Source organism: Henckelia pumila, chromosome 1, assembly GCF_033568475.1.
Source record: "Henckelia pumila isolate YLH828 chromosome 1, ASM3356847v2, whole genome shotgun sequence".
Taxonomy (NCBI): Eukaryota; Viridiplantae; Streptophyta; class Magnoliopsida; order Lamiales; family Gesneriaceae; genus Henckelia; species Henckelia pumila.
This window is the reverse complement of record NC_133120.1, coordinates 124,724,643-124,833,690: the sequence shown is the minus strand read 5'-3', so window position 1 is coordinate 124,833,690 and position 109,048 is coordinate 124,724,643. Positions and strand designations below refer to the sequence as shown.

General features: G+C 35.4%; 7 protein-coding genes and 1 long non-coding RNA gene across 10 annotated transcripts; 6 read left to right on the top strand and 2 right to left on the bottom strand.

The window, feature by feature from the left end:
- The first annotated feature begins 6,328 nt into the window (after positions 1 to 6,328).
- Positions 6,329 to 8,316, top strand: LOC140875443 (large ribosomal subunit protein eL14z-like). The gene is made up of 5 exons (XM_073279125.1): positions 6,329 to 6,386; positions 6,519 to 6,620; positions 7,143 to 7,272; positions 7,659 to 7,771; positions 8,057 to 8,316. The coding sequence occupies exons 1-5, from the start codon at positions 6,384 to 6,386 to the stop codon at positions 8,111 to 8,113; spliced, it is 405 nt and encodes a 134-aa protein (XP_073135226.1). The 5' UTR covers positions 6,329 to 6,383; the 3' UTR covers positions 8,114 to 8,316.
- A 4,300-nt stretch (positions 8,317 to 12,616) lies between these two features.
- Positions 12,617 to 16,253, top strand: LOC140874894 (protein argonaute 7). Its single transcript, XM_073278369.1, has 3 exons — positions 12,617 to 13,161; positions 13,466 to 14,696; positions 14,776 to 16,253. The coding sequence occupies exons 1-3, from the start codon at positions 12,837 to 12,839 to the stop codon at positions 16,232 to 16,234; spliced, it is 3,015 nt and encodes a 1,004-aa protein (XP_073134470.1). The 5' UTR covers positions 12,617 to 12,836; the 3' UTR covers positions 16,235 to 16,253.
- A 16,697-nt stretch (positions 16,254 to 32,950) lies between these two features.
- Positions 32,951 to 34,812, top strand: LOC140874874 (uncharacterized). Of its 2 annotated transcripts, XR_012148253.1 has the most exons (2): positions 32,951 to 34,087; positions 34,180 to 34,812. XR_012148253.1 is itself a non-coding variant. In XM_073278337.1 (1 exon), exon 1 carries the CDS (start codon positions 33,041 to 33,043, stop codon positions 34,016 to 34,018), a length of 978 nt encoding a protein of 325 aa, XP_073134438.1. In that variant the 5' UTR covers positions 32,951 to 33,040; the 3' UTR covers positions 34,019 to 34,117. The 2 variants fall into 2 exon arrangements, 1 of the variants encoding a protein (XP_073134438.1); XM_073278337.1 differs by lacking the exon at positions 34,180 to 34,812 and having other exon boundaries at positions 32,951 to 34,117.
- Positions 34,813 to 36,158: 1,346 nt separating this feature from the next.
- Positions 36,159 to 37,652, top strand: LOC140876019 (probable methyltransferase TCM_000336). Its single transcript, XM_073279862.1, has 4 exons — positions 36,159 to 36,298; positions 36,378 to 36,770; positions 36,869 to 37,132; positions 37,224 to 37,652. Exons 1-4 carry the CDS (start codon positions 36,224 to 36,226, stop codon positions 37,566 to 37,568), a joined length of 1,077 nt encoding a protein of 358 aa, XP_073135963.1. The 5' UTR covers positions 36,159 to 36,223; the 3' UTR covers positions 37,569 to 37,652.
- A 5,473-nt stretch (positions 37,653 to 43,125) lies between these two features.
- LOC140873940 (uncharacterized) lies at positions 43,126 to 46,557 on the bottom strand. The gene is made up of 5 exons (XM_073277223.1): positions 45,844 to 46,557; positions 45,685 to 45,758; positions 45,050 to 45,189; positions 44,171 to 44,229; positions 43,126 to 44,058 (listed from the first exon to the last, which is right to left on the bottom strand). Exons 1-5 carry the CDS (start codon positions 46,555 to 46,557, stop codon positions 43,126 to 43,128), a joined length of 1,920 nt encoding a protein of 639 aa, XP_073133324.1.
- A 12,262-nt stretch (positions 46,558 to 58,819) lies between these two features.
- Positions 58,820 to 65,024, bottom strand: LOC140873939 (uncharacterized). The gene is made up of 6 exons (XM_073277222.1): positions 64,656 to 65,024; positions 62,224 to 62,527; positions 61,417 to 61,996; positions 60,339 to 60,916; positions 59,387 to 59,556; positions 58,820 to 59,278 (listed from the first exon to the last, which is right to left on the bottom strand). The coding sequence occupies exons 1-6, from the start codon at positions 65,022 to 65,024 to the stop codon at positions 58,820 to 58,822; spliced, it is 2,460 nt and encodes an 819-aa protein (XP_073133323.1).
- Positions 65,025 to 79,865: 14,841 nt separating this feature from the next.
- LOC140875222 (thioredoxin-like 3-3) lies at positions 79,866 to 82,209 on the top strand. 2 transcript variants are annotated; one of them, XM_073278847.1, is made up of 5 exons: positions 79,866 to 80,045; positions 80,124 to 80,149; positions 80,303 to 80,526; positions 81,184 to 81,493; positions 81,827 to 82,209. In XM_073278847.1, the coding sequence occupies exons 1-3, from the start codon at positions 79,899 to 79,901 to the stop codon at positions 80,520 to 80,522; spliced, it is 393 nt and encodes a 130-aa protein (XP_073134948.1). In that variant the 5' UTR covers positions 79,866 to 79,898; the 3' UTR covers positions 80,523 to 80,526; positions 81,184 to 81,493; positions 81,827 to 82,209. The 2 variants fall into 2 exon arrangements, with proteins under 2 accessions (XP_073134948.1, XP_073134949.1); XM_073278848.1 differs by having other exon boundaries at positions 81,812 to 82,209.
- Positions 82,210 to 101,919: 19,710 nt separating this feature from the next.
- Positions 101,920 to 103,684, top strand: LOC140890176 (uncharacterized). Its single transcript, XR_012152177.1, has 5 exons — positions 101,920 to 102,055; positions 102,309 to 102,373; positions 102,952 to 103,022; positions 103,136 to 103,228; positions 103,619 to 103,684. It is a non-coding gene; the product is annotated as an uncharacterized lncRNA (long non-coding RNA).
- The last annotated feature ends 5,364 nt before the right edge of the window (positions 103,685 to 109,048 follow it).

Genomic DNA, 109,048 nt, shown 5'->3' with positions numbered 1-109,048 from the left:
AAAACCGCAAAATGAAACCGAATATTGTTTTTAGTAGATTTAACATTGTGTTAATTGTTGAAGTGAGACTAAAATCAATTCATAGTCTTTTGATGTAGAATCAATCAACAAATCATGCAAATAATTGGTCAAATCATTCACAAGAATAAGAGAAATATTCAATAATTAATTATAAAGAACAAAAAAATATTTTAAACATAAAGTCACATAACAAACATAGATTAATCTCGGCCCAATCTCACAGCCTTAGTTAAAGAAAAATCTAAAATCCATAAATGTTGGATCAGTTAATATGTGTAGAGAGATGGTGAATACACACTTCAAATTTTTCTGCTTCAAATAATCAGTTCAGTTGGGTTGTCAACTGAACCACTTGTTCTTTCTTGACTGTCGATGTCAATCAACCAACAAAGTATGTGCGGAAAAGGCTAACTGACAGATAAGAACATTAAAATATGGCTTGACTGAAATATGAAGAACACAAAGAATTGTATCTATATGTTCGAAGATTAAACAACTCCAATGGCATCCCTTCTTTCTTTTGAAAAGGTATTCACTAGAATAGTTGATAATTACAAAAAAATTTCAAGACCCTAGTTTAGTCAAGTCTTATACAATGCCTGGACTGAAACTCCTAGCACACAACTAGAAACAAATAAAAAAGTCCTCGACTGAATGAAAAGTACAATGATTTTTTATACTTGGAAACTTAGCACAAATTGATCCTCACTTGATCAAATATACAACTTCGAAAATGTGCTATTGAATGTATCAATTGTCGTAAGAACTTGTGAACTTTAAAAGTGCGACTGAAAGCTTGTGTTCAAATATTGAAAGAATTATGATATTGTGAGAGAGTTTCTTCAAATGATCTTCAAGCCTATTTATAGGCATCGATTGCAACGATCATGGATGAGTTCAAAATTATTCGTACCTCTGTAGCTATTGTAGACAATTTCTGATAAAAATTAAAAATCAAAAGATATCATAAATCGTAAGTGTAGTTATCCAATTAATACGAAATTCCTTGTATTTACTATCCGTTTCCTTGCGCACTGCTACTGTTGCGGCGTCTACAGTGTACGGATGTTTATATTCAAAAATAGCTAAATTTCAAATTTGAAGTATTTCTGATTGTGTTGGGACTGTTTATAAAATTAAATTAAAATTCTTGAATATCTCTGAAATATGTCGATCGCCCTTTACTTCGGTTGCGGTCCAGTTGAACATCCTTGGCTAGTCGAGAATAACTTCCAGTTTACGTTTGGTCAAGGTTCTATGTTCAGTCGTAGACTTCAGTCATCAAATACTCAGCCATATCCAATTTTGGTCAATTGTGTATTTCAGTCGTCTAGTCCAGTCGTGTGTATCCAGTTTTGGTTAAGTACTATTGACTTCTCGTATATTTTCCAATTTTGTCTTATAGTTAGTTTTGTCGCAGATTCAATTAACGCCAAAAGTTAGATATTCCAACAATAAATATGAACATAATCATTAAAATTGTTTCTAACATCAAAGGAATAATTAGAGAACAAAAGGTGCGAGAAATCTCAAAGTGAAATCCCGATTGCATTGAATGTGTTCTTCCTCTTTCGTCGGTCACCAAAATGATCTTATAGAAAAAAATCCCTTGAAAAATTTTCAAAAAGTCCTTTTAAGTTGCGCCGTGGTTTTCTTTTATATCCTTTCTCCCAAAACCCTTCAAAAATCCTTTAATTTGAGTCCAAATAGGAATTTTCCGAATTTTTCGAAATTCTGGGCATGAAGGAGGATATTTTCTTCAAAAAAGCACGGACTTTGTGTCATATCTGTGCATGTTCCGGGTGTGGATCCGTGCATTAATTTTTTATAAATTTTTCGAGTTCATATTTACAAAGGTGCACGGACCATCGTACAAACCCGAGCACTAGGTTGGGACACTTATTTTCAAAAATTCTTATCTTATTTCTTATAATTCTCCCTTATTTTTCAGCCAAATTCCAATGTGACACCGTAAATTTTGAATTTTTCTTTCATTTTCAATCTTTTTCCAAATTTTAGTCAAACCTACGAAAAATAAAAAAAATACGACTATTTAAAATCAAAAATTGAGATAAAAACGCCAGATAAGCATGAATACAACAAAATAAATTTCTAAATATACTGTAGGATTTATGCTTATCGGTGATCAATGATTGAAATTTCATCCCATGTAGGTTCATACATACTCTCGCGCGTCACTAAGTGCCCGAGATTTACTGTTGAAGTTACAACTACTCTTGGCATTCAGGGGTTGTGGAAGTAACCATTCAACAACAATATTCAATGATGACTAAACACTAGTACTCCAGAAGGTCAGACCCAGATATAGAAGTTTCGTCGAATTATTGGTCAAACGAATTAGAAGGTCCATAAGTTCTATCCTCTTTTGCTGCTCTTTTCTGCCAAATTTTTCGTTGTTCTTTGAGCAAGTATACACGAAAAGATTCATCAAAATACATGGGTTGATTCGTAGCATTTTATTTTCTTCTTTCCAAGCCAATGGAACATTTCTTTCTTTCTGAACATCAATGAGTTGTTATCGATGGGCTCTCGACATTCTCCATTGTAGTCATCATCTTCTCACTACATTTGGCCATGATGGAAATATCATTTGAATAATCTTCATTAGATTTTCTTTTGGCTTTCGCTTTTTTATTCCGATTGGCCGTTGAGTAACCCCCGATGAGCTATCTTCATCTAAGTTTACAGCAAACCTAGATAATCCTAAAGAATCAGGTGTTGGGGATTCTGTGTTGGGGGAATAGTCAGACTGAGAAGATTCAAAAATCCTGATGTTTGATATGAAACCAGGTAAGACAACATTGGATGACCTAAACTTCTCCTGATCATTTTTTAAATACCAAACATGATCCAACCTCCAAGTTTACCCAGATTGCTTAAATAAAACTTTTGCTTCATACCTTTAAACATGTGTTAATTGTATGTTAGTTACACACAAAATTTTAAAAAAAAATTGAACAAAAATACTCACAATTTCTTTCTATGAAGCACCACTTGGTTGCCTAAGTTCCACTTGACGAATACATCCACTAAAACTTTGGATAGTCTTGCTTATGTTGGACCATCGACATTGGAGGGCCTTTATAATACGATGCTCTGTTAACGGGCTAGTGTGTTGCTCGCTGTAATTGGCTGAAACTCGTGACCAAAAGCTATCATGTGACTGATTTATGCCAATAATATGATTTTGAAAGATGTCTAGATAAATTATCACAAGGAGTTTGTCCTCCTAGTCCTCGACTGAGAAACCAGGACCACGTCGAGATGAATTCATTATGCTTGGAGAGAATGAATTAGGGGATGCAAGAATTTTATTATAGTAGGATAGATGATAGTGGGATGATCCGGATTAGATTATGGGAAATACTTCTATATGTAGACAAAAAATTCAGTGACTTTATCTTTTACTGAATTGTGGATATGACACTTCAATGAATTATATTTTACTGCATTGTGGATATGACAATGCAATGACTTTATCGTTTATCGAATTGTGGATATGACAATTCAATGTCTTTAGCTTATACTAGATTTGAAAAGCTAGATAATTTGACGCTCCATATTATATTTAACTAAATAGTTGATATGATAATTCAGTGCATTTATTTATGACTGTTACATGGTGATAGATATATCTGATATAGATTATCTACTTAATTCTAAAAGATACCTAATTAGATGCTCCAGATTATATGTAATCTCATCCTACATTATAGATATAAAGCTTATCTTTTATTGAATTGTGGATATGACAATTCAATGACATTATTTAAGACTAGTATGTATTCCAATTCAATATGAATTTTAATGAGGGAGGTCGTTCAAATTTTTCTTTCCTTGCATCTCTGTCCTCCTCTGGGTAAATGAGATCCTACATATACAGACACTAACTCAATCTACATTCAAGAATTGAGATTTATCAATACATGTGAGGTTTCTAGTTTTTTCAATGGACCCCATAAATATTGATAAATTTCTATCGTTAATTATATCATTGAGGTAGTGTCTGTGAAGGTAGATTGAAATTATCCCCTTCTCTGATGGAGACGAGGAGTTTGTTACCATGATAAAAAAAAAAAAAAAAAGAGCTTCAACTCATTGACCAACAACAATAGATAGTGTTTTTCAAACTTACAAGCAATGCTACCATCGTCTCTTCTTATTTCCAACAAGTTGGTAACATGCACCACGGAGGATCGATTTAATGGTCGTGCCGTGATAGATCGAGATAGAGCGGTCGCTAAACAACACTTGTATAATGATTACTTTTCAGAGTATCCAATGTATACCGAGGCAATGTTCAAGAAACATATTCAAATGTCCCGTCACCTATTCCTGCGCATTTTGACATACATTCAAGAGCATGACAATTACTTCATGCAGAAAACGGATGCGTTAGACCGGCCTGGGTTGTCCCCAAACCAAAGGTAACTTCTGCAATACGGATCTTGGCATACGGTGTGGGGAAAGATGCAATAGATGGCTATATTGAAAACGGGGAGTCCACTTAGGGGTGAAATCGAGCCGAGCCACTCAAGCTCGAGCTCGACTCGTATTTAACTACTCGATCGAGTAGTTAATTTCGTACTCGAGCTCGAGCTCGAGCTACTCAAGCTCAAGCTTGAGATCGAAAATTATATATATATATATATATATATATATATATATATATATATATAAATACACAATATATGAATAAATAAATAAATAAAATATTATATACATTATATTTATATTATATTTTATATATATGTGTGTTATCGAATTGCTCGCAAGCTACTTGAACACATATATTTGAAGCTTGAGCTCGAGCTCGATTGTATGCTAGAGCTCGGTCAAACCTAGCTCGAGTCGAGCTTTGACCAAGCTACTCACAAGCTGTTCACGAGTAGCTCGGCTCGTTTTTAACCCTAAGTCCACTGCGATTGAAAGTGTGAAGAGATTTTGTCGGGCTATGTCAGAGGTGTTTGACGACTTGTAACTTTGCTCTCCTAACGCCCAAGACATTGAAAGACTTCTCCATATTGAAAAACGTGGATTTTCAGGGATGCTGGTAAGACTTGATTTTACGCATTGGAGGTGAAAAAAATGTCCAACATCTTGGGCAGGACAATATACCGGTCGCAGTGAAAGACCAACAATTATTTTGGATGTCGTAGTTGATTACGACCTGTGTATATGACATGCATACTTTGGTTTTCTACGTTCAAACAATGACATTAATGTGTTGTCAAAATCTCACCTCTTTGCTAATCTGGCTAATGGGGTAGCTCCTCCTGCTAATTATGTCATACAAGGAAAATAATACAACATGAGATACTATCTAGCTGATGGTATATATCCAAAGTGGGACACGTTCGAACAATTCACAATCCACAAGGGTCTAAAGAATAAATATTTTCAACTCGACAAGAGAGTTGTAGAAAAGATGTGGAACAAGCATTTGGTCTATTGCAATCAAAATGAGCGATAATCACAGGTCCTGCACGAGTCTGGAACAAATATGCGTTGCATGATATCATGACAATGTGCATTATAATGCATAATATGATTATTGAAGATGAACGAGATGAGCAGATGTCAATAACAAATTATCGCGAAGCACCCATCCCAGAGTTGAAATGGTGCACGATGAACATGTCATTCCAAGAGTTTCTTGCCCGTCATAATCAAATCAAAGATAGGTCGGCTGACTATGCACTCCGGGATTCTTTTATTGATCATTTGTGGGAGGAATATTCTAATTCGGAATATTAGTCTTTAGATCGTATGTGTAATTTATAATTATCTCAATTTATGCATGTATTTTACTGTTGTCTGCGAAAATTTGATGTCAAAATAAATGCATTGTTTTTTTTAAAAAAAAAATATCGATCATGTTTAATTCAGTTTCTTTACATAATCAATATTTTTCTTATGTTAAATAATTTGGAATTAAAAATAAAAAATAGATAATAATTTTACAAAAATAGAGAATATGAGTTGTAAAAGATTTTTGAAATAGAAAATTTAATACTCTATTTTAGAAAATACAGAACTCTAAAATAGAGAATGACATTGAAGATGACCTTAGCACTCCAATTCTGAAACTAATTTCAAAATTTGATGGTATAGTGTTTGGTTTTACCAAACAAAATTTGAGAATTTATAAGTCCAAATTAGTTAAACAAACCTCTATGCTACAAGAATCCTTTACAACTATATGGATTAAATTTAATTTGGCCCAAAAGTAAACCCAGCCCAGAACACGTGCGAGCCCACAAATCAGTACCAACACTGGGCTAACCTTGATCTGCCTCCCCCGCTCCATCGTACCACGCCTCCTCGAGTGATCGCCGAAAATGGTGAGTTCCCCAAGACCCTCCTCCGCCGTAAAATCGGCCGGAGGCTTGCTGTTCGTACGGTGAATTTTTCTGTATAATTTCGTTTCGAATTCAGTTTACCTGATTTGTTCGAGCGTTTTCTGTAATGTGTAGCCGTTCAAAAGGTATGTGGAGATCGGGAGGGTGGCGTTAGTCAACTACGGGAAGGACTACGGCAAGCTTGTCGTCATCGTTGACGTCATCGACCAGAACCGAGTATGTATTATACTCTGTTTACCTATTTTCATTTTCTGTCGATCGTTTTTCCGGGATGCTTCGGGTTACTTTCAAGTTATCTTCGATCAATATTGGATTTGGGTTGAGATTTTCGGTTGGATGTATGCTGTGGATATTTTTTTTCCTTTGGTTTCTGCTGGTTGCTGTAGATTTTAAATCAGTCGAGCTGAATTAGCAGCTCTAGTTGTTACTTTTCTTGTTGCACGATAGGTCTTGATCAAGAATTAGCATTTTGTGTTTTTTCATTTGTTGAATTTTGATGTGATTATGAGGCATTGGCAGTACTTTGGTGTTCGTATAAGTTCAGTCTTTCGATTTAAAATGAAGAAAGATCTTGTTGCGTGAACGATTTATCAAAGGGCATTGGCTTTCCATTTTACTCTCGAGGTGTCAGAAGGGAATAGGGATTGAATGTAGTGTTATGATTCCTATTTCTTTGATAATACTGTGTAAGATTGAAATTTTTTAATTTTTGATCCGGACGAGTTTATCGAATGACAGGCTCTAGTGGATTCACCCGAAATGGTACGAAGCCAAATGAACTTCAAGAGGCTTTCGCTTACTGACATCAAGATTGACATCAAAAGGGTGCCGAAGAAGAAGACACTTATTGCTGCAATGGAAGCGGCTGGTGCGTATTACTTGAATTAATAAACCTTGGTAGTTCTTGGTAATGTTTCTGGTATTTTTAGAAAATATTTTCTTTAAAGTGTTTACAGAATTTGAATTCAGGAATTTGATGTATGCTTGGTGATGCTTTTAAAAGAGACATTTTCTACTCTAGATGTCCTATAGAGCTAAGTCTGTTTGATTTTGTTTGAAATAAGTATGTATCTTAAATTGTGAGTGATGTATGTGATGTGATCAAAATGTATTTTTGTGAAAGAAATGTAGAATGTGCGGATATGTATGTATTTTACAGAAGTCAGAACAATTCCAGAAAAAACAAGCAAACATAGCACTTGCATTACTTGATTTCATTGATTTTAATTGAAGTGTGGTGACGTTTTTGAGCAGATGTCAAGGGGAAGTGGGAAAAGAGTTCCTGGGGGAGGAAGTTGATCGTGCAAAAGAGAAGGGCGTGCTTGAATGATTTTGATAGATTCAAATTAATGCTGGCCAAAATCAAGGTACGCACGATATCTGTGCTACCATAGCTTTTCTTATTATCATTCATGTATGGTATGTAAAGGGAAATGACCAAAACAAGGAATATGAATTGAATAACGCTTACCTCATGAAAGTTAAACCTAAATTATCCGAATAGGGTAGTGACCACTTAAATATTGGACGCCTAGGGTTTGTTCTTTTCTTGTAGCGATTATGAATCGAAATTTTTCCAGTGACTTCATATTTAGCATAAAGGCGATTTTTCTAGCATAGTAGTCTTAACTGTTGTTATTGTGAAACTACAGAGAGCAGGAGTTGTAAGGCAAGAGCTTGCAAAGCTTAAGAAAGAGAGCGCGGCTTGATGTCTAGTTTTTATTATTTTTCAGGTGGTTTTGAAAAGTTTTATCAGTTCATTTACTCGGATATTTTACATGTTAAGGATAATGGATTCGAAGCACTCGATTGTACCAAAGTAGGTTGAAAATCAATTTTCTGTGATCCTGTTGAGTTATTGTAAAATCATGGCTCCTTTATCAGTTTCTTCATGCGGTTAAATCCTGGTCCTACGTTATTTAATTTGTTGCAATGCAATAAATTGTGGTGAAAATTAGTACTGGAATTTTGTTAGATGTTGCGCTTGGATTGCTCGATTTGGTGGATTTTAAATTCTCTGACTCGTTTAGATGAATAAATTCGAGCAAGTTTCAATTCCATTCTGTATCAAGTCAAAACAATTTCACCCACCATTACGATGGATTACAACTACTCTGAATGAGTGTGATTGAAAATTTCAAACCTTTTTTGGCTGATATTCCTCCGTATAAATATGGTAAATCACGCTCAATTCTTGTATGGAAAGAAACAAGACGCAACGGGAACAATTTATGCATCACATCGACTGAAAATATGACAACAAATAATTTACATAATTTAATATCCGTACTTTATTTTAAAACCTAAAAATGATGATTATTTATTAGAATCATAAAAGTAATTTTTTTTTTTGGACCAAAAAAACTCAACAAAATTCCCTCCGCCATCGAAGAATACATTTTCGCTTCATTTCAATCTTTGATTGATACCTCAACCCCGTGTGCATTTATAATATTTTATATTATACGTACCATATAATATATTTATGCAAAATAAAATTATATTTAAATACTTTTTATTTAATTTTCTTGCATAATTTTTATTTTAAAATTTATTATTTAGCAGATTTAATTTTTTTTTTAATATCACTGGGTTTCATGATTTGAGAAGGATATTTATGTTAAATCTAAGTAATGCAGTAATATAATATAACTAATGTTTTGAATTTAAAAATGATATTCTTCAATTCCTCACTCGGCAGATGACAAACCCATTATAATGTCTTTATTAGGATTAGGGAATAAGGATTACAATGGGTAGGACAACGGAATTTTAAAAGGTGTCTGAGTTGGTAGAATAGGTAAATATTTATTAGTGGTCAAATGTTCGATTTTTTTTACCAGCACTTTCTCAAATAAGTATGTTGCAAAGAGCTTGTCTAATGCGATTTACCTGACTCGTATAATTTACAAACTCTTGCGTCAGTTCGAGTATTTACCCAATATACACAAAACTCTCATGTCATAAAAAAATAGATAAGAGATGTAAACATGGTCAAATATATTGTGGGATGGGTCTAAACTCAATCAATGTATATAAAAACGGGTCCATGGGTTACGGGATTTAACAGACCCATCCGATATATATTAATATAATATATTCATATTCTATATTATGTTAAATTAAATAACAAATGTTCAAATCTCTAATTTTAGTTCACAGTGTGGTCGTCTTTTGATTTAAATATTATTGAATTGTTATAGAATTTTGATGGATGAATTAATTTTTCGGTAGGTTGCTGAAAAATTCCCAATGCAAACATGATTTAAACAATTATGATGTTGAACCATATTTTACGACTAGAAAGTTCAAGCAAAACATGTTTGCATTTGAGAATTTTTGAGCAAATTGCTCTTAATTTTTAGACTTTATATTGGGTCGGACCCGTTGGATTTGGGACGGATCCGGATCCAAAGATTGGTCAAACACACCGTAGACCCGCCATCCCGACTCTATAATCAAATCCCAACAACAGTTGCAACTTACAACACACATATATAAGCTTTTATTATATAAATAATCAGATAATATAATTTATTATATGTTTAATAATTAGTTTATATTTTTAAAACCGAAAGGTAGCCCAATTTTCAAGTAAATGTAGTATATACCATTCGGTAACCCACCACCACTTAACATGTTGACAAAAGTTGAGGCAAAAGGGTTGCTAAAAGGGTAAGTGAATTATATAAGAGAGTAGTATTTTGTAAGACAATTTCATAGATTTATATTTGTTGGTAATATTTTGAATTTTTATTTTTTAAATTATTCCAATTTATATATTCACGACTCAAAAAATAATAATTACCCACATATTAAATTTTATATAATCATGGATAACGAAAGTCTATAACAAAAAGTATATACTTGTGAGATGAATCGATCATCTATTAGTGGTACAAAAAAAATATTGATATAAAAATAATATTTTTATTGGTCGAGCCAAGTTAGTTTGGATTAGAGATCCTTTATACAAGATTGATCCGTGAGATGACCTCACACGAATTTTCTTATATGATATTAGCTATAAGGAGTGATGGATTAGGGACAAGAATTAAATCATTAATAGGGCCCTATTCATTTTATCCGATAATTATCATTATTATAATCGAAATGATTTTTAAAAATTTTAAAATATGATGATAATGTGGTAATTTTTATTGGCGTGAGACTTTTTTGAACAACTATTATAGATTATTATATTTTTTTTCGTAGATTATAAGAAATTTCCCTCCCGATTTATACTTATTTAGAAAAATGGTGCGACACTGCACTACTTTAATTTTAAAATGATAAGGAAAAATTATATAAAAAAGTTCTTGAAATTAATTTATAGATTTGGATATAACTCCATATTATGATTAAAAAATGCAACAATCGTATTGGTATTGTTTTATTTGATTTCGTTATGTTTGCACATAATTTTTGGACTTTTATGTTAAAAAAAGTCTTAAATTGCAATATAAATGTTTGAAATAGGATTTAAAAAGAACCTAAAAGAAAGCCCAATTTCAAGCAATAAAGCGAGTCAATGACCAACTTAAAGTTAATAGCAATCGAAGAATTTGTGGTTCTTTGAAGAACATTGACCCCGGCTTAATTATCAATGCATATGACTTCATCATGGCATTTCCCTTAAAAAATTATAATACATTTTTTTTAAAAAAATATCTAAAAACATGTTTTTTGTTCAAGTTTGGGACGAAATCTCGAATTCGAGATTCAACTGTAATCCACCAAAATTGAGACTTTTTTTAAAAAAATAAAAAAACACATATAAAAGAAAGAACGAGCTTATCTTTTTATGATTTTATCATGAAGAATAGTGATAAATAAATTCCTGAAGAGCTATGAGACTTCTAGTAAATTATTGAATTTTTTTTCAAACAAATATATAAATTTAGAATCCGCCTAGCTACCTCAACTCCTGTCTCTACTAAATCCAAACTGATGTCTAATCTTGTAAACATTCTAACATCAATGTTGTATGACTAAATGACTCCATGAGTATCGAAATCGAACTTTGAAACGACGACAATTATGACGATAACGACGGTCATTACGATGGAGTAATTTGTTGATTAGAAAACAAACACATTGTTGCTTAGATTTGTCATTTTAGGTGGATGGATCATTATAAAGTCCAATCAATTTCAAGAATATATTGTTTAATAAAAATTATTAATTAGCTTTAAACAAGACAACAAGGCCTTTCCCATTTCCTTTGACTTGATATAATTAATCGAAGACAAAGGGACAATATCCTCGGCTATAATCTTCTTTCTATGTTGGAGTCAAACGTAGTAAAAGAGAACATTAGGCTCCAATGTGACATTTCAAATATTTCGTCAATTAATTACTTTGTCCTTTTTTTCCTGGTTACAAATTTGTTTGACGATTTTTTATTTTTTTTTTTGTTTAAAATCAAATATTGCATATGTTTTTATTCCAACTGAAGTAGTTCACTTGCGACAATATGTGTCATATGCCAAATGTTTGTCCAGTTATTCAATTATAACAAACAATCAATCTAAGATTTATTACTGGAGCAATAATTGTGTTTATCACCGAAACAATAAAATTTTTTTAGACATTTGGAAGTTAGTTTGATGAGATGTTAGTATAATGATAGTATGCTAACATTACATCAAGAGTTCAATTTAATATGACGTTATGGGAGTTCATATATTTTCATGAACTCCAAATCAATTTTGAATATTACATTTTAGCATAATGACACTACTATTATGCTAACATCTCGTCAGCTTGATCATACAGTTTAAAATTATGAATTACACCTATTGAAATGCTTACCACTCACCTTCCAATTACCAAAACACAAAAATTACTATCTCAGGAGTCGATTTGTGAGATAGATATATAATTTAATTAGACGTATTAAAAATATTATTTTTTTATTATAAATATAAACTAAGTCGACTCATTTCACAAATATAAATTTATGAGATCGTATCACAAAAAAATTAGCCTTATCCAAAACTAAGCTTTCTGTTGTAACAAGCTTTCTAAAATAGCCCTTGTAAAATCAAAATGTCAATATTTATATAATATAAATATATATATATATATATATGTATATATCCATATAGATTATAGACGGCACATTTACACAATATTTTTTATATATATAAAAAAGAAGAAGAGAGAATCAATTCAAATGTATGATAACAAATGGGAAAGTCATAGATTGACCAAGAAACACAGAATTTGAGTGAACAAATAGAACAAAGAGCTCTCACAAAGAACAGAAGCTGTTGCTGTTTTTTCCCAAGTAAAATCAAAGCTACAAAGCCAAGAACTCTCTCTCTCTCCTTCTCTGTGGGGGCATTGACTATGATTTCTGCTTGAATAAGTTCCCTTTCTCTTTCATGCAAACAGTCCCTTTTGCTGTTTCATCTCTCGACCTCAGTTATGGAAGACGAGCAGTCCAATGCCTCAAAAACAACCACTTTTACGGGAAATCCAACCGCTCATGCCCACCATTACCACCACCACTTGTTGCAGAGTTCCAACAGGCTTGCTTATGGCTACGGCTTTGGTTTTGGTTATCATCAGAATCTGCACCAAACTTTGCCGCCTTTGCTTCCTCTGCCTCCCACTATACCTCTCCATCTCACGCTAACCCCACCTTTTCTTCAAAACCACAGCTTTCAATCAAATACCCATTTCCGCAAATCCTCGTTGGAGGAAAGTAATCCTCGTGTCGCCACTTCTTCTGATTCCCAGGTTTCTCGAGGTAATTTCTTGGTGTTGAATGCCCTTTTTCTCTCGTGTTTATTGATTTCGTTTGTTTTTTTTCTCTTTTGCGTGCCGGACTTCAATAAAATGCGTGTGTTTTTGCAATCATGCGTAGTAATGTTCCGAGAGTGGATGATGGAAAAAAGGTGTTTTTGCGGTCAAAAGTGTCATCTTTTTTTACTGTCTTTTAAGGATATTGGTCTTGCTTATGCTTTCTGCTGAGGTTGTAAGATTTGTATTGCTAAGAATTTGCGTCAGTCAGTCATGTTTATGTTGCTTCGCTAATTCCAAGAAGTTTGCAGCTGAAATTGAGATTCAGAAGAAAATCCGTGTACCCTTTGATAAGAGAAATGGAAGAAAGATTGCTGATGCTAAACCAAATGCATTGACTGTTGCAAGAAGGCCGGATTCCGGCGGGGTGGAAGGGAGGGTTGTTAACCTCCTTGCCAATCATTTCTTAGTCCAATTCGATCCATCGCAGCGGATTTTTCATTACGATGTCGAAATTTCTCCGAATCCATCCAAGGAAATTTCGCGAATGATCGAGCGCAAACTCGTCGTGGAGAATTCAGCGAGACTATCCGGTGCTCTTCCGGTGTATGATGGTAGAAGGACTATCTATAGCCCTGTAGAGTTTCAAGATGACAGGCTTGAGTTTTATGTTAACCTCCCTATAGCTGATGGTAAACCGGTTTTAATGTGTGTAGAATCAATGAATCCGCAAGAAAATACTAGGCAACATAAGATTTTTCGAGTTAGTATGAAGCTCGTATCAAAGTTTGATGGTGAATCCTTGAGTAGCTATTTGAATAAAGGAGATGAAATCGCTCCCCTTCCCCAAGAATATATCCATGCATTGGATGTAGTAATGCGGGAGAGTCCAACAGAAAAGTGTATAGCGGCTGGGAGGTCGTTTTACACGAATTCGATCGGTGGAGAAAAAGAAATAGGGGGTGGAGCTGTTGCACTTGGGGGATTCTTCCAGAGCTTAAGGCCAACACAACAAGGCCTTGCTCTAAATGTTGATTTCTTGGTGACAGCCTTTCATGAAAGTATCGGAGTGATCCCTTATTTGCAAAAACGGTTTGATTTTATGCATGATATCTTTCAAAACAAGGCCAAAAGTTTGACGAACGAAGAGAGGAAAGAAGTGGAGAAAGCAATGAAGAACATTAGGGTCTTTGTTTGCCATAGAGAAACTGTTCAAAGATACCGAGTTTGTAGCTTAACCGAAGAAGTTACTGGAAATCTATCTTTTCCTGATAGAGATGGGACGAAACTAAGAGTTGTTAGCTATTTCAAGGATCACTATGATTATGATGTGCAGTATCGAAATTTGCCTTGCTTGCAGATTAGTAGGAGGAAAGCATGTTATCTACCTATGGAGCTTTGTGTGATTTGTGAGGGACAGAAGTTTTTCGGTAAGCTCTCGGATGATCAGACTACGAAAGTACTTAAAATGGGCTGTCAAAAACCTCGAGAACGCAAGAAAATCATCGCCAGTGTTATGGAAGGATCGTTTGGCCCAACTAGGTAAAATTACTAACATATGACATTTTGTGGATGGTATTTTGGCTTGTGATTAATCCATTTGTTCTTCTTGTTTTCGCAGTGGCGATCATGGAAAAGAATTTAAACTCGAAGTTTCGAAAGAAATGACACGATTGACCGGTAGAATTCTTCAGCCTCCAAAACTTAGGCTTGGAAACGGTGGTCATGTGAGGAACCTGACTCCTTCACGTCATGATCGACAGTGGAATCTTTTAGATAGCCATGTCTTCGAGGGTACTCGAGTTGATCGGTGGGCGATTATAAGTTTTGGTGGCACCTCAGATCAAAAGTCTTGCATTCCAAAATTCATAAACCAGCTGTCTCAAAGATGTGAAAAACTGGGCATTTTTCTCCACAAAAACACAGTTTTGAGTCCAATCTTCGAGTCAATGCACGTCCTTGGAAATGCGAGGCTTTTGGAATCTAAACTCGAGAAAATTCATAAAGCTGCCTTCAGCAATCTTCAACTGCTTATCTGTGTCATGGAGAAGAAACACAAAGGATATGCAGATTTGAAACGAATTGCTGAAACAAGTATAGGAGTCGTTAGCCAGTGCTGTTTATACTCGAATATTGGCAAGTTAAGTTCACAGTTTCTTGCGAACTTGGCTCTTAAGATCAATGCCAAAGTTGGGGGATGCACTGTTGCACTTTACAACTCATTACCTTCTCAAATCCCAAGGCTCTTCAGGCAAGACAACCCGGTGATCTTTATGGGCGCGGATGTGACACATCCTCATCCATTAGACGATTTTAGTCCCTCAGTTGCTGCTGTCGTTGGAAGCGTTAATTGGCCTTCGGCAAACAAGTATGTTTCAAGAATGAGGTCCCAGACGCATCGACAAGAGATTATTCAAGACCTTAGCACAATGGTAGGAGAAATATTAGATGATTTTTACGAAGAGCTCTCAAAACTTCCACAAAGAATCATCTTTTTTCGAGATGGAGTCAGTGAAACACAGTTCGAAAAAGTTTTGCATGAAGAATTAGAAGCCATTCGACACGCGTGTTCAAGATTCCCGAGTTATAACCCTCCGATCACTTTCGCAGTAGTGCAGAAACGGCACCATACTCGGCTATTCCCTTGTGATCAAACCAATAAATCTTTCACAGAGAATCACTTCTCGGATGAAAATATACCTCCTGGAACCGTGGTGGATACGGTGATAACTCATCCAAAAGCCTTCGACTTCTACCTCTGTAGCCATTGGGGCGTAAAGGGTACAAGTCGGCCCATTCATTACCACATTTTGTGGGATGAAAACGAGTTCACCTCCGATGAGATGCAGAAGCTGGTTTACAATCTTTGCTACACATTCGTGAGGTGCACCAAGCCTATTTCTTTGGTCCCTCCTGCATATTATGCTCATCTTGCTGCCTACAGAGGCCGGTTATATCTTGAGCACTCGGATTCAAATGCCTCAACCCGAACACCCACTGTTTCTAGGACATCGCCGGCTAAGACAACACCTTTGCCTAAACTTGCTGAGAATATTAGGAAGTTAATGTTTTACTGCTGATGCAAGATTGTCACTTCTTTAGTCCACTACTATTATACCTTTAAACTAAAAAGATTCATGGTGAATTTCAATCTTATTTGCCTTACTCTCCCAAATTTTTATTGCATTCTTGGCATATACATGTGAATAATACTTGGCCAGTAGTAAAGTCTAAAGGAGTGGTGTAATGTCTAATTGAAAGAGGACATGGAAGAAATAAGTTTTGAGAATTTGTTATGCAATTAAGAGTGGGCCAAACCGAGTCCTTAAAGTTAGAAGCTGCAAGGTGCATTTACTAGTTAATTTAATGCTAGTCAAACCACAAGTGTCTTCATTTAGAATTCATTGTGAATGATACTATTCTATTCATTATGTATATCCAAATCTTGCCCCATTCTAATTCATGTTCAAGAAAAGGCTTTTTTTTTAAAAAAAAAAAAAATGTTCACGAAAGATTGATGAAATGTTTTTCTTAGAAAGTTACAAAAATGTGAAACTAGAAGAAAAATTTGTAGAGGTGGTCGCCTTCTTTCATGTTAAACCTTGGGATCAGACACACTAATTCATACAATTAAAATAAAAACATGATTTTGCTCGTACCATGTTCTCTAAATTTAGTTATTTTGGCTCCAACAATTATGGTGTCCTAATGGTTCTCCGACTAGTCATTATACATTGCATAATAATTATTAAATGTACCAAATGGACTGAATTAATTTATTAGAAGTGGTATATATGGATTTGAACAATCTTCCCTGCTTGAACAATGTTTTGAGGTAGAGTTATACCTAAATCGATAATCTTAACGCGATATTAGAGTACAAATCTACCATTATGTGTTCATCCTGTACATGGATAGAATGGATTTGGATTAAGTCCAACTAATTGCATTTCAATCATTAAAGGACAAGAATCATGAGTATTACACCTAAAACCTTGTTAAGTAAATGTATTTTTTTAATGTAAAAGATACTTTTGTTAGGTTATCAACTTGAGAATAAGTCGATATGTTCAGAATCGATACAAAAAATGAGTCGATCTTTGTCATGGTTACATGAAGAATAGTATCATAGTAAAATTGTCATATGTCTCATGTAATACAAGAAAATTTGTCAGACGCTGAGATAAAAATTTTGTACATACGTGCAGGTGACAGTTGGATGCAATTATATATAATATAATATATAATAGGGAAAAAAAATTAAAAAAAGGATTTTGGACACATATGTTGAAGAAGCACAATATGTGTCATTTTGTGACTGTTGAATAATCAAGTGTTGGGATGGGAACTCAAACCTACCATCATTGAGTTGACATCAATGGAGCTTGGGCTTGCATTTTCATCAAGGATATGATTTATCATTATCATTATCATTATCATTATCATTATCAAATAAATGGATGATTAGCTTCTTCACATATATGGCTCATAATTAATTTATACATATTGATCAAGTAATCTTATAAATATTGAGATGATTTCTTGAGTTCGATTTGATTTAATTTTTTAAAAAAAACAAATACAAATACAAATAGAAATAAGGGGAAGTAGGTTAGTGTAGAGGGGAAAGTATTGAGAGTAGATGGATTTGGCAGAGAGGGAGAATGAAGGGTCATGTAACATATAAAAAGGAGAGAGAATCCTGAGAATGTGTCATTGTTACAAATACGAATAGTCGCATTCTCAATTTAAGAATGAACAGAGAGAGAGAGAGGCGCAGAATCTAGGGCCAGCCAGCCATTATTGAGAATCACTTCTGACTCTATACTTAAAAGCGTGTTTCTGAGGTTACTTCCGTAGATCATTGATTCCTTGCACCCTTTTGCTTGTATTTCCCATCACTAATCTACACTTTGTCCATGCTCTTCAAATAAATGCTCTTTCTCTTACCATGATAACATCAAACTTTCACATTCGAAAGAGTTTGATCCTGATATGGAGCATATTTCTGCTGAAATATTGTGACGATATGCTCTGGGGTTGGACCATGTTGCTTCCTCCTTCAGGTCCCTGCCGCTTGTGCACATTCATCGATTTATTCTCCACATGAGCCAATGGGCGTGACTCATGTGGAATGAGCACCTCTTCAGGTCAACCCTTAAAAGAACTTCCCTAGTTTTTTTAAAAAGAAGTATTTGCTGTTAATGAGGGTTTTGAAATTTTTGAAAATCTTGTTTAAGAAAATGTCAAACACGGAAAATTTCATCATACCTCATGGGTATTATCCCATGAGGTAAGTGGAATAATTTTATTGGTTAATATCATGCGAGCCCCCATGATTGAGTGAGACTCATATGATAAGAACCAATAAAATGATTTCACCTATCCCATGAGGTAATACTCATAGGGTAGGATCTAATCAACCGTCAAACACTACTATAGAGAACAAATTTTCGATAATCGATGTAACATATTAAGGGAGTGTTTGCAATAGATTGTGCTTTTGTAGAAGTGATTAATTTATAGATTATAAAAAAGTTAAGAAAAATCAAAAGTTGGTAGTGTTTGAAAACAAATGTGAGAATCTAAAAATCATAATTGAGTAGTGTTTGATAAATAAGTGATTAGAGTGATTTTAACAATGACCTTCTTATTAGAATCACTTTTGGAGAATCATAATCACCACATGACTAGGTTTTGGATTTCAATTAAGTTAAGCATAAGCTAACACATAATCTAGGTTTAAAAAACACAAAAAAAATGATTTTTTTTAAACTAAAAGCTAACAATCAATTTTTTTTAGTGTTTGCAAGCACTCCCTAAAATTCATGAGATCATAATATATTCACATGATCTATTAACGTCGAGGATATGTACAAGAGAGTGCAGAGATCACTCCGTCTAGCACCGTGATATCTTCCCTCCAATCTACGGTTCTGAATCAGATTCCATACAATTAAAAAATTTTAGAATCTCACATGATACGTATGGTTTTATATTTCTTTAGGACCAATTTAAGCCTTCTTCATGCTATCGCATGCAAATTAATAAGAGACGTATATAATCGGATTATATTTCAAAAATAAAGTTAAAAATATTACCCTTCCGAATTTTTGCAAACTTCGGGTATAGAATTATATATGAAAAATAATCTTAGCTAGGCTTTGTATGTTACCATTTTTTTTTGTTTTAACGAATATTGTTTAAAATAATCATTTTTTCTTACATAACGTTGATGACACTAATGCGGACCTGAGATGTGTAGTTTTGCATCATCATTGTCAATTAAAAAATTTAAAATCATAAAAATTCAAAAATACATGATGTTTACTTGAATTTAACAACATAAAAAAATTAAAATTACAAAACGACAAAAACATATGATTAAGATCAAACCAAAATTGTAATATTATAATGTGTGTATATATACATATATAATTAAAGTTGTATATGTATGTATAGGTGTGGAAACTGAAGTAGGACCTGTGCAAGCAGAATGTGACAGAATGATAATGAATGTGATTGAGAAAAGAGAGAAAGGTAGGAACAAAAGAAAGGCCGAATAAAGTATACACTTTTTCATTTAAAAAAAATTAAATAATAAATTGGCAATAAATAAAATTAAATAAGGTCCAGCTTCCGACTTCCAATTAACTCTTCTGTCTCTTCATCTTTCTTTTTTGCTTTGGTACTATGCAATATTTTATACATATTATTTATAAATAATTCCATTTTGTCTGACCCCACCTATCTAGTTACATCAAATTATTAGTAAATATTATATATATATATATATATATATATATATATATATATATATAGTTCATGGCCAACTTGAACTAATCGGTGTATATTTATTTTGGCATCCCCAAAATATTAAATTATATTATATTTAAATCTATTATCTTATAATTTTCAGAAAAAATGAGATGTGCATGCATGTGTTGGCGTCCTATGTCTTGCCGTGCAATAATATTTTTCCCAGCCTTTTTCTATCTGCACAACACTGACTCGCCCCACCGGGGAAAGGACCACTTTTAATTATTTTTCTTTTTTCACTTTTCTGTCACATTAATTACTTATATATATATATATATTATGACGTGGGAATTCGTACCGGCTATTTTTCGATGTGCATTGGGTAAACTCTCAAATTAACGCAATAGTTTGCAATAATAGCCTGCAAATTAACTACGTTAGTCAAGTAAACCACACTAGGCAAGCTCTGTGTGATAGGTTTGTCCAAAAAAGTGTTGGTAGGAAGAATTGAACTTCTGACCTCTAGTCAAACATTCACCTACTCCACCAACTTGAACACCTCCTTAAGATATATACATTTACTATTATTTAAGATTGAGACTTGAGAGTTGAGACATGGATAGCAATGTTATGTTATACTATTTTTTTCTCTCTCAAAATATTCTTATCTCATAGTTTTATGTTTTTTTTTTAAATAAAACAAATACTAAATCACTAAATCAGTGATTGAAAAATATAATAATAAATAGTAGGTCTCTTGTAAAACCGTCTCATGGATTTATATTAATGAGATGGATCGAACCGACTCATATTTTTAAGATCATCCGAAAGTAAGGGAGAAGTATCATGAATAGTAATACTTTGTACATAAAAAATAATATTTTATTATTATTTGGGTCGGGTTGAGATCCGTCTCATGAAATTATCCATGAGTCGGTCTCACAAGAGTTTTTACCAATATTAAATAGCAATTACATAATCTTATTATATTTCCTATAAAAATTTATTATGTACAAATATGAAACTATATTTTAGATAAAAGTTTAATTACTTACATAATCGTGTACACATGTTTACTAACATATACATATATTTTTTGTCAAAAAAAAATAATATATACATATATTTAAATATACTAGTAAAAATCACGTATGATGCACGTGAAAACATATTTTGTTATCGATAAACGTTGTTAAATAAATTAATTGAAATGAGATTAGATGATATTAACACGAAGTTAACAAATGATTTTCATGGTAATAATATATAATTTTTGAAAAAAAAAATTATTACATGTCTTAGTGATGTAATCTATATAATTTTCGACATTGCAACTAATAAAAATATTAATTTGCAACATTTTCGAACAATGTAACACTTGCATTTTTAATGTTTGTATTATTTACGGTCATGATTATTTTACATCCACATAATCAGTTTAGAATAAGACATTATCAATATATAATTCATGTAAAATTATAAATATAAGTGTCACGTTTATTGTAGTTTTATATTAACACAATATTGATATTGAAACTTATGTAATTATTACAGTTTGATCGAGTTTTCTATTTTTTTATTAATCTTGAGAAATTATAAATGATTCGTACCATGAATTCGTCTTATTTTCTATCTCATGTATGTATGATTTATTCTTTATTTGTTAATAAGTGAGATATGTTAATCAAATTATATTAAATATGATTTTGTAATTTTCTATGTTATATGTTGATCACTATTTGTTTATGGAAAAAATTTGGTATAGATAATGCATTCTAAACGTTAATTTAAAATTATTGCTTCAAATATTTTTTTATTTTATATTTGAGATTTTTATCTCTTTAACGATTTTTCATATCATGTGTTTTTTATTCTCCATGAAAGAATCATTATTATCATCATTTTTAATAACAATTCTTGTGATATTAATCAATCATTTTTATTTTTCTATCATTATTATTTAATCAGACGGTCTCTTTTTTATGCTAAAAATATTTACTTGCAAAGAATAACAATAATTTCATCATTCTCATCTACATTCTGGTATGTTATCGTCTTTCATTACTTGTATGTCAGTATCGTTAACGATCAATGTATTTGTTGGACATCCTCTTTTATTTTTGATTTCTCGTTTTTCAAAATCTACTGATCTATTTTTGCTTACAATGCTCTCATTGCTGAAATTTTTTGATTGAATTTTGAATGCCTTTAATTATAAATGTTAACATTCCATATTTTATCTCAACCGTTTTGTTGCATATTTTTTTATTTACTAATCTGATTGAAAATTTGCGTCAATTTAATTTTTACAGGATCTTAATTTAATGTGAGACGTGTCATTCATAATTTTTCTAGATTTCTTTTTTTGATTTATTAACTAACCCGTAATAGATCGCTTAACATAGATATATTTAAAGACTTAAATAATATTTAAATAATATCAATCTTATATTTTTGCTAAAAATAATTGAAGATATCCATCTTAGAATATTGTAAAAATTTTCCTTCGTTAATTGTAACATCATCTCATAAAATAATGTTATAGTTTTTAGATTTTTTGAGGAGGAAAAATAGTTTATTTTTTAAATTTCAACGTTTACATATATGATATTTGTGTGTTGGTTTGTTCTTTATTTATTATTTTGGATTAAAAATCGACTCCACATGAATTGATTTATTTCAACACCAATGTGTAATTTAATTAATATATATATATATATATATATATATATATATTAATAACGTTTAAAAATATGATATTTATATATATATATATATATATATATATATATATATATATCGATGAATTGATTTATTTCAACACCGATGTGTAATTTAATTTATATATATATATATATTAATAACGTTTAAAAATCTGATTTATTTCAACACCGATGTGTAATTTAATTTATATATATATATTAATAACGTTTAAAAATATGATATTTTTTTATATTCATGAAATTATGATATAATTATTTAGTTCAATAGGTCCTTACGCAAATTAAAATACATAAGATTTTTTGTTGAAAAAAATATGTCATTCCATCTACAAACAAATAAAAACTAAAGTATTTTGGTGTTTCAATCTTTTAGGAAACTGGATAAGTATTTAATTTAATTAAAAATTTTGTGAAAAAAATATGTTTACTTTATCTACAAGAAAATAAAAACTAAAGTATTTTGATATTTTAAAAACTAAAAAATATATATTTTTATGTCATAGTCAATATTTAACTTTTACATGTATATACTTATATGTATTTATTTTTACATAAATTTGTGTAGAGTAAAAGAGCAAAATTATAGATTCACAATTGTAAAACTTTACTCTTTTATTCACATTTTTAGATAGGTAATAGATAGATAGATACGATATGATAGTTATATAATTTATATATGTAAAATTGGGTTCAGAATGAGTATATATCAATGGTTGAGTAGATGCTACCTGCAAGGTAGTGTCCTGCGGGTGATGTGGCGGCTCATGATTGGTTAAAATCAATGAACCCCACGTAGAGAATCCTGAAGTCAGAATTCGAGTATGAGGAGATGTGGACTTAATCTAACGAGTACGAGAACGATGAATCCTGATAAAAAAAAAAAAAAGAAGAGAGAATTAGTGAGAGATTGGAGCGAGGATATATAAGAAAGAACTTAGATTTGGATACGGGGTTAGAGAAAACATCATGTCCTACGTTGCCTTGTTGTCATCCCTATTTTTATCCAGCTTCTATCTTCCATGCGGTAATCCCGGCCATGACTGTTTTTTAACCAATCCTAACTTTGGAAATGAATTTAGAAAATGGAGCGTTAATTATTTATCGACCATCGACCACGTCAACTATTTTCGATAATATATCATTATTTTCTAATTTATGGTATCACATATTCACATTACACTTCGATTATAAAAAAAGGACAAAAAATTAATGAATTAAACACTGTAAATTGATCAATAGTACAACAAAAAAATGAATTACATGATTAAAAATATAATTTTCCCTCGAATCCAGAGAAAAAAAATTAAAAAAACATCGCCATATGTTTATTAACTCACACAACATTAAATATTATATATATATCCTGTCAAAAAAAATATTACATCTACATAAAAAAAATTTATAACGCATTAAAGATCCCCAAAAAAACAAACAAATAGTTGATCTCAAGTTCCGCTCAGAAATTACTTATATTCGTGATCAATGATCTGATTTGCCTTCAATAATTTTGAATACAGATCAAATCGAACATCGAGTTAAAATGTTGTGCATCAAATTAAACAGAGCAAGTGAGATTATATCTAATTTCAAACACATAGAAACTCTTGTGAAAAAATTTTACGAGTCAATTTTATTAGGCATATAGTTTATTTAAGTCATTAATAAAAAAAAACTATTTTGACAGTCTAAAAAAAAAAAGAAAAAAGAAACTACCCTGTAAGTTAAAAAAGAAGAATCCAACCACGAAAACGGATGTTCCTTTTGCCGTAAACACCGTAGATTTAATCTCATCACATCAGCTACAGAGGTGTTCAATCCAGTCCGTTAGTTGGCATCTCGGGCCTCTGATTTAACGGTTGTCATCTCACGGGCCCCTTGTACTTTATGGATATGTCATTTTAACGTACACTGCAAAGTAGACTAGAGATTCTTTTCTCTCCATCCAATCACTTAACTCACTTTTTGGGTTTGCTTATCGTCTGCATGACGTCATCTTCTCTTTGAATTTTATATAAATAAATCAATCAATCAATTTGTTTGTAAAATATATTTTTTAAATTTTGCACGGAAATGAATTTTTTTATTTTCAAAAAATATAATAATTAAATAATACTTCTTATCATCATCCCAATAGTTGTTCGCAACAATTCATCAATAATCGAAATATGTTGGTTCATTTTGTTTTATGAATTTTAAAATTTTGAGTTTTATCCATCATCGCTAATTATAGTTTTTAATATAATGATAATTATTGTATTCCACCATTATTATCATTCTTAAACTCACATATTCCACCATTACATATTGTCATTTGATGCAATTATTAGGAAAGAAATTATTAATGTGCATATATATATATATATATATTTCTTTTATGGTGCCCAACATTATATGTCCACTTCATGCCCATCATATACAAGTCAACTCATTTATTGTACCGGTCAACTCATCTATTGTACATGGTGGTCATGAAGTGGGCATATAGTGTTAGGAACCATAAAAAATCTATATATATATATATATATATTATGACAAATGAAAAGATAGTGGATCAAATTAAATATTATTATAAAATGTTTAAAAAAACATAAACACGACTCCATATATATATAAATTCTTGATTCTAAAAGGGGGAGATCACCATGTTGAATTTGCTTTAAAACTTGACAAACAGTCAATTTGTATTGAATTATCATATTGTAGTCAAATGCCTAGCCAGTAGCGGCCGTCAAGGTAAAAGGTCCAAGAAAAGTTATTATTGGGCTTATTTGATGGACCAATGATGATAGAATTGGGCCCAGAAACAGGTCCATGGAAAGCATTAGAATCGAAAGATTTGCCACACTCTCTATTGCTGTAATAGTGTAATATAATTGAAAGATTCACGTATTTAGATCCTATATGATATAGTTGTACGAGTATCTTTCCATATCTTAACTTAGCTTGGGGACCTCATTGCACCTAAGATCACTGGTCTATTTCGTTGGCATCTCATAACATTATTTTTCTAGAATCGATTAATACCCGAGCTTATATCGTAGTCAACTTGAGTAAGGATTTTAGGATTAAATATATTATATAAGTTGTGGGAGAATAGTGATGTGAATGAGAGATGAGATGCTACCTCAAAGACATTAGGACATGTTTGGTACGAGAAAATGAATTAGGAATGTACAACACTCCAGATTTGAAGACTATTTTCATTGTGCTAACACGAGTATTTTCTAGCTTGCTTATGTCTTAAATCACACGCACTCTAAGAATCTTCTTATGAGGTCACACATTCTATATTTGTTTCAAGTTAAGAACATCCGACTTTGTGATCTTATGTGACGAGCTCCCCAAAAAAAAATATGCAACTTGTTGATATAAGTAATACTTATCAAATCTTTTAAGCCTTTCAGAACCTATTAAACATAATTGCTCATCATTTACCTGCATGGTCTTGAAATTTCTCCCATTCCGATGCAAGGTCGGTTCATATATGTTTATCTTCGCCTAGACGTCTGTCAGGAGGCACTCCTTGTCTGTCAATCTCTTAGCACCGATGATCACTCTTCGTTTTTTTTCAGTCCCAGACATCACATAAATTACTATATTCATGAGAATAATCATTCCATCTATTTAGATAAGAATGACCATTTCCACTTTTCATTTTTATGTTTGTGAAAAAATATTTGCTATGTTTAGTTTATTTCACTAATCTAACATCTATAATAACTAGTGATTAGGCACATGCAATGCGTGAACGCAATATGATATATTATTAAAGAAAATAATTTTGATTATCAAACATTAAATTTTTATGCTTTTGTAAAAATAATTAAGTTTTTTAAAAATATCAGAAGCGGTCCTAAAGAAAATGAGACCCTGGACGAAAATTAAATTATGGAGCTTCTTACATTAACTTGAAAAATCAAATATAATTGAGTTATAGAAAATTATCCTTCATATTTCGTAATCATGAATTATTCAAAGAATCACAGTAAACTATCAAAACCCATAATTCGTGTGCAAATTTAAGCTATAAGGCTGTGTTTGGTGTGGCTGATAGTGTAGGATAAAGAAAAAGTATACGACATTGTCCCATGTTTGGTTCACTTTTAGTTAAACTCACGGTATCCTTCCAAGAAGGGACAACCATGTACTAATCCCAGATAATTAAACCCTTCAAAAAGCAAAGATTAACAATCCCAATTTTAAACACCCCACTTATTCCAAAAATATCCTTTGCCTATCCGAAACCAAAAAATCAGCCCAACAATAATTTCCTCCTCCTCGGTAGCGCAGAAATGGGGTTTTCTCTGTTCTCAATTCTAACCACCATGAAATCATTAAATCAGAGAGAGGTCCTCATTCTAAAGATTCATGCATCGTCTCTCCTCCCCATAAAATCTTAATTCGTCTAAATCTATGCACTTAACGCTACCTTTTCTTCAATCACAGATCTTGGTCTCGAATCGAGCATGGTTAGCTCACTCCAACACATACGCTCTCCATAGCCTTCGTTTATTCTGCTACGAATCTTTCTGTGTAACCATGGCCGCTGCTTGCAATTTGTAGATTATGAAAATGTTGAAACGATTATGTTAGGGTTTGGAGAGAATTTTTATTATTTTGTCTTATTTTAAAAAAAAAAGTTAGGGGTAATTTGGTCATTTAGAAAACCCACTTCAAATTATCCTAGACATAATAATCAAACCAAACAAAATAATATTTTATCATACATATTACACATCTTCGTCTATCATCATTTTAGTCACTAATTTACTAATCATCCAACAATCCCATCATTCATACCAAACATAGCCTAAGTAGTTAATTTAGCTATTCGAAGTTAAATTCAACAAAAACCCCAGTTTTCAAAATTAGATTTCGAAATTCGTGCATCCAATCCACAAATTTTCAACCTCTATATGAAATTAACAACAAATATTAACATTTAACATGAAATCAAAATTAAATTGAACAATTCATAAAACAAATTTTAACGCATCCAGCAGAGAAAAAAATCGCTCGAACAACTCAAGCTAAGAACTCGAGGCTAGAAACATCGATGATCACGAAGGGAAATGGAGAGCGATAGTCGAGGACAAACAACACTTAAATGACAGGTGATGCATGAAGCGAAGATTGAATATAAGGTTTGTACGACAGATTTATTGTAAGTTGTGCATGACTGTTGTTTGATTTTCCTTTCTTATACTAATATTAATTATTATATAATAGTTTTTTAATAATCAATTGAAACTCATTAATATATAATAAATATGTTATATATGTATAATAATCTTTTTTTATAAAATATATATAGTTTTTGGTGATGTTTAGAACATAAATAGAAGTTTTCTTCTATTTTATTTTAAAAGGGTAAAAATAAAAAATTACTTAAAAATATCTAAACGGTTTTTATTTGCCCATATTGGTTTATAATATTAATAGATAATAATGAATACCCGCTTGAATATTTATTATTATTTTTTATTTTTAGTTAAGATTATTTGATTATTACAAATAATTTTATTATATACTTTTTTATTTTTTTCAATATCAATCATTGCAATAGTTCCTCTAGCCGAAGTGATGAAGATAACAAAGGCAACATATTGTTTTTCTATAAAGAACCCTACTGCTCAGATAGTTCATCAAATTCCACTGATGAAGATGAAGATAGCTGCTTCATGGCTCATGATGACCAGCCTTTCACAAATGAACAAGTGTCCAACCAACCTTCTACAAATAGACATGTATTTGGCTTTAACTTTAATGAATTTACACGAGAAGAGTTAGTCAATGTGTTATATGAAATGACTGATGTGTACCAAAAACTATGCTTTGCATTTGAGAAAGTTAAAGCAACCAAAAAGATCTGCCAGACATCTTAACTAAATCCAATGTGAACAACTAATTGAGAAGATCAGTCTAGAGGCAGAGATTGCTAAGATCAAGAATAAAAATGATAAGATACAAGTTTAAAATCAGCAGTTAAATTCAAAAAATATGAGGCTAAATGAATTGATTCAAACTTGGATTAAGTCCTCAGTTTTGTTAACTGAGATACAGGAGTCACAAAAGCCGGTTGTAGTCAAGATTGATCTCGTCTTTGTTAACAATGCATGTATTGCTGAGTCAAGTACTTACCCAAAACTGGAAACGAACAAGGGTAATTATATACCCTTTGTAAAATCGAGTTTGAGATATGAATATGGTGATCCTAACCTTGAAATCGAAAAAACTGATGAGTTTGTATATCAGGGAAGGACTTGTGATATTGGATATGTTCCTGAGAGCTCCAATGCAAGGAAAAACTGGAAGCTCCATCAATCCAAACGAGCTAAGCATAGCTCAATGAATGACAATCATAGACAATTCTATAACTCTAAACCTGTGCATGAACAATGCAAATATTTTTTAAAAAAAATGTGGAAAACTTTAAACAACACTCTGCATCACATGCATATCACACACATCACCCACACACACAACACAAGGCACAAACCTTATGGAACACATTAGATGATCGACTAGTTAGGTTGATCAAAATATGGGTTCCTAAATGACTAATCCAACCTGGACTCACGTAGGTATGTGTAACATATAATACTTTTTTGGGCTTGCAAGTGACAGGCACTGAAGAAATCAGAAGACCGATTGTAATACTTGGATGAAGGTCAACTAATGACGCAAAATGATATCATAACTGATCACCCAAATGACTGAAGATAATTGACAAAGTGAAATCAGTTCAACCCTCATGATTTTATCAGCTCAAGAAGACAAAGACTGAGTGGTAATTACTTGAAGAATGATCAGTGCAGGAGGAATATCAGATCAAGAGACTATGCATTTGCTGATGGGGAATGAAGATTATTGAATCAGCTCAACTATGGATCAGATCAGTTCGGAGTGACCAGAGAAAAATTGGACTAGATCGAATCAGTCGAGAGAAGATAGACGGAAGCAGTAGAAGATCAGTAAAGTTTGAAGTTTCAAGATTTTAAGAACAGTTCCAAAGGATTATGTTTGCCTGCATCTATAGTGACATGACGAGGTTTGTCAACAAAAAAAAAATATTGTTGGAACATTCATAGTTTCGGTTTTAACAAACTATGACAAATGATAGACAAAAATCTTCATGAGAACTGAACTTGACAATGACCTAAACTAAAGCTACTCAACTAGAAAAGTCAAATGAATTCAGCTAACAAATCCACAAGCTAAACTGAATGAAACCACGATTGGATTAGTCAAGCTATACTGGGTTCAGTTGTGCAAAGTGAAACTGAATCAGTCGACTGGATCAGTTTATCAAACTAACCAATCCACTCAATTGAATTTTTACCCAACCAAATTCATCAGTCATAACATGAGTTAAAGAGACCAGTCTATCTCAGTGAATAGATAGAGTTTTTCGTACTTAGTTGACAACGCAAATCATTCAACCGTAACAATGCACCTCTCATGTCAGATAATACGAGGTAGCATAATCGTTTAGATTTCGTAGAAATTGAGAGCATCGTGGCATAACCTTTGAGGTGAAGTCAGGAGTTCGTCATTATCATATGACGAAAAAGGAAAATTTAAGCAAATGACATTCATATGAAAAAACGCAGATCAACAGGTATACATTGAATATTATCGTTTCGATTAGAGCTATAAATAGAATATTCCAAGATTAGTTAAACAGAATAGACAAGATACAACATATGCGAGCTCTCGTACATATGAAATACAAAGCTTATCAAGCAGTCGAGTAAAGAGCTATTGAATTAGTCAACTAATCAAGCACACACTTCAAGATATATTTGATCAAGATCAATATGTGCTGAATTTATTGAGTTGTAGTACTCTGTAATAGATCAGTTTAGTGTTGTAAGCACTGTATAGAAGAATTCAGATGAAAACTGAATTCTTCAAATCGATTTGTAAGCAAGTCAGTCGTGTACTGCACTAGAATCAACCGAAGTCTGAGTTCATGAGTTAAGTCTAGGAGTTTCAGTTGTATGCAGTGAGGTAAGTCCTAGCTGAATCTGGGTATTGCAAACTAATTCAAAGTACTTGTAATACTCAAATTTTTCTAGTAGAAACCTTCCAAAGAAAAGAAGGGGTGATGTATGAGCATTTGAGTCTCCGAACATCTAGAAACAATCTCTGTGTCATCTACATTTCAGTCGATCACATTCACCCACACACACATTTAGTCTAGCAATTTGATATTAGTTTTAATATGTTACTTGACCTTTCCACACATATATCTTTTTGTTGGTCAATTAACATCGACATATAAAAAAGACAAGAGTCCAGTTTCCAACGCAACTGAACTCAGTTTAGTAGACCAGTTTCAGTAGAGCACCCTTAGTCCACCCGATCCTAACAAAATGGGTATTTATAGAGATGACAACGAGAAGAGGTCAAACCCGTCCTCGGCCTGTCTCGTGAACCCTGTGAGTTCAGTCTAAATTGAACATGCTAAAATTTATAAAAAATTTAAATTTATCCAATAAAAAATTAAAAATATTAACAAATCATTAAATTCATTTTCTAACTTTATATTAATAATATTTAGGACAAAAAATATCATCAAAAATTAAAATATATCAACTTGTATTCAATTAATAATTAATAAAAGAAATTACAATAATATATTTTTTATTTTAAATATATCATAATAAAATAAAACCATTTTAAATAAAAAATATTATGAACTAAAGTTATAGATATTATTGATTTAATATAAGAAAAAAATATAAAATATATTTTGTTCACGTCAAATTGAAATAAGGCCACATTTTGATGGTGGGACAGGTTCAGCCAAGCTTGGACACCCACCTCGGCCCTCGGATTTATTTGTGGCCTCTCTTGATCCGTTGAGTAGATATGGATATCTGACTTGACTTGATTAAAAAATATTAGTATTTTATATATATAAAAAAATATTATTTCTTATTATAAATATAAATTGGATCGATTCATATAAAATATATTTTTGAAGTGAAAATTATTTTGGCACATGAACTATTGACAAAATGTTAAATTTGTACATGAAATATTGAAAATGGTTCAATTGATATATGATCAAACTCAAAAGTCAATTTGTCATTTACTTAAATTGCTTCTAAGTTCAATAGTGTTATTAAATTCAACTATATACATATTTTGCGTTTTAAATTATTTTATTGATTAAAATTGTAAAAATAAATTCATATTTAATGTACTATAAAAAAATGTATATCATGCATTGAAAAAATATTCAATCTGAAATTTGTACATCATAAATAAAAAGATACACACCCACATATCTTTGGGAAAATAATCGATAGCCTATGGAGGTCGAAACAACAACACAACATCACGTGGATCTTGGTTATAATTGTCTCTATTTCCACGTTTATGATTGTCCAAAATCTTTGTACTTGGTTTCGGTATTTCTAAAAATTAAATAAAATTTTTAATTGCATTTTTAATTAATATTTAAATATAAAATATTTATTTTATAATTTTTTATAAATACAGTAGGTTATATTAATTTTTTTATATTCAGATTTAGTAATGAATTGTTACTTTATTAATATAAATGATAATATTATAACATAGATAAAGAAAAAATATCATTTTATTATATATGTATAAATATTTTTGAATATATATTATTTTTGAATATATATTTTATCAATTTTTATATACATATATATCTGTACGTGTAAGTTTATATTAATTAATATTTATAATATTTTTACACAATGAGTACGATCTGTTTTTATTAGATAAAACTTAAATAAATAGAAATTTATGTTTATAATTATAATTAAAAAATAATTTTGAAAAATAAAATGTGTATTTATTTGAATTTAACAAAAATATTGGGTTTTGAAATAATTTAAGTAAATTGTAAAATTGAATTTATAACTTGATCATTTATCAACTAAACTATTTTCAATAATTCATGTATCAATTTAATATTTTATGAATGGTTCGTATACCAACGAATTTTACTTAGGAAAAACCGTAATTTTGGTCTTTTATGTTTGTCATTTTACGATTTCGGTTCTCGATATTTTCATATTTCAGTTTTAGTCCTGCATGTTTCGATTTTTGATAATTTCAGTCTTTTTTATTCGAAAATGATTACTTGACACTATACTCCACATCAGCACTGTATTGGTGCCACGTCAGCGCTATATCAGAAAAAGAACTAAAATGGTCAAAAAAATAAAAATAGCGGAGTAAAACTAAAATATGATAATATAATGTAACAAAATCACAAAATGACGTTTGTGAAAAAACAATTTTTCCCAACTCATTATTTTTGTAATTTTGTATGATTTGGAGATGGTCTCTGGAAGAGTCTGAAAGCACGAAATTTCCCGATGTGAAGATTGTTTGTGTTATCTTGGATCTGTAAGCATGTCAACCACCAATGGACTGAACCTCACCGGAGTCATCTCCGAAGCAAAGCGCATCATCAACGCCCACTCCCGCCATTTCTTGGCCCTCTCACTTCTCTTCCTCCTCCCCCTCTCCTTTTCCATCATCGTTTACCCTTTTCTTTCTCCGCCCACTTCTATTCTGTCCGCCTACAACCGAATCACTCTTTCGGACGAATCCCGAGTGGCTATCCCACTTCTTTACGCGCTCTTTTTTCTGCTATTCTCCCTTTTCGCCTCCGCATCCATCACCTACAGCACCTTTCATGGATTCTACGGTCGGCCAGTGAAGTTCGTTTCCTCCATCAAGTCCATTCTGTTTTCCTTTCCCCACCTTCTTCTGACTGTTGTTATTGCTGCCATTTTTGTGGGACTGGTCTGCTTATGCTTGGGTTGTCTTGCGTGGTTGGCGTTTAATGGGCTCTTGTTTTTTGGCTTTGAAATCGACTACGATGGTGTGTTTTTCACTGTTTGTGCTGTATTGATCGCCGCCTTGCTTGTCGGGGCGGTGATTTACGTTTCGGTTGAATGGTATTTGACGAGTGTGATTGTGGTGGTGGAATCGAATTGGGGGTTTGCTCCATTGAAGAGGAGCTCTTATTTAATGAAGGGGATGAAAAGAGTTGGAATTTCCATGATCGCCTTGTTTGGTTTGGGGATCGGGCTTATGTCCTTCTCTTGTTTGATGTTGGTCCCCAATATCTTTTCGTGTTTTAGGTTGGTCCCGGGTGGTGCGGGATGGATGGACAAGGTGTTGCTCGTAGGCGTCTGTATTGTCCAGGCTGGTGTTATGACTCTGTGGATGCTCTATGCTGTGGCTTCCAACGTCGTCTTGTTCATGTATTGCAAGGCTTTGCACGGGGAGTTGGCGTTGGAGATTGCGCACGAGTTCTCCAGGGAGTATGTTAGCTTGCCTTTTGATGATGGGAAAGTTCCTCATGTTGTTTATGTTGCCTAGAGAGCTGAGGAGGGGACCCCTTGTGATTCAATCGTCGCGGAAAAGGACTGATTTTGCATCTGTGTTATGGTATATACTTGAAACAAAGTTATTTCTTGATGTTCTTGAGTCTATGTTATCTTGCAAATGCGTGGTGACTGATGTCTGTTTTGTGGCTTCAGTTAAGTACATCGGGTCGATATACACATATATTGGACATGTTAGCTTGCCTTTTGATGATGGGAAAGTTCTTCATGTTGTTTATGTTGCCTAGAGAGCTGAGGAGGGGACCCTTGTGATTCAATCGTCGCGCAAAAGGACTGATTTTGTATCTGTGTTATGGTATATACTTGAAGCAAAGTTATTTCTTGATGTTCTTGAGTCTATGTTGTCTTGCAAATGCGTGGTGACTGATGTCTGTTTCGTGGCTTCAGTTAAATACATCGGGTCGATATACACATATATTGGACATATGAGGGAGCCGAATACAAGAAACATCACGTCCCTAGCTCATTCAAATAGGTGTCATGAAGATCAGTAGATATATTCATCTGATCTGAATACAAATACATGTTTGTCGATCGAATAAAAGCATGTTCGAGCATCTTCGTTTTCAAAAACTCTACTTCTAATTCTATGCACTGATCATATAAAGTATACACAGTTCACAACATAGACGACATTTCCGCCTTCGTGTGAACCGAGATGTAGCCATGACGGCCTTTTTCCAGTTATTCTTGGTTGTGTTGCTTCCATTTTTAGTCTTCAGAAGTAGTGCGCGGCTGATGATTTGAAATCAGCTTCCAACTTTTTGTCCCTCCTAGTTGGTAATATATGAAAAATTACCCTTAAGTCGCTCTTAAATATCTCCTATTTCATGAACTCATTCCGTTAAATTTATGTACCAATATACATAAACTCGAAAACCAATGTATGTTTGTCGCAAAATTGTCGTTGGCTCATGTAAGAAATCAGGTACAAAAACAGTGTCCCTTGTCCGACACTTTTCAAGGGCCAGTGCATCGTACTAACAAAAAAATGGGTGATTTTGGAAGTGGAAGAAAAGAAAGGCCCTCGATTCTTCCTACAAGCTAAAGTGGAATGACTGTGTTGACGAAAAGCCAGATGGGTATTTGATTAAGCTTGTTTTGGGGATAGATCCCTTACCGTGGGACTCACAGTCTTCCACAGCATGTGGTGATGCGGTCAATGTTTTAAAAAACGTATCGACTGGTCGGTTTGATCGCAAACCGATCACAAGTTCGTTCTAGATCATGTCCAAAAATTGTTTGACTGGTCAAATTGTTTAGAACTGGTTACACGGTCAAAAACCGGTCGAACCTTCTTTGAACCGGTTAAGAATCGGTCAGATTGGTTCGCTTATTTTCTTTAATAAAATTTAAATTGATTTTTATTTGAGTTTTCAGTTAATTGTTGTGGTTGTATTCTGGCGGGTTAGTATCTGCTTTAATTTTCCGCAACAACTCTAATTATGGTTTTCTGTTTAAATTTAATTGCATGCTTAAGTTTCTGATGATTAGTAGGTGATTCGGATCGAGTTACTGCAGTCAAAGTCGTGAATTCAAAGTATTTTCAATATGAAAACAAAAATAAATAATTTATATGTTTAGAGATTTCTTTTCAACTACCATAGTTAGGTCTAAAAAAAGAAAGACAATCAATCAAAAATATGTATCGAATACATCTTTATCATCAATGGCTTCAACAGAATATTGGGAACAATCAAGTGGCGTCTAGATAAAAAAAAAAAAAGTAAAAATAAAACATAAAAAATGTTATTATACTGCTTCAACGGAAAACTGAAAACATGTATTGAACACATCTCCATATATAAAATTATCCATGGCTTCTACAGAATGCTTAGAATAATCAAGTGATACCCAAATAAAAAGATGTGATTTTGTTAAATATTCACAAGTCGTTCTAAGTGATAGTGCTCAAATTTGACAAAATTTTCCCCTCATTTAGCCATTTTAGCTCGTGATAAAGCAAAGCAGCACTTCCCATCTTTCTTCCGACAATAGGGAAGTCCCCCACTTCGAATTAGTCAACCGCACCCTTTTACTTTGTGGTATCAAATCACTCAATATTTTACTCTGATCATAACATGCATGCTAGTGTCTTTGGAAAGTCGATACACCAATAAATAAAAACTAGCTAGCTGCATGTTGTTGGGCATAATTGGATGCTAATTTGCTCACACTCATGGATCTAGAGAAAGTTTTCCACATGAATGGAGGGGTCGGAGACAATAGCTATTCCAAGAATTCTTCACTTCAGGTTCCCATTTTTTTTTAAAAAAATTATAATCTGATATTGTTTCAACTCTTTTTCTAATGTTACACAAATGTGCATGCAGAAAAAGGCCTCTGATAAGGTCAAACAGATGATGGTAGAGGCCATAGGGAGAGTGCTGGTGGCGACGAGCTGGCCCAAGAGCATGGGCATAGCCGATCTCGGCTGTTCTTCCGGGCCTAACACTCTCTTGAACATCAAAGATATGGTGGAAGCTGCAGGGACCGCAGCCGCTGCTACCACTAGAGAAGTACCCGAATTCAGGGTGCACCTCAACGATCTTCCGACCAATGATTTCAATACTATCTTCCGGGACTTGCCCGAATGGTATCGCGAGCTCAAGACACGTAGTCGTGTTTACGTAGCTGCTTATCCGGGCTCGTTTTATGGCAGATTGTTTCCGGATAACTGCTTGCACTTCATCTATTCTTCAAACAGTTTGCATTGGTTATCCAGAGTCTGCTACTTCCCCTTAACTAGCTTAGCTACATATTATAAATTTAGCTCTGAATTGATCATGTTTAGTTTATGTTTTGTGCATTTGACTGATTGCAGGTGCCTTCAGGTATTTATGATGAGAAGGGTGTGTCTATAAACAAAAAGAGCATATACATATCAAACAAGAGCCCACCACAAGTGCAACAAGCGTACCGCGAACAATTCCAACAAGATTTCTCATCGTTTCTCAAGTCAAGATCCCGGGAACTCGTCCGTGGAGGACAAATGATGCTCATTTTGTTAGGAAGGATTGATCCAAACCCAGTCCACAATATCTTTTGGGAAATTCTCTACCAATCTTTGGCTACCTTAGTTTCCCAGGTAGTACTTGTACCAGCTTCAGCTCGTTTTCGGACGACATATCCAACTAAACTGATCTTCTGAATTCGATGATCATTTGGTTTTGCCATAGGGTGAAGTTCCGGAGGAGAAACTGGAATCATACGAGGTTCACTTTTACGCCCCGTCGATGGAAGAAGTGGAAGAGCAAGTAACAGAGGAGGGGTCATTTAAAGTGGAGGTTGTGGAAATGTATGAAATAGACAAGGATGCTGGAAATTGCTCAAGCTATGGAGTGGCAGTGGCCAAAACAGTGAGATCCATTCAAGAATCAATGCTTGTGAACCATTTTGGGGAGACATTGATGTTGGACAAGTTGTTCCACCATTATGCCACTTTGGTAAATCAACATATGCTCAAACGAGATAATGACATTAGCTCCATCACCATTGCTCTTGTTCTTTCTAAAATCAATTAATATTATATTGCTATGATTGTGGTGCTTTAGTTTCTCTCGGTTGTTAAATACTTGCTTTTGCTTTATTTCGAGCATCTTCTTATGTAATCAAGTGACCAAAATCACTGTAAATTATTGTAGGACAAACTAGTCACGTGAATTTTTTCTTCAAATCACAAAATGTTACCCCGAGAAAATATTTCAACCCGAGTCCGTTTATAATGGGTCAACCCGATATGACCCAACATGTCAAGGTCCAGCCCAGTTTGGGCTATGTTGGACTTTGATCAAAGCTGGTCATTATGGGCCGAATTGGACTGTTTCTAATGGGCCGCAAGTATTCTTTTCGAGTTCAGGTAGGACTCTGATATATATGAGATAAGCCTGGATCTTTTCAAATATTCACAAGATAGAGATAAACTTAAGAAGGATCAAATGGACCAATGGATGAAGAGTCCTAGTCCAGGACATGTTATAATTCGACTAGGTAACTTACTCTATTTTTTCTATAAATACCGGTATTGTTATGGTTGTGTTCATTATTCATTATTCATTACTCACTATTCATTATTCATCACGCATTCACTCTCACTCTTATATTCACGCATTCACTCTCACTCTTATATTCACGTATTCATATATCTTAGTTTTCGCATTAATCATACCCTCTGTCTTCAAGCTACTGACTTAGGCATCGGAGGGGTCACGCCGAAAACACCTTCGGCGCCCCTTGACCTAGCTGTTGCTTGCGCAGATTTCATTGATACCCGACCTACTCTATAAAGGAATTGGAGGATCCATTCTACCAGATCGAACCCGAGGTAAAATTTCGACATCATCAATTGGCGCCGTCTGTGGGAAAGAATTTTAAACCCATGATTTGTTTCTGCCTTCGTTGAACTTAAAAAAAAAAAACATAAAATCACTCAAAGCCGAGGCGCTACGACCGTGCGAGATCGATTATTTGGTCTTATCTATCGTGACTCTGAGCAATAATGGGTTCCCTTAATTTTGAAGCTAAGTTTTATATTTCAGCAACATATTGGTAAATTTTAATTTAATAACTCTTGATTATGTTTAAATATGGATATTATCGGCTACTAATTGCACTTACAATTTCAATTTAACTCTTATTTGCAACATGCCACATGTTCGATATGTTGCTTATATGGATTTTCTTCGATCTTTGTTGTTGATATTCGCTTCATAATAGCTCCACGGATTTATATGTTCTCCTCATGGAAAATTAGGATAAATATGTTCTGCCTTATGCTATTTCTTCGGATAAACCTCATATTGGCATGCAGATAAAGTTTCTTTAGTTCTCAACCTTGGAAATTTATCAAGTTTATCAAAGAGAGTCCCACTATTGCTTCGTTCATGGATACCGTAATCGGAAAATTTTTGTTCTTTATATCCCTTAAATATTACGTTTAGTTTCCACCTTATAATCTTACTTTTTAATTGTGAAACTTTGATTCACATATTTCCGTGGCTATACATGATCTAGATTGGGATAAAAAAATTCCTGATTTTTATTTTGTATTCCTCCCTTTATGTTGAGTGACGTAGTCATCATCATGCTGAAAATCAATCACATTTTAGGATTTAAAAAAAAATCAAGCATCATGCATATGGTAAAAAGAATTGAGCAAACTATATCCAAAAGATGTATTTGTTATTTTTAATACGTTGTCCAAGTTTAAATATACTTGAACTTGAATTTTAGTAATGAATGATTTTTGTTTCTTATCACATGAACCCGAGGTTCTTATTTAGAGCCTGTGGAGTCTCTTTTTAACATCATCTTTGGTACACTAAGCGGAAGAAGACTATCACATGATCTTGTGTTCTATGGACATGTATATATGTTTCACTATGCACACAAATTATTATTATTCTTTTGGATTTCTTCTGCGTGGTTTTGTCTTGGTGCAGAACTCTAAACATGTTACACTTGGCTACATGGATCTTGCTTGAACTAGCCTATATCACTTTTATCATCGCGTATCTTAGCTTGAAACCTTGTGACAACATAGTCAAGCCTACTTGGCAACTCGAGAAATACAAGATAAGTTTTCTAATTATCTTTAACAAACTATTTTTGTTGTGATAAATTTTGAGATATCTCACAATAAATTTTTTTTGTGACGTCGTGTTTAATTAACCCAATATTGTATTGGACTTCTCTTATCTTGTATTTTTGTTTGGGTTATTTCACAGACATCGGGCATGCAATCTTGCTGTAAGGCCCATTTATATTATATCGGGCATGCAATCTAGCTGTAAGGCCCAATTATATCACAGCGGGCATGCAGTCTCGCTGTAAGGCCCTATTTTACAATATCATAGCGGGCGTGCAATTTCGTAGTAAAACCCAATTATATTATAGCGGGCATGCAATCTCGCAGTAAGACCCAATTATATCATATCGGGCATGCAATCTCGCTGTAAGGCCCAATTATATCACATCGGGCATGTCATCTCACTATAAGGCCCAATTATATCATATCGGGCGTGCAATCTCGCAGTAAGGCCCAATTATATCATATCGGGCGTGCAATCTCGCAGTAAGGCCCAATTATATCATATCGGGCATGCTATCTCGCTATGAGGCCCAATTATATCACATTGGGCATGCAATCTCGTTGTAAGGCCCAATCTATGGTTCAAAATTTTAAAAGCCTAGGCAGGTCTGGCATTCAAGGACCACATCAGTGGAACTAAAAAGCCCAGGCAAGTCTGGCACTCAAGGACCACATCAGTGGAACTAAAAGCCCAGACAGGTCTAGCATTCAAGGACCACATCAGTGAAACTAAAAAGCCCAGACAGGTCTGGTACTCAAGGACCACATCAGTGGAACTAAAAGCCCAGGCAGGTCTGGCATTCAAGGACCACATCAGTGGAACTAAAAGGCCAGGCAGGTCTGGCATTCAAGGACCACATCAGTGGAACTAAAAAGCCCAGACAGGTCTGACATTTAAGGACCACATCAGTGGAACTAAAAAGCCCAGGCAGGTCTGGCACTCAAGGACCACATCAGTGGAACTAAAAGCCCAGACAGGTCTGGCATTCAAGGACCACATCAGTGGAACTAAAAAGCCCAGGCAGGTCTGGCATTCAAGGACCACATCAGTGGAACTAAAAGCCCAGGCAGGTCTGGCATTCAAGGACCACATCAGTGGAACTAAAATTCCAGGCAGGTCTGGCATTCAAGGACCACATCAGTGGAACTAAAAGCCCAGACAGGTCTGGCATTCAAGGACCACATCAGTGGAACTAAAAACCCAGGCAGGTCTTGCACTCAAGGACCACATCAGTGGAACTCAAAGTCCACTTCAGTGGCCTACATCAGTGGTCTCAAAAGCCCGGGCAAGTCCGGCATCAAAAGCCCACATCAGTGGCATAAAAAAGTCCACATCAGTGGCATCATAAATCCACGTCAGTGGTATTCTCCAAAGCCCGATCAAGCTCGGCATCATGTAATCCCATGTGACTCATGATTATCTTAAAAGCCCGATCCGCTCGGCAACATCAATTGTTATCTACAACTCTTTATTCAAGATCGGTTCTAATCAGACCTTCATCTGGACCGTTCATTGAAAACACATCACGCGGATTCAAATATGGGCCGTCTAAAGGAGGCACAAGTAGTTCGGGGTCCGATCTACATTCTTGGTCTAAACTCATTCTTCTTTTAGACCAGTTAGGGAGATACTATTGTTATCCCGAGAAAATATTTCAACCCGAGCCCGTTTATAATGGGTCAACCCGATATGACCCAACATGTCAAGGTCCAGCCCAGTTTGGGCTATGTTGGACTTTGATCAAAGCTGGTCATTATGGGCCGAATTGGACTGTTTCTAATGGGCCGCAAGTATTCTTTTCGAGTTCAGGTAGGACTCTGATATATATGAGATAAGCCTGGATCTTTTCAAAAATTTACAAGATAGAGATAAACTTAAGAAGGATCAAATGGACCAATGGATGAAGAGTCCTAGTCCAGGACATGTTATAATTCGACTAGGTAACTTACTCTATTTTTCCTATAAATACCGGTATTGTTATGGTTGTGTTCATTATTCATTATTCATTACTCACTATTCATTATTCATCACGCATTCACTCTCACTCTTATATTCACGCATTCACTCTCACTCTTATATTCACGTATTCATATATCTCAGTTTTTGCATTAATCATACCCTCTGTCTTCAAGCTACTGACTTAGGCATCGGAAGGATCACGCCGAAAACACCTTCGGCGCCCCTTGACCTAGCTGTTGCTTGTGCAGATTTCATTGATACCCGACCTACTCTATAAAGGAATTGGAGGATCCATTCTACCAGACCGAACCCGAGGTAAAATTTCGACATCATCACAAAATATTGTGAATTATGTAAACATAACCAAGACCTGTAAAATTACAGTTTTCTTAAAACAGATTCGTCCCCTCCCGGATGTGCTCGAAGGATCACGACGGACGTCTGTTTCTCAGGATACAACGGACAAAACCCTGTAGTCACCTAGCACAAAGGTACTACACCGGAGAATCAAATATGTATCCGAACAATATCACATATAAGCTTTTAAATGAGCACCACCAGTTAGTTGAGTGGTGAAAACAACGAGCGCACTAGCTGGAGCGTGCTTGCATGCAACTTGAGTATAATAATTATCTAAATTCAATAGAGCGTGCAAGAGAACAGAAGCTTGCACATGCATAAACGTAGGTTCTAATGAACTAAGAAGGAAGTAAAAGCAGTGGGCAAGATAACGTACGCAGCTGCTTGAGAACAAAGGAGAGAGCTGAATGATTATCCATCAGAAAGAATTGTGATATAGGCATAAGCACATGCTGCCACCGACGTTCAAGAGTTAAATAGGCAGACACATGAAACAAATGAGCAGATGGATAATTAATGTTGATGGCCACCGAATTAATGTTGAGGGCCATTGGTGGCCATGACACAACCTTCCATAATAAACAAATAAAAACCGAGCACATGGGGGACACAATTAATAAATTCCATTCATATCTCATTTTTCCAACAATCCCCCACATAAATGGAAATTTAAAGATAGACGAAGATATACGTGATAAAGTTCAACAGTTGAATCCTGCATAGGATAGGTAGGTGTTACCCTTTGAACCTTCCCTTGTGAAAGCATAGTAATTCACTGGTTGACAGTAGATGCGATGTCTTTGAACTGTACAACCGTTTTAGTAAATTAAGATATACTTCACACATGACTCTCCCTGATACAGTTCAATTCTCATGATCGTGTTCGTTTTGGCCATGAACACTTGTCTGGTTCTGTGAAAGGGTCTAGAATTGTGCCTTGCAATTCCTTCGAAGCGGCCCCACTTATCTCTCACATAGGTGATTCTATGTTTAATTCCATCAGAATCATTAAAAGTCATATGTTTATCCTCAATACCCACTGTTTTATAATAGGAATAGACTAGGGATTACCCCCACAGTGATCTACCAAACTAGTGCGGTTAGGTTGTCCCATTGAACCTAGTTCTTGGGATCTCCAGTCATCGTAGGTTGGGTTTTTCTTTGCACCAATTTATTCTTTAGGCTTCAGTCCCATTTCTTTTGACGATTTTTGAATTAACTCTCTGTTTAACCCTTTGGTTAATGGATCCGCTACATTATCCTTTGACTTTACATAGTCAATAGAGATAACTCTAGTTGAGAGTAGTTGCCGAATGGTATTGTGTCTACAACGTATATGTCTAGACTTACCATTATACATATTGCTCTGTGCTCTTTCGATTGAAGATTGGATATCACAATGAATACAAATAGCCGGTACAGGTTTTACCCATCCTGGAACATCTTTTAAGAATAGACGCAACCATTCAGCCTCTTCAGCACACTTATCAAGGGCTATGAACTCAGATTCTATCGTGGATCTGGCTATAACAGTTTGTTTAGAAGATTTCCACGCAATTGCTGTACCTCCTAAAGTGAAAACAAATCCACTTGTAGATTTTGAGTCTTTCATATCAGATATCCAGTTTGCATCACTGTATCCTTCAATAACAGCGGGATATCTAGTATAGTGCAGCCCATGGTCACGAGTGTATCTTAAATACCTTAGCAATCTGATAATTGCTTTCCAGTGGTCAGCTCCTAGATTACTCGTGAATCTGCTCAATTTGCTTACAGCATAGGCTATGTCTGGTCGTGTACAACTCATTAAGTACATCAGACTTCCAATGATTCGAGAGTATTCTAATTGGGAGATACTTTGACCCCGATTATTCGATAGATGTTGACTTGTATCTATTAGGGTTCTAGCCAATGCAGAATCATCCTTATTAAATTTCTCAAGAATTTTATCCACATAATGTGATTGACTTAGAACCATCCCTTCGGATGTTCTATGGATTTTAATTCCAAGGATGACTTCGGCTAATCCCAAATCTTTCATGTCGAATTTTGAGTTCAAAAATTTCTTAGTGGATTGAATTACTCCCGATGATAAGCATGTCATCTATGTAAAGACAAAAAATGACATATCTATTTTCAGTGTCTTTAACGTCTACACATTTATCACATTCATTGATTTGCTTTAAGTCATACAAAGACTTCACCAATTTACAAACCTTATTTTCTTGCCCACGTGCAGAAAATCCCTCAGGTTGTTCCATGTAAATTTCTTCTTCTAAATCTCCATTTAGAAAAGCAGTCTTTACATCCGTTTGGTGTAATTCAAGATTCTGCAAAGCGACAATTGCAAGTATCACCCGGATTGAAGTTATTCTCGTTACTGGAGAATAAGTGTCAAAGTAATCAAGCCCTTCACGTTGACGGTAACCCTTGATTACCAATATGGCTTTATACTTATCTATTGTTCCATCTGATTTCATCTTCCTTTTGAAAATCCATTTTGAACCTAGAGGTTTACTTCCTGGAGGAAGGTCCACTAGTTCCCATGTATGATTTTTCAAAATAAATTCTATTTCAGAATTTATAGCCTCTTTTCATTGAGGTTCTTCAGATGAATTCATAGCTTCATTGAAGCTTTGAGGTTCACTTTCCATCATGAAAGTGATGAAATCCGGACCAAAAGATTTCTCAATTCTAGCTCTCTTTCTACGTCTAGGTTCAACCTCATGGTTAACCTCTTGTTCCATTGTCTCGTGAGATCTTTTAGATGAACCTGGTTCTTTCTTAGATTTGCAAGAGAACACATTTTCAAAAAAATGAAGCATTTCTTGATTTCATTATTGTAAGCTTATGAATGTCAGGTATTTGAGATTCATATACAATAAATCGATAAGCGCTACTGTTGTGTGCATATCCAATGAAAATGCAATCAACAGTTTTAGGTCCAATCTTGATCTTTTTCGGAGTACGTACAACTACTTTAGCAAGACACCCCGACACTCGCAAATATTGATATGAAGGTGTTCTTCTTTTCCATAATTCATATGGACTTTTATCTTGCTTCTTTCGGGGTACTTTATTTAAAAGATAATTACCTGTTAGAACAGCTTCTCCCCACATGTTCTGTGATAAACCAAAACTCAATAACAATGCATTCATCATTTCTTTCAAAGTGCGATTTTTTCTACCTGCAACACCATTTTGCTGAGGAGAATAAAGTGCAGTTCTTTCGTGTCTGATACCATGTTGAGAACAAAACTCAGCAAAAGGTGATTCATACTCACCTCCACGATCACTTCTTAGCACCTTAATTTTCTTATCAAGTTGGTTTTCAACTTCACTTTTTTAATGGACAAATTTTTCAATAGCTTTATCTTTACTTTTAAGAAGATACACATAACAATATTTTGTGCTATCATCAATAAAAGTAATGGAGTATTTATTTTCATCACGTGTTTGCACTCCTTTTAAATCACATATATCAGTGTGAATTAAATCAAGGGGTCCATTATTTCTTTCAATGGATTTAAAAGATGATCTTGTTAGTTTTGCCTCAACACAAATTTTACATTTGTGGTTTTTATCAATTTGAAATGTGAGTATGTTTTTCAAGTTAATTAATCTACGAATTGTATCATAATTAACATGTCCTACCATGACACAAATTGGAAGACTTGAGCAAATAAATAGAAACATTCACTTTATTTATTTTCGGCTTAATAGCCATTACATTGAGCTTAAACAAGCCATTACAAACATAACCCTTTCAAACAAACATTCCACATTTGGACAAAGCAACCTTATCTGACTCAAAAACAATACGAATACCATGCTTATTCAAAATCGAACCAGACACTAAATTCTTTCAAATTTCTGGCACATATAATACATTGTTAAGAGTCAGCTCTTTCCCGAATGTCATTTTAAAGATCACTTTCCCTTGTCCTTTGATATCAGAGGTAGCAGAATTGCCCATAAACAATTTTTCACCATTCTCTGATTCATCAAGAGTAGCAAATATGTCCTTCTCATAACAAATATGACAGGTGGCACCAGTGTCGATCCACCATTCCCTTGGATTTGATCCAACCATATTTACTTCAGAAATGACAGCACAGATGTCCATGTTTGAAACTTCTTTAGATATGTCCTCCAAGAGATTTGCCTCACGGTTTCTTTTCGGTTTCTTGCATTCAGAAGACTTGTGGCCCGGACCGCCACAATTATAGCACTTACCAAGAAACTTCTTTTTGAACGTGTCTTTCTTTGGGCCCAACTTGGAGCCTCCACCAGCAAACCTCTTTGCCTTTGAACTTTTCTTCTGCTCAATAATATTAGCTTTAGCAGCACTTGAAGAATACAATCGTTTTTCAGAACTCTTGTTGTCTTCCTCGATACGAAGTCGAACAATGAGCTCTTCAACATTCATTTCCTTTTGTTTGTGCTTCAGATAATTATTGAAATCATTCCAAGTCGGAGGCAACTTCTCAATAATAGCAGCCACTTGGAAAGTTTCACTAAGCACCATGCCCTCCGCATGTATCTCATGCAAGAGCACTTGTAGTTCTTGAACTTGACTGATCACTGATTTAGAGTCAATCATCTTGTAGTCCAAGAATTTACCAACAATAAACTTTTTATCCCCGGCAGCTTCGGTTTTATATTTCCTATCCAAAGACTCCCATAACTCTCGGGCCGTCTTTTCTCACTATACACGTTGTACAGTGAATCAACCAAACCATTCATTATATAATTTCTACACAAGAAATCTGAATGGTGCCATGCATCAACTGCACTAGTAATCTGCACATCTCCCTCAACAGATTTGGGAGCATCCTCAGAGAGTAACTTTGCTAGATTCAAATTCGTTAGGTAGAACAACATCTTTTGTTGCCACCTCTTGAAATTCAAGCCATCAAATTTCTCCGGCCTATCAGCATGGCTTAGAGGCACCGTAGCAGCAGCAGGAAGAGTCATCTTTGTAGAATTTGAGTGAGTAGAATAAGCTTCCATATATGAACTTGATTCACGTAACCGAACCACAAAGGTAAATAATCTGTTTTAAGTTTGTAGGACACATTAGTCACGTGGATTTTTTCTTCAAATCACAAAATATTGTGAATTATGTAAACATAACCGAGGCCTGTAAAATTACAGTTTTTTTAAAACAGATTCGTCCCCTCTCAGATGTGCTCGGAGGATTACGACGGGCGTCTGTTTCCCAGGATACAACGGGCAAAACCCTGTAGTCACCTAGCACAAAGTTACTACACTGGCGAACCAAATATGTATCCAAACGATATCACATATAAGCTTTGAAATGAGCACCACCAGTTAGTTGAGTGGTGAAAACAACGAGCGCAGGAGCTGGAGCGTGCTTGCATGCAGCTTGAGTAGAAAAATTATCTAAATTCAATAGAGCGTGCAAGAGAACAGAAGCTTGCACATGCATAAACGTAGGTTCTAATGAACTAAGAAGGAATAAAAGCAGTGGGCAAGATAACGTATGCAGCTGCTTGAGAACAAAGGAGAGAGCTGAATGATTATCCATCAGAAAGAATTTCTATCTTTAAAGAAGGGCTGCATGCTTCCATGATATAGGCATGAGCACATGCTGCCACCGACGTTCAAGAGTCAAATAGGCAGACACATGAAACAAATGAGCAGATGGATAATTAATGTTGATGGCCACCGAATTAATGTTGAGGGCCATTGGTGGCCATGGCACAACCTTCCATAATAAACAAATAAAAAACCGAGTACATGGGGGACACAATTAATAAATTCCATCCACGTCTGATTTTTCCAACAATTATTTCTTCATTGAGACATCAATGTTTGTTATTAATTAGTGCAAGTATTTTCACAAAATATATCAAAAATGTCATTGGCATACACAATTACGTACACTTGTAACATTTTTGATAAATTTAAACTTTGGAAGAGGAGTCCAAAAGGTACTACATCTAACTTAAACCTCTTTAATCAGGAGAAACTAAGTTCAAATCTAGGTGACAATTTTTTTTTATTTTTTTTAAAAAACTCCTATTGCGAGAAAGAAGGTAAACGAACCAAGCTAATCGCGAGCTATTCGGAGCTCGACTCGTTTCATAAAATTTTCATTTGAGATCATTTGTTAATATTATCGAACCAAGCTCGAGGTCGACAATTTTATCAAGATGAGCTCGAGCTTAAGGATATTCGACTCGTAAGCTGACTAATATGCTCGTTTATAGACTCACGAGCCTGTTCGTGAGCTCGAGTTCTCCTCATTTATTGTTCACAAATATGTTAATTTAATGTTAGTTTATAGAGATACATTCTAGTGTTCTTAAAGATCCTAATCAACGAGCTCGAAAAAAACGATCCGAACTCGAGTCAAATTCATTAAACATGATAAATGAGCTAGCTATTAATGAATTAAGCTCTAGCTATTCGCGAGTTTTGTAATTTCAAAACGAGTCGAGTTTGAACCTCATGATAAAAGCTCAAATCTTGAGCCGAGCTCGAGTATATGTAAATCTTAAACGAATTGTAGAGCTTCATACTTCCCGACACAAATTGGATAGTTTACATCCCTACCCGCGATGGTATTGACTATTGAAGTTTCATATAACCTTTAAATTTTAGAGTTCTTCCACCTTGGTCTTAAAACCTATAATTTCGTAAAACTTTTTAATATTTACTCAATTACAATCATAAAATTAATTAGCAATTATCCTAAATTCAAATTTTAAAAATTCAAAAAGTTTAAAAGAAGTAAAATTTCAAATATCCTAATTTTCTCACGACATTTGTGAAGATCCGGACCAATTATGAAAGGGAGCTAGATGACACATACATTTCGATTTTGAACCACAAACAAGGAACATTTTGAAAATGTCATTTGGATTGGCTTTTGTGGGTAGTTAAACAAGCCATAAAGCCAATAATAAAAGCTAATTTCAGTTTCAAGAAGATCAAGAGCCAAGAACCACCATTATTTCATCATTATATCAAGACATAATGGTCATAATGCTAGGATTGAATGACCATGCAAGCTCCTATACTCCACCTATAAATATACATCAGCTGAAGAGAGAAATCACACCCAAATAAAACACCTCCAAAAATTCAAACATAAGCTCCTAAATTTTGAGCATTTCAACAGCAATTAGAAGGTCATATTCCAGGACCTCTTTTCGCCAATACAGAGCCATGTACAATATATGATCTCCACCGTTCACAAGTTACTTCATATGTTATGCATAATATTTCCAAATTTCAACCAAATCTAACGGTTATATTTGTTTAAAACGTCTTCTCAAGAATACTGCACATATTTTGTGCGAAAAGAGACCAGCTTCTGTTTTTTCGTCCAGAACCAATCCAAATGAAATCGAAAGTCAATCTTCACCGCTTATAATTGTTTTCATTATTTTTTAACGTTATGTCCAAATTTCTTCACGATCCAACGGTTCAACATGTCGCAAATGCTTCTGCAAGGTGACTGATTCTCAATCATATGAAAATCCGAAAACTTATTTTGCTCTCCTATTTTCGATCAAGAAGCGCAACAGATTCCGTGCCCTTTTTTGATCAATTTCAAAGCTAAACTAGGGCTGAATTTCCATCCAAGAATCAAACAAAAAGCTGCCGCCCAAGGCCGATTAGATACTACAAATTCGAAGCACCAAATTCTGCACAAGATCGAGGATTCGAAAGCCTTTGATTTCGATCATTTCAACAAGTCTCATTCACATTTTTAATCCAATAAAGCAAGGTAAGTGGGCGTTTTGTTTTAAAGTAATGAAATTCTGTTTTGTTTTGATTCCAACATATAAATATACGATTTGATTCATGAACATGCACTCTATGATTTTTTTGTGTACCAAAAATTATGAAATAGTACATGGTAAGAATGTATATTCTGCTACTCTGAACTATGAATCTCTGGCCTCACCCATTAGAGGAATGCCATATAAGAGACTGATATCAGTTAGCCACAAAATTTGCAAGAAACTTGGTACATGATAAGTGCATTTTATGTGCATTATTTCATGTTATTTTTATGTCTATTTTATGTACATTCATATTTATTTTATGTGTTTTTATGTGTTTTAGTTCATGTGTGTGTATTACACTCTCCGGGTTAATTTTGTAGGAAAATGAATTTTTGAATAGTGAATTACGGAGCAGCCTTGATCGAAAAGTCATATTTAATTTTAGAAAGATCCAAATTCGATCTTCACTGTTCAAAATGAATTTTAAGATGTTTTAAAGCTGATGTCCAAATTTCAGCTTGATCCGACGGCTATAACTTAAGATATGAATTTTTCAAAATTGTCGCGCGGAGCAAAAAAATCCACTCGCTCGAGCGAGAGTCGATGCTCGCTCGAGCAAGCCAGACTTGCCAAAAATCTTCCGGGACAGAGAGTTGCTCGCTCGAGCGAGACATGTTCTCGCTCGAGCGAGCGTGGCGTGCAAATTCCATATATTTGGAAAATATTGGTCCAAAAAAGGCTATCTTTTAGAGATCCTTTGACACTTAAATACCGATTTTTGCATCAGAAAGAGGGGTTCCGAACACAAACAACACAAGGGAGGCGGCTTCAAAGCTTGGGAGAAGATTTCTACACTTTTTCTTCTTCTGTTCTTCTTTATTTTTATTTATTGAATTATAGTTTCAATTATTGAGTAGTTTGTTTTCAACCAAGACGACGTGATTGGGCCGAACAAATTCATGTAGAAAACTTGGATGTTTGTTTGGGATTTTTCAGAGTTAATTTTATTTTATTGATTGTCAGATTTATATTTGTCTTGTGAATAGTCTGATCAACTGTTTGCTTGCATGTTAATCGATTCCAAGTCGACAGAGGAGGTTTCGATTTTGATCACTTTGATAATCAACATATTGTAAAACCGGCTAGAAATAGAATTCGGTTCCAGTGTGCGGTTTGGGTGTAAACTGAATTTTCATAAATATTTAATGCATTCAAATTTGATTAGAATTACGAAAGATTAATCCGTCAATATTTGAGTAGGTTTGATTGTTCTAGAAATAGATCTTTGAACAAGATAGGAGAATTCTCGTGATCTAAGATTAAATCTGAGTCCTGAATCAACTACATGTTACATGATTTGTTTGGTACCTACGTGTGTCTTGGTTGTCTTTGTTTTAATTATTTTTATCTTTAGTTATTTTTATTCTTATTTATTTAATCAGTTTTTATTTTATTTTCTTATTTTATTTAAATCAAATTGTTTTTTATGATTTTGTCTAGATTAAGCTAAATAATTAGTTCTTGAGAATTGACTGCAGTCCCTGTGGGATTGATACTTGGACTCTCTGTCCACTTTACTATTACTTGACCTGGTACGCTTGCCAGTAGATTTATATTACACCGATTTAGCCGGTCAAGTTTTTGGCGCCGTTGCCGGGGACTGTTCAGTTAATATTATGATAGATTATTTGCTTGAGACTAGACATTTTTTTTCTTGCATTATTTTTTTTATTTTTTATTTTTAATTATTTTTTTTCTTACTTGTGAGGTACTTGGAGATGGATCATCGACAGGTGTTCACAAGGTTTGGCCAACAATACTCGGAGCCCTTCTATGCTGCTTGGGGGAGATTCAATGATTTGGCTAACAGGTTTAGATGTCATGATTTTTCAAACTACACTCTAGTTCAAATTTTTTATGGTGGTTTGGATGAGCTAACAAGATGTTGGATAGATTATGGAGCTTGGGCAACTGGCAGTCACTTGTTCAACAGAGATTATAACAGTGCTATGCACTTGTTAAATGATATGGCAGATTTTGACTACCATTGGCATTGTGATCCTTCATTGCAAGGTTGGAGTCACAAATATCCTCCAGAATTCAACTCCACAAATTTTGCGAACCAACCACCGGAGCATCAAAAAGAGTGTGTAGGGTATTTTGAGGATCATGTGGCTCAGTTGGAGAATTTTGTGAAAAGGCAGGAAGAGACAAACCAGTTCTTCGAAAACCGCATCAAATTTTTGAGTCTTTAGATGAACAGATTGCGCTTCATAGAGAACCAGTTTCTAAGATCTGCCAAGAGCGTGAAGTAATTGAGCCAGAGCATGAGGAAATTATTTTTGAGGAATTTTCTTGTGAAGAAGAGCCAATAGTGGACTTGGAGGAGGAAGAAACATACAAGGCTACATATTTTACCTCGTCAATGGTCGTTCCTTGTACACCGTTAGAAGAAGCAGCTCTTTGATGGTTGCTTCTGCATAGTCGGGCTGTAGACTATAAATTTAGCGCTGACTGGGAGGCAACCCAGAGTTCTTTCCCTTGTTTTTTATTTTATTTTTGGTTTTTGTTTTTTTATTTAATTTTTTACTTCTTTCCCATTCCAGTTTTCTGAGCCTGCCGATATACACAGTCTGCTGCTGCTGTCCCAATTGATACTGTCAAGAAGGAAGAGGACGAATACGCAACCAGGGGAGTGCTATTTTTGTTTTCATTGTGTGTTTGTTTTGCATTTTGTTCATTGTTCTAGAGCATTGGGGGCAATGCTTTGGATAAGTATGGGGGGGGGGGGGTGTTATTTAGTTTTGTTTCATTCATCATTGTCTTTTGCATTTATTTGGTTTCGTTTATTGCATATAGTTCGTTTTCATGAATATCATTATGTTTTGTGTTTGTGTTGTGTGAATAAGTAGAATGATGAATGTTGGCCGATGATGATAGAGTTGTAAAAAAAAATTTTGTTTTTGGAAAATGTTGCTTTTGATTGAACATGAAAAACTGTTGGTTGAATCGTGAATCATCTTAAGCACGCATGTTAGACTGGTGTAGTGTAGCGATGTAATTGATGAAGTTCGTGTTTGCTTGACCATTGCACGACAATAGGTGTTTGTTGATCATGATAGTGTCTTTGGATTCCCGATGATTGTTAGACATTGCATGTATGATCTTGGGCGTACCTATAAAATTTTTTTGAAAATTTTTGTGAAAAAAAAAGTTAATTCCATCCGGGCTTGGACAATGATTGAAATCCTAATCATTCTTCCATAGCTATGTTTGCGGGTTAAATGTGATTGATGCTCCATCTGGGCTATAGACGAGGGGATTGAAATCTGAATCCTATCTTAGTTACAGCTAAGTTTGAGGAATTATTGGGGCTTATAAAAAAATACCGGGTGCAAAATTCGGAGGTACGTAATTAATCTCAAGAAAGTGCATGTTTTTGTTTGGGATTATTGGGATGAAGGAGTGCTGGATTGTGATACTTGCATTGAATTTTCATAGGTCGCTAAGCATTCTTAGGACAGATTCTTTTGAAGTTGCACGAAACTGGAATGACATGGAACACACACACGTTTACGTTAAACTGACAGTGTATTGTGAACAATTCAGAAGTTTGAGGTTTTTTTAGTTGTTGAAGTTGAAACTTGTCGGAGGCTATGTTGTTCATGATTCATTCTTACTTATGTCGTTGTTTGCATATTATGTTTTTTTATGTCTTGCTCGAGGGCGAGAAAGGTTTAAGTATGGGGGTGTTGATAAGTGCATTTTGTGTGCATTATTTCATGTTATTTTTATGTCTATTTTATGTGCATTCATATTTTTTTCATGTGTTTTTATGTGTTTTAGTTCATGTGTGTGTATTACACTCTCCGGGTTAATTTTGTAGGAAAATGTATTTTTGAATAATGAATTACGGAGCAGCCTTGATCGAAAAATCATATTTAATTTTAGAAAGACCCAAATCCAATCACCACCGTTCATAATATATTTTAAGATGATTTAAAGCTTCTGTCCTAATTTCAGCTTGATCCGACGACTAAAACTTAAGATATGAATTTTTCAAAATCCTCGCGCGTAGCAGAAAAATCCACTCGCTCGAGCGAGAGTCGATTGTCGCTCGAGCGAGCCAGACTTGCCAAAAATCTTCCGGGACAGAGAGTTGCTCGCTCGAGCGAGACCTGTTCTCGCTCGAGCGAGCGTGGCGTGCAGATTCCATATATTTGGAAACTCTTGGTCGAAAAGGAGGCTATCTTTTAGGGATCCTTGGACACTTAAATACCGATTTTTGCATCAGAAAGAGGGGTTCCGAACACAGACAACACAAGGGAGGCGGCTTCAAAGCTTGGGAGAAGATTTATACACTTTTTCTTCTTCTGTTCTTCTTTATTTTTATTTATTAAATTATAGTTTCAATTATTGAGTAGTTTGTTTTCAACCAAGACGACGTGATTGGGCCGAACAAATTCATGTAGAAAACTTGGATGTTTGTTTGAGATTTTTCAGAGTTGATTTTATTTTATTGATTTTCAGATTAATATTTGTCTTGTGAATAGTCTGATCAACGGTTTGCTTGCATGTTAATCGATTCCAAGTCGACAGAGGAGGTTTCGATTTTGATCACTTTGATAATCAACATATTGTAAAACCGACTAGAAATAGAATTCGGTTTCAGTGTGCGGTTTGGGTGTAAACTGAATTTTCATAAATATTTAATGCATTCAAATTTGATTAGAATTACGAAAGATTAATCCGTCAATATTTGAGTAGGTTTGATTGTTTTAGAAATAGACCTTTGAACAAAATAGGAGAATTCCCGTGATCTAAGATTAAATCTGAGTCCTGAATCAACTACATGTTACATGATTTGTTTGGTACCTACGTGTGTCTTGGTTGTCTTTGTTTTAATTATTTTTATCTTTAGTTATTTTTATTCTTATTTATTTAAGCAATTTTTATTTTATTTTCTTATTTTATTTAAATCAAATTGCTTTTTATGATTTTGTCTAAATTAAGCTAAATAATTAGTTCTTGAGAATTAACTGCAGTCCCTGTGGGATCGATACTTGGACTCTCTGTCCACTTTACTATTACTTGACCTGGTACACTTGCTAGTAGATTTATATCACACCGATTTAGCCGGTCAGTACATTACCTGAAGTTTTTGTTTTCTGAAATACTGGAATAACACGTCTCTATCTCTGTCTCTGTACTCTGTTATACACAGGGACGGAGCCACCCCAGAGGCTGGGGTGGGCTCCAGTACATTCTTAAAAAAATAAAAGTTTATTAGTTATATTGTATATTTAATTATTTAAGGTTAAATTGTAATATCAGCCCATCCTAAATTTTTTGTTTAGCCCAATACTTGGTCCAGCTATTTTTTCGAAATATATTTGTGGGATATGCATTCTTTGATTTATAAAATTGTTTTACAAAAAAAAAACGAATTAAGCAGATGAAACACATCTTCTTCTTAATTTAATTTTTCAATTCAAGTTTATTCTCACACGCTCCTAACGTTCAATTTTTATCTGGATTTTTGTGTTTATATTTTTATTATTAAATTTTTTGCAAGTATTCCTTTATTATACATTAGTTTTTTTATTATATTTTATTTTTAAAATTTTTAATTTATATTATTTTAGCTTTTGATCGGAAAAGCCAGCCCTCGGTGAAAAGTTTTTTTGGCTACGTCCCTGGTTCTAAGTCAAAATTCTACATGAAAGATTTGGGCTTAACTGATGTTATCTTTGAAATTAAAATCCATATAACATCAGGAGGGCTGGTTCTAAGTCAGTCACATTATGTGGACAAAATACTTGAGAAATTCAATAAGGATGACTCTGCATTGGCTAGAACCCTGATAGATACAAGTCAACATCTATCGAAGAATCAAGGTGAGAATATCTCCCAATTAGAATACTCTCGATTAATTGGAAGTCTGATGTACTTAATGAGTTGTACAAGATCAAACATAGCCTATACAGTGAGAAAATTGAGTAGATGTACGAGTAATCCAGGAGCTGATGAAACGACTCGATCCTACTACTACAAATTTTTTTTATTTTACAAATAAATAACTAAATATTTAATATAATATATATATATATATATATATATATATATATATATAATTAAAACCTATATATATATATAATAAATAATTACTTTTTAAAATAATTATAAACATAAACAATTTTCCATAAAAATGTTCCCACAAAAATCCATAATAAGAATTTGCATGCAAACAAAATAAGTATAACTAATGAAATAAAATCATTATCAACCTCTCAATAAAAATTCTCACCTAAACTCCATAAACCCATAATTAAATCATAAAACATGTGCGAAAAACATAATAATATTCAATTCATTGAAAAGTTGACTAGAGCGATGGTCACGGGCTAGCCGGCCGCCGGGAGCTCATACGTCTTCACCACCAGTCGGAGCAACATTCTCTAGATCTATTTCTTGCTCACCTGCACCATTTAAATCTAGTGAGCCTAGAGGCTCAGCACGTTCTATCTCATAGTAACAACATGAATAAAAATGATGCACCATATAATACATGCAAGATACATAATAAATAATATATATATATCCATGCATGTCCTTATAATACATGTATCATAATCATCACGTAACATAGCATACATAATCATACGTAATCATCATGCATTATAATAAGGGCCTATAATCAATTAAAAATCTGAAGGTTATATCCATGCTGTGTGACGTGTCATGTCGATTGATCAATCTAAAACCAACGTACGTGGCGGTGGGATCTCCACCTCTTGGCCCTTTCATCAGGCAAACATAATCATAATCGTATGGAAAGGCAATCGGGCCCCAGTATCCCGACCCACAGTCCCGTGTCATATGGAAAGGTCTCTAGGCCTAGGCATCCCATCTCCAATCCCGTAGGTTGTCACACACCCACTTCAACTCCCTTAAAATATTTTTTATTGCCCAGCATCACACATATACATATAGTATCATGCACTTACATAAAAACTTTCATGATCTTATTTTTATAAAATATTGCCCGTAAATATATATTTAATTAATTAATAATATAACTATAAAAATAATACTTTTTCATACTTAAAATATTCATGCGATAATTAAATATATATTTATAGACCATGCATATTTTTCATGGATTGGTTCAGGCTGCTGACTCCTTAAATTTAGGCCCATAAACTTCTAGACTGGCCAAATAACTCAACTTAAGTCCATTAACTTAAATTTAGCCCAAATAATTTATTTAAGCCCATTAAAACAGGTATGGCCTAATAACGAAGTCCAAAACCATTAATCACCTAGACTGGCCCAATGGACCCAATATCCCAAAAACCGACCCAATAAATTCTACGTGCTCTAGGCCCATAAAAATTCTGGTACTAACTTAAATAATTATTTAAACCCAATTTATTCAACTCATGAAGCCCAATTAATTAATTAACCTAAAATAGACTCATAATCTCACCTAAACTATTAATTAAATTAAAAATAAAATACCCGAGCCCAACTAACATAACCCGGATCCGGACCCAACTAACTCGACCCATGACATAACCGACCCGACCCGGACCCGTGATGACCAAAACTGAGCCCGGCCCAATGAAAAATCAAAGGGCCAATCTGTACGTACACGACCTTGCACCTTTGTGCAGGTCACGGCCGTGAGCAGCAGGCCTTTATGGCCTGCTGCCGGCCAACTCCGGCCACCCACCGGCCGGATCTCCACCGCCCAGACGTAGCCCACATCTGGGCGGTTCCAACGAGCCATGCCTTGACTAAAACCGATCCCTACACATCCCTAGCGAACCACTTTCGGAAATCCCGAAAACGACAACCTGTAGCAACCAAAGGAAAAGAAAACCTTTGGCCTTTGACTGCTCAACTCGTAGCGACCAAACCAATATAGATTCTAGACTCTTAGGGACCCTGGTACGACTCTTAACCAAGAACAGCAGCCTAAGCCGATCACATGAAAGGAAAAGACATAGAAACATGAGGGAAAACATGAAAGATGTGAACCTTGAGCAGCTAGCATTCACATACAATGATCTCTGAAAAAAATTTCAAACTCAACATGAAAATTCCAAGGTTTTTATGCATAAATCAGAATATACGACTTAAACGGTGGCCAAGTAGAGAATTCAAACGTGCCTTGGTTGATTTTTGAATCAAAACTCGATTACGACGCGTACGACGATCTCCGGGATGAACGAACTTCAAAACTTCAAATAAATCTTCAAAGTGATTGTGTGTGATGTGAGTTTTCTGGTGAAAACGATGGAGAAGAAGGAGATGGCGGCTAGGGTGATTAAACGTGAATGAGATGAATAAATAAGTCTAGATATAAAAATTTTAAGATTATCTTAATTATCTAGACTTATTGGGTAGATAATATATCACAATAATATAAAAATAAAACTCTTAAAATTAACTAATTTCAGATAATTTTCGTAATATAATTTTAAAGGATTTTTAAAACTCCTTAAAAGCCTTTAAAATTACTTAATTTAGTGAAAATTGGCCCCATAAATATATATATATATATACATAAACTATTATTTTCTGAAAGTAATAACTTAAAAATAATATTTTAAGGCTCATAAAATCCTCATAAAATATTTTGAGTGAAAATCTATCATCTCGTTCATCCACGGTCCCGTCTACGCGATAAAAAAAACTAATATTTCTAACAATTCCATAAATGACATAATTACGGGTTAAATGCTAAAAATAATATTTAAATCATGCACATAGAATCACATAATTCACATAAAGTCATTTAACCCATTTATTAAAATTTTTACTTTAATAATTTCCTAGTTATGCATGCGAAATCACCTAAGAAAAATCTGGGCGTTACAACTATCCCCCCCTTAAATTGAATTTCGTCCTCGAAATTAGATTACTTACCGAATAACTCCGGATAACGAGTCCTCATGTCGGCCTCGGTCTCCCAAGTAGCTTCCTCCTCAGAATGATTCAGCCACTGGACTTTGACCATCGGAATAGACCGCGTCCTAAGCCTCCTTTCCTACGAGCCAAGATCTGAACGGGTCTCTCCTCAAATGCTAGCTCTGGTTACAACTGTAGAGGCTCAAAATCCAAAACATGCGACGGATTAGAGACATACCTCCGAAGCATAGATACATGGAACACGTTGTGAACTTTTGCAAGGCTCGGTGGTAGTGCCAAACGATAAGACAACGTCCCAATCCTCTCCAAAATCTCGAACGGACCGATATACCTCGGGTTGAGCTTGCCTCTCCTACCAAACCGCATCACGCCTTTCATAGGCGAGACCTTCAAGAATACATGATCTCCCACGGCAAACTCGAGGTCTCGTCGTTGTCGATCAGCATAATTCTTCTGACGACTCTGTGCGGTCCTCATCCGCTCTCGGATCTGAGCTACAATATCTGCTGTCTGCTGCACAATCTCGGGTCCTAGCAAGACCCTCTCTCCAACCTCGTCCCAATGCATAAGAGATCTACACCGTCTCCTGTCAAGAGCCTTGTATGGAGCCATACCTATAGAAGCCTGAAAACTGTTGTTATAAGTAAACTCCACTAAAGACAATCTCGACTTCCACGAGCCCTGGAAATCAATCACACATGCCCTCAACAAATCCTCAAGTGTCTGAATTACTCTCTCCGACTGACCATCTGTCTGAGGATGAAAAGCAGTGCTGAACAATAACTTAGTCCCCAAAGCTGTATGCAGACTCTTCCAAAATGCAGAAGTGAACCTTGGATCTCGGTCCGACACAATGGACACTGGAATACCGTGAAGTCTGACTATCTCCTTAATGTAAAGTTCTGCAAATTGAGTCATAGTAAAAGTAGTCCTCACCGGCAGAAAATGTGCAGATTTGGTGAGTTGATCGACAATCACCCAAATCGATGTTGATCCTCTAGTACTCCTCGGTAGCCCAACTACAAAATCCATAGAGATGTTCTCCCATTTCCACTCCGGAATGGGAAGTGGTCGTAACAATCCCGCTGGTCGCTGATGCTCTGCCTTGACTTGCTGACAAGTCAATCATTCGGAAACAAACTGACCAATATCTCCCTTCATACTCGGCCACCAATACAAGGTCCTCAAATCTCGGTACATCTTCGTACCCCCTGGATGGATGGAATACGGAGATGCATGTGCCTCTGACATGACGGTACCCACATACGTCCTCTGTATCGAACAATGTCATCATCCATTGTATAAAGAAGACTACCCTTCAACTCATCCTTGCGCCTCATGCGCTGCAACTGCTCATCAGTGGTCTGTCCCTCTCGAATCCGATCCTATAGAGTCGGTTGTACTACAAGAGTGGATAATCTCGGTGCGTGCCCACTGGAGTAGATCTCTAGGTCAAACCTCTGAATCTCATCCTGTAGAGGTTGCTGAACTGAAACACAAGACAACACTGAATTCTTCCGACTCAAAGCATCGGCTACTACATTAGCTTTACCAGGGTGGTAGCTAATGCCACAGTCGTAATCTTTAACTAACTCCAACCATCGACGTTGTCTCATATTCAACTCCTTCTGGGTGAAGAAGTACTTGAGACTCTTGTGATCAGTGAAAATCTGGCACTTCTCACCGTACAAGTAATGTCTCCATATCTTGAGCGCAAACACAACAGCTGCAAAATCTAAGTCATGCGTCGGATAGTTCTTCTCATGAGTCTTTAACTGTCTCGATGCATAAGCAATCACCTTACCATTATGCATAAGAACAGCGCCTAAGCCCATCTTAAACGCATCTGTATACACCACAAACTCCTCAAGATCCATTGGCACTGCCAACACTGGTGCAGAAGTAAGTGCCTCCTTAAGCTGATCAAAGCTCCTCTGACACTCTTGGCTCCAAACATACTTGGCATTCTTCTTGGTCAATGATGTCAAGGGTACTGCTATAGAAGAAAAACCTTTGATGAACTTCCGATAATAACCGGCTAAAGCCAAGAAGCTGCGTATCTCAGAGGCATTCTTCGGAATTCCCCAATTCTGGACAGCCTCGACTTTTGATGGATCCACTGCTATGCCCTCCTTAGAAACAATGTGGCCCAAGAATGCCACCTGCTCGAGCCAAAACTCGCACTTGCTAAATTTCGCAAACAACTTCTGCTCTCTCAAAGTCTGCAAAGCTGTCTGCAAATGATGTCTATGCTCCTCCAAGCTCCTCGAATATATCAGAATAACGTCAATGAAGACAATGACGAACTGATCAAGATATGGCCTAAAGACACGGTTCATGAGATCCATGAAAACCGCTGGAGCATTAGTCAGGCCAAATGGCATCACCATAAACTCGTAATGCCCATAACGTGTCCGAAAAGCAGTCTTGGACACATCCTCCTCTTTGACTCGAAGCTGATGATAACCCGATCGCAGATCGATCTTAGAAAACACCGAAGCTCCCTGCAACTGATCAAATAAATCTCTATCCTCGGCAGTGGATACTTATTCTTCACGGTGACTCTATTCAGCTCTCGATAGTCAATACATAACCTCATGCTGCCGTCCTTCTTCTTCACAAATAAGACCGGCGCACCCCAAGGTGACACACTAGAGCGGATAAAGCCCTTCTCCAAAAGCTCTTGTATATGATCCCGCAACTCTTTCATCTCAGTGGGAGCAAGACGATACGGTGCCTTAGAGATAGGCACAGTACCCGACATCAGCTCAATACTAAACTTCACCTCTCTGACTGGTGGAATTCCTACTGCATCATCCGGAAAGACATCCGGAAACTCACAAACGATCTCAACATCTGCAATAGATTTAGAAGACGGCTCATCCGCTGCAACTACTAAATTTGCAAGGAAACCCTGACAACCCTTGCACAATAACTTCTTTGCACGCACATAAGATATGACATGCGAAGCACCACTGCTTTGAGCTGCAAGGAATATGAAAGAATCTCCGCCTGACGGATTCATTGAAACTGATCGCCTCCGAAAATCTATCGAAGCTCCATTAACTGATAACCAATCCATGCCAATAATGAGATCAAATCCTGACATCGGTAGAACCACTAGATCGGCTCTAATCATATTCCTCTGAAGCTCCAACTCAACACCATTAAGTACACTAGAGGTAGTAAGAATCTCGCCAGATGGCAAGGTAACATCATAGCCCGTAATAGCATCCTCAGGTATGATGCCTACCCGCATAACAAATTCTTGAGAGATAAACGAATGCGTAGCTCCTGAATCTAGCAACGCATACGTAGCATGACCTCTAACGAGGATCTTCCCTGCACTCAGAAAATGTCCCAACGCACATACAACTTAAGAATAATTTAATTGAACCCATAATTCACAACAATTCCCTTAAGTATACTATTACCCAAATTCCTAGTCATTTCCTTTATACTACACATGCAAGAGCAATTCACTCAAAATATCACATAAATACAAACTTTCCACCCTATCCAAATAATCATGCAAACTATCGAATCTTAAATACAAAAGTTAGGATTACCCATGATCAAAGACGTGTCTGGGTCAGCCTCCTCTGCCTGCATGACATATACATGCCCCGGGATGTTCCTCGCATTAGGGCAGTTCATCGCAACGTGCCCCGATAGCTTACACTTGTAACAGACACCTGAACCAGCCATGCACTGCCCCGAATGAGGCTTCTGACAAGTCTTGCATAAGGGAATACCTCCATGATTTGGGGCGGCTGCCCCTTTCGGCTGTGGCCTCTGTGGGCCCTGCTGCCTTTGCTGTGGTCTGGGAGGATTCGGGCCCTTAACCGGCCCAGTAAACTGCTTCTTTGCCGGCTGCGAAGACTGACCACGGAAAGGCTGCTAAAACTGCCTCTTCTGCTGGCAAGCTGCTTGCATCTCCTTTCTCCCTTACTCGGACCTCAAAGCTCTCTTCACTTGTGAGACCTCGGTTCTAAACATCTAATTAAGGAGTAAACAAAAATTAAGCAACCAAGATCTAAGAACTAAAAGCAAAGCAAAGGAAATTTTTTTTTTTTTTTTAAAGAGGGCCGCGCTCGGGCGGCCAAAAACCGCCGCTCGAGCGCGTCCTAGACAGAGGCGCTACTGAGTTCTCAGAGTGGGGTGCGCTCGGGCTGCTAAAAATTGCAGCTCGGGCGCCCCTACAGCAGAAACAGAACCGCAGAAAAACATGCTTGCAACTCCATCTAAAACTATTCCAATGCAATCCAAATCAACACATACATTAAAAATGCAGTTCCTCCGATTAATACATGAAGTTCTAGAGTTTAACAACTACTCCAAAATAGAACATGCCATGATAACAACCCGGCAAAGCTTGCATGTCAATACAACATAATAACAAAGTTCGATATCTAAACATGTTCTAACAACCCTAGGTAGACATGCTGACATGACTTCTAAACCGAGTCTCATTGCTACAACTTTCTCTCGGAGCTAACCATGCCTCTTCTGACTTGATCCTGCCCCACCTGTTGCCAAGTACACATACAAAACAAAGCAACAGCCGGATAACCGGTGAGAACGACATTCCCAATAAAAGCAACATAACAATTTATACAACAATCAACATGCTTTCAATACAAAAATTAAATTAATAACAATGTAATGAATGCATGTCTTTTAAACCAGGATATCAATCTGATAAACGAGGGATTGCTGCTGTGCTTTTGGGATCCCGAGGATAAGATCACGTAACAACTCACCGACCCTCCCAATCGAGGTGGTGCCACGTATCCCACTCCTCTAGACTTTGAGCAACCATAATGAGTATGCTAGCACTAGGCGAAATACTACAACCTAGGCCACTCAATCATAGTTCCCAAACGTCTAAACAAAAAGGGCGGTTCTGCCCGCTGAAAACAAAATTGGCTCAAGATGAATGCATAACATAAATATAACACATAAGTCGTTTAACAAAAGCCAATAAAATCAAACAAGATACAAGTTCCTCATGCTAGAACAAGTGTAAATGCAAGTATGTGATTTCAAAGGGAAAACTCGAGAACCACAGTCTCGAGTATGCTATCCCGCTACAATGACTGCTTTTACCTTTCAATGCAGTAGCTTCCAACTCTGGATACGCTACAAAAGAGACTGTATCAACAACTATACAATCTAACAACAACAAGGCAACGGTTCAAGGAATTGCTCTATACCGTTCTTTGTTCAAATCTCGGAAACGATCAAACAGCTGCTAACTCTGGGCTTGATACCTCCAAACGAATCTGTACGGAGACAAATGAATGATCAATAACCAAGATCAACTTATAAGCCAAGTTCCAACAACTCAAAAACGGTTCAAAATCCCCAAAACTCAAACCGACGGCATAACGGCTATAACTGAACAAACCGGCAACACAGACGGCAGTTCAATACCGATAACAACTCAATTCAATGCTAATACAACAACAACAAGACAAACCCAACAAATCTCAAAACTCACATTTTCGAAAATAGCTTCCAAAAATAATAACAATTCCGAACGTCGCTCTATTTCAAAACCGACAGATAATAAACGATCAGAACTCCGTCAAGAACAACATAATAGAATCTAAATCGATTCTAACAACCTCCAAAAATCAAAACATATCTGATCGGAGAAATAATTACGGTATAACGGAGCTCTCACTGCTGTGATCACTAATCTGCCTTCAGAAATAATTTCCAACGGACGGATCGAGCTCGGAAGGAAATCTAAAAGCTCAAAACTCCAAAAGGGGCGGCTCTAATGGAGGTTCACGGTTGGAGAGGAAGATGGAGGCTTCTCCAATTAAAATCTAAGTGTAGATAATATATTAAAATCAATATTTGCGTTTTAGTCCCTGAAATTTCCAAAATTTGCAAAAAGGACCCTGATCAAAATCAAACCGGCTCGAGAACTCTGTAATCTCTGATTAACTCAAATAAAATCATTTAAGATAAAAACGGGGCGTTACATCACTGCTGCACTATAATTCGCCACATCAGCCATGAAAACGTCGTGCTTGATATCCGGTCTAAGCCCATCAGTAAAGTGCCTCAGCCTCTCCTGCTCGTCATTCGAAATCAGGGGCGCGAAATGACATCCTCTCTCGAACTGCTTCACATATTCCGCAACAGACTTATCTCCCTGGCGGAGACTCATAAACTCCCTGATCAATCTGCCTCGTTCCTCTGCAGTGTAGTACTTCTCAAAGAACATAGTCCTGAAATTTTTCCAAGTCAGGGTCGTCAAGTTCACTCCGATTACGGCTCCTTCCCACCAAAGAGCTGCATCCTCCTTAAGCATGTAGATAGCACATCGAACCCTGTCGGCATCAGTGACTCCCATATAGGCAAATATGGTCTCTAAATATCGGATCCACTCCTCAGCAACAAGTGGATCGGTAGTTCCCTTGAACTCTATAGTGACCCAACCCGGATCCACTACCTAATCAGAGTTACAGTAAAAGCGCACGCAATAAAAGCTTAAAGCGTAAAGTGCGGATAATTAAAATACAACAAATTCAATCGTCAGAATACAACTGATGATATCACAAATGTATAAGTACTGTTATACAACCAAATCGAAGGTTCAGAATAAATAAATCCCTACCCTCTACAACCTCACACCCTCCCAAGCTCAATCCTGCTGAGAGCCGCCTGGACCGTCCAGTCTCAAACCTGCCCCGCCACAAGGTACACAACGAATATCCAAACACAGGGGCGTGAGCTAGAACGCTCAATACGAAGCAATGCTATAAATACAAATATGCGCACACAGATGATTTAAAACTCAAGTGAAAACACTTGCTCATGGCGCCGAGAATATACAGTACCGGCTAGAGAGCGACTCTGCGGGGTACTCGTATATTCTATATCAGGGCTGAGCCAACCCCATCCTGACCCTAATCCAAAACAGGATACAAGCCTCATGTGGAAACTGTCATACCTGACTCGAGTCCAAAATGAGATCATTGTTCCCTATGGAGACTGTCAATGACTCACATCTCTCCGGATGCAGTCACACGTAAAATCATGTATGTGCTAAGACGGTAAAACATGCTAAAACATGATAAAGCATATAGCACATACTCATGCAACATACATGCAAATATATCATGCCGGCTATCTCGGTCAGTACTTACGTACCTCTAACACTGCTGCACAAACCTAGCTCCACTGGCCTATACTTCAAGCCTACTAGTCCAGTCTACTGCTACTATAATGCAAATATCCATGCATCAAGAATAAAGCTCTAAAAGCCTTAACTAAGCTAAAACGTACTCCTAAATATTTTTAGGATGCCAAAGCTATACCTGCGTCCGTCGTTAGCCCTTTGCTGTCGATAGCCTCAAAACTAGGCCATAGCTCCGCTACGACGTCTAAATCGATGCGCCACTTCTGGAATCCCAATAGGATGCCTAGATCTCCCTAGATCTGAGTTAGAAGTCTTAGGAATCAGAGAGAAGAGAGGGAAAAGTGCACTCCAAATGAACTCTCGGCCCCTATATTTATAGACCACGTTCGGAGCCTCTGAACCTGGTTAGGAACGTTCGAACTCGATCGGAACCTCCGATCTCACCTTCGGAGCGTCCGATTGCCCACTATGACGTCAGCCATGATGTCACCTTGCTGACATAAGCGATGACGTGTACCCTGAGTCCGATCGGAGCTTCCGATCTCGCCGACGGAGCTTCCGATCTCGACTTGAGCTTCCGATCCACTTCAGATCCTCCGAACTCCTCTTCGGGCCGTCCGATCTATATTGGACTATTTAGGCATAATTTAGTAATTAATTACCTTATTTACCTTGATTAATTGCGGGTTACTACATTCTCCTCCACTTAAAAAATTTCGTCCTCGAAATTATAGTCAGAGGAAAAATACAGAATTCAACACGAATGTTCTTTATTACAACTAAACAAGTACAAACTTGATACAAGAAAGTACAAAATCTCAAAATAACTCGGGATGCTCGGCTAACATCCGACTCTCCAACTCCCAAGTAGCTTCCTCTGTACCTCTGTGCTGCCACTGTACCATTACCAACGGTATGCGCTTGTTACGAAGCACCTTGTTCTTCTTGTCAAGAATCATGAGAGGTTTCTCCATATATGACAAATCCTGATCCAGTTGCACCTCAGTCGGATGCAAGATGTGCGACTGATCTGCCACGTACTGTCTCAATAAAGACACGTGAAACACATCATGAATCTTTGAAAGATTTGGTGGCAATGCTAGATGATAAGCCACGTCCCCGACCTTCTTGAGAATCTCGAAAGGACCAATAAATCTCGGTGACAACTTACCCTTGCGACCAAACCTCATCACCTTCCGAAAAGGTGACACACGCAAGAATACATACTCCCCTACCTCAAAATGAAGTGGCCTGTGGTGAGTGTTTACGTAGCTATCCTGTCGATCCTGGGCTGCCTTAATCCTGCATCGGATCAACTCTACTGCATCAATCATCTGCTGAATCATCTGAGGACCCTCAACCTGACACTCGCCAACCTCGTCCCAAAACAAAGGTGTACGACAACGGCGTCCATAAAGAGCCTCAAATGGTGCCATGCCAATGATGCGATGGAAACTATTGTTGTAGGCGAACTCCACCAAGGGTAAATGATCATGCCACGCTGGACCAAAATCCATCACCGCCGCGCGAAGCATATCCTCTAGAGTGCGAATAGTACGCTCCGACTGTCCATCCGTCTCTGGATGATAAGCCGTACTCAAGCTCAAAGTAGTACCAAGGGCTCGCTGAAAACTACCCCAAAATCTCAAGGTGAATCTCGGATCTCTATCGCTGACAATGCTCAACGGAATCCCATGCAATCAAACAATCTCCCACACATACAATTGCGCCATCCTATCAAAGGTGTAATCGCGGTTATAGGGAAGAAAATGCGCTGACTTCGACAACCGATCCACGACAACCCAAATAGCATCACAATTCCTGGAAGACATAGGCAAGTGGGTGACAAAGTCAATCGTCACATGCTCCCACTTCCATTCAGGAATCTCTAAGCTGTGAAGTAACCCTCCGGGTCGTCTAAACTCTGCCTTGACCTGCTGACACACAAGGCATCGGGATACAAACTGATAAACACTGCGCTTCATCCTTTTCCACCAAAATCGAGTGCGAAGATCCTTATACATCTTCATGCTGCCTGGATGTACAAAAAATTGACTGCGGTGAGCTTGCGATAAGATCTCTTCCCTCAAATTAGAATCATCAGGTACTACAACTCGACCAGAAAGACACAACAGACCGTCTCCCTGTAGATAAAAACCAGAAGTATTACTACCCTCAGCCAAACGGGCCAACTTCTGAGTCTTTAGATCAGAATTCTGAGTTTCCCGGATTCGTCGATACAACGCTGGCTCTGCAAACACAGAAGAAACACGAATCTCTTGCTGTTCTTTCTTATGACGGAACTGAATCCCAAAGAACAACACTCTTCTACTACCTTCGAAATCGAACTAGTACGAAGGGAACTAACATAGATCTTGCGACTAAGCGCGTCAGCAACAGGATTAGAAGAACCTGGATGGTACTTGATCTCACAATTGTAATCCTTCAACATATCCATCCAACGACGCTTCCGCATGTTCAACTCAGCCTGAGTGAACAGATACTTCAAACTCTTATGATCGGTAAAGATCTCAAATCTCTCTCCGTACAAATAGTGACGCCATATCTTAAGAGCAAAGACAATGGCTGCTAGCTCCAAATCGTGTACGGGATAGTTCTCCTCGTGACTCTTCAACTGTCTGAAAGCATAAACGATCACGTGGCAATTCTGAGTCAACACACACCCCAAACCCTGGAGAGAAGCATCAGTGAAGACTACAAAACCACCTGATCTAGACGGTAAAGCAAGAACTGGAGTTGTCATCAGACGACGTCTCAACTCACGAAAACTATCTTCACAAGCATCAGACCAAACGAAAGAAACGTCTTTCTTCGTCAACTGAGTCAAAGGCTTAGCTATCTGAGAGAAATTCTCCACAAAATGACGATAGTATCCTGCTAAACCAAGAAAACTACGAATCTCAGAAGCTGTAGTCGAACGTGATCAATTCAAAATAGCCTCTGTCTTGCTAGGATCAACAGATATGCCCTTCTGAGAAATGACATGACCAAGGAACACAACTCGTTCAATCCAGAAGTCACACTTACTCAGCTCGCGTACAACTGTCTCTCCCTCAAGACCTACAGTACAGTATAGAGATGGTAGGCATGCTCATCCATGCTGCTAGAATATACCAAAATGTCATCGATGAACACCACCACGAACTTATCCACAAAGTCGCGGAAAACTCTGTTCATCAGATCCATAAAAATAGCTGGAGCATTCGTCAGACCAAATGGCATCACTAAAAACTCATAGTGTCCATACCGCATACGAAATGCTGTATTAGGAACATCCTCCTGTCAAACTTGCAACTGATGATACCCAGACCGAAGATCAATTTTTGAATAGACAGAAGTACCCTTCAACTGATCAAAGAGATCATCTATCCGCGGAAGAGGATACTTATTCTTCACTGTCACCTGATTCAACTGACGGTAGTCAATACACAACCGCATCGAACCATCCTTCTTCTTGACAAACAGTACTGGGGCTCCCCATGGCGAAACACTAGGTCGAATATTACCCTTATCAAGAAGATCTTGCAATTGCTTCTGTAGCTCTTTCATTTCTGATGGTGCTAAACGGTAAGGAGCTCTGGAAATCGTTGCAGTCCCTGGCAGTAACTCAATGTCAAACTCGATCTCCCTCACTGGTGGAAAGCCTGGAATCTCCTCCGGAAATACATCTGGAAAATCACGAACCACTGGTATCTCCCGGATATCTGGTTCCCCTAAGGATGCGTCAATGGCATAGATAAGTTAGCCTTCCCTGCCAGACTCTAAAGCACGCCGGGCTTTTAGAGCAAAAACCACTGGCATCGAGGGTCCCGCTCCCTCACCATAGAAATACAAAGACTCATCATCCTCTGGTCGAAATTGAACAAATTTCTGATAGAAATCCACTATCGCGCGGTAGGTAGTCAAGATATCTATCCTAATGATGCAATCAAAATCCTCCATAGCTAGAACCATCAGGTTAGCACTAAGCTGGTGCCCCCTCAAAATCCAAAATAAAACCCACGACTAGACGCTTGTCTAAGACCTCGCTACCCATAGGAGTAGAAACCACTAGCAACACGTCTAAAGGAATAAACGGCAATCTATACTTCTTAGCAAAACGTGCTGAGACAAAAGAATGGATGCACCGGTATCAATCAAAACAAATGCAGGAAAACCACACACACTACAGGTACCTGCGATCATCCGATCACTGTCAGCCTCTGCCTGTTCCTGATTAAGCGCAAATACCTGACCCTGGGCACGTGGCCTCAAAGAAGAATGACCCCGAGAAGGAGTCTGAGTAGGCTGTCTCTGAGACTGCTGCGGCTGCTGGCGCTGCTGCAAATATTGCTACTGGAAAGGTGGCTGCTGGTACTGAGGTGGCTGAACAGATGCCTGAGAACCTCCGGAACCACTCACTGCCCCAATCAGCATAGGACAATCTCTCTTCATGTGACCCTCCTGGCCACACTGGAAACATGCACTGGTCGATCGACTGCACTGCCCTGGTGGATGTCTGCGTCTGCACTGACGACAACGGTTTTGCCTTTGACCACCAAAGTTATGCACTCCACCAGATCCAGAGGAAGAAGAAGAAGTACCTCCTGGCTTCTTGAAGGACTGCCCCCTACGGCCCAAAGCACTAGCACTCGCTGGCATGGAAGAAGAAGAGTAAAGTCCCCTGTTCTTCCGAATACTGTCCTCGGCCTGGCGACAATGGTCCACCAAATCCTCGTAAGTCCCATTGCCGCCCACATCAACCATCCGATGAATATCAGGGTTCAACCCTTGAAGGAAATGATCAAACTTCGCCATAGAACTATCAGCAACATGAGGACAAAAAGGTAGCAGATCAAAGAACTTCTGCTGGTACTCCTCGATCGTCATCGTCCCCTGTCGCAAACTCAACAACTCACTGGCTTTCGCCTGACGAAGAGCTGGAGGAAAATACAGTCTCTGATAAGCAGTACGAAACTCAACCCAAGTAGCTGCACCTCTAGCTTCTATGAACGGTGCGGAAGTAGATCTCCACCACTTCCTCGCTCTGCCCTCAAGCATAAAGGCAAGAATCTCCATTATATCCTCAGCCATGCAACGGAACTCCTGGAAGCACTGCTCCATCCTCTCAAACCAATCCTCTGCCTCTTCAGCTGCCTCACCTCCAGTCAAAGGCTTCAGGCTAACCTCCTTGAATCTGCGCATACTCACTCTTTTGCGCTCCTCTGGCTGACCACGACGATGTCTACGATCATCTGGATCGCCCCAACGACCGCCGCCCCCGCTATCGTGGCTCTCATCGTAATCTGCCATCTGTTGCATAAGAACAGATAATTACTTAATCTGCTTTACGATATTCCCAGTGCAATGCGCTATGATACCAAAAATATAGTGACCCAACCCGGATCCACTACCTAATCAGAGTTACAGTAAAAGCGCACGCAATAAAAGCTTAAAGCGTAAAGTGCGGATAATTAAAATACAACAAATTCAATCGGCAGAATACAACCGACGATATCACAAGTTTATAAGTACTGTTATACAACCAAATCGAAGGTTCAGGGTAAATAAATCCCTACCCTCTACAACCTCACACCCTCCCAAGCTCAATCCTGCTGAGAGCCGCCTGGACCGTCCAGCCTCAAACCTGCCCCGCCACAAGGTACACAACGAATACCCAAACACAAGGGCGTGAGCTAGAACGCTCAATACGAAGCAATGATATAAATACAAATATGCGCACACAGATGATTTAAAACTCAAGTGAAAATACTTGCTCATGGCGCCGAGAATATACAGTACCGGCTACAGAGCGACTCCGCGGGGTACTCGTATATTCTATATCAGGGCTGAGCCAACCCCATCCTGACCCGAATCCAAAACAGGATACAAGACTCATGTGAAAACTGTCATACCTGACTCGAGTCCAAAATGAGATCATTGTTCCCTATGGAGACTGTCAATGACTCACATCTCTCCGGATGCAGTCACACGTAAAATCATGTATGTGCTAAGATGGTAAAACATGCTAAAATATGATAAAGCATATAGCACATACTCATGCAACATAAATGCAAATATATCATGCCGGCTATCTCGGTCAGTACTTACGTACCTCTAACACTGCTGCACAAACCTAGCTCCACTGGCCTATACTCTAAGCCTACTAGTCCAGTCTATTGCTACTACAATGCAAATATCCATGCATCAACAATAAAGCTCTAAAAGCCTTAACTAAGCTAAAGCGTACTCCTAAATATTTTTAGGATGCCAAAGCTATACCTGCATCCGTCGTTAGCCCTTTGCTGTCGATAGCCTCAAAACTAGGCCATAGCTCCGCTACGACGTCTAAATCGATGCGCCACTTCCGAAATCCCAATAGGATGCCTAGATCTCCCTAGATCTGAGTTAGAAGGCTTAGGAATCAGAGAGAAGAGAGGGAAAGGTGCACTCCAAATGAACTCCCGGCCCCTATATTTATAGACCACGTTCGGAGCCTCTGAACCTGGTTCGGAATGTCCGAACTCGATCGGAACCTCCGATCTCACCTTCGGAGCGTCCGATCGCCCACTATGATGTCAGCCATGATATCACCTTGCTGACGTAAGCGATGACGTGTACCCTGAGTCCGATCGGATCTTCCGATCTCGCCGACGGAGCTTCCGATCTCGATTTCGGAGCTTCCGATCCACTTCGGATCCTCCGAACTCCTCTTCAGGCCGTCCGATCTATCTTGGACTATTTAGGCATAATTTATTAATTAATTACTTTAATTACCTTGATTAATTGCAGGTTACTACAAAATCCTTGGGCTCCTGCTTCTTGAATCTCTCCGCTACATCTTCCTCATGAGACTTCCTCGGCTGAGCAGCTTGGTTCTCGAGCAGTCTTGTAATCCCGGCCCACATGTTCACACTGGCCTGCTCGAACGGAGTAAGTGGAGGTGGATTTTGGTTTGTATCATCGCCATTATTGGGGTTGGTTTCCAGGAGATTTCTTCGGGGACCCATACTACAATTTCCATATATCTCTCACGTGATCGCAATGCATAACTAAGTACACTTAAAATTTTTCATACTTTAAACCAATATATCAAAAATCCTAAGCCCCATAAATAAAAATAATTAAAACATTAAAACTTACAGACTGGTAGTGCGACTTCTGAGCTCCACGTTGTAGGCTAGTACCCTCCAAGGACCGCGCTCTGATACCAAATGAAACGACTCGATCCTACTACTACTAATTTTTTTTATTTTACAAATAAATAACTAAATATTTAATATAATATATATATATAATTAAAACGTATATATATATATATATAATAAATAATTACTTTTTAAAATAATTATAAACATAAACAATTTTCCATAAAAATGTTCCCACAAAAATCCATAATAAGAATTTGCATGCAAACAAAATAAGTATAACTCATGCAATAAAATCATTATCAACATCTCAATAAAAATTCTCACCTAAACTCCATAAATCCATAATTAAATCATAAAACATGTGCGGAAAATATAATAATATTCAATTCATTGAAAACTTGACTAGAGCGATGGTCACGGGCTAGCCGGCCATCGGGAGCTCATACGTCTTCACCACCAGTCGGAGCAACATTCTCTAGATCTATTTCTTGCTCACCTGCACCATTTAAGTCTAGTGAGCCTAGAGGCTCAGCACGTTCTATCTCATAGTAACAACATGAATAAAAATGATGCACCACATAATAAATGCAAGATACATAATAAATAATATATATATCCATGCATGTCCTTATAATACATGTATCATAATCATCACGTAACATAGCATACATAATCATACGTAATCATCATGCATCATAATAAGGGCCTATCATCATTTAAAAATCTAAAGGTTATATCCATGCTGTGTAACGTGTCATGTCGATTGATCAATCTAAAACCAATGTACGTGGCGGTGGGATCTCCACCTCTTGGCCCTTTCATCAGGCAAACATAATCATAATCGTATGGAAAGGCAATCGGGCCCCAGTATCCCGACCCACAGTCCCGTGTCATATAGAAAGGTCTCCGGGCCTAGGCATCCCATCTCCAATCCCGTAGGTTGTCACACACCCACTTCAACTCCCTTAAAATATTTTTCATTGCCCAGCATCACACATTTACATATAGTATCATGCACATACATAAAAACTTTCATGATCTTATTTTCATAAAATATTGCCCGTAAATATTTATTTAATTAATTAATAATATAACTATAAAAATAATACTTTTTCATACTTAAAATATTCATGCGATAATTAAATATATATTTACGGACCATGCATATTTTTCATGGATTGGTTCAGGCTGCTGACTCCTTAAACTTAGGCCCATAAACTTCTAGACTGGCCCAATAACTCAACTTAAGTCCATTAACTTAAATTTAGCCCAAATAATTTATTTAAGCCCATTAAAACAGGTCTGGCCTAATAACGAAGCCCAAAACCATTAATCACCTAGACTGGCCCAATGAGCCCAATATCCAAAAAACCGACCCAATAAATTCTACGGGCTCTAGGCCCATAAAAATTATGGGACTAACTTAAATAATTATTTAAACCCAATTTATTCAACTCATGAAGCCCAATTAATTAATTAACCTAAAATAGACTCATAATCTCACCTAAACTATTAATTAAATTAAAAATAAAATACCCAAGCCCAACTAACATAACCCAGACCCGGACCCAACTAACTCGACCCATGACATAACCGACCCGACCCGAACCCGTGATGACCAAAACTGAGCCCGGCCCAATGAAAAATCAAAGGGCCAAACTGTACGTACACGACCTTGCACCTTTGTGCAGGTCACGACCGTGAGCAGCAGGTGATAAGTGCATTTTGTATGCATTATTTCATGTTATTTTTATATCTATTTTGTGTGCATTCATATTATTTTTATGTGTTTTTATGTGTTTAAGTGCATGTGTGTGTATTTCACTCTTTGGGTTAATTTTGTAGGAAAATATATTTTTGAAAAATGAATTCCGGACTAGCTTTGTTAAAAAAATCAAATTTAATTTTACATAGCTCCAAATCCGATCTCCACCGTTCAGATTATATTTCAAGATGTTTAGAAGCTTTTGTCCAAATTTCAGCTCAATCCGACGGCTAGATCTAATATATGAATTTTTGAAAATCGTCGCTCGGTGCAGAATTTTTGTACTGCGGGCGAGCGAGTTTCGTGTCCAGCCTTCTGTTTTTATGTGCTGCGCGCGTGCGAGTCCTATGCCCCGCGCGCGCGCGCATGTTCGGAGGTCATATGTGCTCCGAAAATTCCTATTTTGTGAAGGAAATTAACTGGTAGGCGTTCCGGACCATATATATATATAAGATATAACATATTTTTGAGGTTTCGAAGTTCCAGAACGCGCACAACACAGAGGCCTCGACTACAAGGCTTGGGAGAGAAGATTTCTTCTTTCTTTTCTTTTTTTTATTTTTATTTTTGAATTATTATTTTTAATTATTGAGTAGTTTATTTTCAACCAATACGGCGTGATTGGGCCGAACAAATTCATGTAGAAAACTTGGATGTTTGTTTGGGATTTTTCAGAGTTGATTTTATTTTATTGATTGTTAGATTTATATTTATCTTGTGAATAGTCTGATCAACTGTTTGCTTGTATGTTAATCGATTCCAAGTCGACAGAGGAGATATTGATTTTGATCACTCTGATAATTAACATATTGTAAAACCGACTAGAAATAGAATTCGGTTTCAGTGTGCGGTTTAGGTGTAAACTGAATTTTCACAAATATTTAATGCATTCAAATTTGATTAGAATTACGAAAGATTAGTTCATCAATATTTGAATAGGTTTGATTGTTCTAAAAATAGTCCTTTGAACAAATTAGGAGAATTTTCGTGAATTAAGATCTGAGTCCTGAATCGACTACATGTTACAAGATTTGTTCGGTACCTACGTGTGTCTTGGTTGTCTTTATTTTAATTATTTTTATCTTTAGTTATTTTTATTCGTATTTCTTAAGCAGTTTTTATTTTATATTCTTATTTTATTTAATTCAAAATATTTTCTATTATTTTGTCTAGATTAAGTAAAATAATTAAATCTTGAGAATTGACAACAGTCCCTGTGGGATCGATACTTGGACTCTCAGTCCACTTTACTATTACTTGACCTGGTGCACTTGCCTGTAGATTTTTATCAAACCGATTTAGCCGGTCAGCAGGCCTTTATGGCCTGCTGCCGGCCAGCTCCCGGCCAGCTCTGGCCACCCATCGGTCGGAGCTCCATCGCCCAGACGTAGCCCACGTCTGGGCGGTTCCAACGAGCCATGCCTCGACTAAAACTGATCCCTACACATCCCTAGCGAACCACTTTTGGAAATCCCGAAAACGGCAACCTGTAGCAACCAAAGGAAAAGAAAACCTTCGGCCTTTGACTGCTCAACCCGTAGCGACCAAAACAATATAGATTCTAGACTCTTAGGGACCCTGGTATGACTCTTAACCAAGAACAGCAGCCTAAGCCAATCACATGAAAGGAAAAGACATAGAAACGTGAGGGAAAACATTAAAGATATGAACCTTGAGCAGCTAGCATTCACATACAATGATCTCTGAAAAAAATTTCGAACTCAACATGAAAATTCAAAGGTTTTTATGCATAAATCAGAATATACGACTTAAACGGTGGCCAAGAAGAGAATTCAAATGTGCCTTGGTTGATTTTTGAATCAAAACTCGATTACGACGCGTACGACGATCTCCGGGACGAACGGACTTCAAAACTTCAAATAAATCTTCAAAGTGCTTGTGTGTAATGTGAGTTTTCTGGTGAAAACGATGGAGAAGAAGGAGATGGCGGCTAGGGTGATTAAACGTGAATGAGATGAATAAATAAGTCTAGATATAAAAATTTTGAGATTATCTTAATTATCTAGACTTATTGGGTAGATAATATATCACAATAATATAAAAATAAAACTCTTAAAATTAACTAATTTCAGATAATTTTCGTAATATAATTTTAAAACTCCTTAAAAGCCTTTAAAATTACTTAATTTAGTGAAAATTGGCTCCATAAATATATATATACATAAACTATTATTTTCTGAAATTAATACCTTAAAAATAATATTTTAAGGCTCATAAAATCCTCATAAAATATTTTGAGTGAAAATCTATCATCTCGTTCATCCACGGTCCCGTCTACGCGATAAAAAAACTAATATTTCTAACAATTCCATAAATGGCATAATTGCGGGTTAAATGCTAAAAATAATATTTAAATCATGCACATAGAATCACATAATTCACATAAAGTCATTTAACCCATTTATTAAAATTTTTACTTTAATAATTTCCTAGTTATGCATGCGAAATCACCTAAGAAAAATATGAGCGTTACAGCTGAACACTTGAAAGCAATTATCTTATTGCTAAGGTACTTAAGGTACACTCATAATCATGAGCTACACTATATCAGATATTTCGCTGTTATTGAAGGATAAAGTGATGCAAACTAGATATCTGAAATGAAAAACTCAAAATCTACAATGGATTTGTATTTACTTTAGGAGGTGAAGCAATTGCATGGAAATTTTTCTAAACAAACTGTAATAGCCAGATCCACAATGAAATCTGAGTTTATAGCCCTGAAAAATGTGCTGAAGATGCTGAATGGTTGCGTTTATTCTTAGAATATGTTCCAAGGTGGGTAAAACGTGTGTGGCTATATGCATACATTGCAATAGCCAATCTGCGATTGGAATGGTACAAAACATCTGTATAATGATAACAGAAATTATATTTATGAAAAATGTTTTTTTTTTAAAAAAATATTTACCCTGTGTGAGCAATAATGATAGTAATTAAAACAAAATATCAAAATTGGTCTTAATACATGGCATCTTGACATCTATAATATTATATAAAAGATGAACCTATTATACTAACTAATTTTGAGGACACCAAAATTTCTTATTCCGTAATTATCCTTAATCCACTATCCCACTAAACCTCCCACTTACTCCATTTTTTTCTTTTAAAAAAATATTACATATAAAAAAACCCTATATTTTATACATGCAAAACATGTGCATTTTTCACTAGTATATTTAATATAAAAGCTCTTATTATAACGTTGTATATCTAATTTGTGAGATAAAGATCTGAACTTATCAACTCTAATAACCAAACAACATAAAAAAAAAAAAAAAAAACTTAAAAAGGTAACATTTCAAATTGGAGACGAAATATAATTTTTTTTTTTGTTAAAACACAAAAACTCATCTGATCAATTTTATGATATAATTTTTTTTTTTGTTAAAACACAAAAAATCATCTGATAATAACTGAAAGATCAATTTTATGAGACATATATTATATTTATTCGACGTATTAAAACTTTTTATCATTTCATTGGGGATAATTCCCAATTTGGTCCCTCATTTTAGACCTCATTCCTGATTTGGTCCTCCGTTCTTACATCGATCCAATTTAGTCCCTCGATTTTTGCCGTGTTTCCGCAATTGGTCCATCCGTCCAATTAAACGTCAAAACCAACGTGGATGACCTGCTAAGCCCATTCTAACATTACTTTTGACTAAATGATTTTTTTATCAGTTATATTTATAAAAATATTGTTTACCTAAATGAAAATATTTTATAAAAATTCAACACATACCATATTAATATTATTTTTTAAAAAATAAACACATAATAAAAAGTCTCGTTTATATATAATTAAAATGTGAAAGTTAATTTTAAAAATTTAAAGTATACTTAGTAAAAATAAATAAATTTTTGTTAACAAAAATCAAAATTTTACAAAATAAATATTAATGATGACAATATATTTTAAATATACATTTTTTTCAAACATAAAATATTTTTCGAATGAACTCATCTAGGTTTGTTAATATAATTGAAAAACCTTCGTAAATCCAAACAAATTAAAATAAGTCAACAACTGATATAACAACTTTGTAATTAAAAAATAAAATTTATAATAAATAAAATAAAAAATAATTAAAAAAATATTTTTATTTATGTTAACCAATATTTTTATAAATATAACGGATCAAAAAAATTTCATTTAATGACTCTACTTTTTTTATTTTCTTCTCCTTAATAATTTTTTAAATGAACATGAAAATCGAAATTTAAAATTAAAATTTATCAATTTTGAGATAAAAAATTCCACAAAAATATTTTTATAAACTTATAATTTATTTATTATAAATATGGAATTTTGTCTCTCAAAATTGATAAATTTTAATTTTAAATTTTGTTTTTGATGCCCATCAAAAAATTTATTAAAGAGACGAAAATAAAAAAAGTAAAGTCATTAAATGAAATATTTTTGATCGGTTATATTTATAAAAATATTGGTTAACATAAATAAAAATATCTTTTATTATTTTTTATATTATTTATTATAAATTTATTTTTTAATTACAAAGTTGTTATATCAATTGTTGACTTATTTTAATTTGTTTTGATTTATGAAGGTCTTTCAGTTATATTAACAAACTTATATGAGTTCATTCGAAAAATATTTTATGTTTGAAAAAAGTTTATATTTAAAACATATTGTCATCATTAATATTTGTTTTGTAAAATTTTGTTTTTTGTTAACAAATATTTATTTATTTATTTTTACTAAGTATACTTTAAATTTTTACAATTAAACTTTCACATTTTAATTACATATAAACGAGACTTTTTATTATGTGTTTAAATTTTAAAAAAAATAATATTAATATGGTATGTGTTGAATTTTTATAAAATATTTTTATTTATAGCATTTAAGAAAAATATAAATTGATGAAGACCGGTTGAAGAACGGGTCATTCCGTTAGTTTGACGTTTAATTAAACGGATGGACCAATTGCGGAAAAACGATGAAAATCAAGGAATTAAATTGGGTCGATGTAAGAACGAAGGAGCAAATCAAAAATAAAATCTAAAACGAGGAACCAAATTGGGAATTATCCCCCATTTCAATGTTTGGTTTCCTCGTCATGCAGTTTCTATTTCATTAAAAAAAAAAATAGATTGTCAAAAATAAAACAATCAAATATGAAGGAAGGAGCTGAGTTGGGTGTAGCAGAAGGTAGCCACTCGGATTTGAAATCGAACAAAAATGCTCACCTTAACCTAGTTAGTGCCACTAGCGATGATAATCTCAAGGAAATCCTTCGCAAAATCAAAACTTCAAAATTCCCTGTAAGCAATAACTCAGGCAATTCTTTATTTTCTCTGTAATTTGTTGCTGAATTCTGTGTTGGAAATTCTATTTTGCAGGCAGTAATCAAGTATGGCGCATCATGGTTTGTCTGTTTCTTTATTTCATTGGTTTCGTGTGTTTGGAATTGAATTATAGAACTTTAAACAACGGAGACATATGCGCACCAGGTGTTCGATGAAATGTTGAAATGGAATGATTCGTTTCGTTGCGGTAACTGGGGGTGTGTTGTTTACAGGTGTGGAGTGTGCAGTCAGATTCTTCCTACGTTTCGCGAACTAAGCGGCAAGTTTCCAAAGCTTTCGTTCGTGTACGCTGACATAGATGAGTGTCCGGAAACTACTCAACATATTCGATACACGCCCACCTTTCATTTCTACAGGGATGGTGAAAGAGTTGATGAGATGTTTGGTGTCGGAGAAGAGCGTCTGCAGGATCGCCTCTGGCTGCATTCTTGAATAGGTTTCCTTTTTGTGCCTATATTTTTCTGGTATCGTGCGGTTAAATACCATCATTTGTGCTTTCATGTGAATCTCGTGAGTCTTTTCTCTTAATGGAAGTTTGAATTGTTGGGTTTAATTTGAGTTTGGTCATATTTTTTATTCATTATTTCTCCTTTACATGTGGTAGTTCTCATATTTAGTATCTATTTTGAAAATGCATTTTTGAGAATCGAAAGTTGTCAGCGCCAAAGTTCTCACATTGGCTTAGATCTTTCACAGTCTATTCCTCATGTTTCGTTCTTGGGTTTGTCTTTTTCAAACTAAGACTAACTCTGCTTTAGATTGCAAAGCTTCTGTTGACCTGGCGATTTTGATTTAAGCGATTGCAATGTAGTTGTCAAAGAGTTTTTGAGAACTCCATTGTTTAAAGCAATTCAGTGAGTATATGCACAGTTTATTGATTGATTCTCCATTCTTTTGAAGATTCATAAGGTTGAGTTTTATGTCATTTGTTGCAAGTATTCATGATTCAGTTTTACTTAAATTTAGCTCTGGCGTCCAAATCCCGGCTTCAAATTTACGGAAATGGATGGTCATATCTAGGGAACATTCTCATGCTCCCCTACAATTCTCATTCTATCTAAGTACTTTAGCTGAAAATTGTGATGTGATGCAGTGGGTACCATATATGTATGTGCAATGAAGTTGCTTAACCCAGGCGTAAGGAGTAGCGGTGCCATGGGCAGTTGATGTGGTATAGGAATCAACATCAAGTGTCATTGGTGAAGTTTTGCTGTTCTTCTTTGCTGGGCACAAATTACATGGTGTTGGTTCGATACCAAAATAAATAGCACCACTGTGTCATGTTGTAAGCGGTTGGAAAAAGAATTCTGTGTTCATAGAATGTATTTGTTAGCGTCACTTGCTGAGAAAATGCCAAGGGTTTCGATTTCTTTGTGTTCGTGCATCCAACTATTTTTAATGGGGTAAGATCACTATGAATGATATAAATTTTTTGTGCATCTTTTAACATAATTGTTTTGGAATATCTCTATGTTTGATTTATTTTGACATTTGGGCAGTGTTTATGCTATTGTTTTTATCAATGTTCTAAAAAGTGCTAGGCCGTAGGCGGGCGGCGACTCATCGCCTAGCTTAGGCGGTTTTAAAAGGCCTAGGCAGTTTTTTTTTAAACCTAAAAATAAATATCTTGGATATTTATGAGTTTTACTATAAAATATAATTTTTATGTCATATGTTTTTCAGTTTTTGTATGAAATTCTTGTAAACTTTTAATAATATAGTCTCTCACGTGAAAGGGGCGGCAAGAGTTGCGGCGGCCGGCAACAAGAAGCTTGAAGATTCTCAAGTTCTCGACCCTCTCTTTTCTCGTTTCTCTGCTATTCTTCTGCCTTTTCTTTTGTTTTTATTTCTATCAATCTCATTTTGGGTCGTTTCTTTTCTTTTAAGTTTTAATTTTTATTTATTTATTTTTATAATAACTTAAACCGCCTAGGCAGAAAGCGCCTAGACGACTCAGCCTGCCTAGACGGACAGCTAAGCGGTCGACGCCTCAACCACTAAACGGAGCGGTGGGCGGCGGCCCACCACCTAAACGAGGATTTTTAAAACACTGGTTTTTATTGGAAATTTTGAATATGTTGCGTTAAACTTCTCGTTGCCTGCCTATGGCCTTCATGTATATTGCATTTGCTTCTTTTAGAAGCAGGTGTTATTATTTTCTTTGTGAGGTTTTTTTGTAGGTTATCGAGTATAAAATATAAAGTATAATATAGTTTAGTGAATAGATAGTGAGAAAAGTATGAGGTTTCTAGAAAATAAAAGTATTAGTTCAATATAAGTAAGTGAATGAAGAATTCATTATTATTGCAGGTTAGGTTTTGGCCACCATTGAATGGATTTTAACTTTCCTTCAATTAAGTAGATTTACTTGTGGGTTGTAAGTTGTAACTTGTATGCGTCTGAATTCCCTTGTAAAATTTTAGCAAGGAACAAAAATAAGTCTGAAAAATAATCATGATAGCCCATTTAGAAATTGTATCATAGAAAATTTTAGAAAGAGGGAAATTTGTTACAATGAGAAGGTTGTATAATAATTTTAGAAAAGGATAAGAATCAAAATAATATTTAGATGATAGAGGAAACTTAATTTATATGAAAAACAAGTAAACTTGTATTTTTTTTTTAAAAAAAAACTAAACAGATTATTCTTGGTTTTGGGCCTTTGGCAACCAGCTTTACATATATTGCACTCAACTCCTTGATTAAGGGTTTAGATATCTTTGGTCGGTTTCTAATTACTACTCTCTCTCTATCTCATTTATTTAAGCTGTATTTTTTTTTATCGGTCTCAATATTTAGTCATTTTTTCATATTAAATATTATTTTTTCAACACTATTACCAATTTACACATATTAAATTAATATCATTAACAATTTATATAAATTTTTTACACTATTAAACTTTTATTAAATAAGGGCAAAAAGAAAAATTGTTTTATAAAATTTATATTTCCAAACACTTTTTAAATTTGTGTGAAACGATAGATAAATCTAAATGAATGATAGTTGAGACGAATTGAAGTATCATTTATAATTCTTAAGGTTGTGTTGGATTTCGAGATTTTGATTTGAGGTTTGATCCAAATTTAAGGAATTTGAAATCCATGTATTTGAGATGTTTTATCCTAAGAAATTCTTGGTTTATATAGAAAAGAACAATCTAGATATATGTCTATATCAAACATATTATTATATTAACTGTTTGAAAACAAATAGCAAATAAATACGTAATTAAATGTTAAGTTTTTGGGATTTTCTTTCAAATTTCAAATTTCAAATTTGAATATGATTTCTCTTGAACACACACAAACTATATTTTAAGTGTTTACATTGATTACACATTTAATTTTGGTCATAGTATTTAGTGTTGTGCTACTTTTATACTTCGTCCGTGTTTCGATTATATAGTCTTATTTTTTTCACACAGATTAAGAAAATCATTGGGAAAATAAATTTTATACAAATTTTTATTTTATCCCTATTTTTAATGTATTAAAAAATGATTGTACAAATTTCAAAGTGTAGTTAATAGGGGTATATTAGTAAATGAGTGTAAAAAAAAGGTATTACTGAATATGATATATGACTAAGGGAGTGTTTGGTAGAGCTTCTACAAAGTGTTTCTTAGCTTCTAGCTGCATAGAAGTGTTTTTGTGTGTTTGTGAATGTTAAATTCTGCTTTAGTTTCTACAACTTTTACCCAAAAGCAAGAAGCTAAAATTTGATGCATTTTTTTTTCTTCTGTTTTTTTAAGGTATATAATTATAAGTTGATATTTATACCCTTAATAAACTTATAATATAACATATGCTTTTATTTTTAAAAAAATTATTTTTTTAATTTTAAATTATTTTTAAAAGCATTTTTTTTAAAAAAAATATTTTTTAAATTTTACATTATTATTACAACCATTTTTTAAATTTTTTTAAAATTTTATATTATTATTACAAGAATTTATTTACATATATATATATATATATATATATATATTACATTTTCATAAATTTTTGTACTTATCTTGTATATTTATACAAATTTTGTCATTTTATTTTTATTAATCTTATATATTTTTTCAAATATTCATGTTATAAAAAATAAAATATTTTGATACAAAATTCGTAATATAATAATAATATATAAATTGATCATTTTTTATAATGTGAGTATCAAAAATTAAATAATCAAATAAGGACATGATTGTCATTTAATTAAAAAATTAAGCTTGGAAGCATTAATTATTCTCAAACACTAAACTTTAACTTGTATTAGCTTTCAACTTCTATTTCCAAACATTTTCTACTTTAACTTTTCAACAACTTCAAAATAATATATACTAAAATCACTTTTAAATAAGCAAAAATCTCCAAAACACCCCCCTAAGGGTGGAAAAAATACCGAATTTGGGGTATACCAGGGTTACTGTACCGAAAATACCAAATTTATCGAATTTTTGGTATATCGAATATTTCGGTATGGTATGGAAACGATACCGAATTATTCGGTACGATAACGGTATGAAATTTGAAAATTTAGCATATACAGGTATACCAATATATCGAAATAATATATAAAAATTTAAAAATATATAATATTTTTAAACAATAAATCTGAAATTTTTTAAAAATATAAGGTTTTTTTTTGGTATAAAACGGTATATATCGATATCGTACCGAAATCTCGATATATCGTAAAATTTCGGTATAATCGGTATGCTAATTATAGATACCGGAATTCGGTATATCGAAAATTGGTATACCGAAATTTTTGGTACGATATCGGTATAAAATTTTTTTATACCGTAAGTTTCGGTACGATATACGGTATTCATTTTTTGGTATACGGTACGGTATGTCACCCCTATATATGACTATGTTGGGATCGGTTCAGAGGGTAGAGGGGGGGGTGAATACACTCTGAAACTTTTCTTCTACTTCTTTAAAATGATCAAGTGAAGTTTAGTTCACTTAATCAGTTTTCTCAACTTCTAAAACGTTTTGAACAACTTAAATAGTGCGGAAATAGTTCAGAGGTTTTAGTGATGCAAAGTTTATAATGCAATGTATGAGCAGGATGTGAGATAAGTGGCAGTAAATGCTAAAGCACGATTTTATGGAAGTTCGAAGGCTTAATCCTTCTACGTCTCCCCTTCTTCCACTTAGGAAGGAATTCACTAGAAGACTTTGGTTATTACAACGTCTTGTAATACACCCACTTCAGACTTAGGACTTATCCAATGCCTAATCCGAAACTCCTAGATTTACACAGATAAGATTCTCAGTTCTTATCAGACTGGTGGAAGCTTTCAGAGCAGCTTCAAGTCTCTTCAACACTGAGTATAGTTGAGTTGAGCTTCTCAGACTGCAGAGCGGTCGAGAGGCTTGAAAACCCTAGGATGATCCTTGACGATCAGATATGTGAACTGTAGGCGAGGGTTTATTTGAGCAGCAGATGATTGATCTTGTAAGTGTGCTCAAGTATATCAGATGAGGACTTCTGATATTAGTCAAGTGATTGAAATTTTTCTGAGTTGCTTGTCTCTCTTCGTTGTCTCGTATCACTTGTTGTTGTTGTTTGAGCAATCTTCCCTTTATATAGGTCAATCATCAACGTCTTTATTTTGAACGTTCTGATGCTGCATTGAATGCACATTTAATGCTCATAAATGCATTGATGATTCTGCATGAGGATCGTACACTGCAGACAACTTCCAGGGTCCAAAACTGGAATAAACGGTCGAATGCTTTATCTGCAGTCATTCTGTGTTTTTGCCATTTTGGTACAACCTGTTGTCTTGATTTGCAGGAGTCAACAAATCTTCTGAAACGCCGGTTCTGCTTTTAATAAAAGATCCTGCAAAGAACATCTTGTCATAGGTACTTGTCTCGAGATATCTAGATAGGCAGTTGGCATTCTACCGGTAGAGATATTTGTCCTCTGCTGGTTTGAATAACCAGTCGATAAGCTTGTGACTTCAACCGGTCGAGAGATAAAGGCGGTTGACAAGCTTCCGGTAGATAGATTTATCCTCTGCTGGTCTTGATAGCCAGTTGATAGGCTTGTGACTTCAGCCGGTCGAGAGCAAAGGCGGTTGACAAGCTTCCGGTAGATAGATTTATCCTCTGCTGGTCTTGATAGCCAGTTGATAGGCTTGTGACTTCAGCCGGTCGAGAGCAAAGGCGGTTGACAAGCTTTCGGTAGAAGTTGTAGTAGGTTCCTGAAATACAATGGTTGGCAGCACATTCCTATACAATGAGTTGTTGTTTGTTATCACCAAAATATCGGATTCAACAATTTCCCCCTTTTTGGTGATGACAAAACTTAAGTGCTCCAAGAACAATATGAAAGCATTAAAATGAACTTCATTGAGAGAATGAATTTCATTAAGTACAATAAGCATTTTTATTACACCTACAGAAAAAAAGATGCGGCTGCGATAAGTAAAGAAGAGATAAGTTGTTCATCTTTTGAACCAACTGGCTCCTCCTGACCTATCGCCTTCTCTTCTTCTTCTGTCGGCTTCTTCTTTTCTTCTGGACTCTTCTTCACGTCTTCTTGCCTCTGCTGCTCTACGTTGCTCTTCTTCCCCCTTTTTGGCATCACCTTGGTTAAGCCGAAGGATGACCTCAGTGAGTTGAGTGCCAAGGCAGGCTTGCATAGTGTCTATTTTTGCATCGATTTGAGCAAGTAGAGTGGCTTGCATAGTGTCCATCCGATCATTCAACTGCTTATGAAGGCGATTTTCGGATCGGATAACTTGTTCGGAGACGGTAGAGAGCGTGTTGATTTGAGTGCGATGATGATTAGTGATCTCTGTGGACAGACGAGCGAGGTCTCGAGACACGGTCTCGAAATGCCGAATCATCGTCTGGCGTGAATTATCGACCGATAAGGATGAGTTTGTTATGTCTTGAGAGAAGGACCTAACCGTTTGCATGAGCTCATGAAGCCGATTTATCAAGGTATGATCTAGAGCTGCGGCCATGGCTTCAATTAAAGAATCATCAGTCTGAATCATTTGCCCTTCTGAGTCATTTCTTGGTGAAACAGGGCTAGACTCACGATGATGTGGCGCGGGTGAACTTGCTGGAGAGCTACCCGATGGACCTTCCAATAATGGTACAGTTGGAGATGTAATAGTTTCGACTGCAGCCAATATGGTTGGTGGAGTACCAGGATCAGCACTTGGTTCATCCATAATGAGATCTTCCATAAACTTTTCAGTAGATGGAGACGGTTGAAGTGCTGGATCAGCATCAGTCACTTGCTGTTCTGGAGATGCAGGTGATACAATAGTGCTTGATATCTCCGTTGGGGGCACTGTTGCTTCACTACTGCAAGGAGCCTCTGTCACAGAGGTGACAGGTATCTCTTGTGCAGCCACTTCTAAAACATCTTGTGAATGACCGGGAGAAGTGTGAGCGGTCGTCACGGGAGAGGAGCGAGCAATCACAACTGCTTCCGGTGGAGTAACTACTTGGACTGCGGTTGAGGAGGGGTCGACCGATGAAGATGCTGCTACACTCGATCTTAGAGCATATGATTGAAAGAGGTCAGCAGTGATGAGATCGGTCAGAATCCCATCTGAAGAAGGAAGAGCATAGACGTCTTCTTCACCCTGATCTTGAGTGAGAAAGGTTTTCATCATCACTTGTGCTTCCAGCACATAAGCTTGCAAACAAGCTGCTGAAGCTGGTGTTTTGACATTGTTGAGAGCTTGGAAGTGCTGAAGTAGTTGAGTGATTTGACGTAGACTATCCTGTAGTCCAGTCAAAATCACAAAGTCATCGGCAGCGGTAGGACTCTTGGATTTGAAATTCTTGACACGCTCATTAATTAGCAGTGATAGCAGGCTTCCTCGAAGCTTCAAGTCTATGAGATGTCTTCTTCCCAGAGCCTCCACGATGTCTTCAGTATCAGCAAATAGAAGCATCTTCTGCTCAATGACGTTTAGAGATTTCCATTTAGGAAATATTTGAGCGAGTGTCAAGTGAGTTCGGGAGTGATGCCATCTGTCAAAACGTTGTAGATGACGCTTGATAGTACGGAGTACGTGAGAGATGATCATATTGAGTTCTATCGTAGCTGCTGGTTGAGCCTTGGGTGTGTAGATCATCACACCTTTCCCTTTGTCTTTGGGATCAGCTAGAGTGACCTCAGGAGCTGATGAGGCACCTTCTCGGATTATCACACCTTTTGTAGGACGAGGAGCAGTAGAAGCAACAACGGTAGTAGTCTCGACCGTTGGCAGGGTAGGAGCAAGTCCAGAAAGAGACTTTAGCTTCTTGTGCTGCCTCTTCTTCTCGCCTGCAGGCGTGGATGACACAGCTGCTTTGGAGACCGAAGGGGATGACCTGCTGAAAGCTTGAATCAGTGGAACATTCTCACGTGATTCATCCTCAGAGTCAGATTCGATGATCAGTTGACGCTTGGCAGACTTTTTGGTATGGACTGGTTTGGCCACGACCGAAACCGTTGAAAGCGGTTGAGGGATAGCAATAACCTTTGCGGTTGAGGGCAAGGTGTCGACCGCAGTCTCTTTCTTGTTCAGGAATTTGAGAATCGTAGACTTGTTGAGCCATTTGGTGGGATGCAGAGGCTCAGTCTTGGAAAAGTCCACTCCAAGGACGCCCAAGATGTGGCAGATTTGCAAAGCAAATCCCTCGGATTGCCCTTTGCCCCTGATCATTTCACATAGAATATTGAACAGAATGTCTGACCAGTTTATGTTGATCTTGGAGGCAATACAAGCCATGTATTGAAATTTCTCCAGCGTCACCTTGTCGTAAGATCCAGCCTTGGCCAGAAGATTCTTGGCCACGATATTAGTCAGTAGCCTGAATGGAGCTTTGAGAGATGTCTTCTGGGCCGGCAGTTTGATCGGAGCATCAGTAGTTGAGAACTCCTTCAACCAATAAGAGCAGTTACCATCTGGAAGATCCGTGCATTTTGTCAAACCCCTGGAGGGCAGATCAAATGTGCTGGCGAAGAACTTCTGATTGAAGGAGTAGACCTCTGTCTTGATCAAGCATTTGATAGTCCCATGCTCGATTTGAGCGGTTGCGAAGAACTCCTTCAAAACAGGCAAATCGCAGATGGCGCTGCATTCCAGAAATTTCCTCAGTCCAGAGGCTTCAAGCATGGTGAAGACCTCAGTTATTCCTGCGTTGTTTGCCTTAACAACGGAATCAAAGTTGATGGCGAGGCAAGTCTTCTGGATCGACATGATATCTATAGATAAGAACTCGAGCAAAGAGTAAGCAAAAGCTTGAGAGTAATTCGATGGAGCGTTTAATACAATATGAAAGTTTTTAGCAAAGGTGAAAAATTGATATACGAGTGTAAAGAAGTATATATAGGAACCTATGGGCCATAGGGTGATGTCATGAAAAGTATTTTTGAAATTCAAAAAGTTTTGAAGAGCATAATCACGGCGCCCAATTAATGTCATTTGGTTCAAAGCACCAAGCTGCTAGTACGAAGCCTGTCAGAGACTAGTTAAAGGCGGATGATATGCCAATATTAATGGCAACGTAACAGCTAATCTATTAATGTCATATTGACAATCATTCCCCTAAACACATGCATACTAACTTAAATCTACTAAGCCAAGAATATTTCGAAAATATGAAAACTTAGCGTCCGGTAGAGGCTTGGTGAATATGTCTGCTGCTTGCTGATCGGTAGAGATGTATTCCAGCCTAATTTCCTTCTTTAAGACATGATCTCGGATAAAGTGATGCCTGACATCAATGTGCTTTGTCCGAGAGTGCATCACTGGATTGTGAGTGATGGCTATGGCACTTGTATTGTCACAGTAGATTGGAGCTTCACTCGACCGAATCCCATAATCATTAAGCTGCTGTTGAATCCAGAGTATTTGAGCACAACAGCTGCCAGCAGCAAGGTATTCTGCTTCGGCGGTCGAGGTAGCAATTGATGTCTGCTTCTTACTTGACCACGAGATTAGTCTATCTCCAAGGAATTGACATGTGCCACTTGTACTTTTGCGATCAATTCTACAACCTGCATAATCTGCATCTGAATAGCCAATAAGATTAAGATTTGAATCTTTGGGATACCAAAGACCCACATTAGTAGTTCCTTTAATATATTTAAGTATTCGTTTGGTAGCAATGAAATGAGATTGCTTAGGTGCGGCTTGAAATCTAGCACATAAACAAACTGAATACATGATATCCGGTCGACTGGCAGTCAAATAGAGCAGTGAACCAATAAGGCCTCGATACATGGTTACCTCAACCGGAATTCCCCCTTCATCTTTATCAAGCTTAATTGATGTACTCATGGGGGTAGATACAGTTGAGCATTGTTCCATTCCAAACTTCTTTACCAATTCCTTGGCATACTTGGACTGATTGATGAATATTCCAGTTTCAAGTTGCTTTATTTGAAGTCCAAGAAAGAAGTTTAGCTCGCCCATCATGCTCATTTCAAACTTCTCCTTCATCAGTTTAGAGAACTTTGAGCACAACTTGGGGTTAGTTGACCCAAATATAATGTCATCAACATAAATTTGTACTAGTAACACATGATCACCTTTTACAAATTTAAACAGGGTCTTATCGACCGTTCCAATTTGGAAATCATGTTCCAGTAAAAATTTTAGCAAAGTGTCATACCAAGCACGCGGTGCTTGTTTTAATCCATAGAGAGCTTTGTCAAGTTTATAGATATATTGAGGATGAGTAGGATTGACAAAACCTGGTGGTTGTTCAACGTACACCTCTTCTTGAAGTAGACCATTGAGGAATGCAGACTTCACATCCATTTGATAAACTTTAAACTTCTTGAAGGCTGCATAAGCAAGAAAGATGCGGATTGCTTCTAGTCTTGCAACTGGCGCGAAAGATTCCTCAAAGTCTATGCCTTCTTCTTGTCTGAATCCTTGAGCAACAAGTCGAGCTTTGTTACGCACAACAGTGCCATGTTCATCGAGCTTGTTACGAAACACCCATCTAGTTCCAATCACATTTTGATTTTTCGGTCGAGGAACTAGATGCCAAACATTGTTGCGGGTGAATTGATTCAACTCTTCTTGCATAGCTTCAATCCAGCTGGCATCTGATAGAGCTTCATCTATTTTCTTGGGCTCTACCTGAGATATGAAAGCTGCATGCAAGAATTCATTAATCATTTGACCACGTGTTTTTCGAGGAGCAGAAGGGTCACCTATGACCAACCCAGGTGGATGATCTTTGTTCCACCTAAAATAATTCCCTAAAGGGTTGTCATCAATTGGTTGATGAACGTCCTCGTTTACTGGATCATCATTGGCTGGAGGATTGTTATCAACCGGTGGATCCACTTCTGGCCTTGTTTGATCACACCCGGTAGAGGGAACTGGATCATCCTTCTTTGGAGGATATAGATCACTGTCATTCTCTTCCTGTAGATTTGTGTTTTCCAGTCTGTGACTCAGATCATTTATGCTCCCTTGAGTTTGTTCTGTACATAGAGTAGATTCATCAAAAACAACATGAATGGTTTCCTCGACCGTTAGTGATCTTTGATTGAACACTCGATAAGCTCTGCTAACGGCTGAGTAACCAATAAAAGTTCCTTCGTCTGCTTTGGCATCGAAGGCTGTCAAATGGTTTTTGCCATTGTTGTGGATAAAGCATTTGCACCCAAAAATTTTGAAATAAGAAATGTCAGGTTTTGTGCCATTCCAGATCTCATATGGAGTTTGTTAAATCGTTTATTAATCATAGATCTGTTTTGAGTATAGCAAGCTGTGTTAACTGCTTCTGCCCAAAGTCTTTGAGAAACATTTGAATCAGCAATCATAGTTCTGGCTGCTTCTTTTAAAGTACGGTTCCTTCTTTCAGCCACCCCATTTTGCTGTGGGGATCTAGCAGCTGACAACTCATGCTTGATTCCCTGATCATCTAGATAAGTCATAAGAGTGGTGTTTAAAAATTCAGTCCCTCTATCACTCCTGATTCTATCTATCACAGTAGATTGTTCATTTTGCAAGCGTTTAAAAAGCTTAATCAGGTGAGGTGCAGTTTGATCTTTTGAAGAGAGAAAGATGACCCAAGTAAATCGAGAAAAGTCATCTATAACAACAAGAGCATATCTCATTCCCCCTATGCTTCTTACTAGTATAGGACCAAATAGGTCCATGTGAAGTAAGTCTAAACATTTGGAAGAAGACATACACCCTTTATTTTTAAAAGTTGCTCTCACCTGCTTTCCTAGTTGACAAGCAGGACAAACTTTGTCTTTTATAAAATCTCCTTCGGGCAGACCAGAAACCAAATCATGCTTCCTCAAGTTAAAAATGGACTTAAAATTTAGATGATTTAACCGCTTATGCCACAACCAATGTTTATCATGATGAGCAGTAAGACAAGTGGGTGAAGAAATATGTGAGCAAGACCAGTTTACCTTGTAGGTGTTTAGGTCTCGTACACCGGTCATAAGAGTCTCACCTTTGTCATTTTTTATGAGGCAAGTGTGTTTGTGAAACTCGACCGAATGATCATTGTCACATAGTTGACTAATACTTATCAAATTATAGCATAGTTTGTCAACAAGTAACACATCTTTAATAATGATGTTACCATGGATGATCTTACCCTTACCCACGGTTTTACCTTTGGAGTTGTCTCCAAAGCTGATCTTTGGTCCTTTGCACAACACCACTTCTGTTAGAAGTTCTGGATTCCCTGTCATGTGTCGTGAGCAACCGCTGTCTAAATACCAGGTAGTGTCCTTGATAGAAGTGGTTTTCTCGCCCGTTTGGACTTTTAGTACCTGCAAAGAGTGAAGAACTTTTGGTACCCATATCTAGTAGGGTCCAGGTCGGATTAGCCCTTTCGGGACCCACACCTGGAACACCCTTACAGGTTTGCTCGTGTGTGTGTCCAGAAATCTGTGCGGTTGATAGGCAGTAAATGTGTGTGCTTGTGAGGTTGCTGTGTGCTGCTTGCCTTTTTTATTTTCATCAGTTAGCATGTACCTCTTTTGAACTGGCCTGCAATTAAAGTACTGGTAAGGCTTCTCCTTTGACCATATTTTCTTAGAGTAGTTAGACTCATTCCATGGCCTTTTGAAATTAGATTGGTTTTCCTTTCTTCTTTCATTAGGTTTTGGTTTGATCCAAGTTCCTCTTTGATTAGAGGTCTGGGGATCCACATATCCCAGCCCTTTATGCTTAGAGCTTCGTTCGTTCGATACTTTCTGATTTTTGTCAAAGCTGCACTCATCGTGTTCATATATCGTGCTGGACCTGACAAATCTTATTTTGTTAAGATTGCCTTTGTCCAGGCTTGACTGAATACAGGATTCCATAGACTGTTCATTTGTTCCAAACCCTAGACCGGTTTTATCATGTACCGGTCTTTGGATTTCTTGAATCTTGTCAATGGTTACCGAAGATTTATTCCAAGCCTTAATGGTTTCAAGTAGTTTTTTATTTTCAATCAAGGTAGCTTGGAATACTCTTTTCAAGGTGTCGTTCTCAGTAGCCAGCAGACTTAGCTTGACCTTAAGACCATCAAGCTCTTTTTGCTGCATGCAGCTTGATTTGCTTGACTTATCTTTTAGATTAGCTCTTTCTGCCTTTACTTCCTCGAACTCCTTGGATAATGCTTTGTATTCATTAGCCATTTCGTGTAAAGCAGTAACTAAATCACTGTGAGTAAATTCAGGTGAGCCAAAGTCAAATACCTCCTCAGCTTCTTCTTCGATGTCGGCCATAAGGCATTCCACTTTTTCATCATCGCTGTCATCTGAAGAGCTTCCGGTATTGGAGTTGTCAGAGTCAGACTCAGCCCACTTGCTTTTGCTTTCATCTGCTACTAGAACCCTTTGGTCTTTTCCTTTTCTCAACGTCCTTTTATCCTCCTTACCCCTTCTTCTTTCGGAGAATTGCTTCTGATCATTGTTCTTAGGCTTGGTGCAGTCTGCAATGAAATGGCCTGGCTTTCCACAGTTAAAACAAGTAGGACCATCGTTTGTATGGTCCGATTTATGATAATTTTTAAATTTAGAATTGTTTTTACGCATAAATTTACCAAATTTCTTGACAAAGAGTGTCATGGCTTCATTGCTGATTTGCTCAGCTGATCTCTTTGGAGGTTCCTCGACCGGTGGACGTATCACGGTTGAGGTTAAGGCCTTGGTTGGTTGAGATGTGGATGGTTCATCTTCTGTTCTCATGTTGAGCTCGAACTCGTAGGCTTTGAGATCAGCAAAGAGATCATGCAGTTCAACCTTGCTCAAGTCTTTTGACTCTCTCATGGCCACTGTCTTGATCTCCCATTCTTTGGGCAGAGCTCTCATAACCTTCACAGCAATTTCTCGGTTAGTATAAGTTTTACCTAAAGCAGTAAGATCACAGATGATACTACTGAACCGTTCATCAAATTCAGCCATGGTTTCCCCTGGCTTCATTTTGGCGTTGTCATATTTTTGAATGGCCAGAGTGAGCTTGTTTTCCTTTGTCTGGTCATTCCCTTCACACAGCTGAGTGAGCTTCTCCCAAATCTCCTTTGCTGTGGAACATGACTTGATTTTGCTGAACATATTCTTGTCCAGTGTTTTGTATAGGATGTCCCGGGCCACATTGTCAAGATTGGCCTTCTTTTTGTCCTCAGTGGTCCACTCAGCTCTTGGTTTCTCAATCATTTGTCCTGCACCATCGGCTAGAGCTGGGTTGACCTTCGTAATTTTGATAGGACCGTCTGTTATGACATATAGCATGTCATCATCCTGTGCTGCAAGATGTGCCTGCATGCGAATTTTCCAATCATCATACTCTTCTTTAGAAAACATAGGAATTCTGTTGAAAGAAGTCATGATTTGAAAACTTCAGATCAGCAGTTGAGAAAGGAACCCGCTCTGATACCACTTGTTGGGATCGGTTCAGAGGGTAGAGGGGGGGGGGGTGAATACACTCTGAAACTTTTCTTCTACTTCTTTAAAATGATCAAGTGAAGTTTAGTTCACTTAATCAGTTTTCTCAACTTCTAAAACGTTTTGAACAACTTAAATAGTGCGGAAATAGTTCAGAGGTTTTAGTGATGCAAAGTTTATAATGCAATGTATGAGCAGGATGTGAGATAAGTGGCAGTAAATGCTAAAGCACGATTTTATGGAAGTTCGAAGGCTTAATCCTTCTACGTCTCCCCTTCTTCCACTTAGGAAGGAATTCACTAGAAGACTTTGGTTATTACAACGTCTTGTAATACACCCACTTCAGACTTAGGACTTATCCAATGCCTAATCCGAAACTCCTAGATTTACACAGATAAGATTCTCAGTTCTTATCAGACTGGTGGAAGCTTTCAGAGCAGCTTCAAGTCTCTTCAACACTGAGTATAGTTGAGTTGAGCTTCTCAGACTGCAGAGCGGTCGAGAGGCTTGAAAACCCTAGGATGATCCTTGACGATCAGATATGTGAACTGTAGGCGAGGGTTTATTTGAGCAGCAGATGATTGATCTTGTAAGTGTGCTCAAGTATATCAGATGAGGACTTCTGATATTAGTCAAGTGATTGAAATTTTTCTGAGTTGCTTGTCTCTCTTCGTTGTCTCGTATCACTTGTTGTTGTTGTTTGAGCAATCTTCCCTTTATATAGGTCAATCATCAACGTCTTTATTTTGAACGTTCTGATGCTGCATTGAATGCACATTTAATGCTCATAAATGCATTGATGATTCTGCATGAGGATCGTACACTGCAGACAACTTCCAGGGTCCAAAACTGGAATAAACGGTCGAATGCTTTATCTGCAGTCATTCTGTGTTTTTGCCATTTTGGTACAACCTGTTGTCTTGATTTGCAGGAGTCAACAAATCTTCTGAAACGCCGGTTCTGCTTTTAATAAAAGATCCTGCAAAGAACATCTTGTCATAGGTACTTGTCTCGAGATATCTAGATAGGCAGTTGGCATTCTACCGGTAGAGATATTTGTCCTCTGCTGGTTTGAATAACCAGTCGATAAGCTTGTGACTTCAACCGGTCGAGAGATAAAGGCGGTTGACAAGCTTCCGGTAGATAGATTTATCCTCTGCTGGTCTTGATAGCCAGTTGATAGGCTTGTGACTTCAGCCGGTCGAGAGCAAAGGCGGTTGACAAGCTTCCGGTAGATAGATTTATCCTCTGCTGGTCTTGATAGCCAGTTGATAGGCTTGTGACTTCAGCCGGTCGAGAGCAAAGGCGGTTGACAAGCTTTCGGTAGAAGTTGTAGTAGGTTCCTGAAATACAATGGTTGGCAGCACATTCCTATACAATGAGTTGTTGTTTGTTATCACCAAAATATCGGATTCAACAGACTATATATTTGGGATAAACAAAAAGAAAACGTAGACTATATAATTGGGACTAGGAGAGTATGTATTTATTTTTCAACATTCTCTAAAATAAATTTTTTTTGTGATGCTACTTTTTCCAACTTTTTAGCGAGGATGGCCATCGTGATTTTTATACATTGATTGCATATTTTTAATATATTTTCAAAATTAAATAAAATTTTTAATCAAAATATAGTCATCTCATTAATGATAATAATTTTAATTGTTTTAAAAATATATATAATCAATATATCTTCTCTATTATGAATTAGATATTAATAAAAATATATTTAATTATAAATTTTTCACGTGCATCGCACATGCTCTTTTCATATAAATAAATATAACACTTTGAATTGTGAAATTTTTTTCATGCTTTTCATTTTCTACTTTATTACCCCACCATTAATTAAACATATTGCGTCTTAATTATTATTGTTAATCAAATATCTCTTCTCTATTATGTATCATATATTAATAAAAATATATTTAGTAATTTTTTATGTGCATCGCACGTGTTTTTTCTTAGTATATATATATATATATATATATATATATATATATATATATATATTCCACTCATCATAGAAGATGTAATTGAGCTAAGTTTCTACACATAAGGTGTATCATACAAATTTATTTAATACTTTGGAAACACATAATCAACCTTATTGAGTTCTTTATTAGATAGTAGATCTATACAAAATGTGAGTTTAGGGGTGGGTTTTTGGTATATCGTATCTAAAATAATGGTATGAAAAAAATTCATACCGGTATCGATATCGAAATTTTGAAATTTGGGTATGAAAAAAATCTATACTGATACCATATAGATATCAAAAAAAAATTCGATATACCAAAAAAATGTCTATATATATATAAAAAAAATTAAGTACGATATACCAAAAAGTCAATATTTTGGTTCGGCGGTGAACCCACAAAATAATTCCCAACATATTGACCATTCACTTGTTCTCAAAACGTTCGTTATTTGTTCATCGTCTTTGCATTTTGTAGGATGCAAAGCAATGTTACAAACAAATACGGTTAAAATTTCAAACAAAAAATACCCTACCACTTGAAAACCAACCATTTTTCACACTAGCTAAAGTTGTGAACGCAAACACTAGCTTAAGTTGTGAACGCAAAATTCCAATGTGATGTACAAGGGGTCGTAGCCAGAAGTTTGTATCGTGGTTCAGAAGTTTGTATCGTGGTTATATATATATATATATATATATATGATCATCTGCACTCTAAGGTATCGGGTTTTAGTGGCCGCACACGAAAAACACTGCACCCTGCACTCTAAGTATATAATAATGGATTATATTTAACAAAATTTTTAAGTCAAAAATAAAACAAATAAGTTTACTTACGTGATAATTATTGGTTTGGTTTTTGTTGACTAAAATATCTGTTCTTGTTCTTGATACGGAATGAAACGCCAAAAATTGGTGTGTAACAACCTCTCCACTATATAACTCCACGTCCATAAGTACATGATTAGGCCAAAAAAAAAGGGAAAATTGAAAATTTAATCCTGTATGTTTGTCACTTTGTGATTTTGGTCCTTTATGTTTTTACATTTCAGTTTTAGTCCTGTATGTTCTGATTTTTGGAAATTTTGGTCTTTTTTATTCGAAAATTCTTACGTGACACTGTACACATCAGCTCCACATCAACATTGAATTGGTGCCGCGTCAGCGCCATGTCGAAAAAAGGACTAAAACTACCAAAAAAATAAAGATAGCGCACTAAAACTGAAATCTGAAAATATAAAAGACTGAAATCACAAAGTGACAAACATACAGGACCAAAAAAGCTATTTTCCCAAAAACAAATTATGCACGTTACATTATTGGATTTGGTCTCAATTCGAGGGACTCACGCATAATTATACGACTTAATTTTAATATTTTAGGTGGCATCCACAAAGTTTTGTGGGGCTATTTGTTTAATAGCTAGCTAGCTAGTAGATGTTGATGTGCAACAGCCAACAAATAAATATAGAATTTATCTATTCAAAATATATATATATATATAGAATTTATAAAAAATAAATAAAAATATAATATGCTTGCCTTTTTTTTTTTTTGAAAGAAATAATATGCTTTCAATATTAAATACTTCAATTATATTTATGATTCGTGCTTCTTTTTCTCGCGGAATGGCTTATATTCGTCGTGCTTCACAATATCATTGACCAAAAAAACACGTTATATAATAGTCATGATCCACTGCACACCAATGTGCAGAGATTTTGTATGCACCGCGGGATGTTCGCGCGAACATCTAAAAAAAAATCAGATGTTGTGTGCAGGGGAACAGGATTATATATATATATATATATATATAACATTGACCAATAAAACACGTTTTTTCTATAGAATATATAGTTTTTTGATTAGGGTGAGTTTTCGGTCTACCGTATCAAAAATATTGATATGAAAAAAATTTATACCGATACCGATATCAAAATTTTGAAATTTTGGTATTGAAAAAATCCATACTAATACCGTATAGATACCGAAAAAAATTTGATATACCAAAAAAATGTCTACATATCGAAAAAATTTCGCTACGATATCCCAAAAAGTCGATATTTTGGTTCGTTATCCCAACCCTAGTTTTGATATCACGCACCTTAGTGTACAAAATTTTCATGAGCGACTTAGTGATTTCTAAAAAAATGAAACACTAAATCCCATTAGTACTGAGTTTTAATGGTCGCTCACGAAAATCCTGCATACTAGAGTTCGTGATATATATCAAAACTATATAAATATATATAACTTTCAAAAAAATGTACAGATGTCGAAAAATAGAAGAAAGATATTGCCACCGCGGTTGCTATTTTTCGTCGTGTCTTGAGTAAATTTTCGGGTCAACAAAATAACTTGCAAACTATGTTGGTTAGGTAAACCGTATTAGACAAACTTTATGCGACATGTTCGACCCCGGTAAAAAAAATCAAACTCATGAACGTACTTGGTCAAGTGTTCACATGCTCTGTCAACTCGGAGAATCTTGATGGACAACTAGCTCGTATATATATAGTGAGACATAATTATTCATAATAACTAGGGCTGACAAAAAATATCGAAATGCCGTCATACCGTCTTTATCGTACAAAAATAAAAACCGAATATATCGAAAATTTCGATACGGTATCGTACCGAAATTTTCGCTATCGATATCGATATAAGATTTTTGAATTTTCGATATTTTGGTATACCGAAAAAAAATCGGTATACACGGTATCGGTATGATACCGTGTGTGCCGATATTTTTTTTAAAAAATAGTATAAAAAATCGGTATACACGTTATTATACCGATACCGTACCGAATTTCGGTATTCGATAGGGTATCAGTATGGATTTATGTCATATTGAAACATGTCGATCGGTATATCGAAATTTTCGGTACGGTATCGATATCAAAATTTTCGGTACGGTATGCGATATTCGGTACGGTATGCGGCATGGACGGATCTACACAGGGGATGCGCTGGGCTATAGCACAACCCCTTTTTTTGTTATATATATATATATACACACACGTATATATTTATATATAATTTCAAAATAAATTTTAAATTTTGCATGTTCACTACAAGAAAAATGCACAAACACAACACTTAAAAGACAACGCTTTTAACAAAAAGTGTTGTCTTTTTTTAAAAGACAACGCTTTTAGTGAAAAGCGTTGTCGTTATATGTTTTTTGTTCATCAAAGACAACGCTTTTTTTAAAAAGCGTTGTCAATTAGCATTTTTTTGGGGTCAAAGACAACGCTTTTAAAAGTGTTGTCTATGAGCATTTTTTTCCCCATGTATCACAACACTTTTTAAAAAGTGTTGTAGAAAAATAATTATTTTTATTTAAAATAAAACATAAAATAAATAATATTTCCTTAGCCCAATTAGATCCCCAAATCTCAGACCCCTTCTCTCGATTGATTTCTTCTCCGACCCCTTCTCTTGATCGATTTCTTCTCCAGATCCGACATATCCCTTAGCTTTTTTTTCTCTCTTTCAATTCAAAATCCCATGGCTTCAATTTTTGCTCGATTCTTCAAACGATTTTTGAAGTGACTCCAACGATGAATTGGTTGACACCTCGCAACGTTCTCGTTCGAGCCGTCGGGAAGCCCACCTCGCAATTGTCTGGCGAGGTTTATTTATGTTGGTTGAGATCAACCAATATAGCAGTTTGCAGAACTCTAGTACATCTCTTTTGTTTAGTTTTTCCCCTAGTTATTTACTTTTCGAAGCATGATTTTGTGAAGTCACTGATGGGGTCAATATCATATGAAATTTATGTGCATCTTTATTTACATCTTGGGCTAGAAAACCAGTTCACGAAAATTCTAATTTTACAGCGATGGAGGTGGATCCTGACGTTTGCATCTTGCACTGTGATAAAGAGTATAACGTCTCTCCCAAGAACTCTGAATTTCATTTGCACTTGCCCGTTCTAGTATGTCTGTTGATTCTATCATTTTTTATTCTTTTATTGCAAGTTCAAGTTTGTGATTATTTTTATTCATTTTTTTCACTTATGTTTTTAGTTGTGAATGTGATTTGAAATTCATTTTTTGTCAAGATTTCTCAAAATTATGTTTTAATTGTGAACAGGACTCCAAATATGACCGTTTCTCTTTGTTAAGACATCTCCCTTCTGCGCTGAATTTTTCCCAGACATGGTTGCGCGAGGGGAGAAAGCTTCTAGTTTGCTGCCAAAATGGTAAGAACTCCTATCATTTTGCAATTATTAGCTACATTGTTGTTCCACAAGTGACATCTCAGTAAGAGAGACACGAGTGATGGTTTTGTTCGATCTAACTCATCGCTTCTTGTGTGATATGTTAAGCCTTCCCCATTCTACTGAGATACTGAAGACTCTCTCTCTCTCTCTCTTTCCCTTTTATTGTCTAAGACCGAACTTTTTCTTTGCTCGTGGCACATATGGCTTAAGTTTTGAATGCTTTTGCATATCCTGTAGTTTCTTGCTTCTTAAAGCAAATGAAATCAAATGGATCATTGTATTCATATTCTTGCAGCCTGTTAAATATCCTTTTTGTTGGTTTCTTTCCAGGAGAAGACATGAGCATCTGCATCTGTTTGGCAATCTTGACTTTATTATATGATGAAGCAGGTAAAACTTGAAACCTTGTCGCAAGTACTGTGTCGGTGTGTGTGAGATATTTTCTTTTCTAGTTTGCGTTTACACTACAACGGAAAATTGGACATGATGCTAGAATGAATAATGATCACAAAAATATTGTAGCAACTGAGTGGCTGTTTTTATTTACGACTATCATTTTGTTTTCTACCTTCCACGGATTTGTCACTTCTCGACCTTGTTCAACAGGAAACTTAGATGATGGGAAATCCTTCAATGATTCCCTTATATCCAAGTCTGAGCTGCAGAGACGATTAGTGTTTATCTGTAAATATGCCGTCAATAAAAAAATAACAAACTTTGGTGAAGGAGCCAAAGAAGTCAGGTCTTTAAAGCCCGAATGAAGGCATACATGTCAAACGGATCCACAATTTCTCTGCTTTTGTTCCTGAATTTGCTGATGAACTTGTCGCTGAATGTGCTGATCCTAGCAGTTGTGTAGCATCTCCAGATCAGGTTTGGTCCTATTTTGGACCTTTGGTTTTTATATCATGTTTGATGCAAAACCTGTTGTTTTCCTTTTCAAATTTTGACCATGTGGCAGCAACAATATGATGAGAAAAACATACATCGAAGGTTATATGATACTTTAAATGTTCTACTGGAAATGAAAATAATTTAAATATAAGAATGAAATTCAATGTAAGGTAATTTTATTTACGTTATCCTTCTAAAGCTAATTCATCTCAATGGAATAAATTCATTGTAGACCAAAAGTCTTGGACCTAGAAACTGAATTGAAAATAAAGCGTATTTGGAGAGCTTGAGGAACAAGTAAAATTTCTCTCTTTTGTATAATGCATATTGACTGCTTCGCTGAGGTTCTTTGGAATTTGGTTTAAGATTTATTTCTTGTGTGTACTGACTGTATCACTGTGGTTCATTGGAATTTGGTTTCTAGATGTGTAACTTATTATGAATTTTTTCCATAATATCACTTATTTCGATTTCCCCATTCCAATTCTTTGCTTCAATATGTCGGCCTTCAAAACCTCATACGAAGAAATGAATAATTATATAGAACAGGAAACACTCCTAGTGGCGGAGTAATCTGTATATTTGCGACAGTGAGACTGAAGTATTTGAATGTTTTTTTTAGTTGTTTCAATATCCCTCCACAGAGGCAGCACCGGCGAATGACGATTCCAAAAGGTTGAAATTGTGACTAGAGTTTTTTCTTGTTATTTCGATCAATGCAAACAGGAGACTTGAGGAAAAATGCAAGCTATTAACCATGGCTCTTGCTATATTTCATACTTCAAGTGATCCTGCCTAGTAGAAATATTTGCATTTACTTTTCAAATAATTTAACATTCTTGAAATCATTTCAAGAAATTGCTTCTTACTTCCAGGAAATGGAAGGACACTGTTGATTAATGGGTGAGGTTGAATGTAACAGAGGAAGAGATCACTCAATTCAGCGGTAAAATCAAGAAACTAAATTATTCACATTTTTTTTTCTATCAAATTATATATAATAAAAATAGGAACAAATTCATATATTTATACTACTGAAATGGAAACTTTCTGTAACAGATGACAAGAAGTCACCACCCCACCAAGCTCAACTCAAGAACAACACTCAAACTACGGGAATGGTTTCTCACGGAGAAGCACAAAATGGTTCAGGTTTGGAAAATATTGCTACCAGATTTTTGGAATTTAAATTTTAAAAAATAATCCAGTTATTTTTTATTTTAAAAAGTTGTCTCGCACTAAATATGATATTTCTTGTTGCCGTGGACTTGAATTTTCCATTGAAACACAAGTAATGCATACATCATACACATATAACATGAGCAACGTGCACAACTTTAGGATAAAATCTTGGTCATCAATCCAGTATTATAGGAGTGCAGTATTTTATAGCAAAAAAGCAACATGCACAACTTTTGGACAAATTTTAATATATTTTCATGAAATTGTTACGGCTTTACATAAAAAAATATAAATTGAGGTAAAATAGATTCTTAATGGTTATTGAATTAGAATATGTTTGTTTTTATATCATTTGATTAGGATGCAAGCCAATAGAACAAAAGGGTGAGAAATTGGAAGCCCATCTCCTGCACTTTGAAAAAAAAAACAGGCATTCTTCTTCTTCATCGATTCTCGATCTCTGTTTTTTCCATACCGAAATTTACCAAATACAGTGGAGTTCTATGATTGTATGCTTTTGAAGTTCTATGATCGTATACTTCCACCATTATATGTTGGCTTTTCTTGACTCTGGTCCTAAAATTGAATTTCAGTTTAAGTTCAGATTCTAGCAGTGTGTTTGATTAAATTGTGGGAATATTTGGTAGGGAATTTCGAATTGGTGTTTGAATAAAAGATATAGAGCTCTGTTTTTTTCTTCGAAATGTGGTAATTGGTTATCTGATTATGCATTTGGTATCATGTCTTATTCTGGGTAATCGAAGAGACGTGAGCGTTTGGATTATTGAGTTTAGTAAGTAATTTTTGTTGCCTTTGGAATTGGTGAGTTTCTTGTTTTTTAAAGTCATGTGTTCATGATTTTTTTTTTTGAATAATTTACAGTTTGGATTGACAAATCAAAAGAAAAGGATGGATGTGGCTTTCATGAAAAATCTTTATTTTTATTTAGGAAAAAAAATCGATGTGGTTTGAAGTTTATCAACATATTAGCATAGCTCTATTAGCTCGGGATGCTAGCATGTGCTGAAAGAAGGAATCAAAGTTTTTCGAGATTAATGCATAATTTTTTCCTAGTGTTCATTAAATTAGAATTCGATTATTTTTTTATTTGAATGATTTATAATATTGGAAGACTCTATATTAAATTTTATTTTACAAATTTTTGAATTTTGAGTGACTTATAATATTGAAAATTTGTGAATTAATATTTTTTTTTGTTTTTTATTTGAACAAAGACAACTCTTTTTAAAGCGTTGTCTTTACCAAAAAAGACAACGCTTTTTTGAAGCGTTGTCTTTTCCAAATACAACGACACTTAAAAAGCGTTTTCTTTTCCATAAATGACAATTCTTTTTATAAAAGACAACTCTTAAAAAGCGTTGTCGTTTTTAGATACGACAACGCTTTTTAAGCGTTGTCGTTTCTGGAAACGACAACGCTTTTTCCGCGTTGTCTTTGAGCGTGGTCTTTTACAACACTGCCTACGACAACGCTTTTTCGAAGACATTAACAACGCGAAAAAAACGTTGTATTTGGCCTTTTTCTTGTAGTGGTTTGTTGTTTTTCGGTCTCTCAAATCTCAATTACAGATACAAACGAAATATATTTTTTGTTTCAGATTATTTTTTAAAATTATAATAGTTGCGTGATATGAATGTATTAAAAAGTGATATTTTTCATGATTTAAAAGAAAAATATATTATTTGAATAATGAAATTATTCGTTTTTTGCATAAAAATAAATTGTAGTGTTGGAAAAAAATGAAAATTTTGAGTCTTATTTATTGTTGTATTACTCTAAATTCTTGAAATTTTCAGATGATTTTCAAAATATATTATGAATAAAATTTGTTATGTTTTTTTTATAATAATATATAATTTATTACCTTAAGTTTAAATCCACCCTAACTCTAATTCCTAGATCTGTTCCTACTATGCGGTATACCGTACCGAACCACCCCTAATAATAATTAACCATTTAAAAGATGTCAAAGTTTAACCAAAGTAGTCAATTATTTTAAGTAATGCGTTGAATTTAAGCTGAACAGACCTTAAAGCAGTGAAGACTTAACAATAGGGCGATGCGAAATTCAATTTCATTATCAGGCGTCAAAGCTAAATCAATTGTGTTTATAATTTATATACCATGTATAAAACTTCGAATTCTTAAAGGTCGGACTTCGTGACATCAGTTGAATTATACAAAAATATCTCAATCAAGTTAGAATAGTAATATTTTTAATTTAATGAAAAATACTAAAAAAATTAATTTGGTGAATTTAAAGCTTACACAAAATTATCATATCTCATTCAGAAATAATTATTAAAAAAGAACAACTATAGGGACATATATATAACGCTTACAAACCACACTATTAATTTCATGTAATTTGGTCGACTCTAAAAGAAGAGAGTGAAAATTATAAAAGAAATATGTATTAATTTGTTTTAAATCATAACAAGTGTTAAATTTTCAATTGAATATAAGTAACACTCATTTATACAGAGAAGAATGATTACGGCCCAATCGAAATATGGCCGAACTAATATAGAATTAGCTTTAAGTACTTTATTAAATACGATTCTTTGAATTATTTTTTTTTCTAGAAAAAAAAAGATATAAAAGAAATAATTTTTTATTTGATTACAACAGTAAAATATGTTTTTTTTGTTAATTTTTTAAAAAGGGATTTAAAGTAGGAGGCAGACAAAAGATGATATATTAAAGATAGTTTTATTACAATAAAATAATATGTTAATTTAATATTCAGTTTTGTAACGACAACAACATAATTAGCGACTTATCTTTTTTTGTAATTACATTGTTCAACAGTAATCTACAATAAACGAGTAAAATTAATCTATCACAACTAACTCAATAATGTCATCAAATAACCAATCACATCACAAATCACATATAAATATCAGAATAACAACGAAAAAGTAGACATGCATAAACCTAAATTAATCACCTTGAAATGTGAATTTTCTTTTGTATTATTTATTTTCTACTTTATTATCCACCATTAATTGATTTTATTGTGTGTCAATTATATTGTCTATCAAATATATCATCTCTATTATATATTAAATATTAATAAACATATATAATGATAAATATTTCACATGCATCGCACATGTTTTTTCCTAGTATTTATGAAAAATAGAAATCGAAATGCTTATTGTATTCAGATTGGATCAAATTCGTTAAACGCATATATATTAATTTATGATACTTTTTAGTTAACACCTAAATTTATGTTAAAAAATTGAAGTCGTGAGTTGTCTTAAGATTAGGTTAAGCTAGCTAGAAGCCTGCAATTATATCGTGTACGTATTAAATTGTTTAAAAAATGAAGATTAATTAAGTTCTACCACATATATGTACGTGTTACGTGCATATCTATTCGATATTTTTTATAAGTATTTTTGTCGAAAAATTAAAAAAAAACAGAATAATAAATTTAAATTTTATGGTTTTTAATAAGGTTTTACGTTTTTATACATAAACTTAATTTTTGATGATAATAAAGAACGACATATATTTTGGGGATTCTAAATATTTCACTAAGATACTAATTTTTCATTATGACACAGATATAATAATTATATATCTCAATGGCCGGAATCGTGAAGATGGCCGAAAATAGGGTTAAATCTGCAATTTTTGGTCATTTTCACAATTCCGGCCATCGAGATTGAAATTTGTAGCATATGATACATCATTGGATTCATATTTTTAAAACGATCCTACCGTAAAAATTTCAAGTCAATCGAAATTATTTGAGCATAAGTGTGCACGGATTCCTCGCACCCTAGAGTACGGGGATCAAGTCTATATATATATATATATATATATATATATATATATATATATATATATAAATCTACTAGAGTACATAAAATGGTGATTAATTATATTTCACTAAGATACTATTTTTTCATTATGACACACACACACATATACATACATATATATATATATACTAGAGTACATAAAGTGGTGATTGAATTAAGGGCAAATTGTAAATCACTCCTTAATTCAAACTTAAAGTTTCTTTTAACTCCCCATCCATGAAAAGTTTGTTTGGACTTCTTGTTTTCAAAATTGTTCCGAAAATGCCCTTGTCTTAATTTTAATCATTATTATCAAATGTGGAATCGTATTCAAAATCTGATTCATTTGATTCATCAAGGTAATAAATATTTTCATCATCAGATGAAAATTCAATTGTTTCTACTGGATAAAATCTAATAGTATATAATTTTTCAAGAAGTTTAACTTTGTTTTTCTTTTCATTTCGTTTTGGACATTCATTCACATAATGTCCTTCTTCATTGCACAACCAACATGTGCAATTCTTTCCTTTACCTTTTGGACAAGGTGGCTTTTTATTATCAAACTTTTTATAAAATTTTCTTTTATAAGGTTTTCTGAAAAAAATTCTTTTTGAATTTCTTTTTCTTATAAGGAATTAATTTCCTATTAAATGATTTATAAAGTTTATTTGGTTTATTCTGTTTCTGTCGTTTTAGATATTTATGTGGCATGTTTGTTTTACAACCATATTTTTTTTATTGTGAATTACATTTTGTCACAACAAAGTTTATTATTTTGTTTGTAGGATTTGGAGATTCTTTTATTTAGTGTTACTTTATGACATTTCTTTGTTATAATATCTTTGATAAATTTAATAGCTCCTCCTAGTGTTTTGGAATAAGAGCTAGTTAAGAATTTATCTTTACTATTTATTGGTATATTAGGTATTTTATTAAAAATACTTAATTTATAATGTTCCTTTTTATCAGCGTCTATTAACTGATAATAGTTTGTTTCATAATCACATATAAATTCTTCTAGATAACATAAATTACAAAGTTTGATATTATCTAGAATAAAAATTGCTCTATTTTGTTCTATGTTTTTGGCTACTAGATTAGCATCATTGTTTGATACTCCTAAAATTCTTGGTACAAGACATCAACAAATAGTTTGAAATATCGATGTCCTGTCATTCCTTGTGGTAGATTAGTTATTGCTAAGTTTTCAGCCCAAGTTCTTACTGCTCCTACCAATGTCATTTTATCATTCCATGAATTAATACTTGTACGTTCTCACTTTTATCTAATAATGATTCTTTATATGTTCCAGAATATTGGTCTTTATTGTATTCGAATCCTTCATTTTTGGTTCCACTACCACTGCCCCCTACATTCATTTGTAGAATTAATTGTGGTCTAGATTCATCTTTTGATTTTAATTCTGAAATATCTATCTCTATATTGTTCTGATTCCTGATGTGAATGATACAGTTCTTCTGTATTTATTCATATTTTTTCATAATCAGATTTATCTGTTTCACTAAACATCTCCATACTTAGTTTTTTCGTAAATGAGGGGATTTTTATACCATGATTCAATTTTAAATGGTGATTCTTCTTCCAATTTCCCTTTTCTTTTATCCTTTGGAAGAACTTCCTTAAGATAGCTTAGTATTTCCTTACTATGTATTTCTTGTTCAATTATTAATCTGGTCGTGGCTAAGTCAATATACTCTTTGAGATTTTTCTCTAATTCTTGTATTGCCAGATTAATCTTATTAAGCATATGTTCTAGTTCTTCTAAGTCTTTTTTTTAATTTAATTATGGATGTCATTTATGAAGTAGTTGATTCATTAACAATAGCTTGATTAATTTTAAGAATATTTTGGTTCATTGTTCCAATATTTTCTAGTATTTCTTCATCATTTCTAGAAAATGATAATGATCTTCTAGGTAATGAAGATGAAT

Bases quoted from the DNA above. Each gene is read 5' to 3' on its own strand.
- LOC140875443 (XM_073279125.1), top strand. The intron at 6,621-7,142 runs GTATGTATTATA...ATCGAATGACAG, and splicing joins ACGTCATCGACCAGAACCGA to GCTCTAGTGGATTCACCCGA. The intron at 7,772-8,056 runs GTACGCACGATA...GTGAAACTACAG, and splicing joins TAATGCTGGCCAAAATCAAG to AGAGCAGGAGTTGTAAGGCA.
- LOC140874894 (XM_073278369.1), top strand. From the start codon at position 12,837: ATGGAAGACGAGCAGTCCAATGCCTCAAAAACAACCACTTTTACGGGA. The intron at 13,162-13,465 runs GTAATTTCTTGG...AGAAGTTTGCAG, and splicing joins TGATTCCCAGGTTTCTCGAG to CTGAAATTGAGATTCAGAAG. The intron at 14,697-14,775 runs GTAAAATTACTA...TTGTTTTCGCAG, and splicing joins GGATCGTTTGGCCCAACTAG to TGGCGATCATGGAAAAGAAT.
- LOC140874874 (XM_073278337.1), top strand. From the start codon at position 33,041: ATGTCAACCACCAATGGACTGAACCTCACCGGAGTCATCTCCGAAGCA.
- LOC140876019 (XM_073279862.1), top strand. From the start codon at position 36,224: ATGGATCTAGAGAAAGTTTTCCACATGAATGGAGGGGTCGGAGACAAT. The intron at 36,299-36,377 runs GTTCCCATTTTT...ATGTGCATGCAG, and splicing joins CCAAGAATTCTTCACTTCAG to AAAAAGGCCTCTGATAAGGT. The intron at 36,771-36,868 runs GTCTGCTACTTC...GACTGATTGCAG, and splicing joins GTTTGCATTGGTTATCCAGA to GTGCCTTCAGGTATTTATGA.
- LOC140873940 (XM_073277223.1), bottom strand. From the start codon at position 46,557: ATGATTGACTCTAAATCAGTGATCAGTCAAGTTCAAGAACTACAAGTG. The intron at 45,759-45,843 runs GTATTATATGTG...TTTTTGAGTCAG, and splicing joins AAGAGCTGACTCTTAACAAT to ATAAGGTTGCTTTGTCCAAA. The intron at 45,190-45,684 runs GTAATGGCTATT...ACATGGTATCAG, and splicing joins ATGGCTTGTTTAAGCTCAAT to ACACGAAAGAACTGCACTTT.
- LOC140873939 (XM_073277222.1), bottom strand. From the start codon at position 65,024: ATGGGAGTCACTGATGCCGACAGGGTTCGATGTGCTATCTACATGCTT. The intron at 62,528-64,655 runs GTGATGTAACGC...CAGTCTTCGCAG, and splicing joins TGGCGAATTATAGTGCAGCA to CCGGCAAAGAAGCAGTTTAC. The intron at 61,997-62,223 runs GTAATCCTAACT...TTCTGAGTGCAG, and splicing joins AGACACGTCTTTGATCATGG to GGAAGATCCTCGTTAGAGGT.
- LOC140875222 (XM_073278847.1), top strand. From the start codon at position 79,899: ATGAAGGAAGGAGCTGAGTTGGGTGTAGCAGAAGGTAGCCACTCGGAT. The intron at 80,046-80,123 runs GTAAGCAATAAC...TCTATTTTGCAG, and splicing joins TCAAAACTTCAAAATTCCCT to GCAGTAATCAAGTATGGCGC. The intron at 80,150-80,302 runs GTTTGTCTGTTT...TGTTGTTTACAG, and splicing joins ATCAAGTATGGCGCATCATG to GTGTGGAGTGTGCAGTCAGA.